Source organism: Harmonia axyridis, chromosome 5 (assembly GCF_914767665.1).
Source record: "Harmonia axyridis chromosome 5, icHarAxyr1.1, whole genome shotgun sequence".
In the NCBI taxonomy this organism is placed as follows: Eukaryota; Metazoa; Arthropoda; class Insecta; order Coleoptera; family Coccinellidae; genus Harmonia; species Harmonia axyridis.
In genome coordinates, this window is record NC_059505.1 from 22,085,191 (window position 1) to 22,229,369 (window position 144,179).

At 35.2% G+C, this 144,179-nt stretch overlaps 6 protein-coding genes across 6 annotated transcripts; 3 read left to right on the plus strand and 3 right to left on the minus strand.

Moving 5' to 3' along the window:
- Positions 1 to 7,674: 7,674 nt before the first annotated feature.
- LOC123680881 lies at positions 7,675 to 20,325 on the plus strand. Its single transcript, XM_045618999.1, has 3 exons — positions 7,675 to 7,678; positions 7,780 to 8,153; positions 16,837 to 20,325. The coding sequence occupies exons 1-3, from the start codon at positions 7,675 to 7,677 to the stop codon at positions 20,323 to 20,325; spliced, it is 3,867 nt and encodes a 1,288-aa protein (XP_045474955.1).
- Positions 20,326 to 29,687: 9,362 nt separating this feature from the next.
- LOC123681100 (ribonuclease P protein subunit p25-like protein) lies at positions 29,688 to 71,540 on the minus strand. The gene is made up of 4 exons (XM_045619306.1): positions 71,278 to 71,540; positions 71,034 to 71,224; positions 66,909 to 67,025; positions 29,688 to 30,016 (listed from the first exon to the last, which is right to left on the minus strand). Exons 1-4 carry the CDS (start codon positions 71,371 to 71,373, stop codon positions 29,911 to 29,913), a joined length of 510 nt encoding a protein of 169 aa, XP_045475262.1. The 5' UTR covers positions 71,374 to 71,540; the 3' UTR covers positions 29,688 to 29,910.
- A 3,855-nt stretch (positions 71,541 to 75,395) lies between these two features.
- On the plus strand, positions 75,396 to 77,069 carry LOC123681101 (E3 ubiquitin-protein ligase FANCL). The gene has a single exon (XM_045619307.1). It carries the CDS (start codon positions 75,676 to 75,678, stop codon positions 76,840 to 76,842), a length of 1,167 nt encoding a protein of 388 aa, XP_045475263.1. The 5' UTR covers positions 75,396 to 75,675; the 3' UTR covers positions 76,843 to 77,069.
- Positions 77,070 to 89,085: 12,016 nt separating this feature from the next.
- Positions 89,086 to 92,367, minus strand: LOC123680882. Its single transcript, XM_045619000.1, has one exon. The coding sequence runs from the start codon at positions 92,365 to 92,367 to the stop codon at positions 89,086 to 89,088; it is 3,282 nt and encodes a 1,093-aa protein (XP_045474956.1).
- A 1,261-nt stretch (positions 92,368 to 93,628) lies between these two features.
- Positions 93,629 to 94,951, minus strand: LOC123680883. Its single transcript, XM_045619001.1, has one exon. It carries the CDS (start codon positions 94,949 to 94,951, stop codon positions 93,629 to 93,631), a length of 1,323 nt encoding a protein of 440 aa, XP_045474957.1.
- An 11,254-nt stretch (positions 94,952 to 106,205) lies between these two features.
- Positions 106,206 to 109,905, plus strand: LOC123681102. Its single transcript, XM_045619308.1, has 2 exons — positions 106,206 to 108,556; positions 108,767 to 109,905. Exons 1-2 carry the CDS (start codon positions 107,962 to 107,964, stop codon positions 109,243 to 109,245), a joined length of 1,074 nt encoding a protein of 357 aa, XP_045475264.1. The 5' UTR covers positions 106,206 to 107,961; the 3' UTR covers positions 109,246 to 109,905.
- Positions 109,906 to 144,179: the final 34,274 nt, after the last annotated feature.

Here is a 144,179-nt window from a genome sequence, read left to right on the forward strand (position 1 = left end):
TTCAACATGCCAAGGAATTGTCGGAGATCTTTTGCTGTTGTTGGCCTGGGATATTCGCGGATGGCAGCGACTTTCTCGGGGAGTGGTTTTGTTCCATCACCAGATACTAGGTACCCCAAGAACTTTACTTCCTTAGCGCCAAAGTAACATTTCGCTGAATTGACGACAATTCCGTACCGCTGGAGACGTTCGAAAAGGATGCGTAGGTGTTCATGATGCTCTTCCTCGGACGAGGAGGCCACCAGTAGGTCGTCAATATAGGCATATACGAAGTCGAGTCCCCGGAGAACCTCGTCGATGAACCGCTGGAATGTTTGAGCGGCGTTTCGTAGTCCAAAGCTCATTGCCGGGAATTCGAATAATCCGAACGGAGTGGTGATGGCCGTCTTCTCCACGTCTTCAGGGGCCACCGGGATGTGATGGTACGCTCGTACCAGGTCAATGGTGGAGAAAATTGACTTTCCACGGAGCATCTGGGCGAAGTCCTGGATGTGGCGCACTGGATACCGGTCTGGTAAAGTGCGCGCGTTTAGTCCCCGGTAGTCTCCACAAGGGCGCCATTCGTCTCCCTTCTTTGGCACCATGTGGAGTGGCGAAGCCCAACTGCTCTTCGATGGGCGACAAATCCCCAATTGGAGCATGGACTCGAACTCCTTCCTAGCGGCGAGGTAGCGGTCCGCGGCTAGGCGACGTGGCTTCTGGAAGACGGGTTGTCCTTGTGTGGTGTGGATGTGATGCACTGTACGGTGTTTCACATCCGCTGCTTTGCAAGCGCCATCGGGGCGCGTCAGCTCCGGGAACTGCTGGAGCAACGCGTGATATCGCGTATCGCCTGCGGATGTTCGGATTCCGGCGATAGTCGCGCACTTGGAGTCCCGTCCCGTGACACTGAGACTCGTGGATCGGTCAAGTAAGAGTCCGTTGCGCAGATCCACGAGGAGGTCGTAATGGGTTAAAAAGTCCACCCCGATGATGGCCTTGGACACGTCCGCTATGACGAAATTCCACGCGAAATCACGGCGGAGACCGAGGTTTAGTGTCAGTGGAATTGAGCCATACGTATCGATCGCACTACCGTTAGCCGCGGTTAGCTCATAACCGGTTTTTACCCGTCGGCCTTTTACTAGACGTCGCGGAAACACGCACAAGTCTGCGCCGGTGTCGATCAAAAAGTTTTCTCCACTGTTTCGGTCCCTCAAAAACAAGCGGCGTGTGTTGGGGCAGCCTTCGCCTGCCGCGTTCAGCGACTGCCTTTGCCGTTTCCCTGTAGTACGCGATGTTGGACCATCGTGGTTCCGCGAGTGACCGCGCGCTTCCGCACGAAGCTTGTTTAACTCGCGGCTTTGTTCGTCGAGGCGCACGGACAACCTCTCCAACACTTCACAAAGCTGTGATTCGCCTTGTGACACCCGAGGTGATACCGCAGATACTTGCTGCGGCGCGACAGTACCTAGCGCTTCCATTACGCAATCTGCGGTCTTGGCCAGGTCGTCCAGGGTGACATCGGGTTGGGCAGCCTGCGCGGCGATGCTGGCGCGAGCGAGGGGGTTGATCCGCTCCATCCACAGGGCGCGGACGATCTCGTCAGCGGCGTTGTCCCCAGCGAGCTGTTGGAGATACCGCAGGAACTGGGAAGGTTTCCGGTCTCCAATTTCTACTCTCTCCAGAAGTTGTCGCGTCTTTTGGGCCTGTGATTTCCCCAGGCGTTGGAGAAGCTGCTCCTTCAGCGTTTCGTACGGCTTTTGTCTGGGAGGGTTGATGATCAGCTCGCGGACCTCCTTCGCGCACCTGCCGTCTAGGGATTGGGCCACCTGCCGAAATTTCGCTAAGCTGTCCGTTAGCCCGAAATCTTCAAGTGTCCACTCGACCTGCTGGAACCATACTTCTGGGTCCTCTGGGGTGAACGCGGGGATTTGGAGGCGTGCGAGTATTCCGGGAGTGGGTGCTGCGGCGGATGGATTCGGCATCTTGGCGTCTGGCTTCCTGGCGTCTGGAGTTAGTCGACCAAATCGTCCCTGTCCATAAAGTTGACGTTGATCACGTCGGGGTCACCAGTTTTGGGACAGCGTGACGACTTGGTCGATGCTGGGGTTTAATCAGGCCTCAATCCGATTAACCTCGGGACAACTAGAACAGGACATGCGCTAACTAGGCCTCTATCTGCCTACTCCTAGTTAGCAGGGAAAAAATAAAACAGTAAAATAAAATATACAAACATATATATTATAATACACAAAATGCTACAGAAGGTAGGTAGGTGTTTATTTGACTGGAAATCTTCGGCTTGTATTCCGCTTAAGTTGTGTACTTCGAGGCTTAAATAGATTGTTGCGCCCTCTGTTGGGGGAAGCGTTAACCTGGTTGGCGGCGCCACCATGATGGTAACGCAGGAATCTGTAATCCCCACAGATTTTTTGGGATAAAGTTTTAGAATTTGTTTTGGTATAAATTAGATTAGCTCAGAGTGCGCGAATCGGGAGTGGAGTTATTAAAAAGGAATTACACGTTTCGAGTGAAAAGTTTGAAGAAATTAAAACTAGGTTTAGGCAGGGCCTAATTATTCACCTAGAATAAGGTCAAGTTAACAATCGTTTGGCTATTTGATTTTTATTTCATTTTGATGATTTTTGAATACTTTTTCGATGAAAATAAGTTTATTTCAGTAGTCCCGATTCTCCCAAGTTCAAAGTTGGTTATTTTTGTTTTTTTTTTGGTTGAAGAATAGATTATTTGAGACATTTTTCAATTTTAATCATTAAGTTTTGGCCGTTGAGTCAGAAATATAAACATTTCGTGGATATTGTAATTTTGGATATTTTTATTTTTCTTTATTATATCCAAGTGTAAAATTTTAATCGATTTTTATTAACCCAGAAAACTAATCCTGTCCCTAGAGAAAGAAAGTCAACTAAAAAGGCCTGTCCATTGAAGCGACGGGCCGGACTCACACATAACATCTTTGTGAAATTTGCATACTTATTCATTCTCCGAGACCTCTGGAAAGCCGCTCTTCCAGGGGTTGAAAGAACATCTCAACCGGATAATATATGTATAATATGTCGATGAGTGATGAGGACGTATCGAATGATCGCTCCGCGGTCAAGAATGTATCGGGTGAATATCCGGAAAGATTTTGCAATTATTGCAACCGTAAAGTGGGCGAGTTCGTTAAGTGCATCAAATGTAATGAAATTTTCCACCCCTCATGTTTGACCCGAGCCGCCAGCAGAAAAACTACTTCCTGCCAGCACGAATCTTCTGAAGAAGAAAGAACAAACGAAGAAATTAGAATGGAAAATAAGATTCTTCATATAGAAATTTCGTACTTGAAATCCCTTCTAGAAGAAAATAAACGTACAAACTCCAGTTTGATCCAAGCAAATAGTCTTCTGAACGGAAAGGTAGAAAGCCTGGAGCTCCAACTGAAAACAGGTAAACATGAAACAAAAAACCCTATAAAAAGTATAATAACAACTCGTCAAGATAAGAAAAAGGAACCTTTAACTTCGAATTCATACAGTTCTGTGGTGCAGGAAACGTGTCAAACTGCGCAAACTCCGCAAGTGTCACTCAAGATTCCGAGTGATTCTGTCAAGAATGTCAAGATGGTAAACAAAAACAAAGCCTCAAGTGAAATGGTAAATGTCGATTCTGACATTTATACCGACTACATTCCACGAGAAATCCGATAATAGAGAAGACTGGGTTACGGTCACAAGAAAGAAGGAACGTAAACAAGTTGTAAGAAATGTCAGTAATGTACGTTATGGAAGTCTGACAACCAGCGTAGAAACTCCAATCCATGGTGTCATTAAGAGACGTTGGATTTATGTGGGAAAAATTGCAGGAAATCATATTTCAGAGGGCGATATTTTAGCTTTTCTGAAGAATATCGATGGAAATGAACACATAATTGTGAAGAAATTCAAGACGCTTGGTCTAAATTCTGCTTTCAGTATAGGTTTACCGAATGATGAAACGTATAAGGAAGTGTTTTGTGAATCATTTTGGCCCAAGGGAGTACCCTTAAGGGAATTTTCGTTTAACAAGATTTTTTTTCGCAGGAACAGGGAAAATCTAAATTCATTATTCCATCTGGAAATCTCAATGAGTGCAAGTCAGCAAATAACTTCTGTCAAATTCTTCAAAATGTTCGATCTCTGGGTACAGCTTTGAATAGTTTGCAACTTATGGCTGGTGAAGAAGGTGCAGACGTGTTGGCTATTACAGAACATTGGAAATGTAAGGAGGAACTTGAGGCTTACAGAATAAAGGGTTATAAGCTGATTTCAGGTTACTGTCGAACACAAGGAAAACATGGTGGATCTGCAATTTACAGCAAGGAGAAATTTAAGTGTACTGAGAGGACGGACTACAGTCTTCTGAGCGTATCAAACATAATTGAATGTTCTGCTGCACAAATTTATCTTGAAAATTATAAGATACTCATTTGTATTTATAAGCCAAACACCCAGCCATCAGCAGATGTCGACCAATTTCTGGAAGTATTAAGAACTATTCTTGAAAAATGCACAGTCGAGAAGGGTAAATTCATTTTGGTAGGTGATTTTAACCTGGACATCCTTTCCGATTCTACCGATGTCAGTGAGTTTAAATTTTTTAGAAAATTTTAACCTTGACTTCACTTATTTTGTGCCCACCCGCCCATTCTGGCTCCTGTTTGGATAATATTATCACGCCCCTTCCAGGTCAAATTTGGGTTTTAGAGTATCATATATCCAATCACTGTGCGTCGAAATTTGTTGCCAACTCTTGATACAGTAATCACATAAATAAGAGAAAAATTAAAAGGAGAATTATAAATGATGGAACCATTGCAAATTTCGTGCAAAAACTAACTTTAATAAATTGGGATGACATCTATACCTGTACAAGTGATCCAAATCAATTTTGGAATATTTTTCACGAACGTTTTTCCAAAACTTTTGAGCAATGTTTTCCCAAGGTTGAAGTTTACTTATCTTCTAATGAAAAGAACATCAAAGTAACACCCGATGTCGAGCATCTGAAGGACATTTTAGATCTATACTATCTACTACTGATCTATACTGATCTATGTATAGTTTCATTTGCCAGACCTGAATTTAAAGCAACGTACATTTCAATAAAAAAATAATATGACAACTCACTGTCCAAAAAAAAGAAAGATCATTTTAACAGCCTAATGCGTAATTCAGAAAATAAGTCAAAGGCTTCATGGAGGGTAATAAATTTTCTTACTAAAATTGAGAGTTCTCGGGAAATTTCATATGATCAGGGTGATCCCTCGTGTTTACCAAATAGATTCAATGACTTTTTCGTTGACTTCCCATCTGATATCACTGAAATGCTGGAAAAAACTACCCCTGATGATAGAGATAAACTCAATAAGTCATTTTTCATGTTTGATATTTCACATGATGAAGTATTGAAAGCTGTTAGGTCTTTGAAAAATAAATTATCTTGTGGTTACGATGAGATACCGATTAGAGTTCTGAAATCATCGATCAATATTATACTCTGTGATGTTAAATCACACGTATGCCTGTCGGCTGCTCAGTTGATACGGTGAGGGTGTGGGCACCAAATGAACTTGTTAAACTTGACTAATTAATTGTTGGGCGCCAGGCTTACTAAAGTAAACCAAATTTCATAAAGATGAAATTTCTCAAAAAAATATTAATAGAGATGATAAAAAAAAATGAAGTTAAGTAAGAGAAACGGGAGATAGATAAGAGAGATCTTGCTTAGTGGTAAGAAATAAAACGAATTAAATTTTACAAATATATTAAAACTATTTAAAAAAAAAATATATTGCTAAAGGCTGAAAAAAAATAAATTCAGAATTTACAAAAAAAAATATTGCTGAAGGCTGAGAAAAAAAATATACTCAGAACATTTACAAATGATGAAAATTTCACTGATCTTACAATTCGAATATTAGGTCTCCAGACAGAATTTGGAATAAGTAGGTTATCGAAAGATGAATTTTGATATCTCACGTGGTAGATCTTGTTTCTCAATTTTGATAGTTGCTTGATATCAGAATATTGCTCTTGGATCGAAGTGGTGAAAAGAAATTCAAATCTCGAGTTCCAATTTGGTGGATGCTCGCCTGAAGTGAAAATCCCCACTTCAACGGCACTTGCAGTATTTCGTCCAAATATTAGATGAAGGTTTCTGTGTAACCTTGATCAGGATGCAGATTCAGTGCAGCCTGGTTAGGAACTTGTACAGGAATTGACCATATTCACCGTCGCCATATTGTTTTGCGACAATACCAACTACCCAGTGTTCCCAACGGAGAAATTTTGAGTTTACTAGAAAAATACCGCTAATATCAAAAATACTATCAGCCATAGAGACTATTCTTTCACTGACTATTTCCAAAAATGAAGCGAAGCTTTCATTTATACACTCGGCCACAATTAATTTGTTCAGAAAACCACCTTTCACTAATGTTTTTATTTCCAAAAGGTGAAATTTTTGCAAAATATTGTCCCAAACAAGCCTATCTGACGTAGCAGCCAGAAAAAGTACACATAAACTTCACTTAGAAACTTTATATTGTGGAATTTTTCTAGTAAACTCAATATTTCTTCGTTGGGAACACTGGGTAGTTGGTATTGTCGCAAAACAATATGGCGACGGCGAATATGGTCAATTGTGGAATCTTCTTCGTATCAAAATGGATGCTTGAGCATGCGTGGAGAGAAAAATTCAGGAAATTAGATTTGTACAATTGTTGGAGATAAAAATGTTCTGGTTGAATTTAGAAAAATAGTATCAAAAGTATTGTATGAAATTTGGAATTGACAGAAATTATAAACTATTATATAAAAATGAGTTAATTATTGAATACTTTCCGGAAAGTGAAAAAAACTTATGTTATAAGAAACAATTAAATACAAAGAATAAAAAAAAATGTACATATGATCCGAGAGTTATTATAAGAAGGAAATTTATTTAATTTGAATGAAATTCATAGTTAATTACAGCAAGAAAGGGAATATGTACTTCCTGGCGGCTCTCAAAAGAAAGAAGGAAAAAAAATCCTTACACACTACTGTGTGTTAAGAGAAAAAAAGAAAAGAGACAATGGAATATCAAATTAAACTATCAGATATCAAATCGTTAGATAGAATTACTGTTATTCAAAGAAATAATTAGGTAATATTCAATATCTAATATTAAGGTACTCAACCATACGTAAAGCCACCAAAAAATATCACACTCACTCTCCACCTGTTTTCAATCAGTCGTCAAATCAATAATAATCCTCTTTCAGCTGAAAACTGAAAATTCCCATATTGAACGGCAATCTCCGCGCACTCTCTGTATTAAATATGAGAATCGATAGTGTTCGATAAATTACATCGGGAATCAGTGGCGTTTCTTAAACATGAGCTGGGCAAAATTACATACGGTCCGTTGAATCGTTACAACTCGAACCACTCAGCTTTATTATTAACCGCTGTTTCAAAGAGGGAATGTTTCCGGACCAACTGAAAGTTGCCATTGTCAAACCTCTACATAAAAAATGAGACATCAGTGATCCAAATAGCTATAGACCGATTAGTATTCTGCCCTCTTTTTCAAAAGTATTCGAGAAAATACTAACTACTAGATTACTGAAATTCTTCAAGAAATTTGGTGTGATCTCAGAATGCCAACATGGGTTTGTGAAGAACCGGAGTACTGAAACAGCTGTCTATGAACTTATAAATGAAGTTGTGGTGTCTATTGAGCAGGGAGAAATCCCAATCAGTTTATTTCTAGATTTGACAAGGGCCTTCGATTGTGTGGAACATGGGAGATTGCTGGAAATTCTGGAGGATTGCGGTATAAAGGACAATCAGTTGAGACTATTGGAGAGCTATTTAACATCGAGAAAACAGATAGTTATTATGGAGATTGATAGTGAAATATTGGTGTCAGATGAAAGAGAAATCTTGATGGGCGTACCTCAAGGAAGTATAGCCGGACCTGTTCTGTTCATCGTTTATATTAATTTTCTACCAAAATTGCATAAACCTAGGAGATTGATGTGTTCGACGAGGATGTTTGCGGATGATGCCAATTACTTGATCAGATCCTCAAGTATTTCATCTGCTGTGGGAGAATCGAAGCTTATCGAGTTATCAAGCTTGTCGGTAATTGGTTAAGTAACCACAACCTCATATTGAATTTGGGGAAAACTCAATGCATGTTTTTTTATAGTGACAGATCTAGACTGGACTATCCCGAATCAATAAATGATTCTGTTATGGTTGATGATAGTGTGAGATTTTTGGGAATTGTGCTCGATAAACATTTGAAGTGGGGACCCCATACAGAACAACTTAAAAGTCGGTTAAATTCTGCGTGTTATGTACTACACTGATCAACAATTGCTAGGGATCACTTATGAACTTCTCTTCATTTGTATTTTTTTCAAGTTATCTCGTGAATATCTGTACATTATATGTTCTCTAAGAAAAAAGTAAGATGTTTTGAGTTGATTATATCAAAGTCTTCCTCACTTCATCGGCTCTTGTTCACAAAATCGATTATTATCTGTAGGCTGTTATAGGTGAAGTGAAAAGCAATGTGGCAAGTCATGCCGAGAAGACGTTTGGCTCCTGTGCAACTGGACCAAATCATACGGTGGATACAGGAAGGTTTGTCCCAGCGAGAAGTGTCCCGGCGGTTGAATGTTTCGCAAACTGTCGTGAGTCGGGCTTGGAATAGGTTCATCCAAAACGACTCAGTAGCTTATGTTAATGAGGGAGGTCGGCAGCGCAGTACAACAGCTGCCCAAGATCGTCTTTTGATCCTCAATGCTAGGAGAAATCCCACTTACCCGGCGTCGCGGCTCAATAGATCACTGAGTTCAACAGGAGTTCTAATTTCGAACCAGACTGTAAGACGACGACTACATGTTCGTGGTTTGAGAGCACGTAGGAGGGTACAACATCCCTGTTTGAATAGGGAACACCGGGTTCATCGACGGCAATGGGCTGAGGAGCACCGCAATTGGACACTTGAAGATTGGAGCCGATGTTTATTTACGGATGAGTCTAGATTTCGTTTGGTCAACTCCGATGGACGTATTCTTGCTTGGAGGGAAAGAGGTCGAAGGTATGCAGAACAGTTTATGGTACCCACAACAGCTTTTAGCGGAAGTTCTATATGTGTATGGGGAGGCATTTGTTCGAACCAACGCACAGAGTTGGTTGTTCTGCAGAACACCACCATGACCAGCCAGAGATATCACGATATGATTATTGAACCCATAATTGTTCCGTTTGCTGCTGCCGTGGGCGAGAATTTCATTTTAATTGACGATAATGCCCGTCCACACCGTAGTCGTCTGGTTAATGAAGCGCTAGAAACTCATGCTATTGATAGGATGGACTGGCCAGCTCGCTCTCCAGACATGAATTGCATCGAACATGTCTGGTCTGAGATGTCTAGACAATTGTCAACCTTAGAACAACCGATCAATAACCTGGAGGACCTTTCTAACGCTTTACGGGATATTTGGACGAATTTGCCCCAAAATGTTATAAATCGTTTGATCGAAAGTATGCGTCGTAGGGTAGAATGCTCGAGACGAGCTCATGGGGGACCAACTAGGTACTAGCTTAACCGAAACTTCAGCCTTCTTGTGGTTTCATCATAAAATTTTTATGTTATTCAAACACAGAATTTTGAGTGTTCCTAATAAAGTCTTTTTTTCTCTCCAACTTTCCATTTTTTCATTCTTTTCTCAAGTGAACCATATTATCACATAACATCCGATCGACTTTTTTTAACTCCAAACCCCTTTTGGAAAAACACAAATTCTAAAGGTTGGTATAAAAATGTTCCACTAGGTATCAATATGATTTCTACTTGAACCAAAAATTCTGCCACTAAAATTGGACTCGACATCTCAAATAATAAAATTGCCAATCATTCAAATCGCCTGTACAGTGTCTCAATTAGTAAAAGCAGGATTAAGTGAACAACAGCTTATAAAGATAACGGGACACTCATCATCTTCTTCAATTGAACCCTATCTCCAAATTGACCATGAAATCATGAGAATCTTATTAGTTCCTTACGATCCTCGAGTCCGAGAAATCAAAATGAATATTCCACATGTGTGAATACCACAGAAGAAAATTTTCAAATCAGTACATCAAAGCAAACAATTTATAACAGTTGTGTATTTAATAATTGTACTTTCAAATAATCGAATTTTATTGTATTAATAAAGATGATTATTGTCGTTATTTTATCTTGCCAACAAACACCCAAGCTTTTCTTTTATCAGATAAATTTCTCTTCAACTCAAAGTTTTGCCAATCACTAAAATTGCTCGAAAAACTGACATTAGATAAAATCGCTCCACCTTCGGTGTCAGTTTTTCTCGTGAAATGGACTAGTTTTAATTTTTTTGTTAAGGATCAATTCTAAAAATTTAAGTAAAATGAAACAAAAATGTGGAAAAATCATTGAAATATCTCTAGAAATGAAAAAGTTATGGGACTTTGAAGTTGCGCTTGGAAGAATAATTTCATAGTACGTGTAAGTGTCGTGACGTCACACACTAGACGACTGGTATTCGCAGAGTGCTTACGAATTCATTGGTGTACAATCACTTGTGCCGTTCGTGTCGTGTTTTGTTCGTTACACCATGGCTGAAATAACTGACTATATACATACATATAAATTACTTTTTTCCCTTTTTACTTTTTACTCCTCACATAAATATGTTTTGCCATTGATAGACTTCAACAACCAGTACTCAACTACAAACTGTTTATGAAACGTTTTTTAAATAAATCATCGTTATAAGTTGAACCATGATGAAGCAAACTCAAAAGTAGATACTTACTTGAAAAGTTTGACCCCTTTTATTTCAGCACTGACATAAGATGGATTTGAAGAAAAAAAACCCATCACTGCAAATATATGTATTTTAGGCAAATTGTCAGTTTGTTCTTTCACGAAGCCTTCTTCCATTATGGTGACATAAAAACAAAACTCGAGTTAAAACTACACTGTACAACTACAAACGGCGCGAGAACCTTGGCGCGGCTAAGTATTTAAACGTAATTTATGGTGTAGCGATCACAGGCCAGTGCCGTGACGTCACAGACCAAAGCAATCCGCGCTAAAATACATAAATTTAAATAATCTATTTCTCAGTCACTTATTGATGGATTTTCAAAATTTTTTCACTGATTTATCAGTTTTGCTCTATATTTTAATTCTATCGTGTCGAATATAGTATTATCAACAGAACTAAACTAGTCCATTAGTGATTGGCAAAACTGTTTCGTTGCAAAGAGAAATTTATCCGATAAAAAAAAGCTCGTGTTTTTACTGTTGATACATTAACTCCAATGTTAAAATGTCATATACCTGGAAATGTTATTGTCACTTTGACATCGATAAAAAAGGGGCATCCTTTTTTATCGGATAAAATCTTCTCTTCCTCAATATCTAGTAAAACTGTCAATTAGTCTGTCAGAATTTTGAATTTCAAACATATAGTGCTTTTATTTTGAATCGGTGTGGTAATTATTTAAATTTGTTGTATTAATAAAGATAATTATTGTTGTTGTTCATCCATATATTCTGTCGTTAATTTATATTGCCAAAAAACACTCGAGATTTTTTTTATTAGATAAATTGCTCTTCAACTCAAAGTTTTGCCAATCACTAATTTTGCTCGAAAAACTGACAATACATAAAATCGCTCCACCTTCGGTGTCGCGATTTTTTCATGTCAGTTTTTCGAGCAAAATTAGTGATTGGCAAAACTGTTTCGTTGCAAATTTATCCGATAAAAAAAAGCTCTTGTGTTTTACTGTTGATGATATTTTTTTATCACCTTGATATGAAACATTTTCGAGTAAAATTCATATTTCTACTCGACGATAGCTATAACAATTTTCAGTGTGTTTTTTGTATGCTTTAGTGGTAACATTTTTTACCGCAATTCTCTAGGATGAGTGGATCCCGAGATATAGTCGCTTATTTACCTAGATTCATCGAAACATATGCTTGATTGTTTGAAATTAATAATTTGTATTGCTCTTTCTCAAAAGAATATACATATATACATATATTTTTTTTTCTCCACCGACTTATGCGGGAATTTCCTACTTAGTCATCTGCCGGACGAAACGTCAAGACAGGATGCTGCAGCTACGGGCCCTCCAGGAATTTTCGCACAATCCTATATATATATATATATATATATATATATCTATATATATATATATATCTATATATATATATATATAGATATCTAGATTAAGATATATATATATATATACAGGGTGAGTCTTTGACTTGTACATATATTTTAACCGAAGATTCTTGGGGTCAAAGGAAACACTTTTTCCATTTACCATTTTTTCCGATTCAGCCCTGTTAAAAAGATATAGCCATTTTAAATTTTCATAATGAGCTAATTCACCCCTGGTAACCGGAACACTGAAGTTTTCGCAAGTATAAGATATACAATTTGAACCTTGGAAATAAGCTATTAAATTAAAAAAACCATCATAAACTCACTTTTAACATTCCATTTGTTGAACAAAGTAGTATTTTTAATAAATGAGTTATCCCAATTTCACTGACGATAAAGATTAAATATTTTTCTCTTGATTTTCTATTTCATTTTCGATAATCATAACGAATTGAGCTCGCTACCACCCATATTAGCTTAGCTCTGATATTCATAATTCATATCCATTCATTTATTATATCGCATTTATAATATATCGTTGTTTATTTGATTTCGTACTAGAATTGCAATTTAACCTTACATTCTCAAATAAATAATATTCATCTGTGACAGTTCTAACACAGACTAGTAGTCTGTGGTTTTAAGTTTGAACCTCAAATTTCGAGTGTTGCAAATTTAAACACAACAGTTCGAATAATCTATGTTGTAACTTCTAACCTAAAATCTAAAATATTCATTTAAAGTTTACACTGTTATTGTCTTATGATATTTGATATTATATTTGCATAAAATGAAAATCATCGGAGATTTGAAGAAACCCAACAGAATATTGAAGTTCTATACATATTTTCAAGAAATTTAAAAACAATTTCCAAAATAATGGTGTGGATACAAAATAAATAAGTATGCATTCTGATAGAGAGTAATTCCTTTATGAAATGAAGCATTTGATTTGTGCCAACTATCTCATAAAAATAATGATCTGCATCAATATTTTTGAAGCCATTAGTGTGAAAATATGGAAATGAAGTTATATGGCTCTGTAATCAATGGAAAATGTTAGACTCCACTTGTTATGAAATTTGTTCTATAATATGTACCTGCATTATAGCCAACTATACTTGATTCATCTTGATTTCGCCATTGAAAATAAATGAGAAGTAATTAATATAAATATCCACAATTGAATATCCTGTTTCTTTCAACTCACCTATTTGTTTTCATATTAAAACAATTATGGCACTCTTGGAAGTATGTCAATCATATGCTTTAGGATGAATTTATGGAGTAGCAAAAGAATAAAAGTATTTAATCTCAATCACATGAAAATTTGTCTAGTATGTACTTAGTGGTATGTTTCGATGTGAGTTTGAATGACCACAAGAAGAATACAGTATTGTTCGATGGCAGCAGTCTTTAGTGTGATATTGATTGTTGTCATTAAAATGGGACTATTTTGTGAAAACTTTTTTAAACATGGGCTTTATGGGAAATCTGGACTTTTCAAAATAGAATGTTGATTTTAATGAAGTATCTTATTATCTGAGCTGTGTCAAAGCTCAATAATTTGTAATCAAATAGAAGAGTTGAGGTGAGCTTATTCAAATAACTTCATTTTCAAACTAAGTTGGCTAGTACTTCAATTCTAAAATCTGAGACATGCCATCATAGTAAATATTCATTTCTGTGGTTTTTTTCCACAACAGAACAGAGTTGCATTTAGCCAAAGTACCCATTTTTTTGAATTTCACAGATAATTTTTTTTTTTAAGATCAAGTTACTCGAAAACGGCGCTTTGTACGAAAAAATATGAGGAATACTTTTATTTTTCAAATTAGCCAAATATTCTTCAATGAACGTTCAAATTAATTTTAACAGTTGGGTTCTTAGATTTTCTGGTATTTTTATGTGATGTAATGTTCATAATGAAGAAACTGAAAGATGTGTAGGGAATCTTGTGTTCGGAGAAGATGTATCACATCAAGGAAAAGCTATATTCCAAAAATCATTTCCTTCAATAGAACCATTTACGAGATATAGCCGAAAATCACATTTTTTTATCGATTTTCAACAGCCTGTATCTTAGTAACCGGGCCGAATCGGAAAAAACTATAAAGGACCTCAGGAATCTTCGGTTAAAATATATGTACAAGTCAAAGACTCACCCTGTATATATATATATATATATATATATATATATATATATATATATATATCCTTAGCGAGGATATTAGTCAAGGGGGAGAATCGGACAACATCTATTTTTCATCCCCCTAAATGTTATTTTTCAGACAAAATTTTTTGTCGAAAGTTGCATCATTCACGTAGTTGAAACAAAGAAACGTAGTTTAAAATGTTTATATGCTCTTTGCAACTACATCGGTCAGAGCCGCCTCCGTGGCGTGGTCGGCAGAGACCAAGACTGCGGCACCGCAGAGGTTTCCGATACAAATTCGAATCAAAATTCGCCATCTATTTAGGAAAAACCTGTAACTTTTTTCTCTTGCATATTAGGGTAGTAAAATCTAAAACATGTTTTAAGTAACAGTTCCTGAAAATTTCATCTTTTTGGCTTGAAGGGAAAAGAAATAGCTGAAAATTCAAGACGAAAAACAGTTTTTTGTGAATAACTCAGAAAATATCCACTTTAGGGCAAGGGTGTGATGCATACACTCACATTATTTTTTAACGTAGATTCAATATCTGCCATAAAAAAATGGGGTTCTAATTTGAAAAAATTGATTTTTCACGATTTTGTCATCCCTAACTTTGAAAGCGATTTTTTCACCCCCTGTATCATGACTCGCGATTTCGATTTTTAAAGTGGATACATCAATCTTACATCTTGAAAAATCCCAAAAATGAAAATTTTCCATCCAAAAACCTCGAAGTTATTCTTGTTTCAGCGGAGCTCTATTTTCGATTTTTTTTTCGAAAATTCCCGCTCAGAGAGAATTTTCCAACCAAAACTGAAAAATGTTACATCAAAATAACTTGAAATTTTCTAAGGAATCTATTTCTGCAATGAAAAAATGGTGTTCTAATTTGAAAAACGGAAGTTGACGTCATTTCCGGAAAAACCGGAGGTGCGCATGCCTTGAAAATATTTTAGATTTCATCAGCATCGTGAAATACTTATAAGTGATGAATTTCATGAAAATACGTTCAGTAGTTTCCCGTATAAATATGGATGAGGTTCCTCGTGAAAGACCCTGTATATATATATATATATATATATGTGTAAAGGACATATATATATATATATATATATATATATATATATCGTGAATCTTTAAGGGAATTCGACTGATAAGAAGGATTTCAGTTTTACTCTTTATTCATACCAAGCTTTCGGAACTGGTTAGTTCCTTCCTCAGGGTTACTACAATTTTAACAATTAAAATTAAAATTACATACACAAAAAGAACTTTCACAAATCTTTAAAAACAGTCACTTACAGAATTTGAGGTTGTCTCCTTAATAAGTTAAAATTCATCAATTAACGCAAATTTTTAAGTAAATTAGTCTCAAATACTCTATCAGTTGGATTAATCTTTCTTTGTCAATTGGATGTGAGTATAAACAGTGTGTCTAACCTAACTTAATTATTTTCTTTGGTACATATCACAGAATCGCATTGCGTCAACTTTGGTTTACTTTTTCTTCTTATTTTTATTCTTCTAGTGGTCCATCATAGAATCGTTCCCGGTTTGGATATGTTAACAGGAACGTGTAAACATTGCTTAATTTTTGTACGTCAGTTTTTTTATTTATTGGATTTTCTTGATTTCTTATGTTGATCATTTCTTGTATCAGTCTTTTATTATATTTACCTTCCGTACATAATACTTCTGTATTTTCAAAATCAATTTTATGATCCTTTTTCATTGAGTGTACAGCTAAAGCACATCGTGGGTTCATTGTCCGGATATCACTCTTATGTAACGTTAATCGACTCTTTAACCATTGAGATGTTTGTCCCACATAGGTGCCATCACATTCGGAACATTTAATTTTATACACTACATTAGATTTCAGTGGGTTTGGTGTTGTATCTTTCAATTTACTGTATAACATCTTGATAGTTTTCGTGTTGTATGTACTTATTTTTACTTTTTCATCTTTAAAACAATTCTTAATTTTGCTGGTTAGATTTCCTATGTTGGGAAGGCTGCCATATTTTATTACAGGATCATCTTGAACTATATTTTCAATTTGTTCAGGTTTTCGTCGAGATTCTGTTATGGATACTCTGTCAGTTTCATACATTAGTTTGTCGAGCATTTGTTTTGGATAGGAATTTTGCCGAAAGATCTCATGTACGACTGTTATCTGGAGACAATATATATATATATATATATATATATATATATATATATATATATATATATATATATATATATATATATATATATATATATATATATATATATATATATATATATATATATATATATATATATATATATATATATATATATATGCAGGGTGGCTTTGTGCCTTCGGGGAGTGACGACTTCGCATTTCCCGAGTCTTCCAGGCCCTAGGTTAGCAGCCTGGGTGTCTGAAGTATATGAAGTGCTCCTGTAACGAGAAGCCAAAATCAGGGCGGTAGGAGGCAGCGGACTGGCCACCTTCGGAGCCGTCAGGAGGAAGAGTCTGTTGGGGGAAACTGTGGGGCAAGCGGCGCAGCCCCCCGAGATGGCACCGTAAGCTCAGATCAAGTCTCAGGAGGAAGAGGAGGTGACAGTTTGAACGAAGCACAGGCTAGTTCCACGGTTATCTCTGGGAGACGAGATGGGAGAATGCGATGGTCTGAGGAAGAAAACATTCTTTTAATGCGCGTTCACTTTATTGCTTTGGAGATGCAAGAACTCACAGGACGAACTTACCGACAAATTTTAACTGAGACCTGGAATGAAATCTACCCAGAGAAACGATCTTATCCCAATTTATTAGCAAATAGAGTCAGATGGATTCTCCAGAATGGCAAATTTTCGTCGATGGAGCTCGATTCTATAATGCAGAGTGTTTCACCACTTGGAGCGGAGGTACAGGAAGAAATGGGGTCAACTGGGAATGGTACGCAGGTGGAGACTAGAGTGAGCTTTAGACAAACCGGAACAGAGCGACGCTTCTCCAGAAATTTGCAATTGTTCTCGGGAATGGGACCTGAGAAAAGACCAAAATTGCCAAGGATGAAGGGCTCCGTCAGGTTGCTTCAGACTGTTCGGAAAATTGATGACGTATTGAACACCTGTATGCGGAACTCAAAGAATATTGAAGAGATACTGGACATGGTCTATGCGGCTGCGGTGACTTTCTGCGAGGAGGTTGGCATTCATTTAGGAAACAATCAACCCACGCACCGCAAAGATAAAACCCCTCCATGGAAAATACGCCTAGAAAAGAAGATAGATGAGAACAGAAGGAAGATTGGGGTGATTCACACTTACCTGCATGCGGAGAGTCCATCGAGAAAGCTTCTGAAGAAAACACTAAGAGTTGCGTCGGAGTACCGGGTGAGGAGTCGTGGTTGGCACCTGAGAGAGGAGCTGGTGACAATCTGCGATAGGCTGAAACAAAAGGTTAAAACTTTAGGCAATCGCTTGAAACGTTATAACGAGAGAGTTAAGAGGTACAGGAACAACGAACTGTATTACAAAAACCCACAGCAATTTTTTCGGTCGCTTGAAGAGGGAGTAGAGGCTGCAGGGGAAGAATCGCCATCATTGAAAGAAATGTATAGAGAATGGAATGAAATCTGGGGGGACGCGAAGACGCATGACGACGGGGCCTATTGGATAAAAGAAGCTGAGAGGAAAGCTGAAACGTATGACATGGAAGAGCTTGAAATAAAGGAGGAAGATATACGTATGGTGCTGAGAAGGGCAAGAAATTGGTCTGCCCCGGGCTCTGATGGATTGCACAATTATTGGTGGAAGAACTTCCAATCAACACATAAACATCTGGCTAGAATGTTCCAGGAAGCCCTGCACAACCCTTCGGTGATACCGGAGTCTCTCACGCTTGGTGTAACCCACATGATACCAAAGGGAGATAAAACCAGCGACCCAAAAAACTACGGACCCATCACTTGCCTGCCCTCAATATACAAGATACTTACAGGTGTGCTCACGACGACCATTTGGAGGCATGTGGACAACTATGGAATAATGGCCCCAGAGCAGAATGGATGCAGGAAAAATATAAGAGGATGTAAGGAGGCTCTCATTGTTGATCACCTGGTGATGAAACAGGCCAGGAAAAAGCTGAGGAATATATCTGTGGCATGGATCGACTATAAAAAGGCCTTCGATTGCATGCCACACTCTTGGCTGCTGAAAACCTTGCGCCTTTATGGAGTATCTGAGTCTGTAGTGAAGCTTCTAGAACATCTGATGAAATCGTGGCGTACGCAATTACTGGTCACCACGCAGGGAAAAACTACCGCAACACCTGAAATAAAAATCAGAAGAGGAATATTTCAAGGTGATAAGCTCAGTCCGCTATGGTTCTGTCTGGCGCTGAATTTCTTGAGTAAGCTTTTGAGAGATGACAAATATGGCTACATAATTGAAAGACGAAGGAACACGAAGATTAACCATCAGCTTTACATAGATGATCTGAAGCTTTATGCATCCAGTGAGGGGGAGATGAAGAGAATGCTCAAGATTGTGGCATCCTTCTCGGAGACGGTAAGGATGGAAATGGGGCTGAGTAAGTGTGCGGTGGTGCATGTACAGAGAGGAAAACTGGTGGAGGGAGATGAAATGCAGGTGCAGGATAGCATATCTATCCGAAGAATGGGGTTGGACGAAACATACAAGTACCTGGGAGTTCAACAGGGGCTGGAAATAAATCTTGCCGAATCTAAGGCAACCTTTAAAGAAAAGTTTTTTGGAAGGCTCAGAAAGGTCCTGGCAAGCAAACTGAACTCAAGATCTATGTTCACTGCCATCAACACCTGGGCTGTTCCGTGCATAGCCTACTCATTTGGAGTTGTAAGATGGTCGACCACAGAGCTCCAATCAATGGATACAAGGGTAAGGGTTCTCCTGACAAAATACGGGATTCATCACCCACATGCCTCGGTAAGCAGACTATATGTACCCAGGAAGGATGGAGGTAGAGGGTTACAGAGTCTGGAAATCATCCATAATAATGTCGTGAAGGATTTGAGAGGGTACTTTCAGACAAAAAACTCACCATTGTTCAAGGTTATATGTCAGGAGGACGAGAACATAACAGCGCTTAATCTATCAGACCGAAGAAATCCCACCGAGGCACCGACCATCGGAACGCTGACTGAACGGTGGCACGGAATGACGCTACATGGCAGGTACCCAGAAGCCCTGAAAAATAATAATGTCAACAAGGAACAATCACTTAAATATATAACAGCGGGTTACTTATATCCTGAGACTGAAGGAAGACTGGTGGCAATCCAAGACCAGGTGGTTCCGACTAGAGCATATATTAAGAACATAACAAAAAGATACTTACCATCAGATAGATGCCGAAAGTGCTCTCAGGGTCTTGAAACAATACAGCATGTCACGTCTTCTTGCTCCATCTTGGCACCTAAAGAGTATACAGACCGCCATAACGCAATGGCTAAGGTTTACCACCAAGCGATAGCTATAAGAACTGGATTGATACTCACCTCAAGGAAGCCGTACGAATACGTGCCAAAAGCGGTCATGGAAAATGAGAATTACAGGCTCTACTGGGACACCCTGATGGAGACGGATAGGCTGGTTGCACACAACAGACCGGATATTGTTATCTTCGACAAAGTTAAGAAGGAGGCAAATATTATCGACGTCACTGTGCCTGCAGATGATAACATTTCTAGAGCATACACCGAAAAAAATACGAAATACGAAGATCTCGCTTTCGAGCTGAAAGAGATTTATAATCTCAGAAAGGTGTATATTATCCCGCTCATAATCACGACGAACGGCCTGGTGGAGACACATCTGGGAGAGAACACAGCTCTATTGGGATTGGATCAGGACATCATAAGCACAGCGCAGAAGGAGGTAGTCCTGTGGACGACAAGAATAGTCCGAAAATTTCTTGTCAATGGCTGAAGTTGTCTTGATCAGGTTTGATCCGACATCTTCGGGCCCAGCCAAACCCCTCGAGGTGAAAAAAAAAAAAAAAAAAAAAAAATATATATATATATGAACTTTGTGTGTTCCGGATTGGACCGCGTTTAATATTTTGTCGTGTTCGACGTTTCGGCTCCGATTTTGGAGCCATTTTCAAGAACTGTTGACTTTACGCCGGGGTCTCAATCTGCCTACTCCCCAGGTATCATCAACAAGAGTATTCTCGTAGGTGTGTCCCTCGAGGCAACTGAACGTTAACCACGAGAGGTCCTGTATTCATAGTAGAAGGAGGTGACCCACGTGATGGAGGTTGCGCAGTTCTTAGGCAGCCTCCAGTCATTGATCGAGCTGTCATCGATCGAGTTGTTATTGATCGAGTTGTTTTCGATCGGTTTGTTGTCGATCGAGTTGTTATCGATTGTGCAGGAACCGATGGTGATGTCACGTGACTTCGAGTCATCGATCGGGTTGTTATCGAACGGGTGGCAACTGGGAGCCTGGTACGGGTGGTATGAAGCTGAACTGTCGATCGGGTTGTTGTCGGGGGCTGAGTTGTCGATCGATGTGTTGCCATGAGACGGGAAATCAAAGGTTTCCAAGTGTTGGGTAATCTTTGACCATCATCCCGTTTGTTGAGACAATTGGGTCGTTTTTCGATCTCGAGTGCTTCACGGATTATCCTACATGTCAGGGTTCTCTCTGCAGAGATGGTCTTACATCCCTCAAAATCAACGTTATGTCCTGTTTCAGAGTAGTGTTTGAATAGGGCAGATGTTGGATCTCCTTGGCGTATTGCAAGTTGGTGCTCATATACTCTGTTAGTTATGTCTCTGTTGGTTTGTCCTATGTATGTTCTAGGACATGCGGAACATGGTATCTCGTATACTCCTTGAGACTCGTTATCGATCGTAAAAGAAAGTAAGTATCCTTTGGTGTTAGAAGAAATTTGGAAATTTTGTTATCGGCTGTGAAAACTGTTTTTATATCCTGTTTTCGTAGTATGCGACTGATTTTGTCAGTGACACCTTTGATAAAAGGTAGAAAAGCTCTATGAGGGAAATTTTCTAGAGGATTTTTGGGCTGTTGTGTATGGGTCTGATGTCGGTTGATGGCTTTCTGAACTTGTTGACTGTTGTAGCCATTCTGTTGTAGGGCGGTTTGAAGGATGTTGATTTCTTTTTGAATGTGTTATCTGTCAGTGTACCACAAGAAAAAGTACTCTCGCCGAAGTTGTACAACATTTTCTCATCGGACATCCCAAGAATTTTCAAAGACGACGTAAAAATGTTCACCTATGCTGATGTCACTGCTGTGCTTGCCCATTCCAGGAATATGAACCGTAGCGGAAGATACCTTCAGACAGCCACAAACGACATCCTGAAATGGATGGAAAAATGAAAGGTGAAAGTCAATCTGGCAAAATCACAAGCAATTGTCTTCAGCAGAATATCAGGTCTTCCAACAGACCAAATTGAAATAAACGTGGAAAAGATCCCATGGATTAACAAAATTAAAAACCTCAGTGTGATCTTCCACCCTAAACTAACATGGAAAGATCACATCGACGCAATCAGAAAAAGAAAGTAAGCCAGAAAAATGTATAACTTCATCCCCTATAATCGAGAAACAGTCCGCTGAGCTTGGATAATAAACTAAGATTATACAAGGTTGTTATTATACCAAGCATTTTATACTTCTCCACAGCATGGGGTCAAGCTGAAAAGTACGACAAAATAAACTAAAAGTATTACAGAACAAAATCCTAAGAAAAATAACAGATGCCCCTTGGTTCATCTGAAACACTGATATCAGACAAGACCTGAAGATGGAGATTATATCGAAGCAAATAAAACTACGAAACAGGAAGCTGCTAGATAAACTTGAGTTCCACTCAAACAAGACGCTGAAAGATGCCCTTAATTATGACCCGCAAGACCCTTCAAAAATAAGGCACCCCATGTTAGCGCTTATAGAAAACGAAGAAGAGAGCTAAACTCCGTCACATTATGCGTGTGAGACATAAGCACGTCCTCTAAAGTTTCCTCTTCCTAGGAAACAATCAGGACAAAGGATAACAGTGTTTTACACTATTCCGATGTAACCAACGTCCACAGCTCAATTCATTCAGCATTCAACGATCGACATACTTCAACCACAGAATAGAGAGGAATTTTTTTTTTTCCTTTATATGTGCTTGGCTACTAAGACCATCTACACAGCGAACATGTCATATTTATTATATCGAACTCATAAACCTCCACCAGACATACACAACATCCATGACCTAGCCAGGATTCGAACCCGGTACCTTCGGCACCACAGCCAACTTCTCAGTCCACTGTACTACCGAGGTAGTCTTAGAGAGGTATTAATACCTCTCTATTCTGTGCTTCAACCAGACTTCGATAATATACCTGCTCTCAACAAGAAGCCTCAACGATCCACTAATCTTACTCTTCAGCACGACCAGCTGAAACCCAGATGTCAAACCCATAGAGTAAGTATATATAGAGGAGAAACTGAGGTACTAAACTCTGAAACAGTAATTTAGTTCCCTCAACAACTTCTAGTGGCCGCTCGCATCGCTGATTTTCTGTTTACCTCGAGAAATATTTACTTAACCTCAAAAATTTTTAGTTGATCCGTCGAACGTAGCTTACTTTATTTTTGGTAAGAGATTTATTATGTCGCAAGTCAACTTTGAAATCCAACAAATATTGTGTTCCTAAATATGGAGATATGTATAGTAAACGTCATCGTTTTCGAATGAAGAGAAGGAGCCAACAATTTTCAAACTTTGGCTCGAAAAAGTTAGTTATCCATTGCTCAACTCTAAAATTCCTCAACAAATTTGCAAGAATTGAAATTAGATAGCCTTAAAGGAATTTGGCAACTGCTATCCCTGAATTATTTCTTCCTGGTGAGTTAAATTTTGTTATATTTTCTTCAGTGTAAAAGTTAAACGATAAGCAATTAAGTATAGTCCTCAAGGAGAAGTGCTAACCGTAGACAAGTGTTTCGGCTGTCCATAAATATTATCTTTTTTTAAAAACTTACCCTCAATAGTAATTTTGCATATGTATATATAGATATATATGATTGGCAAGAAAATTATTATTTACTTATCTGCCATTTATTTACTTTTTTATTTATATTTCACAGGATTTTCAAACCAAGGGGAAGACAGAGAAGTTCATGACACTGAAGGAATACATCTCCAAAGTGATGTTGAGAGGGAAGTATCAACAGAGACTTTGAAGAATTTTAAGCAGCCTCAGCAAACTAATATATAGAAAAAGGTTAACTGAAAATGAACGTTATCTATCAAAATGTCTGATTGATCAGAGTAGAAAACTGAGAATTATCCAAAAAAAAGTTTCATCTTACAAAGAGCGGCTAAAAAATGTAGAGAAACTTAATTCATCAGCAAATTTCAGTAGACTGATGTTGTTTCTCCAACAGCTTTTAATCGGGCACACTTTTGGAAGTAGTTGTGAGTTCCAAAATGTCTGATTGATCAGAGTAGAAAACTGAGAATTATCCAAAAAAAAGTTTCATCTTACAAAGAGCGGCTAAAAAATGTAGAGAAACTTAATTCATCAGCAAATTTCAGTAGACTGATGAATTATGTTTCTCCAACAGCTTTTAATCGGGCACACTTTTGGAAGTAGTTGTGAGTTCTCAACATTTCAAACAAATGGTATAGTAGAGTTTTCAATTCTGATTGAGTCAATTTAGAACTATTTATTGCAATAAATTTGATGAAAATATAAGTACTTATGAATGTTTTGCTTCCTACAGATATCGAGGACAACAATTAATTGACACTAGAGGCTGTGGGCACTGCAGAGCTCATGGATAAGCTGTTTGATAGCCTGAATATGCAATTGTGAAGGGCACTGATACAAAATTCAAATCTTCTGGAGTTACATGTGACCCAATTAAAAATTTGGCATACTAGAAATATTTAAAAAAATGTAAAACTTCAAATAGATGATTTTTTTATATGAATTTGTGTTTTCTCTGAACTTAAGCCTCTAATCTTGTCAAATATATTGGATGTGAAAGAACTCGTACAGGAATATAATGGTAATATAGCTCATTCAAAAAGAAATGCCTATTACGTTATTTTCGTACGTTGTTTATTTTCACATTCAAAATCTTATTTGAATTAAAATATTTTCAATTTCAAATTTTCGCGCGCTCATTTTATAATTTCACAAATAACCGCATGAGGTCACTGAAAGCAGTGTTAATTTTATCATGAGAGTTTCCATTCTATACATACTTGTTCTATGGTCAAACCTCATCGGCCGCCAGACGCTTCAAGAAATTATCTGGGACCCTATTCTCGACAAGTGATGTTTCAACACGTATACGAACTTTTCGAATGTCACACGTTTTGGTATTCTTGACTCGTGAACTTGAAAACACACGTTCCCGGTGCGAATGCTTAATGCGAGCGCTTTTTGGCATTCGTTTTGATTCTTTGACAATCTGAATGCCATGAAGATATATTCATAAGTCATTATACCAACTGAACACAAACAATCTACGTGATCACAGTTTAAAACTCAAGCGTGAAAATTTTCGTAAGTAATTGCATAAGTGCATCAAAATTACCGATAATATTGCATGACAGCGTGTTGTCATGAAAACTGTCTGAGATCGCTGGAATGCGAAATTATCCGGTCATTTTGATACACGAGAGTAATTCGGGGGAATATTTCCCGAATAAACTGTTACCTTAGTTGTCAAACTTATGTTGAATGGAATTGCCATAGATTCGAACTGTGTAAGATGCATAGAAACTATGCATCTATGAACAGTGCAATTATCGCAGGGCTATTTCGCTTCCTACAATGCATATATCGCTGTAATTTTCGATAATTGCATTCCATTTACATAGAATTTTTGACAGGAGGGAAATATTCGTGCAAAGTGCCGCGAATAATTCATTTCTAATAGAGTGTTCAGTGTATGGAATAGACTCCCCGTTGACCCCCGTTAAGCTAGCAGAACAAATTTCGATTTCGTTTGAACCCTCTATGAAATTTCTGAATTTACAATTTTTTAAAGAAACCCTGGGTTCTGCCCGCTTTACAGCAGGTTAAGCTAGCAGAACCCAATCGTAAATGAACACCTCAGAATAATTTAAATATCATAATAATTTTAGGCTCTATTCAAACTATTTAATTACCCTATTCCGTAATTTTTTGCTCCTCAAATTACAAAGAACTCATGAGTACTTCTACTGCATTCATCCCATTCCGTCAGTACGTGAAAACAGCAAATCTCATATGAATATGAAAAAAATGATTACGCCATAATTTTAGGCTCTATTCAAACTAATTAATTACTCCTTTCCAGAATTTTTTGCTCCTCAAATTACCGAGATCTCATGAGTTCTACTACTACATTCATCCAATTCCGTCAGTACGTGCAAAATCCAAATCTCATATGAATTCCGTCAGTACGTGAAAACAGCAAATCTCATAAAAATATGGAAGAAATGATAAGGGCATAATTTCAGGCTCTATTCAGACTAATTAATTACCCCTATCTGGAATTTTTTGCTCCTCAGATTACCGAGATCTCATGAGTACTACTACGACATTCATCCAATTCCGTCAGTACGTGAAAAATGCAAATCTCATATGAATATGGAAAAAATTATTGCGGCATAATTTTAGGCTCTATTCAAACTAATTAATTATTCCTTTCCGGAATTTTTTGCGCCTTAAATTACCGAGATCTCATAAGTTCTACTACTACATTCATCCAATTCCGTCAGAACGTGAAAAATGCAAATCTCATATGAATATGGAAATAATTATTACGGCATAATTTTAGGCTCTATTCAAACTAATTAATTACCTCTTTCCGGAATTTTTTGATCCTCAGATTACCGCGAACTCATGAGAACTTCTACTGCGTTCATCCCATTTCGGCAGTACGTGAAAAATGCAAATCTCATAAGAATATGGAAGAAATTATTATGGCATAATTTTAGGCTCTATTCAAACTAATTAATAACCCTATTCCGGAATTTTTTGCTCCTCAGATTACCGAGATCTCATAAGTACTACTACTACATTCATCCAATTCCGTCAGTACGTGAACAATGGAAATCTCATATGAATATGGAGAAAATTATTATGGCATAATTTTAGGCTCTATTCAAACTAATTAATTACCCTATTCCGGAATTTTTTGCTCCTCAGAATACCCTATTAAGGTATTTTTCACTCCTCAAATTACCAAGAACTCATGAGTACTTCTACTGCAATCATCCCATTCCGTCAGTACGTGAAAACAGCAAATCTCATAAGAATATGGAAGAAATTATAAGGGCATAATTTTAGGCTCTATTCAAAGTAATTAATTACCCTATTCCGGAATTTTTTGCTCCTCAGATTACCGAGATCTCATGAGTACTTCTACTGCATTCATCCCATTCAGTCAGTATGTGAAAACAGCAAATCTCATATGAATATGGAAAAAATGGTTACGCCATAATTTTAGGCTCTCTTCAAACTTGATCAATTCCCCATTCCGGAATTTTTTGCTCCTCAGATTACCGAGAACTCATGAGCACTTCTACTGCATTCATCCCATTCCGGCAGTAGGTACGTGAAAACAGCAAATCTCATATGAATATGGAAAAAATGATTACGCCATAATTTTAGACTCTATTCAAACTAATTAATTACTCCTTTCCGAAATTTTTCGCTCCGCAAATTACCGAGATCTCATAAGTTCAACCACTACATTCATCCAATTGCGTCAGTACGTGAAAAATGCAAATCTCATATGAATATGGAGAAAATTATTATGGCATAATTTTAAGCCATATTCAAACTCATTAATAAACCTATTCCGAAATTTTTGCTCCTCAGATTACCGAGATCTCATGAGTACTTCTACTGCATTCAGTCAGAAATTTTATAAATCGTTTGGTCGAAAGTATGCCTTGTAGGGTAGAATGCTTGAGACGAGCTCGTGAGGGACCAACTAGGTACAAGCTTAACCGAAACTTCAGCCTTCTTGTGGTTTCATCATAAAATTTTTATGTTATTCAAACACAGAATTTTGAGTGTTCCTAATAAAGTCTTTTTTTCTCTCCAACTTTCCATTTGTTCATTCTTTTCTCAAGTGAACCATATTATCAACTGAAAATACTCCGATATCTGACTAAATTTATAATCTTGGAGCGAATATTTCAGAAATAAATTTAGAACAAGTAAGTGATCCCTATCAATTGTTGAGCAGTGTATTAGCTATTTCTTCATTATCTTGCGTGCCGACACCGTCAAATATTATTTCTTTTATTTCTGTTTCAGATTTGAGGCCGCTGCCACATATATTCTTCATGCAATCCCATACAGCTTTGGACTCACATTGGGAAGTGTCAATAATCTTCTGTAAATGAGCCTTTTTAGAATTATTCACCGATATTTCTATTTCTTTTTTCAGGTGGATGTATTCATTTTTGATTATTTCATTATTAGGTTCTTTTTTAGTTTGTATGTAAAGGTTATTTTTTTTGTTAATTAACTTAAGTATTGCCGGTGTAATCCACTTCTTTCGAATTCTTTCTTGTTTTTTCAACTTTACTGTTTGTGTATTATTTTTTATGTGTCTGACTAAGGTATCAATAAAAAGCTGAGCAATGTGATTTACTTTGGTTTTTTTAATATATTTGAGACCATGACTCCTCCAGCAAATCCTCCCTCAATTTAAAGTATTCTATATAATGCTTAAATTTTCTTTCCTTAGCTTGATGTATGGGTATATCCTTTTCAGAGCCTATGATTAGTACAACTGGAAAATGATCCGTAATAAGGTACTGCAGAATATAGCCTTCCACGTTTTTCAGTTTGTTTTCAATGTTGGGTGTTTTGAAAAATATATGGTCAATACAACTATTTCCTTCAGGGCGTGTGCATTCATTAATGATAGACATAAACCCATATGTGTACATAATATTTTTATATTCGTCTACGAAATCGTTATCCGTTAACAAATTTATGTTTATATCTCCGATCAGCACATGTCTTTTTACGTGATTCATATTATCAAGATACGTTAGAAGATCTTTATTAAAGGTGTCCACACAAGTTTGGGGAGACTTATAAATTGCGGTTAATGCCATGTTCTTACATATACCTATATTTCTACTTACTCACTGATTTTATGTAGGAACGAAAGATATTGACTATACCTGACAATAAAATAACGCATAACGCTTTTTCAAATTCAATTTGGGGTTGAGGTATTACCAGAAGTTTTCAAATCTATTGGTCCAGTGCAGTTCTCCTTATAATTTTGACTATGTGTATTGAATTGAACCTTTCTAGCAGTGAAATACCTTTGGATGAATTCCAAATTGTTTTTATTCATTAATTAATAATTAACTCTTATAAAATTGTAACCGTCAATATTCAATCGATGTGAAAGGAAATTAGAATCTAACCAAGTTTCACTCAACCCCAAGACATCGTAACTTTGTGTACATAAAAAGTCTCTTATTTCCTAGAAATGGGGTACTAGAGATCTTATATTAAAAAAGGGTGTTGTGAAATCTCTCATGAATATTCTAAGAACAGACCCTTTTGTATGAGAAAAAATACGAATACCAGTACAATACCCTCAGAAAGTTAACTAATTATGGGGAAAATCTTAGCTGACAATGGTGAAAGATTACGTGGAACACAAACAATTACAAAATAATATGAATATAATATAATTGAACAAAGTGTACAAAAAAAAATATTATAAAATCAGTTGAAATTATCAATAGGAATTATCGATGAATGATTATCCGGTTAACATTTACCGAACTCAGAACAGTGGAGACGGTGCGAATTGTGTGATTCTTAGAATCCCGAATACAAGAGAGATGAAAGTTTAGTATCACCAATCACAATCGAGCTAGCCGATTGTGTGTGGGTGAGCCATAGGCGTGGAGAATCCTAATTTTATTGATCAATATTTTATCAGGAATCCTTTTTTCTTAACTTCACAATAGCTGAATCATTAAACTGAGAAAAACATTGGCCCTTTGAGACACGAAAGAATTTTTATGAATGAATTACATTGTAAACTATTTTTGAGCATGAATTGATTATTTCGAAATTAATCAAATTATATTAGGCTACTGCTATAGTGTCTCGTCAGACGAGGAGTGACGAATATTGGCATCAAAACAAATGCATCAGTACCAAGGCGATTTCCGTTCCTCTTATTAATGTTCTAAGGTGCGAACAGTGAACAGTTTTTCAGTATTTTTTTATTTTAAAACATTTTTTTATTTAATTAAATTTAGTAAATAGTGTGAATGAATAATAGCCATTATCTTTATTGGTCATCATCATAACACATAAATTACACAATTTGAGCTAAGAGCTAGTATATTACACAATTTTCTTCTGGCCCGACACATATGAACAATGATATTCAATATTTCCCTGAAGCAACATTTTGAGCAAGATGATATATTACCTGATATCAACAATGAAACAGGTTCTAATCAGGGGAACAGCGATCAATCAGTATCATCATTTATTTTTGTTTTTTTTTTGAATCTGACGCCTTGTTGGTATCACATTTCTCCTTTGATATTTTGACATTTTCTTGATATGGTACAAACTGACCAGGGGGTTGATAACTGAAATTAAATATATTATAAATATTTACACTTCACTAAAAAAGTATAGCATGAAACATTATTATCATACCACTAACTTTAGATACTTTTTTCATGTACTAATTCACGAAATGAGATAGAAAAAAGAACCCTCAGTAAAAATGAATTCATAATAACAATTTTTTGTATACAAGTCTCACAGGGTAATGTTGGTTATTGATCAAAATTTCAAACAATCCATTGGAATGAATATAAAAAACTAATGTTTGAATGTTTCGGTATCTACTTGAAGTGAAAATTTTTGATTTTGAAATTATAACCCGTTAACATTTTTTCTTTATAATCACCGTCGATAAACATGATAATTCTGAGAAGGGCGATCGACTGGTAAGACAGACAGTAATTAATGAAAGTGTTCATCGACGATGCCCTATACATCGACCAAACTCGGTGGCCTTGGAATCTTCACATTTTCCCGGAAAATTTCCCTTAGAAAGAGAGGGTGAGGAACGCTAAATCCAAGTTGCCCATTTTTGCTGTTCTCATGAACGAAATGGACTACTGGAATAGGAAGATTAGTAAAATGATAAACCCGCAATATAACACCGTCGATGACATCACATATAGAGAACCAGTACCCTAGAAGTCTGCAATGATAGTGCATTTATCACTTCGCCCCCTCTCTGTATGGTTAAGTGAATATTACATAAGAGGCGAGTATAAAAATGCATAGTTCAATAACTTTGGCGTCGGATAGAACAACTGTTCATATGAACATATACCCTAACAAGTTTCGTTTTAGAGATACAGGGTGTTAAAGTCTGAAAAAAAATTAGTTTTTACTTATAACTCTTGTAATATTACATTCATTGTTTTGATTTTTTTAGGTATTGAGGTCTAGATAATGTAATGTTTCGAATTAGGTGAGTATCTTCGGCCAAAATTATTCTGGCGTGGATATCGGGGTGCGATGATCTTTTTCCAATTGAAAATCTACACCACTGACATTTTTCAGAGAAAATTATTTCATTTCTGAAAGTTTAACTGAAAGAAAAGGTCTCCTGATTTTTCTATAGAATAAAAATATAGAATTTTCCAGATAATCGAGAATACGTTTAAAAAAGTGTGTATTTTGACATATTAAATATAAATATGACATATTAAATGAAATATGTTTTTTGTTTATGAAATTTTCCCACCTGTCGCTCTTCACTACAGCTGAAGCCACTGCAATCGCGCTTAGCTAACCCCCATTTCATGGTCGGTAGGTACCGGGTTTTTCACCATAATTTGACCCCCCCTTTAACTTTGTTACTAAAAGAGGTACAAAAAAATGTTTTCTACAAAAAGATCACGAAATCGACAAGTGTTTTTCAAAATGATTTCACAAAATGAAATATATACAGAGTGTCCAACATATTGATTGCAACTTCATTTTTTCAAATGGAACACCCTGTATATTTTTCCATATTTGACCAGCTCTTTTTTTCCTGATTACGAATATATAACATATGTTTGGTCTATCTCTCTTATTCTGAGTACCACAGAGTTTCAAATTTTAAGAACAACCTGACAAGCTAAGTAATCAGTTTTCAAGTGGTAGGCTGCGATAACTCAAAATGCCCTTTTTTGAATTATCTCGTTAGCAACAACATGACATTCGTTTTTCACTATAAATTGTAATTGGATGATTAGGATGTAACTCCATATATATTCTCTCCTTGTAACGTTCTTATTTTTATTGTTCTTCAAAAAAAGTGAAAATATTTCAAATTTTTCTGCTTCTGTGTAGTGTATATTCGATGAACAGTTTCATTCATCGTTGCCAACGAGATAACTCAAAAAAGAGCATTTTGAGTTGTCGCAGCCTACCACTTGAAAACTGGTTACTTAGCTTGCCAGGTGGTTCATAAAATTTGAAACTCTGTGGTACTCAGAATAAGAGAGATAGACCAAACATATGTTATATATTCCTAATCAGGGGAAAAAGAGCTAGCCTAATATAGAAATATATACAGGGTGTTCCATTTGAAAAAATGAAGTTGTAATCAATATGTTGCCCACTCTGTATATATTTCGTTTTGTGAAATCATTTTAGAAAACACTAGTCGATTTCGTGAAACTTTTGTGGAAAACATTTTTTTGTACCCCTTTTAGAAACAAAGTTAAAGGGTAGGGGGTCAAATTATGGTGAAAAACCCGGTACAACAGACTCACTGAGGAAATTTTGATGGGCTTTCCTAAAATATGTGTGGTCTGCCGTCCACTGGCTCTCAAACTATACGTACAAAATGCCTGTCCACTAAGCCCCGGTGCACACATCCGACTTTTGCAGTTGCGACACTGTTGCGGTGTCGTACTTGCGGGCTGTGGTACAAATGGGAACATGCACACTACCCGTCGTGCCGTTGCGGCGTCGTAACTGCCATCATGCGGGCTGTGGTACAAAGAATCAAATGGGAGCATGCACACTAGCGTACGACACCGCAACGGCGTCGCAACTGCAAAAGTCGAATGTGTGCACCGGGGCTTCAGGTTAACATGTTCTAATGTCGTTGTTCATTTTCCCGAAGCACCTCCCGTGGGATTGGAACAACAGAAACCTCTCTTGGGATTGAAAAATATCAAGAAGTACCTTGAGATACAGAATTTGGAATAGTACGTACGTTAAACCACTTGAGTTATCTGAAGAGAATTGAGGGCAGATTATCTCATTGTTCGAAGAGATTGCATCGAATTACTGTGGAAGATGATAGTGAGGAAAAGCAAAAACGCGAGGTTACGATTAAGATTATTGAGTTGGAAGCTGATTTTTATGATTGTAAGCCAGCAGAGAAATATGTAACTCCCTACAGTGGCTCTATATACTACAGTGACGACACGGCTCGTCAGCGTTTTGATTGGTTGGAGACTTGTCCGGCATTAAAGGTCGAACTTTCACCAGAGATCTCTGATTTTCACTATTTACATTCGAATGCCGTACTATTTCACATGCTTTAAAGCATTCTCGTTTAACTTAATTGTTAGCTATTGTGACTGGTTTAGGGGGTTCAAACCCCCCTAAAATGTGAAAATGTTATCAAAAGAAACTAGCGGGCGACCAACCTTGGCGCATGATGGTCGAAATTGTCGTCACTGTTGTATATAAAGTCACTGTATAACTTCTACCCCATCAGTGCCATATGTTCCAGTTTCGAGTCATTTATCGTCATGTAATAAAGTTCAAGTTACATTCAAATTATGATCAGATTTTACTTGATGAAATTAAATTTAGAAAACAACGTCCAAGAGAGAATGTCAGTGTGTTGATAACAACTTTAGAATCACAATTTCATGTCGACAGCTGTAGTACATGCAATAAAACCAGCTGAAGACTTGACTCCCTTGCAGCAAGACGGGTTGAATGAGGTGGTGAATTTATTCCGATCAATAGGACCTAAGAACGAAATCGGTGGGACACACTTACTAACGCATACTATAAAAACTGAAGGTTCTCCAATACTCCAAAGACAATTCCCTCTCTCACCTGCTATGCAGTCTGTTCTCAATGAGGAGATTGATGAGATGTTAAAACTTGATATAATGAAGCCAGTAACAACAACTTCACCCTGCTTGTCTCCTCTTTGGTTGGTCGGTAAGAAAGATGGATCATTCAGAGTTTGTTTCGATGGAAGAAAGCTAAATTCAGTTACCGGCGTGAACTTGGCAGCCACTTTTCAGCAGCCGAATTCATTCCATCAGCCAAACGACCAGTGGCGTCGGTAGAAATTGAAACTAACGAATCGATCTGTTTTTGGGGTGCAACGCAAGAATTTGATTATTGAGTATACTTAAACGACTTCAATCAAGTAATTATGACATTTCAATGCACAAAATAATATTATATACGAAGGTGAATCATGCTGATCAATGAAACGACGAGGTACATACAAGTATTTTCACGAATGAAACATTGAAAAATGTTTAGCCAAGTTGATATTTGGTTTACTTTCTTTTCAATAGTCACAGAATAAAATATCCGAAGCACATTGATTTGCAGGTCGTCTAAGGGGTAATTTACACTTGTGAATTTTTCGAAATTTTTGCGAATGACCCTGTCAAAAATGTTTAGCCAAGTTGATATTTGGAATACTTACTTTTCAATGGCCACAGAATAACATATCCGAAGCACATTGATTTGCAGGTCGTCTAAGGGGTAATTTACACTTGTGAATTTTTCGAAATTTTGGAGAATGACGCTGTCAAAAATGTTAAGCCAAGTTGATATTTGGTATAGTTACTCTTGAATAGCTACAGAATAACATGAGGGGTAGTTTACACTTGTGAATTTTTCGAAATTTTTGAGAATTACGCTGTCCAAAATGTTTAGCCAAGTTGATATTCGGTATTTTTACTCCTAAATAGCTAGAGAATAATATATTCGAAGCAAATTGATTTGCAGGCCGTCTGAGGGGTAGTTTACACTTATGAATTTTTCGAAATTTTTGAGAATTACGCTGTCAAAAATGTTTAGCCAAGTTGATATTCGGTATATTTGCTCTTGAATAGCTACAGAATAACATATCCGAAGCACATTGATTTGCAGGCCGTCTAAGGGGTAGTTTATACTTGTGAATTTTTCGAAATTTCCACGAATAACCCTGTCAAAAATGTTTGGCCAAGTTGATATTTTGTATAGTTGCTCTTAAATAGCTACAGAATAACATATCTGAAACATATTGATTTGCAGGCCATCTAAGGGGTAGTTTGTACTTGTGAATTTTTCGAAATTTCCACGAATAACCCTGTCAAAAATGTTTAGCCAAGTTGATATTGGGCATAGTTATTCTAGTTAGCTATAGAATAGCATATCCGAAGCAGATTGATTTGCAGGCCGTCTAAGAGGTAGTTTGCATTTGTGGATTATAGACAGTCTTCCCACCGCATAATTGCGGGCTATTGTGGCTCGTTGTTGTGCAACATTGAAAGTCTTTTTTGGGTTTATGTAACTCGAATTTATATTCCATATGAGATTAACATAAAGGTATCACAACCAAATATTATCATACCTAAAAATTTTTGACAGGGTTATTCGTGAAAAATTCGTGTAAAATACCCCTTAGACCCCTTAATTTCGAAAAATTCTCAAGTGAAAACTACCCCTCAGACGGCCTGCAAATCAATGTGCTTCGGATATGTTATTCTGTAGCTATTCAAGAGCAAATATACCGAATATCAACTTGGCTAAACATTTTTGACAGCGTAATTCTTAAAAATTTCGTAAAATTCACAAGTGTAAACTACCCCTCAGACGGCCTGCAAATCAATTTGTTTCGGATATGTTATTCTGTAGCTATTCAAGAGCAACTATACCAAATATCAACTTGGCTAAACATTTTTGACAGCGTAATTCTCCAAAATTTCGAGTATAAACTACCCCTTAGACGGCCTGCAAATCAATGTGCTTCAGATATGTTATTCAGTAGCTATTTAAGAGTAACTATACCAAATATCAACTTGGCTTAACATTTCTGACAGGGTCATTCGTGGAAATTTCGAAAAATTCACAAGTGTAAACTACCCCTTAGACGGCTTGCAAATCAATGTGCTTCGGATATGTTATTCTGTAGCTCTTTAAGAGTAACTATACCAAATATCAACTTGGCTAAACATTTTTGACAGAGTAATTCTCAAATATTTCGAAAAATTCACAAGTGTTAACTACCCCTTAGACGGCCTGCAAATCAATGTGCTTCGGATATGTTATTCTGTGGCTATTCAAGAGTAACTATACCAAATATCAACAGGGCCAAACTTTTTGGACAGGGTCATTCTCAAAAATTCCGAAAAATTCACAAGTGTAAACTACCCCTTAGATGGCCTGCAAATCAATGTGCTTCGGATATGTTATTCTGTGGCTATTGAAAAGTAAGTAAACCAAATATCAACTTGGCTAAAGATTTTTCAATGTTTCATTCGTGAAAATACTTGTATGTACCTCGTCGTTTCATTGATCAGCATGATTCACCTTCGTATATAATATTATTTTGTGCATTGAAATGTCATAATTACTTGATTGAGTCGTTCAATTGTACTCAAAAATCAAATTCTTGCGTTGCACCCCAAAAACAGATCGATTCGTTAGTTTCAATTTCTACCGACGCCACTGGTCGTTTGGCTGCTGGAATGAATTCGCCTGCTGAAAAGTGGCTGCCAAGTTCACGCCGGTAATTCAGTTACCATACCTGATAACCTGATTCATATCCTATGCCTTTAAGACGGAATGGTACCACGTGCGTCTGGGCGCATCTGTCAAAGTTTACCTATTCAGCTCCCCCCAGCCCCTCTGAGAAGCCCTCACTTTTCAGGATGAGTGGAGGAATCTCAAACGTTCTTCTGATTTTCCGTCCTTTTCTACCACATGTAAGAATTCAGATACGTTTGACGGCATTCAATTCTTACACGCCAGCCAATGAATACCCAGTGAACTGCACGAACGGTTGTTCGAACATTTGGCAATGCAGCAACTTCGAGCTCGATAGACAGAGACAGAGATGGTAATAGGCATCTTTCTACGGCGAATTGACCAGATGTTTTGAAAGAAATAACTCGCTTTTTATCGATAATATACAGGGTGAGTCTTTGACTTGTACATATATTTCAACCGAAGATTCCTGAGGTCAAAAGAAACACTTTTTTCCTTTATAGTTTTTTCCGATTCGGCCCGGTTACAAAGATACAGGCTGTTGAAAATCGATAAAAAAAAGTGATTTTCAGCTATATCTCGTAAATGGTTCTATTGAAGGAAATGATTTTTGGAATATAGCTTTTCCTTGATGTGATACATCTTCTCCGAACACAAGATTCCCTACACATCTTTCAGTTTCTTCATTATGAACATTACATCACATAAAAATACCAGAAATTCGAACAACCCAACTCTTAAAAGTAATTTGAACGTTCATTGAACAATATTTGGCTAATTTGGAAAATAAAAGTATTCTTCATATTTTCTCCTACGAAGCGCCGTTTTCGAGTAACTTGATCTTAAAAAAAAAAAATTATCTGTGAAATTCGAAAAATTGGGTACTTTGGCTAAATGCAACTCTGTTCTGTTGTGGAAAAAAAACCACAGAAATGAATATTTACTATGATGTCATGTCTCAGATTTTAGAATTGAAGTACTAGCCAACTTAGTTTGAAAATGAAGTTATTTGAATAAGCTCACCTCAACGCATCTATTTGATTACAAATTACTGAGCTTTGACACAGCTCTTATAATAAGAAGATACTTCATTAAAATCAAAATTCTATTTTGAAAAGTCCAGATTTCCCATAAAGCCCATGTTCACAAAAGTTTTCACAAAATAGTCCCATTATAATGACAACAGTCAATATCCCACTAAAGACTGCTGCTATCGAACAATACTGTATTCTTCGAGGGTCATTCAAACTCAGATCGAAACATACCACTAAGTACATACTGGACAAATTTTCATGTGATTGAGATTAAATACTTTTATTCTTTTGCTGTTCCATAAATTCATCCTAGAGCATATGATTGACATACTTCCAAGAGTGCCATAATTGTTTCAATATGAAAACAAATAGGTGAGTTGAAAGAAACAGGATATTCAACTGTGGATATTATTGAATACTTCTCATTTATTTTGGCAAATCAAGAAGAATCAAGTAGTAGAGTTGGCTATAATGTAGGTACATATTATAGAACAAATTTGATTACAAGTGGAGTCTAACATTTTCCATTGATTACAGAGCCATAAAACTTCATTTCCATATTTTCACACTGATGGCTCCAAAAATATTGAAGCAGATCATTATTTTTATGAGATAGTTGGAACAAATCAAATGCTTCATTTCATAAAGGAATTACTTTCTATCAGAATGCACACTTATTTATTTTGTATCCACACAATTATTTTGGAAATTGTTTTTAAATTTCTCGAAAATATGTATGGAACTTCAATATTCTGTTGGGATTCTTCAAATCTTCGATGATTCTCATTTCATGATAGCATAATATCAAAATCATAATAACAACAACAGTGTAAATGAATATTTTAGGTTAGAACATAGATTATTCGAACTGCTGTGTTTAAATTTGCAACACTCGAAATTTGAGGTTTAAACTTAAAACCACAGACTACTAGTCTGTGTTAGAACTTTTACAGATTTATTTGAGAATGTGAGGTTAAATGTCAATTCTTGTACGATATATTATAAATGCGATATAATAAATGAACGAATGGATATGAATTATGAGTATCAGAGCTAAGCTAATATGGGTGGTAGCGAGCTCAATTCGTTATGATTATCGGAAATGAAATAGAAAATCAAGAGAAAAATATTTAATCTTTATCGCCAATGAAATTGGGATAACTCATTTATTGTATTATAAATACTACTTTGTTCAACAAATGGAATGTTAAAAGTGAGTTTATGATGGTTTTTCCAATCTAGTATCTTATTTCCAAGATAATTATTAAATTGACTCAAGAGATTAACAGAGTATGCTATATCAGGACTAGTTAATATTGCTAAAGACCTTAATAAACCTATTAATGTCTTATATGGTTCATCATTACAACTCTCTTTTGTTGAATCAAATTTCAATTTAGTTTCCAAAGGAGTTTTCATATGTTTACAATCAGACATGTTCAATTATTGCAATACATATTTGAAGAATATAAACAATGACTATACTACCTTTTTCATAATTTCTAGTGATATTCATCCCTAAACATTTTTTAGGTTTCCCTAAGTTCTTTATGATAAAATTATCACTTGAATTTTCTATCAGATATTATATTCATTCAGAATTAACATTAGTTAAAACAAAAAAGTCATCCACGTACAATGCAACAACAGTTAGCAAGTTATTTTTTGATTTTATGTAAATACAATGCTCAATGTACGATGGAGTCTCATTCTGCAACAGGCCAAGTCTCAGTGCAATCTTTTGATGGTATATTCTCGCCATAGAGTTGTGCCTTTCAAGATAATCACTTGGGGCGAGAACTGGGCATGCCGAAGTAATATGCTGGATGGATTCTAGTGGCCACACCTGCGACATCGATCTGTAGGAATGTCAATCCGAGCAATGTTTTTCATGTACGCTCTTGTTGCCACAACCTGATCCTGAATGGCGATGAGTCGACCTTCTGTCTCAGGAAAAAGGTATCCCGCACGTAAGTAGGTGAGTGATTCTACCTCATTGACATGATTATTATTTTTCAGGTGACTGGGATATCTTCCGTGGAGGGCCTTCGCATTCCATTCTCCTATCATGTCTTCCCGCGACCGTCTGGTGTCATGGTGTTCCGGTGCGGACAGGTTTAGTGCAGTGATCTTATCATCAGCCTCACGAATGGACAGGAACAGAGGTGAGTTTTCTTTGAGGAAGTTATTCCTCAGTGAGATCAGATTGCCTTCGTGAACATTTTCTAGGTTCATGAGACTTCTGCCTCCCTGATGTCGTGATTGTCGACGGATTGTCGACGCATGGGGATGGTGCATTCCGTATTTTGTGAGCATAGATCTCATTGCTCTGTCTATTTCTCGCAGCTCAGTCAGAGACCAAGTCAGGATGCCGAAGGAGTACGTTATGCTCGGGATTGCCCAGATGTTTATGGCCGTAAATAGGGACCTGGAGTTGAGTTTGGATTTTAGGAGAAGGTTGACTCTTTTGTATAGTCTTTGTTTGAATAATTCCTTCATCTCCGAGGTCTTGATTTCCAATGCCTGTCTTATTCCCAGGTACTTGTAGGTGTCATCTGTGTTTAGGGGGGGAACCGTTATTTGGTTCATCAAAGTTGTTCCCTTGCAGCTCTCCTGAATCTTTCCTGTCTTCACCTCAAGAATAGCGCATTTCTCTATGCCCATCTTCATGCCTATGGAGTCGCTGAAACTTGAAACGATCTCTAGGAGTCTCTTTAGCTGGTCGGCGTTAGCAGCGTAAAGCTTCAGATCGTCCATATATAACTGATGGTTAATCCGAGTTCTCCTTTGTTTATCGATGACGTATCCATAGGCTGTGTTGTTCAGTATCATGCTGAGAGGGTTCAGCGCCATGCAGAACCAGATCGGACTCAAAATATCTCCCTGAAAAATCCCCCGCCCGATCCTGATTCTGTCCGATTCTACCATACGGTCCCCCGTCCCCAGCAACAGTGACGTCCTCCAGGATTTCATAAGGTATGCCAATAGCTTTGTGACCTTATCATTAACTCCGTGCATCTCTAATACTTTTATCAGCCATGAATGAGGGACCGAGTCGAAGGCCTTTTGGTAATCAACCCAGGCCACAGAGATATTCCTCAATTTCCGCCGGGCTTGTTTGGTAAGTATATAATCAATAACCAACAGTTCTTTACACCCTTTGGTACGTATTCTCCCGCCATTCTGCTCACGGGCCATGAGGTTGTTGTTTCTCAAATGTTGGCTTATGTTCCTGGTGAGCACTGCCGTGAGGATCTTATAGACTGTTGATAGGCAGGTAATGGGCCGATAGTTTTTGGTGTCCTGGGGATTTCCGTCTTTAGGTAAAAGATGAGTTACTCCCACTGTGAAGAAATCAGGGACGGTTGCGGGATCCTCCAAGGACCTCTGAAGAAGTCTGGCGAGAGTCCTGTGTGAACTGGTCAGATGTTTCCACCAGTAGTTGTGCAGCTTGTCTGGTCCAGGTGCAGACCAGTTGTTTGAACCCTTCAAAGCTTCACCTATGTCCGCCTCAGATATCTGCATCTCGGCCATCCGAACATCCGGGATCTGAGACTGGGCCTCATCGATCCAGTATGCCTGCTCGTCATGGGCTCCACCGCTGGACCATATCTCGCTCCAAAATTTGTGAGCCACACCGGGATCCACCCGGCAGCCTCCCTCGTGTTCGGTCTCCTCAAGGTCCCGGAAGAACTGTTTTTGGTTCTGATAGAAGACCCTATTATTCTTGTACCGTTTACATCTTTCATTATAACGCCGGATGCGATGACCTAAGGCTCTGATTTTTTGTTTCAGATTGTCCAGCACTACATATAACCTATCCCTGAAAGAAGGATCCCTACGTTTTACCCGGAACTCGGATGATATTTTCCTGACAGCTTTAGCCACCTTCGCTGTCGGATTATCAGAAGCCATGTAAGCATGTATAACTCCTATTTTTTTTCTGATAATGACGATCTTTTTTTCCAGGCGTTTCTTCCACGGAGGTACTTCAGATGACTTCGGACCGTAGTGATGCTCCGTTCCTCGGCCATGTTCCTCACACGTAGTGGCTGCTCCCGCATATACAAGATCAACAATCTCCTCCAACTTGTCGACTTTCTCCATATATTTCGAAAGAATCGAATTGATCATCCTGACTGTGGCAAGGAATTCCCTGGAATGTTGCATGCGGGAAATCTTCGGTCTCTTTTCCGGCGTAACTCCCGAGAACTTCAACACGTTCCTCAGAAATCGCTGTTCCAACTCGTTGTTGTCCTCGACTTGTGTGTGCAATCCACTTCTCCGTATCCTAGCCGATGACCTCCGTGGGGTCCGCTCTTGTAATTCAGAGCTGATTTGCTCGGTTAGGATGAGTGGGTAGCAACTGGCTTTGATGTTATCCAGTTCAGCTCGGGACAATTTCTGGTTTTGCAGTATCCATCTTACTCTGTTGGACAGTAATTGAGCATATGCTGGTCTGCTCGGGCAAATATTTTCCCATACCTCTACAAGATGTTGTCTGTAGGTTCTACCAGGTTCCGCAGCTAAATCCAATGCTATATAGTGTGCACGCATAACCATACAATTTTCCTTTGTCGTCCAGCGTGTTCGCCTGTCCCGGTGTGGGCTACCAGTAGCGGAGTGAACATTTGTCTGCACACCCAAGCGACTCGAGCTTACTCTCTGCGCAGTACCGGGACTTGGTTATCTTTCTGGTTAATTTTTTCAGTAAAATATTGCTGAAGAATGATTTTAACGTTTTCATTAAAAACATCCCCCGAAAATTTTAAAGGGGGGCTATGAAAAATATTTTTATTGGAAATTTTGGTAATGGATTATTTTGTTCATGAAGTTTAGCCCATCGTAGTGGGAAAAAAATGTACCGAGCTACTGCTGCACATTACACCAATAAATTGTCTATTTTATAGTGATTTCAAAGAGGTATCACACAAGTCATTTGTTATTAAAAAAAAAAAAGATAAGGCTGTTTTCATCCAAATGGGTACGTTTCTGACAAATTCAGGTTTGTCAATTTTGTTAAGAAATCTTCGATGTTGCATTACTTAGTGAACAATGGCAATTGTTAACGTGCGAAAATATTACTCGCATAATTATTCTCCTCAACGAAATTCAATTTTGCCGGCAAATTTTGGAAAACATCATGCAGATCCAGATTTTTTTAATGAGATCATTTGGAGCGACGAGTCTTCCTGTACCAAGGATGGGTTCATGAACCTCCACAATTTGCATAGCTGGAATATCATAAATCCACACGAGGTGAGAGAAGGTAGATCACAATATCGATTCAAGATCAATTTATGGACTGGAATATTTAATGGTGCAATTTTGGGCCCGATCGAACTGCCGCCATCACTGAAACGCAAACAATTATTTGGAATTTTTAACCAACCAGCTGCCCATTTTATTGGAAGATGTGCCACTGGCGCTGCGACGTAGTCTGTGTTTTCAACATGATGGATGCGCAGCACATTACGTACTCGAAGTTACCGCACATTTGAATAGAACTTATCCCCACCGGTGGATTGGAAGAGGAGGTGAAATTTTGTGGCCTCCTCGTTCACCTGACCTAAATCCTATAGACTTTTATTATTGGGGCTGCCTAAAAGACAAAGTATACGCAATACCCATACGTGATGAAGCCGAATTGAGAGAACGCATCTGCAATTCGGCTTCATCATGTATAGGTGTTGCGTATACTTTGTCTTTTGGGCAGCCCCAATATTAAAAGTCCAGAGGATTTAGGTCTTCATGTACCCATCCTTGGTACAGAAAGACTCGTCGCTCCAAATGATATTATAAAAAAAATCTGGATCTGCATGATGTTTTCCAAAATTTGCTGGCAAAATTGAATTTCTTCGAGGTGAATAATTATGCGAGTAATATTTTCGCACGTTAACAATTGCCATTGTTCACTAAGTAATGCAACATCGAAGATTTCTCAACAGAATTGACAAACTTGAATTTGTCAGAAACGTACCCATTTGGATAAAAACAGCCATATCTTTTTTTTTTTAATAACAAATGACTTGTGTGATACCTCTTTGAAATCACTATAAAATAGACAATTTATTGGTGTAATGTGCAGCAGTAGCTCGGTACATTTTTTTCCCACTACGATGGACTAAACTTCATGAACAAAAAAATCCATTACCAAAATTTCCAATAAAAATATTTCTCATAGCCTCCCTTTAAAATTTTCGGAGGATGTTTTTAATGTAAACGTTAAAATCATTCTTCAGCAATATTTTACTGAAAAAATTAACCAGAAAGATGTAAAATTGTACCAACCGTAAGGGCAAAACTATTGAAAGGGGCAAAAATTCATTATTTTCAAAAAAAATATATATCTCGAAAACGGTAAGACTTTTATAATGGAAATTTTGTCATAGCAGGTGGGTTATCCTTTGATCTACATTCTCCCTCCGTTTGACGTGGTCTTTACGGGACACCCTGTATATATATATATATATATATATATATATATATATATATATCGGGTGTCCCAAGGTGAGTGGCCTATTAGATTATTATGGAAACTATTGATGGTAAAGTTTTCAAATTTTGTGGATAGATATTTGGCCATGTAAGGTACATTTTTAAAATAATTTCACATTTCCAGTGTTGCCGGATGTACGACAATTTGGCAACAACTTTGTTATTTTGAATGGGACATCCGGTATTTCTATTTTTTTTTATGATACTCCATTAAATATTAAATCTATTCACTCTTAATTTTTCATCCCTATCTTCAACGGTTTTTGAGTTATTAATCATTTTTCGAAATTTTAGATCAAATTGGCGTATTACGAAAATGACTCTAGTTCGCTCAATATTTGAGATTTAAGTCAGAAATTTTGCAAGTCGTTAGATATTGATCTGATCTGTGTCACTGTTTTTGAATTATGGTTGTCAATAATACAGGACGGACCAAAAAAAATCATCATTTGCCAAGTTACAAAATTGTAAAAGTCTATTTTTTCAAATCAGACACCTAGTATATTTTTCAATTTTTGGAATCAGTACAACACACTCTACAATTTTTCTTTTCACTTCCCTATACCTATCTCAACTGGATTCCGAGTTATATGCGTTTATTAGATTTCACATTGATTCAATAAGCGTTAATTTCTTTTGTATTGTTATTTTCTCTATGTCGTTCATAGATCGATATATCAATGAATCAGTTCAATCCATAAATGTCAAAATAAACAATTATTGCCTAAGGTGTTTTGTTCCGAGGTTTTTCTATAAATAATGGCTCAAGAAAGATATACACATATAACTCATATAACTCGGAATCCAGTTGAGATAGGTATAGGGACGTGAATAGAAAAATTGTAGAGTTTGTTGTACTGATTCCAAAAATTGAAAAATCTACTAGGTGTCCAATTTGAAAAAATAGACTTTTTTACAATTTTGTAATTTGGCAAATGATGATTTTTTTTGGTCCGTCCTGTATTATTGACAACCATAATTCAAAAGCAGTGACACAGATCAGATCAATATCTAACGACTTGCAAAATTTCTGACTTAAATCTCAAATATTGAGCGAACTAGAGTCATCTTCGTAATACGCCAATTTGATCTAAAATTTCGAAGAATAATTAATAACTCAAAAACCGTTGAAGATAGGGATGAAAAATTAAGAGTGAATAGATTTAATATTTAATGGAGTATCATAAAAAAAATAGAAATACCGGATGTCCCATTTAAAATAACAAAGTTGTTGCCAAATTGTCGTACATCCGGCAACACTGGAAATGTGAAATTATTTTAAAAATGTACCTTACATGGCCAAATATCTATCCACAAAATTTGAAATCCTTACCATCAATAGTTTCCATAATAATCTAATAGGCCACTCACCTTGGGACACCCGATATATATATTTTTTTTTTTTTTTTTTCTTTCACACTTTCGTGGGATTATCTGGTATTGTCCGGGCACGCGTGCGCCAAGGACAACCCCGTCTGTTAATGAGGGTAGAGCACTCTCCACATAATTGCATTGTGGGGCAGGTTGAGCTCTTTTAGATGTTGGGTGGTCCTTTTTGGGACGAGTCCATTTACAGATATGATAAGAGGCATTATGTTGACCTTTTTCAGTTGCCACATATCTTTAATTTGTTGGGCTAACGCCTCGTATTTTGACATCTTTTCCCCATAGGTCTTGGCGAGGTTATAATCCTGGGGCACGGCAAAATCTACATATATATATATATATATATATATATATATATATATATATATATATATATATATATATATATATATATATATATATAATATATATATATAGGAAAAGTAATATTTCTTGTGCTATATTTGATGTATTGAAAGTGTAATTTTCTTGGGTTTAGAGCACATTAAAATTCAAATATTTATATTTTATTCAGTGAAATCGACATATGTTTCGGCGTAAATAAGCCTTTTTCAAGATTGTATATAATAACAACAATGAATTAACAACTAACCATGGGTTCGACTTCGACAACTGTGAAATCTTACACAAAGAAACCAACAGCAAAATTAGGACTTTTCTGGAAATGATTTACATTCAAAAGGAAAAAAACTCTATAAACGACAGAACCGACCTGAAAAATTTAGCAAAAATTTACCATAACATCCTGCAATAATATAAAACCTATCTGGAGGAGGCATCTGTGACTACAATTGTAAAACAAAATCAAAATGAAATGAAAACTTCAATAACATATTTATTAATATAGATAGATAAACACAGATGGCAATTCAAGTGATAAACTGGAGAACTGCATTGTCAAGAATTAAACAAATCAAATTTTATTTGACAGTACCCTCGTAAAGATTAAATTTTATTGATTTGACTTGTACAATTTTTATTATAGGAATATTGCTAGACTAGTAAGTTAACATAGACATAAGGGAAAAAAAAAAAAAAATGAATAATAATCAATTTTAATTAATTTTAGATGTTGATGTCCAACTGTTATTATATACAATCTTGAAAAAGGCTTATTTACGCCGAAACATATGTCGATTTCACTGAATAAAATATAAATATTTGAATTTTAATGTGCTCTAAACCCAAGAAAATTACACTTTCAATACATCAAATATAGCACAAGAAATATTACTTTTCCTATTCATAAGCTCCTGGGTGAAAAAATGGAGACAAACAACATCAACATGAGATTTATTCGTGACAACTATCCTGAGGACATATCACAAGCTTTGAAAAAACTTTGGAACATCAAAAAGAAGAATGCGAAGCAGAAAAACAGGAGACTATTTCTTTTACAATGCAAAAATGCACAATTATGTCCAACATTTCTGAAATTTAGTCTTCCCCACATCAAATTCCTGGACAACTCAATGGGGGTAAAATTTGACAGTGCAGTACGTTGTTTCCAATTGAAAACACTCAATCTACTTCTAACAGACACAACGAAACACCTGAGAAAACTAGAAAGGGAAATTAAACATACAGAGTCGGAGTTAAATAATGTACAACCATCTAACTATATTAGACAATATCTTAACATCCAGAATATGAAAATAGAGGAAACATTCAAAAAAATCCAAAGCAAACAAATAAAAAAAATACAGGAATTGAACAACAAAAATGATAATACCGATATCACACATACAGAGTGGGTCACTAACCTCACTAACACTACTATACCTAAAACAGTCATGGAAGTTTTAAGCTTGGGCCCAAACTACTGCAAAGAATATAAAACAAAAGACATACCTATAACGGACATTGTTGCGAGTTTGGAAACTGCAATTATGAATCTGGAACCAGAAACACAGACAAAAATAAGAACAGATATTACAAATACCATCACTAATTTCAAACACAAAAATTCTAAGAAGAATAGAGAACAAGTAATATTGAATAAAAAAATCAAAGAAACGACAGTATTTCTGAAGAACAATCCTCAACTCACCATCCTGAAACCAGATAAATCGAATAAAACCGTTATTATGAACAAAAGTGAATATAAAAATAAAATAATGGAACATCTTAATGACGAACAAACTTACAAAAGATTGAATAGAAATCCTACACAAATAATTCAAAAGAAAAATAACGAATTAATAAAAAATTGGGAAATGAAAAATCTTCTACCTAAAAAACTATGTTCCAGTCTCAAAATACACAACGCTGTACCTCCCCAATTCTACGGTTTACCTAAGCTCCACAAAAACAATATTCCATTAAGACCAATTGTCAGCTGTATTCAAAGTCCTACCTATAATTTATCAAAATATTTATCCAAGTGTATTTCACCCATTATTGGCCAGAATGCATACCACATAAAAGATTCTTGGACATTCAAACAATTCATAAATACAGTGAGCTTGAAAGACAATGAAAAATTGGTATCATTTGATGTTGTCAGCCTATATACCAACACTCCGATGGAAAAAGCCAAAAGCATAATTGCAAAACGATGGGATGAAATAAAACATCACACAGATCTCACGAAAGTTGAATTTCTGAAGGCCACTGATTTCTGCATATCAAACTCTTATTTTCAGTTTGAGGATTCTTTTTACAGCCAAATAGACGGATGCAGCATGGGAGCCCCTCTATCAGCACTATTAGCCCAATTGGTAATGGAAGATCTTGAAGAAACCATAATAAATAAAATAAAACACAAAATATCTTTTTTCAAAAGATATGTAGATGACTGCCTGACTGCAGTTTCCGAAGCAGATATATTATTAATTTTAAACGAATTAAACAACTATCATCCAAAAATTAAATTTACAACAGAAATTGAAAAAGACAACAGAATAAACTTTTTAGATATGACACTCATACATAATATTATGAACTCAAAAATAGAAACAATTTGGCACACAAAAGAAACATGGTCAGGCAGATACCTAAATTATAAATCAATAGCACCAATCCAATATAAAAAAAGTGTAATTTCAGGGATTGCCGATAGATCGATAAAGCTGACATCACCAAAATATCGTATCGAGACAATAAAAAAAGCAAAGAAAATCCTAAATCAAAATAACTATCCATCAAATCTAATAGAAAAAATATTTAAAAACAGAATTCATTCAGCTTATAATACCATCGAAAACGAAGCCACAAAAGGAAACAAAAAATATGTAGCAATTCCATACGTGAAAAATTTATCAGAAAAAATTAATTACATATTCAAAGACACGGACATAAAAATTGCACATAAATCCAAAAACAATTTGAAACATCTCTACACCAAGCTAAAATCCAAAATTCCAAAAGATAAAATATCCAATTGTGTTTACAAACTAAAATGCAAGGAATGTTCAGGAGTTTACATAGGCCAAACAACCCAATATATAAAAGAAAGAATCAACGGCCACAAATATGCAAAAAATTCTACAGCCTTAAAGAAACATGAATTAACAACTAACCATGGGTTCGACTTCGACAACTGTGAAATCTTACACAAAGAAACCAACAGCAAAATTAGGACTTTTCTGGAAATGATTTACATTCAAAAGGAAAAAAACTCTATAAACGACAGAACCGACCTGAAAAATTTAGCAAAAATTTACCATAACATCCTGCAATAATATAAAACCTATCTGGAGGAGGCATCTGTGACTACAATTGTAAAACAAAATCAAAATGAAATGAAAACTTCAATAACATATTTATTAATATAGATAGATAAACACAGATGGCAATTCAAGTGATAAACTGGAGAACTGCATTGTCAAGAATTAAACAAATCAAATTTTATTTGACAGTACCCTCGTAAAGATTAAATTTTATTGATTTGACTTGTACAATTTTTATTATAGGAATATTGCTAGACTAGTAAGTTAACATAGACATAAGGGAAAAAAAAAAAAAAAAATGAATAATAATCAATTTTAATTAATTTTAGATGTTGATGTCCAACTGTTATTATATACAATCTTGAAAAAGGCTTATTTACGCCGAAACATATGTCGATTTCACTGAATAAAATATAAATATTTGAATTTTAATGTGCTCTAAACCCAAGAAAATTACACTTTCAATATATATATATATATATATACAGGGTGAGTCTTTGACTTGTACATATATTTTAACCCAAGATTCCTGAGGTCAAAAGAAACACTTTTTTCCTTTACCATTTTTTCTAATTCGGCCCGGTTAAAAAGATACAGGCTGTTGAAAATCGTTAAAAAAATGTGATTTTCGGCTATATCTCGTAAATGGTTGTATCGAAGGAAATGATTTTTGAAATATAGCTTTTTTTTGATGTGATACATCTTCTCCGAACACCAGATTCCATACACATTCTTCTGTTTCTTTGTTATGAACATAACATACCATAAAAATACCAGAAATTCGAAGAAACCAACTCTTAATAGTAATTTGAACGTTCATTGAAGAATATTTGGCTAATTTGAAAAATAAAAGTATTCTTCATATTTTCTCGTACAAAGCGCCGTTTTCGAATAACTTGATCTTAAAAAAAAAAAATTATCTGTGAAATTCAAAAAATTGGGTACTTTGGCTGAATGCAACTCTGTTCTATTGTGGAAAAAAAACCACAGAAATGAATATTTAGTATGAAGTCATGTCTCAGATTTAAGAATTGAAGTACTAGCCAACTTAGTTTGAAAATGAAGTTATTTGAATAAGCTCACCTCAACTCCTCGATTTGATTAAAAATCACTGAGCTTTGGCACAGCTCTGATAATAAGAAGATACTTCACTAAAATCAACATTCTTTTTGAAAAGTCCAGATTATTCATAAAACCCATGTTTAAAAAAGTTTTCACAAAATAGTCCCATTATAATGACAACAATCAATATCCCACTAAAGACTGCTGCTATCGAACAATACTGTATTCTTCTTCGGCTCATTCAAACTCACATCGAAACATATCACTAGGACTAGGTACATACTAGACAAATTTTCATGTGATTGAGATTGAATACTTTTATTCTTTTGCTATTCCATAAATTCATCCTAAGAGCTTATGATTGACATACTTCCAAGAGGGCCATAATTGTTTTAATGTGAAAACAAATTAGGCGAGTTGAAAGAAACCAAATATTCTATTGTGGATATTTACATTGAATACTTCTCATTTATTTTCAATGCCAAAATCAAGATGAATTAAGTGGTAAAGTTGGCTATAATGTAGGTACACATTAACAACAAATTTGATTACAAGTGGAGTCTAACATTTTCCATTGATTACAGAGCCAGAATATTTTACATATTTCCATATTTTCATACTGATGGTTTCAAAAATATTGATGCATTTCAATATTTTTATGAGATAGTTGGAACAAATCAAATGCTTCATTTCATAACAAATATCTTATAACAATAACAGTGTAAACTGTAAATGAAAATTTTAGGTTAGAACTTAGAACATAGATTATTCGAACCGAACTGCTGTGTTTATATTTGGCATCACTCGAAATTTGAAATTCAAACTTAAAACCACAGATTACTATAGTCTGTGTTAGATCTTTCATAGATGAATATTATTTGTCGTGCCTTGGTGGCAGCAGTGGGATGGTTCCCGACTGCCAAAGCTAAGGTACCGGGTTCGAATCCCGGCAAGGGCATGGATGTTTAGTGGTTGTCAAGTCTTTGAGAAATAATAAAAATTGTATGTTGACGTAAGGATAAATGAGAATGTGAGTTGAATGTAATACATGTGAGAAAATTAGGAGAAATCCAACATATTTGTGACTGGGTACATAACCAAAGGTTGAGCCCAATAAGCGAGAAAGAATGAATGAATGAATGAATATTATTTATTTGAGATATTAAGGTTAATTCTTGCACGAAAAATAAACAACGATATCATATAAATGAAATATAATGAATGAATGGATATGAGTATCAGAGCTAATATGGGTGGTAGCGAGCTCAATTCGTTATAATTATCGAAAATGAAATAGAAATCAAGAGAAGAATATTTAATCTTTAGCGTCAACGAAATTGGAATAACTCATTTATTTGATTATAAACACTACTTTGTTCAACAAATGGAATGTTAAACGTGAGTTTATGATGGTTTTTCTAATTTAGTAGCTTATTTCCAAGGTTCAAGAGGTATATCTTATGCTTGAGAAAACTTCAGTGTTCCGGTTTTCAGGGGTGAATTAGCTCATTTTGAAAATTTAAAATGGCTATATCTTTTTAACAGGGCCGAATCGGAAAAAATGGTAAATGAAAAAAGTGTTTCTTTTGACCTCAAGAACCTTCGGTTAAAATATATGTACAAGTCAAAGACTCACCCTGTATATATATATATATATATATATATATATATATATATATATATATATATATATATATATATATATATATATATATATATATATATATATATATATATATATATATATATATATATATATATATATATATATATATATATATATATATATATATATATATATATATATATATATATATATATATATATATATATATATATATATCTATATATATATATATATATATATCTACCTATTTACTGTATATATATATATATATATATATATATATATATATATATATCTATATATATATATATAGATTTGTTTGACCGCTTATACAGACCCGAATCGATATACTCTACCGACTTTTCAGTCCAAAACTGACGTTGTCAGACCCGACTCCGGGTCTGGTAGCGTTTAACCATATATTTTTGATCAGGGACGTTCGGGGATGCCAGGGATAAATTTTCAGCCGGGTGTGAAAAATCGGTGAAACATCATAATATATACAGAAAACTTCAGGGTTCGGCCAGTGCGAGGGCGCTTATATCGAGAGTAACACGCTGTATATAATTGATATATTCGATCGACTACTCCAGACCCTAAATATGACAACGCTGTAGATTGTATATAAACTTAAACCTCACACTCCGCACTGCTTATACAAACCCGGTATATAGGACCGACGTCGATAGAAATCATTTTTTATTTGTTCTTATAGAGCTCGTAAATCGGATATTCCATTTTTCTGAAATATACATCTAAAAACCATACGATTTGAAGCTTATACAAACCCGGTACATTGAATCGACGTCATGAGAATTGGATAGTGATCCTTTCGATTATGAAACTAGCAGTCATACTTGAAGAATTTATTAAAACTAATAGTATTTTTCCATAGGTAGTCGTTGTGATAAATGCTTTCTTTTAGAGAACTTGGAATTCTGCTTGAGGGAACAGAGATACATGAAAAATTTTATGAGTGGTACAAATTTTCTTATTAACTTGAATGAAACGCATACGTGAACGTAAGAGGTTCTTTCATATACAATTTTTTTAAATCTGTCCCAAATGTAAAAATCCGAAGTTGATGGAGCTGTACTTCTCACTGGGCACGAAACAGGTTCTGTCATATGTATCCTTCGATAAGGAAGCAATTCGTTCAAAAATATACCAACGTTGAGCCTAGAGTATGCGGAACACTCATTCTATTGAAAAATGATTTCACGCCTATCAATCAACGAAACTTCCAGAAAAGAAATTTCTTATCTGTTTCCGAAAATTCTTCATAATTTTCCTGCCTATGATTGCACGAAACTAGTGAATGCGGAACTTTCTCTTGAGAAAAAAAGAAGTAAATTCGCCAGATTCGAAAATATTTCTGGCAAATCAAAAGTTGCATGCCAAACATACTATTCAACCTCAAAGCGAAATAATTATCGAATTGGGATCAACGTGGAAAATGAAGAAGAAAAATGAACTAAGGTAGAAAATCTTTTAAGAATCAAAAGAACTTCAAATTGAGGGTTATCAATAAATATGACTCAAACGACCGCAAATGAGTCATACCAACTTATTCTCCACGGTTCAAGTCTTATTTGGAATCATCCTGTATAGAACTTGAGTTATTGTGTAGTGCAGCATGTTTTTCTGCTTGTTACAGGAGAGCTGCATGCGATCATCACTTTGATCTTCGGATTTTGAAAAAAAAATTATCAAGCAATTGAATTCGAATATTTGATGAGTAATTGTCGTTCGAAATCGATTCTGTCGGGCGCAGACATAATGAGTATAGAATCAAGTTTAATGATTTATGACTACCTATGATATAACTTCATTTTATATTGTTTTGTATGAACAATGAAAATATTATATAAATGAACCGAATACAAACCATGCTTCACAATCAAAACTATGTTGGAAATGATGGCCAATCATAAAAAGAACGGTTTGAATTCAATCAATTAGGAGTGTTAAGGAAGAATACAATAGATTGGTTTAGTGTTATGAGGAGATATTGAACGTTTTCTGTGAAATTCATAGGAATATCGAAACTAAAAAGAATGAATCAAAATAAAATCATTGATATAAATGTTATATCGATAACTGGAATGATCTAATTCTTAGTTACAACTAGTTGAATGAAATAAATATTCTTAGAATTTGTCTCAGAACTGAAATCATCTGGAAAAATAAGAATGTGTGAGTGAAATAGATATTGTGAGCGGGTACTTGATTCATTGAAAATATAATTATAATAAAAACTGAAAATATCACATAACTGCAAGTCTGCAAATAAGGTTTAAAAATAACAAAACAAAAATAAAATGAATACTTTTCAGTCTCAAACAAATATTTTCAATTACACTCTATTTTTGCTAGTATTCTTTATATACCAGGATTTTAATTCGAACTCGGGCATCATTCTGGAAACTTGGCGAATGCATGGAAATGAATTCCATACATTCATGTTTTCTGGGAGGATTCTTATTCCTTACATGATTCTTGAAGTGTATTAGTACTAATTGCTTCTCCTCTCCTGACCTTATATGGCGTTTTACTTCTTTGAGTGATCACGTCAGTTGATGAGCCTTGAAATATAAGTATCAAATATAAGATTTCTGGGCTTTTCACGGCCATTATCTGAAACAGAACCTATATAAAACATTTAATATTCCTGCATATTGAGAAGGTGTACACTCTGTTTGTGAGGTGCGAATCAAATTTTGCCTCAGATATAAACATTAATTATTGAACTGTTCAAAATAATCATCATTCGTTTTTCATTACAATAAATATTGGAAGTCATAACACAAACATGTATTTTGTTAGATGTAAATCAGAAAAATTTCTATGAAAAATAACAATTCTTTTTCTTTCTAAACATATATAACACTGAATATAAATTATTCATCAAACTTAAAGAATCATCGAAAGTTTTACTTTCACATGGCAAATGACTTATTGAAATCTGTGGACTTCAGATAAGGGAAATTGTCCGTGGCCACCAAGATTTACTATCGTTAGATTTGTTCCTTTGGTCACATTCAAAGAGTATCATTCATCAGTTGAAAAATTTCGAAATAAATTATCCGGCACTGTTAAATTCAGAGAACTTGGTGGCCACCGAATATATCTGAAGTTCACAGATTATAATGGATAGGCTTTAGGGTGACTTGCTATGTGGAACTGAATTTTTTGATTATTTATATAGTTGGATGAGCAATTTATATTCCATGTTATCATTATGAAAAGGAAATAAAAAGCGATTTCATTTCTCATAGAAATTTTTTCGATTAACATTCAAAAACCACAAGATTGTATCACATCTATAATAACTAACAGGAATAAAAAATGATTACACAAATAGATTCTACTGAAAAAAGCTCCTGTAGAATGTTTTTGCTTCATTACAATAGTACCAATGATAAGAATGGTATGGGAACTTTTCTTTATACTCCATTTTCAACTTTCTTTGTGTAGCTTGAAAACAGATATACAGAAGGGCCGACCAAGAAACAGATGAATGGACGGACATACAGACGTACGAAAAGATAATCAGACATACGGATGGAATGTCATACATACATACAGACAAACGGGCATATGGACGGAAGGACAGACAATGAATTGACTTATGATTTTTCATCAGGGATTCGCAACTCTATCGTTTGAGATAATTTTCGGCTTAACATTCGAAAACGAAAACTTTCCTCGAAAAACGAGCGCGCAAGTACTATTTTTCTAATCTTTAACATTCTGTGTGATTCGAATTAGGAATGCATGTATGAGGTTCTAAGAAAAAATTAAAATTTTCTTGGTTAGGAATAACTTTCGATATACTTACACAATCTCCCAATCTATAATGATGACCCATCGATGCACATTGCTTATTTAAATGAACCTCTCTTTCAAAGTCGATACCTACAGAACAGATTATCAGTTGTTTCATAATTTGTATCACTAAAATTAGTGAGGCAATAATGAGTTATTGCTTCGAACAATATCATAATCTAAAGAAATTGTCTCATGGAGTATTCATAATCTATTCTATTTAAAAATATAATAATAATTTTTACTATGCAGTTGCTGCGCGCGGACATTGTTCCTTCACATCTCAACACAACTCATACCAATTAAACGATACCACAATAACACAAAAATTTCGAGCCCTTTTGTATATCGAATAAACAAGATCGGACCCAAATGCGAGAACGCCCCACTCTGTATATAATTGTTATGGTCAATCAACGTCTCCATTCCCTCAATGTGGTCGACCGCAGATGAAAGGCAACGATTTCAATATTAGATATTTTATCTTATCTGTATATAAACCTAAAACTAACACTTGGCTACTCATACAAGCCCGGTAAAAACGGCTGTCGTCATGAGAAATGCTCATTTCGAATTGTCTGTACCCAGATCGAAAATGAAATATTTAAACTATTTGCATTATATGCAGGTGATGTATGTAAGGAAGGAAAACGACTTCATGATTTGATTCTTGTATGAAAATTAGAAGGAGTAGTTCAATTATTTTTCGAAATCAGCCTCATTTCCAAGATACATTCCGTACAGCTCTAATAGTGTGTTGGCGAGTTTATGGTTATTGATATTTGTAACTGCTCTGAATAAACATCTAATACAATTACTCTACATAATGTCCGAAATTATTTTTGTGAAGATGATATTTCAGACATATAATCAGACTTTGGAAAAGAATATCGAAAGAGTAGAGTAGAGTAGATACTTTTTTTGAAATAAATCGATGCTTACGAGTATATCTGACCACTTTCAATACAGACACACGAAATCTTAGAATATTTCATTCTATGGTGCACTAACTCATTGACATAAAATGAGAAGAAGAATTTTTTCGAATGACCAACAATTTTTCATTCTCATACGATTTTGATGGAACAAAGCGTAGATGTTGTTTGTTGTTGTGAAATAAATAAATTAATCACTTTATTTCCATATACAGTTGATACGCCTTCTAATTTTCATACAGGAATCAAATCATGAAGTCATTTTCCTTCCTTACATATGATACATCACCTTCATATAATGTAAATAGCTTAAATATATGATTTACGAGCTGCGTACAAAAAATTCCAGAAGAGTATTTCTCATGACGACGCCCGTATTTACTGGGCTTGTATAAGTAGCCAAGTGTTACTTTCAGGTCCATATACAGAAAAGATGAAATATCTAATATGGAAATAGTTGCCTTTTATTTTCGGCCTACCACATTGAGGGACTGGAGACGTTGATTGACCATAACAATTATATACAGAGTGGGGCGTTCTCGCATGTCGAGTTCGATCTTGATTATTCGATATAAAAAGGGCGCGAAATGTTCGTGTTATTGTAGCATCGTTTAATTGGTATAAGTCGTGTTAAGAAGTGAAGGAACAATGTCCGCGCGCAGCAACTGCATAGTAAAAATTGCGACAGGAATGGGTATTATTATTATTACATTTTTTTATAGAATAGATTCTGATTACTCCATGAGACAATTTCATTAGTTCATGATATTGTTTGAAGCAATAACTCATCATTTTCTCACTAATTTTAGTGATACAAATTATGAATCAACTGAAATCTATTCTGCAGGTATCGACATTGAAAGAGAGGTTCATTGAAATAAGCAATGTGCACCGATGATCTAATATTGAAATCGTTGCCTTTCATCTGCGGTCAACCACATTGAGGGAATGGAGACGTTAAGTGACCATAACAATGATATACAGAGTGGGGCGTTCTCGTATTTGGGTCCGATCTTGTTTATTCGATATACAAAAGGGCTCGAAATTTTCGTGTTATTGTGGTATCGTTTAATTGGTATGAGTTGTGTTGAGATATGAAGGAACAATGTCCGCGCGCAGCTACTGCATAGTAAAAATTGCGACAGGTATTATTATTATATTTTTAAATAGAATAGATTATGAATACTCCATGAGACAATTTCTTTAGATTATGATATTGTTCGAAGCAATAACTCATTATTGCCTCACTAATTTTAGTGATACAAATTATGAAACAACTGATAATCTGTTCTGTAGGTATCGACTTTGAAAGAGAGGTTCATTTAAATAAGCAATGTGCATCGATGGGTCATCATCACAGATTGGAAGATAGTGTTAATATATTTAAAGTTATTCCTAGCCAAGAGTATTTTAATTTTTCCCTAGGACCCCATACATGCATTTCTAATTCGAATTACACAGAATGTTAAAGATGAGAAAAATAGTTCTTGCGCGCTCGTTTTTCGAGGAAAGTTTTCGTTTTCGCATAATAAGCCGAAAATTATCTGAAACAATAGAGTTTCGACTCCCAGATGAAAAATCATAGGTCAAATTCTTTGTCTGTCCTTCCGTCTGTATGCCTTTTTGTCTGTATGTATGTCATTCCATCCGTATGTCTGTTAACATGATATATAAATTGCTCATCAAACTATATAAAAAGCCTCTCAATTTATTATTGCCAGGTATTTTCTTTTCAATATTTTTCAACTGATGAATGGTGCTCTTCAAATGTGATCAAAGGGACAAATCTAACGATGTTAAATTCATAGATCTTGGTGCCCACCGACAATTCACATTATCTGAAGTCCACAGATTTTAATATGATATTTGACATGTGAAAGTTAAACTTTCGATAATTTTTGAAGTTTGATGAATAATTAATATTAAGTGTTTTATATGTTTCAGACGGAAAAAAATCAATTAGCATAGAAAATTTTCAGATTTACATCTGAAAAAACACACGATTGTATTATGATTTCAAAACTTAATTGCAACGAAAAATAAATGATGACTATTTTGAGCAGTTCAATAGTTAATTTCTGTTTTATATCTGAGGCCAAATATGATTTGTTCCTCACAAACAGAGTGTACCGGGTGGGCAAATTTCGATGTTTTAGCACTACAACTTTTAAACCTGAGGTGATAGACAAAATCTGATACCCTATACTCGGTCTCTTTTTCTGAGAAAATAGCAAGAGTTGTATTCATTTTTGGCCACCTGCTTTTATTTTCGAGTTATAAACGAAAATTGGAAAAATGGCGATATCGAAAAACTTTTATATTTCCGCTAATACTGATGCTAGAGCTCCGAAATTAAAACATTATATAGGCACTTTTTTACGTAGAATCCAGTTATGTTTTTTCAAAGGGGAACACTAAATTTCTGTGTCATTTCTTGAAAGCTTAATTTTTCCTGATTTCAAAAATATATAACATTGTGTGGTTTGAATCAAAATAAATAACAGAAAATGGTCAAAAATCTTTTTTTAACTAAGAGTCTCAATATTTAACTTTAATTTTGGGTCGAAGCTTCGTAATTAATGACCCTTTTGAAAAAACAAGACCGCTACTGGATTTTACGTGAAAAAGTGCCTCGATAATGTTTCAATTTCAGAGCTCTATCTTCAGTATTTTCCCAATTTTCGCTTATAACTCGAAAACAAAAGAAGGTGGCCAAAAATGAATACTACTCAAGAGTAGTATTCATACTGAATCTCGGTTTTTTTTTCTGAGAAAGTAACAAGTTACTTTCTCAGAAAAAGAGACCGAGAATCGGTATGAGATTTTGTCTATGTCTAATGGTTTAAGAGTTGTAGTGCTAAAACATCGAAATTTGCCCACCCTGTACACCTATTGAAGTAGGCAGGAATATTAAATGTTTTATATAGGTTCTGTTTGAGATAATGGCAGTGAAAGCCCAGAATGTTTCAAAAAAAATCTAATATTTGATACTTATATTCCAAGGTTCTTCAACTGACGTGGTCACTTAAAGTGAAGAAGTAAAACAGAAACGTCATATATGGCCAGGAGAGGAGAAGAATTTAGTACTTCAAACACTTTGAGAATCATGTAAGGAATAAGAAGCCTCCCAGAAAACATAAATGTATGGAATTCATTTCCACGCATTCACCAAGTTTCCAGAATGATGACTAAGTTAGAATTTAAATCCTAGTATATATAGAATTCCAGCAAAATAGATTGTTAATAAAAATATTTCATTGAGACTGAAAAGTATTAATTATATTTTCAATGAATCAAGTACCCGATCACAATATCTATTTCACTCACATATTCTAATTTTTCCAGATGATTTCAGTTCTGAGACAAATTCTAAGAATGTTTATCGTATTCAATTTAGTTGAAACTAAGAAGTATTAGTATTGAACTTATTATAAATTAACAAAATCATAATATCCATTTTGCCATCCTTGATGTTTTCTCGCTATAATGATCGATCAAATACAACTCATCTCACAAAAGTTTCGCTGTGCTCTCATCAAACACAAGAACTCATAACCAAAATTTCAGATAACTTATTTCATCACCTAACTCCAGATTCAGACATAATATAATCGTGATTGGCGGATATATTGTAAGATATTGATATTTTCTGAATTCAATTACAATCGTTTGAGATCATTTCTACTCGATATTCGAAAATTACGGACATTATAACAAATTTTCATTCATTCAAAGTAACAGTTGAGATTATTCAATAAACATATTTCATGAAATAGCTGAACCATGCGAAAAATGCAATATTATCTTGATTTGTTCAGTTCTCAACGCCACTTATACAATTATAACAAAATGGTATATCGAATAGACGCGTTAAGACCCTGTGATCTGACAACACCGCTGGGATCGACAAGGTGGGCTGTACATGTCAGTCGAGTATATGTGGGAATGAAAAGTCGGCGGAACGTGACGGGTCTCAAAAAGAGAACAGAATATATAACTTTCTTGAATGAAAAAAAAATTTTCCCCTCTATGGATGCCTAAGGAGTTATATTTTCAAACAGCTGATTTTTCACATATACACTCCAAGAAAACACTCGGATCACATGGGTCTGAGGTAGCCTGCCAAGTATAACGGGACTGAATACGTCTGTTGGATAAATATATATATATATATATATATATATATCTATATATATATATATATATATATATATATATATATATATATATATCTACCTATTTACTTCGCCTTGAATGCTGTTCTCTGTCCAAAATGAAATATTCACGTCTATCCTTGAAAACTTACATGAAACGGAATGCTATAAGATTTGACCAATTTCCATGAAAATCTCAACAAAACGCAAAGATACCATCAGAAAAGGGCGTTTCGTACTATTTCAATCCATTCTTTGCTTGAATATCTCGTTGAAAACACCTCAAATAACCAAAATAACTCCTGTAGAAGCTTCAGCAAACCAATGTATTCGACTGACACAAAATGATTCTGTTTGAAAATATCATCGAATATACCTCGAAAAACGGATATGAATCGAATCTGAATAATCTTTTCTTGCATGTTTCCTCTGAATTCGTCCAAAATTTTAGTCGAATATCATCTGACGTTTCGTATTTATAATTTGGGGCGTTCCTACTCTGAATGCCATCGATGGATGATATCGGGGAACACAGATTTAAGAGAAACGTCAAAATGTTACCTAAATTACACATTTTTGCGTGAATTTTTCGAGAAAACAAAGACGAATATCGAAAAAAATGCTCCGTTACTTTTCCAGTTCATCTTTCGTGCATCAGATTGAGCAAAAACATCTCGTCCCGACGTTATCCTACGCCCGATCTCGTTTTTAGAAGTTTTCACTTTTCGACGAAATAGTAATTTACGTAACAAGTCCGAAAAATAGGGTTTTTTTGGACGAATAGACAAAATTCCAGGACGAGCGTAAGCGAGTCCTGGAAGTCTGTGAGTCCAAAAAAACCATTTTCGGGCGTGTTGCGTACAATATTTTTTCGGCAACCATGTAGAATAACACTATCGCTGCTGCTTTCCATATTTTATTGCGATTGCGATCAAAATACATGCAAATTTTTGACAACTAATTTCATATGAACTGTCAGCCGTTATCTCGGTTGCTATGGATTCTATGATTCTTTTCCGGCCTAGTCCGGGAAGTACGTACTTTCCGGACTAGGCCGGGAAATGCTACTTTCTCAGAGAAAAAGCGTCCGGGAATTGAGCACTTTCCGGATGGTTGCCGAAAAATAGATTTTTTTGTCGAGTTTGAGAATAATTATAAAATGATCGGGGTACTTGTGCCGAAAAACCCAGGTACCGTAAGAAAATTCCGTCTTTCCCCTTTCGAAACGTATTATCGCGTCCCATCTACTCCCCTCCGAACGATCGAAAAAAGTCTAAACTTTACGGACCTTTTGAAAAAACGCGTTTCTTTCCCCTTTCCCCCCCCTCCATAATTCTGTTTTGTCGATTAGTACAGTCCATTCAGGAATTATTGACATCGAAGTAGGCCATGAACGTCTAGTCGCGGCTTTATTTCTGGTTACAAAAATATTTAAATTATTTTCATCATTTTTGAATCCGAAAGATCCTGAATTTTCGAAATTACGATTATTACGAAGGGACGCATACAGTCATGATTTCATCAATTGAAATTCAGATTATATACCGTAAAAATATAGTGAAATGCTATCTCATTTCAAGGAAATCCAATGAAGAGATATCTATTCATTTAAGAGTCGCCCATGAAAGATCCCATTGAAGATCATTGAAATATGCATATTCCTTTTCACCAAAGGCTCTTCAAAAATTGTTGCATTACTGATGGACACTGGATACCAACCTGCTTGCAAAATTCTTATCAAATAACTCTTATGGATCATTTTAACTGTGGTGTCTAAACTGGTGAAGAAAACAGAAAAAACTGGTTGATAAATTTAAATAGTGTACTAGTGTAGCTTAGTGAATGGAAGAGCCATATCATAATAAGACAGAAATAAAATTCAAAGAATCCAATTATTATATGAAAAATTTTGAGATCACAGTTGTACTGTAACTTTCAAAATTGGAACCAATTTATCAGCCGATGTGTAAATTACTTTCTAAAGTCACTATTCATTGAAACTGTTCATGGCATGAATGATTGATTAAACTTGTATGAAAAATATAGGTACTATTTGTACTCGAGTTTTCTGTCTTTTATTGAAATGTTTTTATACTAGTTTCTATTAAATTACATGAATTATTTTGCCCACAACAGCTTTAACTCACTCACTAAAAGCATTTTTGCATGAAATTATTTTTAATTTGTGAATATTAAAATTTTATTGCATTCTATTATTGTCTTCAAGTGGGTCAGAGGTGAAGAAATTCTTGAAGTTACTTTTCTGAATATATTTTTCGATTAAATACTCAGTAAAAATTCTATAAAGCAATTGGAATTTATTAGATTTTTGGATTACTCATTGAAGAACAAAAACAGATATAACAATGCTTAATTTCAATATAGAATATAAATAAACTATAGATGCAATGCCAAGACTTTGTTTAGCAATTCAATTATAAAATAATTCTCTCTTCATAGATTTATATAATCCTCATGATCACCACTGTCAAAACAAAACATCCAGGTAAAAATTCAAATATCCAGCATTCAAAATAGTGCTCCTTCTACTTTTACCCTTGAATATACTTGAAAAACATTTTGTTTTCTTTCTAGAGTCCACTGTTGAATAAATAACCAAGTTTCCTCCAGACAAATGAATTTCACATTTTGTTGCAAATATTCTCTGTATTCACCATAAAATCGTATATTTTTCTGTTTATCAATAAGAATTTTCCTTTTATTAACTGTTTTGAACTTGTAACCAATTAAGTTTATGTAATGTTGTCTTTGATTGATTAAAATCCAGATGCTTTTTGGTCAAATTTCATCCAGACTGATATATTGGTTGCTTTTGGTAACAATCAAATCATTCAATGATTCTTTGAAGGTGAAATCGTATTGCACAGGTTTTCTTCCACTAATAATCCAGGTTGTAATGACTTGCCTTCTTCTTTTTTCAAACAGTACTGTGAGAAATACTCAAATAAACTAATCAATGTGTGTTTGAAATTGATACAACTTTTAAGTTTCAAAATTTTATCGATCAAAACCATAGACCTAATATCCATGGACGTCGCGTTAGAGAGAGAAGTCGAGAGAACGAATAAGATGGAACATCGGATGGCGGTCTGTCAACTCTCTTGATTTATTGCCCTAGAGAAAGAGAACAATATACATCTCTTTCAACTCGAAGAGTTGAACGTTAAATCGTTATTCCAAATTTGAATTTCGATAATCATGGATGAATGAATGTTCTCTTTTATCCAATGAAAATTTTCTGTAGCATAATCCTTTTCGAAATAAAAATATTATTCCGAATTTGCTTCTATTTAGTCTCATGAAAAATATTGAGAATTTTTCTACCTGAAGTAAAAGAAATATTACCGATTCAAAAGATGATTGAATCGAATATTACTTATCTTCACCTATAGCCAATAAGAGCATTGCTGATTCCTATAAGCAATTATTTATATGTATATTATATTTCCTTGAGATATTAACGAGTCCAACTCATTGTTACATTAAATCCTGTTCTGTCCCCACAATGTCAGAAAGAAGTATGGTCTAAAATTTCTCAATTTTCCTGATTCACATGGTAGAAGTTCATCCAAATATATGCCATATTTTATTCCATCATTGAATTAGGCAAATCGAAATGATAAATATAAAAAAGTATGTAAATTTCATTCTATTCAGTTCATAAAACGTATAAATAAATATCATGTCTTTATATCTTTCAATCAGATGATTTTGACATTTGACCATCTCAGAGTAATAAATCACCTATTTTATTGCTTTTAGGTTCTTCACAGATTGCCCTCAGTAGCATCTCTGTTCGAATCAAGAGAAATCATATATTCTTCTCTCTCTAGGTCTTTCTCCTCTACGAGCTTCTGAAAAATCACGTGACACTCGGTCCATGGATATTAGGTCTATGATCAAAACCAATAACACAAACAAACTAAAATCTAACCTCCTGCCAATGACATTTCCAATGCCAACCCGAAATCTGCAATTCAAAATGTTACTGAATGAGCCAGTACCAACTTAATTTCGATTTTCCAAAGCTACCCGGGATGTCAATAATTCCTGAATGGACTGTATATATGTTGCATTTTCCCTATTTGAACCAATAAAAATGATGTTATAAATAGTCTTACCAATATAAACTGCTCTCTGCTTCCACACAGCACCGCACTGTATAAGGATGTAAGGGAACAGGGGTATAGGATTGAAATGGAACAAAATGGGATTTATACAATGCAAACTGTCCTGCTAATGAACTGTAATCCTAATATATTTAAAATGTCCGTGAATTAAACCAAAACCGTTATATTAAACACCGAAAACTTTATTCTACAAAACTTCAACTTTTCTTTCCGATAACCGATACATCTCATTAATAATCTAACGAAACATACGTCTCGATATTCCTAGAATCCGCGACGTTGCCAGAACTAAACATCATAATAACTTAAAAAGGGCTAAAACATACCCCCCCGCCCTGAAAACTCAATTTCAGTCATTTCGAAATCAAATATTCAATAATCTACCTGAGAAGATTAAGATTTTAAATGAGTTCAGATTCAGGGATGCCATAAAGCGTTTATTGATTGAAAAAGCTTATTACAGTGTGGGGGAATACTTGACAGATGGTCAATTGAGATAATCTTTGTTCACTTATTATGTTTTAAGATTATATTATATGTTTGTGTTCATTTTCTCTTAGAAATAGCTCATTAATTTGTACTTCATTATATATGACTTGTTCCATACATTCTTTGTAATGTCAAAGGGATCAATAAAGAATTATTATTATTATTATTAAATACCTTTCATGAATGAACTTGTCAAAATCATCCCCTGTTAGAAAAAAATTTCGCCAAAAAAGAAACAAAAAATTAACCTACAAAAAAAAATATATATAGTAGTCAACTCTTCTGACTACTGGGTCGGTAAAGGACATACCTTTACTACAGGTCGTGTATAGGTACCTTTTCTCGTTTTCAGCGTTACATTACGGGTGCAGTGCAGTGGTGGCGAATTTTCACACTTTAATATGACAACCGTGCCAACTTCAATATTTGAGCATTTCAAATGCCATTTCTCCAGAGTTTGTAAGGTCGTTAGATACTCTAATTTCCAGCGCTCCCAGAAATCCTGAACCATCCGGTCAATCAGTTGAAAACTATCAAGCCTATTCAACTTCCGACAAATCATACGATGGAATATATTTTAATGGTGACAATGTTAAAAAATGTGAAGGTGTTAATGCTTCCGGTGCACTTGAATCTGATGACAGACGACAAAGAGGGCGTGAATTCAATAAAGCTTCAACCTGCGTAAGAAGAGTGCTGAACTCTTCAAAAGTTAGTATCTGAGTACCTATTACCTTATAGATCAGATTCTTAGCCGATTTGACGTTGCTCTCCCACAAACCGCCCATGTGGGGTGCCCCGACCGTATTAAATTTCCACTCAATACCATTCAAAGCTAATTCATTTTGAAAAGAAGTTATAAATTGATCCGAGTTAATAAATTCATTAATTTCGCGAAGAACTTCTTTAGCACCCACAAAGTTAGTGCCCCTATCTGAATACAGAACATTACAAGTGCCCCTTCGAGATATAAACCGTTTAAAGGCTTGCAAAAAATTATCTGTAGATAAGGCACTGACGAGTTCCAAATGAACTGCTTTTACGCTCATACATACAATAAACAAACAAACATATCCCTTATATACTTGAGTTTTTCTATTTTTACCGAGTGTTATTTTGAATGGTCCAAAGTAATCTACCCCCGTTTGAGAAAACACTTTAGTTGGATTCACTCTTGAAGCAGGCAAATTCGCCATCAGAGGATAATTATTTCTAGGCTTGACCCTAAAACAACGATTACAGGCATGTATCTGCTGTCGTATAACATTACGACCACCTACTATCCAATATTTTTGTCTCAACAACGCTTCCAAAAGAAATGAACCAGTATGAAGATTTATTTTATGATAGTATTGAATTAATTTTACTGTAAAAGGATCTTTGCCTGGAAGTAGAATAGGGTGATGGCTAGTAAACTTGAGCGAAGAATTTTCTAATCAATCAACATAAAAGGACACGTTGTCACAACACCAAATCAAGTTTGGCAGACATAATTCACGAATTTAATGCGTAATTATAAATTATTTCAAAATTCGAAACGTACGATTCTAATTCATATTCCATAATCTGCCAATTTTTGTAACAGTCACACCAATTGCCAAAATACAATGCAAATGTCACTAGGATGTATAATCTGAATTTTTCATTGAATTTCGATGATATTTCACAAAACTTGAGTGAAATAGAGAAAATATAGTCTAATACTCGTTGCAGAAGACAATTCCAACACTCATGCGTTCGAAAACTAGCTCCTTCGTCGCTCGTTTTCGAATTTCGCATTCGTGTTGGAATAGGAGCCCATTCTGCAACCTGTTTTAGAATATACTATTTTAGAACAGCTACTCACATAAAAGAATATAACACTACAATAAGTGAAGAAAATTATTTTGCTCACCCTAGTTCTCTACTATCCAAGGGTTTGCTGGATAAATAAATATGCACTATAGGAAGTTTTCTCTTCACCACTATTTGATCCAGTTCTGGGACAACAGGATCCCAATATTCCTCTACTCTGAAAAACATTTGAATATGTAGATGCAGTACTTAATCACAATACCAAATTATTCATATTTCTGCTAACATTATTTTGTCAGGCTCCGGATCAGGCACGTGAAAGACTGAACACTAATTCAGCTAAACTTTATTCTTCGAATATCTTACAGAAAAGATTTCCAAAATACTTCATCTACACTCTTTTCAAAAACAATTCTCCAGTCACCATAACATCAAAAACCGACTCCTTGATCCCTTCAAACAACGGTCATAAAATATACAACATTTCATCTACTAACCATAATTAATAGTTGCAATGTTTAAAATGATAGTTAAATGTTAATCGTTTAAGGAAAAACAATACAGATTTTTTGTGAATCAACAAAAGAAAGTAATTTTCTGTGAAGCATGCTCAAGGAGTGAGGTTATTTTTTTTTATTCAATTCAAGTATAGACAGTATAGAATATGAGGAGAATTCTACTATATTAGAGCAAATGGATGAAGAAGGAATAAAGGAGCCCATTGAACAAACAACAAGAGAAAGGCTAATATCATTCAAGAACAGCAGAGAAATACAATATACAAATATAAGTAGAAAAAAAAGAATCCATGGTCATATCCCAAGAGCCAATTAGATCTAAACTGGCAGCAAACGATAAACTGTTATGACAAAGTTCAATTATTTGAGTGTAGAAATAACTAGTCACAGAGACCTTATCAGAGAAAACCGAATGCAAGCCAAATAAGGTTCAAGAATTGAGAGATCTGAGGGATCAAATTAGGAGCAAAACTAGCGAGAAGAACTCCAGTTACAGGATGTGGTGCGGTTTGGCAGAATGAGGAGACGAGCTTGAAGAGACCATGTTGACAGAATGAGTGAACTACATTCATTTTGTCCATCTGGACAAAAGGAGCTAAAATTCCAGCTTGAAAGGACTTCCTGGCAGACCTGTAGTTATTATGTTAATTGGTACAGTTTTAAAAGAACAGACTGCAATATTTTTATTATAACTTCTAATGACATCAAAACAACAACTGTCAATCGTGACATAAGGCAACTAATAGTTATTTATGCAACAAGTGCAAAAAGTGAATGTTTATTGCACTCGACGTGAAATTGTCCGACGAGACCGTTAGGCCGAGTTGGACAACACGTCGAGTGCAATAAACAATTTTTGCACAAGTTACATACAACATTTTTTCTACGTTCATGCAAAAAGCAAAAAATGATTTATTGAGGTGCGGCACTAGGTGTAGGAAAATGAAAAGCGCAACTTGAATACTTTATTATTAATATCGATTTGCATTGAAACAGGAACTAATACGTTACGAACAATTTAACTCAAACTTTATTTTTACCCTCAATGTTGAAAGTGAATGTTAATTCACTTTCACTAGATATGTTTTATAAATTTTTTATCTAAAAATTGATTTGGAAATAACGGAGAAACCACAAGATCGAATTTTTCAATCGAAATAGTTGTAATGAGATGCATGTATCAGGAGATTATTTACATAGGTCTCCAGAATCAATACGCACAAGTACCAATCCATTTTAAACAGCATATGAAACAATGCATATCTGATTGAACGCAACATTTTAATTACGAAGGGACAAACAAGAAATAATATTTTACCTAATAATGACAACAATTGCACAATGCACAGTCGACACCTCTTCTCGATATTTCAATAGATGAATATTTGAAACTGTGTTCAAGCTACCTAGGAACCTTTTTCCAAGTTCGTTTATCTTTTCGAAACTATTTGTATAAAATGAATATAGATTCGAATTTTGTAGAAATAGATGAAAAGCATAGAAATAATCAGATTGACGGAAGGACACTGCTCTTGTTATAGGAAGGCTCATCAACAGTTGAAACCATAGAAATATTGAGACTCTTAAGGAAAAAAAAGGTTTTTGACCATTTTCTGTTATTCATTTTGATACGAATCATACGATGTTATATATTTTTGAAATCAGGAAAAATTAAGCTTTCAGAAAATGGCACAAAAATCTAGTGTTCCCATTTAAAAAAACATAACTTTGGGTCATAGCCTCGTGATTAAAAACCCTTTTAAAAATACGAGCACGCCACTGGATTCTACGTAAAAAAGTGCCTGTATAATGTTTTAATTTCAGAGCTCTATCATCAGTATTAGCGGAGATATAAATGTTTTTCGATATCGCCATTTTTCCAATTTTCGCTTATAACTCGAAAACAAAAGAAGCTGGCCAAAAATGAATACTACCCTTGTTAGTTTCTCAGAAAAAGAGATCGAGAAGTGGGTATCAGATTTTGTCTATCTCCTCTGGTTCAAAAGTTGTAGTGCTAAAACATCGAAATTTGCCCACCCTGTACATCGGTATTTCCTTCAGGCTGAAATATTTGTTTTGCAACACTGAGTTTGTTTGCATGTGATTGAAGTAGAATGACAGATGAGTGCAATAAAAACTTTATTGCACTAGTGCAATGAAGAACTTCTTTTTCCACTAAATATAGTTCAATAAAGTTTTGCTTTTTGCATGAATGTAGAAAAAAATAATAAATAGCAGGAGTGCATATTAAAAATGTATTAATTCCAACACTCCTCCTCACGAACTGCTTGAGTAGAGTCCAATGCCTTTTAGTAACATAAAATGACGATTTCCATTCAAGGATTTTGTTAAAACATCAGCTAACATTTCATTGGTTCTTTTGTAGCCTATTTGAATGCCACCATTCTTCACAAGATCTCTTATCAAGTGTTCTTTTATAGAGATAATTATAATAATATTATTTCAATTATTTTTTTTTTTTTTTTTTTAACGACTTTATTCTTCAATTAGATATAACAAGGCGACATTTAGCTTGAAGGTACTCTTCTTCTGCTTCTTTTGATGCTTTTGTAAGTGACATGTACTCAGCTTCTGCTGTTGATAAGGCTATGGTTCTTTGTTTCCTTGATTCCCAACTGATTGTGGAATTGGCAAAAATAAAACAATACCCAGTGTTGGATCTTCTATCAATTTTACATGCACCCCAATCTGCATCAGCATATCCGGTTATGTCTTGTCCAGTACTCTTGAATTTTAGTTGAAAATTTTTTGTACCTTGTAAATATCTCAGAACACGTTTTGCAGCAGTCCAATGTTCTAAACTGTAGTAGTTATTAAATTGACTCAAATAACCGACTACAAAAGATATATCTGGTCGAGTTGCTGTTGATAAGTACATCAATGGTCCAATTAGATTCAGGTAGGGAATATTTTCCAATTTATCTGGGTTTCCTTTTTCCAATTTCAAGTTTTCTTCCATGGGGCTCTTTGCGGTTTTGCAATTTGACATACCAAATTTGATCAATACATCATTCATGTAGTTGGTTAGCTGTTATAATGTCAGTCTTGTTTGAATTCAATTCCAAGACAATAATTTAAAGCTCCCAAATCTCTCATATCGAAACTTGTCAAAATTTGCTGTTTTATGAAATTGAAAGTGTTTTCACCAGATGTTGCCACAATCAAATCGTCCACGTATACTGCACTAATGGCGAGTGAGGAAAAGACACTTTCACCATGAGTTAGGAACAATATTTTTCCTACTAGCGTAAATGAAACACTTTTTTTTTTTCGTCTTGATACCGACTGACGTTATAAGGAATTATAATTTTGTGCACTCAGCCGCATAAAGAAACGTTTGAATTTTATGATTGGCGCATAGATACATGCCAAAATTTTATGATTGATGCGACTCTTCAATATTTACGTGCGGAAAAAACCCTTGCTATTTACTTTCGGCATGCATATGTGTGCGGAAAGTGAATAGCAGGGCTTTTTTCCGCACAAATTTGGAAAAGTACTACCTTCCAAACGTCAATGCGTGTGGAAAGAAATACTTTCTAAATGCTAGTAAGAAAAAATATTTTTCAATCAATAATTCAATATGTGCCTATTATCTTGTATGGATTAATTGAGCATTTTCCTGGGGTGGTATAAATAACTTCAGACTGAAAAACATAAGGAAGAAATTCAATGACAAACCTTACATTTTATAACCAATTTTTGTAATCTGATGTAGTTTAAAGTTATAATTTCTTTTCATAATTTCAGCACAAGAAATGGCCTTTTCAACAGATGTTCCATATCCTGTCCAGATGCAAGATATATCGTCAATCTTATTCTCATAAAATGTCGTAACATGAGATATCACATTTCTCATTTTAGTACCTCCTCTAACCTATAATTTCATAATATGTTATAATATCCACAAAAAAAAATGGTATAACGTACCTGCATCCACAGCACATTTTGGGGAATATTCGAAATAGGAATATCTGTTAAATGCAGTGGATCTTCTACATTTCTTCCTTTAGTATAATTTTCCATATTTGCTTATTAAGAATATATATATATTATATATATTAACTCATAATACCAAAGTATTAGTTATTTGGTTAATTTATGATTTGTTTATAGTAATTTATAGGTTATTTATAGACAAATAAAGAGAAGACTGACGAGATCTTGAACGAGTCCAGTGTTACCAATGCTACTTCACTGAAAAATCCGAATTCTATGTCAAAAAATCCGAAAAAATCCACGCCATCCGAAAAAAAACGCTAGTTCATAGAATCATATATTATTTTAAAAAACTCAAAAAATTGGATATTTTCCATGAGCTCAAGTTAAAGGAAACATTTGACTGGCTTTTTCTGGTCTACAACGAAAGCAAATCAACATAAGCGCTATGCCACCTGGTGACAATCAGAGTAACTGAAAATATTGACATAGTTCTTGCATTCTGCTTTGTGTTTGTGTGATATTCTACAAATATTTATATTTTTAAATCATTTTAATGGTCATGAATCGTTCGAATCGAGAAACTGAACAATAGTTCAGTTCCTCAGTGTTCTTCCTGGGAAAAAAAAGTTCAAATATCAATTTCCATGCCCACAAACTGCTGATAAATATCGTGTTTCGGTGGAAGGGAAATTGGGGAGTAAAGTGCTGATGGATAGACAAAAAGCTTGTCAACTGAAACTCAAAATCGGTAAACCAGTGACAAGAAATATGAAAGTATGTTCCTTGCATTTTATCGAGGTAAACACGGATTACACATGAAATTTTGGGTTATTTTTATGGGGATAATCGTTTACAGATTCCAGTTCTACACAAAGTTTTTGAAAAAGACTGCTGTGCCTTCCAGAAATCTTCCTCTTGGATCTTCTACCACAAAGGAAGAACCTGAATGTTCTAGTAGTAGATCTGAAAGATTGAGACAAAGAAATATCAACAAAGAAAAACTTGTTGCTGAAGAATGCTCTTGTGAAGAAATCAAACCTGCTGTACAAACTACTTCCCAAGATGAAATCAAAGTTGCATAAGGTCTATTACAGCTTCTTCAGGGTCAGCCTGATTAAAATGGGTCTAAAACTTTCAAGGATTTTGAAGTGCAAGTAAATACTCCTAAAGTGTCTGAGTGCATGAGTGTTGGAATTGCCTTCTGCAACGAGTATTAGACGATATTTTCTCTATTTCAGTCAAATTTCGTGAAATATAGTCGAAATTCAATGAAAAATTCAGATTATACATTTAGGAATTATTGACATCGAAGTAGGCCTTGAACGTCTAGTCGCGGCTTTATTTCTGGTTACTAAATATCACTAAAAATTGCTATGGTTCATCATAGAAATAAGCAGTTTAAATTATTTTCATCATTTTTGTATCCGAAAGATCCTGAATTTTCGAAATTACGATTATTACGAAGGGACGCATACAGTCATGATTTCATAAATTGAAATTCAGATTATATAACGTAAAAAAATAGTGTAAAGCTATATCATTTCAAGGAAATCCAATGAAGAGATATCTATTCATTTAAGAGTTGCCCATGAAAGATCCTATTGAAGATTATTAAAATATGCATATTCCTCTTCACCAAAGGCTCTTCAAAAGTTGTTGCATTACTGATGGACACTGGATACCTACCGACCTGCTAGCAAAATTCTTATCAAATAACTCTTATGGATCATTTTAACTGTGGTGTCTAAACTGGTGAAGAAAACAGAAAAACCTGGTTGATAAATTTAAATAGTATAGCTTACTGAATGGAAGAGCGATATCATAATAAGACAGAAATGAAATTCAAAGAATCCATTTAGTATATGAAAAATTTTGACATCACAGTTGTACTGTAACTTTCAAAATTGGAACCAATTTATCAGCCGATGTGTAAATTTCTTTCTGAAGTCACTACTCATTGAAACTGTTCATGACATGAATGATTGATTAAACTTGTATGAAAAATATAGGTACTATTTGTACTCAAGTTTTCTGTTTTTTATTGAAATGCTTTTATACTAGTTAATATTAAATTACATGAAGTATTTTGCCCATAACAGCTTTAACTCACTCACTGAAAGCATTTTTGCATGAAATTATTTTTAATTTGTGAATTTTACAATTTTATTGCATTCTATTATGATCTTCAAGTGGGTAAGAGGTGAAGAAATTCTTGAAGTTACTCTTCTGAATATATTTTTCGATTAAATACTCAGTAAAAATTCTATAAAGCAATTGGAATTTATTAGATTTTTGGATTACTCATTGAAGAACAAAAAACATATATAACAATACTTAATTTCAATATAGAATATAAATAAATTATAGATGCAATGCCAAGACTTTGTTTAGCAACCCAATAATAAAATAATTCTCCCTTCATAGATTTATATAATCCCCCATGATCACCACTGTCAAAACAAAACATCCAGATAAAAATCCAAATATCCAGCATTCAAAATAGTAATCCTTCTACTTTTACCCTTGAATATACTTGAAAAACTTTTGTTTTCTTTCTAGAGTCCACTGTTGAATAATGCTGCCATTTTCAAAAAACCAAGTTTCCTCCAGATGAATAAATTTCACATTTTGTTGCAAATATTCTCTGTATTCACCATAAAATCGTACTCAACTTATTATATTTTTCTGTTCATCAATAAGAATTTTCCTTTTATTAACTGTTTTGAACTTGTTACCAATTAAGTTTATGTAATGTTGACGTTGATTGATTAAAATCCAGATGCTTTTTGGTCAAATTTTATCCAGACTGATATATTGGTTGCTTTTGGTAACAATCAAATCATTCAATGATTCTTTGAAGGTGAAATCGTATTGCACAGGTTTTCTTCCACTAATAATCCAGTTTGTAATGACTTGCCTTCTTCTTTTTTCAAACAGTACTGTGAGAAATACTCAAATAAACTAATCAATGTGTCTTTGAAATTGATAAAACTTTTAAGTTTCAAAATTTCTTCGATCAAAACCAATAACACAAACAAACTGAAATCTAACCTCCTGCCAATGACATTTCCAATGCCAACCCGAAATCTGCAATTCAAAATGTTACTGAATGGGCCAGTACCAACTTAATTTCGATTTTCTAAAGCCACCCCTTAGAACATTGATAATCTATCTATCTATCACAGAATACTAATAATACTATCTATATTCTAAGAGCCACCCGGTATGTCACTAGGTGCTTTCCAGCCAACGTCAGGAGCTCCTCGGTACAGCTCCGAAGCGTACCGAAGCGCACTTGTAGTGTTCCAGTAAACAGGGCGTCGAGCCCTCGCTTAGAATATAGATTAGATTATTAATGTTCTAAGAGCCCTCGCGTTACCTTCCCCTGAAACACCCCCCGCATTTTTGGGGCTTCGAGCCCTGACAGGTGTGAGAGAGAAAGAAGACCGTTACTTCGCATAAAGTACGAGACAGCTATAGAACGCTGGTTTGTTTACGTTGAATTTGACAGTTTCGTTTTGGCACGTTCCACTCATAGCAAGGGCTCGAAGCTCTAGTGCGCTGAGCCCCGGGGTGACACCACAGAATAGAGAGGTATTACAGAAGCGACACTCTTTGACATTTCCTTTGTTCTCGATGTAACCAATTTTGGTGACCTTGAAGAACTCTCAGAAGGCTGGTAGTTCTACATGACCACAGAATAGTAAATATTTATATTAAAACTTCTCAATTCTATGACATGGCGGTCCATTTGAAATTACATTTGTATGATTACTGTATGATATTTGGGACATGACTGCGTATTGAATGGAAGTAGTAATTCTATTTCAAAATATTTTTCAGCCTAAATTTGTATTTCATTTCAGAATTTGAATTAATGGTAAGTTTCCGACTTTTATTATCTTACTTGAATTTCCTGAAATACAATAAAATCGCTTTTATAGAATACATTAATAATAATAAATAATAATTTTATATATATTTATATATATCGTACTTGTGTCAAACGGTATTTTTCTAGTAAACTCAATATTTCTTCGTTGGGAACACTGGGTAGTTGGTATTGTCGCATAACAATATGGCGACGGTGAATATGGTCAATTCCTGAATGAACTGTAGGTTAGTTTGCTAGTAGTTTGACATAAACCCATAGACCTAATATCCATATGCATAGACCTATTTATATATATTATCTTTGTAGTCTGGTCTGATAATTATAGTGTCCTGAAACTATTGTTATTGGTAACAATTTTCATTTTACATTTCCAATGATCTTTTATAACATTTTCTTGAAATTAATTTTGCAAAACTTTGTCTGAAAATTCAACTGTACAATTAGACTACCTCAAGTATATTCAAGACATTTGTTCACCTTGAATTAAAATAATGCATTCTGAAGGTAGACAGAATGATGTCCTTTTACCAATGGATGCATACTTCGATCAGCCATTAATAGAAGCATTTCGAGATGGTGCCGATATTATTTATGCTGGTACACTTATTGTGGGTGCGAATGTATATACTATAAAAATCAGAGAATATATTGAAGACGATATAAAAAAATTCGAATTTTCGGATGATGATTCTCTTGAAGAAAGATTTTCAGGAATATATCAGGAAATAAGGAATATTAAATCCAGAAATATATCTACCTATATGAAAGAACTTGTCAAAATAATTGACAAATATAACCCACCTTTGAAAAATATTGTACCTATCTTGCGTAAGATTGTATCTGAGTTCATTGAATTTGAAAAATTTTATATAAATTTGAAATCACTTCAAGGTACACCTGACATGTCTTCAATAAAAATAGTATTTACTGATCAAGCTAATAGAACACATTCCATTGAAATAGGTATAGACCTTGAGACAACTTCTGATATTTTTTTCTTCAAAAAATATGATGTGCCACCAAACAAAAAAAATATTCTGGAAGCAAGGTCTTCAAATTTGAAGGAATTGTATAATAAGTTTTTAGGATATATAGAAGATCTTCAACCCTTCTTTGATTTATTGGACCTGATAGATGCTAATTGTATTGTTTTAGATCCAAAAGATTGTTTGAGAAAATATAATTATAGAAGAGTTTTAATTGAAAAAAATTTTTCTGTTATTCTTACTTTAGATCCTTGTAATGTAAATTCATGTCCTAATCTAGCATTTGTTGGTCCAGATAGATTAGTAAATGAATTTCAACATAAAATAAAAGAAAATTTAGAAAATTGGGACAATCAAGGATATTTATATGAGCAATTACTACTTCTATTGGGAATTGAAAAATTCCCAAAAGAACCAAAGGATACTTCTATTTCTGAAGATCCAAACAGCGATCAATTGAAAACAAATACTGATTGTAGTATATGTTTTTCTTCTGATATAAAGGGTAATTTGCCAGATGTAATATGTGATAACAAATGTTGTGAAAATAATTATCATAGAGATTGTCTTTTTGAATGGTTATCTTCTATTGATTCACGAAAATACTTTGATAAAATTCAAGGCTCCTGTCCTAATTGTGAAAAAACTATTTCTTGTCCTATTGTTGCATAACACCAAAGTACCTATCAATAGATTATTACAGTTTTGTTAAACGTGTATATTTAAAACTGTTTAATTAGATTGGATACTTTTGTTAGCTTGCCTACTGTTCAGACACAGTTTTGTTGATATTGAAAGAATCATATATTGTGGAATATACTTAACATTTTATACAATTTTGTGGTCTCATAATGATATATTCAACTACCAGAATATAATGAATAAACAATGCAGAAAAGGGTCTTAGTTAATCAATTACATATTATGATTGATTCCCATAAATTTTAATAAATTCTTCATTCATCTGATACTAATATAATAGTTTTCTCAACTTACGAACTTACTAATGAAATAAATAAATAACGGTAATTAAGGCAATTGACCTTCAGCCCACATAATAATATTATTAAATCATACTTTTAACTGATATCAAGATTAAATTTTTGTCAAATAGAGACCAAAAAATTGTTACCCAGGTAGCAAGGGTAAGTCGATTATAAAGGTTCTTTAGGTCTCCGACGTCAGGGTCTTTGGGAGAACGGTGTTCAATCAGTTCAGCAATAACTCCATTTCGAAAGAATTTTTTTTTTATGAAGTTGAAGATGTCAGATCATACAGATATTGCTGCAGAATTTCCTTTCTATACATTTTAGACGTACATGTCTTACCGTTAAAGATAAGTCTGAGTATAAATAAAAGATTTGCCGACTAAAGATTTATATTAGAGGACCTGCTAAAATTCATAAAATATTTATTTTTTGCGGTGGGAAATTTCATCTTTAACTGGAATGTGCACATTATTCAAAACAAAACGGCTGAAATGTATTCGATGGATACGCAGGGTAGTGATCTCAGAAAACTATTGTACAATGTATATTATACAACGCTCCAATTGTTTGGGACACCTCAGCGTAGATCCTAAGAGTCTGAGGGATGTACTGAAGGATCTCGTACACTTTGATCCTCCTTATCGCCCTCTCAACATGGATTCTGGCTCTAACAATAGTTTCAGTTTGGAGGACTCGTTCAGGGGTCAGTTGGGGCATTATCAAAAAGGGAGGCAAATGAAGGTCAGCAACTGGTGGTAGTATGTATATCATGTATCAAGAAACCTTTCTCAGCTAAGCTGAGATCCCCTGTTACCAACTGCTCTAAAATACCACCTATATTATTCACCTTATAAGTTGAACCCATTTATTTCGTATCTTAGTAACCTTAGGAAACTTGAAAAATTTACAAGTCTCACATTGAAATGAGTGCAATCAGGAACCCAACACATCACCATCTTCGTTTGAATGAAGATATTAAAAAAAAATATATATATACCTATATAAATATAAATTTTGATCATGTTATTTACCTGCTTTTTAATAGTCAATAGTATTTTCTTTATTTGGAAGTGTCAGGTTTTTAATGAAGTTGTTTATTTCATATAAAAAAATATATAATTATACGTTTCGGAGAGACTCTCCTTCTTCAGTAAAAATGATTCATCTGATAGTTTACAATATAAAATATTAATTAAAATTGAGCCTGTAAAAAAACACAAACATTTAAAATAGTATACACAATAGTTTACTTCACAAAATAAGTTATTAAAATAAATGTATCCCTCCATCAATATCTCGTCAATTCACAATATTGGAACGTGAATGTCAAAGTCAGTCTTCTTTGGTATGTGTCACGTTTTAGGTTTTGTCTTCTTCTTTTTGTTGTGTCGGTTTTTTAAGGAGTGGTACATAAAATTGACTGAGTTGTTTTACGTCTTCTCTATCATTTACTGTTTTTTCCAAGTTTGATTGTATGTGTATCATCTCCCATATTTCTCTCTGTTTTCGTTTTGGCTCTATTGTTAGTATTCTTGTCTCGTCATAGTCGAATTCGTGTTTTTTTGTCTTTTTATGTTTGTTTAGTGCCGTTGTTGCGTTTTTTGTGTATTTATGAGCGTTGAGTTTGTCGTGTAATCTCTGTGATGTTTGTCCAATGTATTGCTTGTCACAGTTTTTGCACGGAATACTGTAAACTAGATTAGACTTCTTAGATTTGGGTGTTGAAGTTTTTAATTTAGTGAAAATCTCCTTTATTTGATTTTGAGGTTTATGGACTAATTCGATGTTGTGGGGTTTTAATATCTTCGTTATTTTATGTGATAAGTTTTTTGTGTAGGGAATTGGTATTCGTGTTTTGTGTTCTTTCTTTTCCTCAGTTATTATCGTGTTGTACAGTCTATGTATTCTTTGGTTTATTAGTGGTGTAGTCATCTTTGTATGGTAGTTGTTCTTAATAAGTCGGTCTTTCAATTCTTTTATAATTTTTGGTCTCAATTCCGGTGATGTAAGTTTAAGGGCTCTGTCAATGTATCCAATTATTGTGCCTCGTATTTGTCCGGTGTGATGGTTGGAATTATAGTCCAAGATGCGGTCGGAGTTTTGTTTTTTATTTTTCAATTTTGTTAGTATTTTGTTGTCTTTGTTGATGAGTGTCATGTCATGTATAATTATATATTTTTTATATGAAATAAACAACTTCATTAAAAACCTGACACTTCCAAATAAAGAAAATTCTGTTGACTATATATATATATATATTTTTTTTTTTCACACTCTCGTGGGTTCAATTAGATTCGCCGGGTGCTAGCACCAAGGCGAGATCCTCTGAGTCCTAATGAGGATAGACCACCTGCCGAATGATGTTGACCGTCCCCAGTATTACGGCTTTCTGCATCCAACATAATGCGTTGATGGGGAGTTGAAGTTCTCGTATGTGTATATATATATATATATATATATATATATATATATATATATATATATATATATATATATATAAAAAAAAAATATATATATATATATATATATATTTTTTTTTTTTTTTTTTTTCCCTTCACACTTTCGTGGTTATATAGGATCAACCGGGTGGGAGCACCAAGGTAAAAATCCTGTCGTCACCTTCAATAGGAGTAAAGCACCTGACGGATGATGTTAACCGTCCCCAGTACAACGGCCTTCTGCATCCAACAGATAGCATTGTTGGGAAGCTGGAGTTCCTGCAGATGCTGCACGGTTTTCTTATGGACGAGCCCATTACAGCTTATGATGAGAGGTTTTATTTCCACTCTCTGCAAATTCCACATTATCTTAATTTGCCTTGCCAGTGTCTCGTATTTTGCCACTTTTTCTCTATAGGATTTTCCGAGATTTTGATCTAGAGGCACTGCAAAGTCTATGATTATGGCACTATTTTTCTTTTTATCCCATACCACCACGTCAGGTCTGTTGTTTTCCACACTCTGAGCGGTTATTATTGGGATATCCCAATAGATCTTGGTGTCGTTGTTCTCCAGCAGGGCCTGTGGACTGTACACATGGTATATATATATATATATATATATATATATATATATATATATATATGTATATGTGTATATGTATATATATATATATATGTATATATATATATATATATGTATATATATATATATATATATATATATATATATATATATATGTGTATATGTATATATATATATATATATATATATATATATATATATATATATAGACTTTACGGTGCCGTTAGACCAAAACCTTGCTAAAGCCTACGGAGAGAAGATCGCCAAATACGAAATACTATCAAGGCAGATGAAACAAACTTATGGGCTGGAAAAAGTGGAAATAAAGCCATTGGTGATTAGCTGCAATGGGCTGGTACATAGAAAAACCGTTGAGCACTTGTGTGAGATGGATCTGCCTTCGAACACCATAACTTGGATGCAGAAGGCCGTAATATTGGCAACCGTCAGCATAATACGACAAGTACTCTTTCCACACTAATCAGTCGGATTGTTCTTGGCGCTTTTGCCCGAGTAATCCGAGAGGAACCACATTTTGTGTGAAATGAAAAAAAAAAAAAATATATATATATATATATATATACTGTTAAGTTAATTGTGTTTCATATTATTACTTGTGATGTTAATTTTATATTTCCGTATTTGTTTAAGAAAAGGGCGTGTTATATATTTATATTTATGTACAGTTGACAACTCTACAACGAGTATGCCATCTGTGATAAAAGACATAGAATCAGTGAATCCCCTGTTTTAGTATTAATAATCTAGAAGGTTTATGTGTAAGTACTCGTTGTTAAGACAACGAAGATTGATGTTTTATAGAAGTTAATAGTTTGTACTGTTCTCTCTACTAATCCATTACTTTTGGAATAATGTGGACTTGAACTAAGTTGTTCGATATCCCAATCTTTCAAGAATGTTTGGAACTCTATGGAAGTAAATGGAGGACCATTGTCGGACATTACCATTAATGGTATACCATGTCTTGCAAACATGGATTTTAAAATTCCTATGACTTCTTTGGCAGTGGTATTGATCATAGGAGCTAATTCAAAATATTTTGAAAAATAGTCAACAAGTAAAATATACGTTAAGTTATTATATGAAAAGAAATCAATAGCTACTTTCTGCCATGGTAAAGTAGGTAGCTCATGTGGTAATAATGGCTGCCGACTGTTAGCTCTGCGGTATTTAATGCAAGGCTGACACTGTTCTACTTTATTATTTTGATATTTGGAATTCAGACCTATGATATATAAATCACATGTTAGACTTTCTTTAAGATCTTCTAACTCGCATGATTGACTCAGGTTTCTCAGGGCTATTAAAAAGTCTTCTACAGTCTCTTTTTCTCCTTGTGATCTGCTTAGGAAATTGTGCCTTTCTATCGTGAGGTTCTTCTTTGGTTTGCAGTGTTTTTCAAACATACTTATCACATCCTTGTATGTACACGTATCAATGTCGAGCTCAAATGACTTGAAAATGTTTCGAGCTTCACTACCAATATAGTGTAATAGGAGAGCAACTTTTCTTGAATCAGTCTCACCTTCCAGATCACTAGCTCTGAGATAAATTTTGAAATCTACAATTCATTCATCCCATTTGCGAGATAAATTACCTTCCAAGGATAACGTGGGAATATTATGACCTACTCCATTATTTCTCACTTCCATATTCAAGCTTTGATTTTGCCTTAAATCGTTTGCTTCCATCTTCAACACAATTTGTTTTCGTTTTCGTTCTGTTTATACAGAAACCACTTCTGACACCATGTTAAGTATTTCAATGAATATTAATTAAGATAAACACTGTAACTTTTCATGTTATATATTGAAATGTACAAACTATTAACTTCTATAAAACATCAATCTTCGTAGTCTTAACAACGAGTACTTACACATAAACCTTCTAGATTATTAATACTAAAACAGGGGATTCACTGATTCTATGTCTTTTATCACAGATGGCATACTCGTTGTAGAGTTGTCAACTGTACATAAATATAAATATATAACATATATGTACATATATATATATATATACAGGGTGTTCTGATTTGTTTCCGACAAACTGAAATGGGTGATAGATCACATCATTTTAAGCAAAAAAGTTCCTATGAACATGGGTCCGGAAATGCTTCGTTTCCGAGATACAGGGTGTTAAAAATGAAAAAATAATTCGCGTTTTCTTTAATATGTTTTGACTGCTTCGAAATCTTTTCATGAAATTATTTCTATTCAAATATTGAATTTAAATTCATTTTGAAAATTTCTAAAGCGAAATGCATGCGGATTTTCTATTGCCCACTAATAAGTAGAAATAGTATGCTATGTAATTGTTGTTTTTAAGTTCTGAATATTCTGTTTTCTGAAATATTGCGTTGTTGGGATGCTTTACGAATACTGAATTTTTATTTTCTTCGAAGGTCTGTAAAATCCTATTTCTCTGTAGATGATTTCTTCTTTGTATGCTTCGTTCGGGCCTTTGGTAACCAATACCATTTTCCTGTATTTGTTGATAAGCTTAGTTAACTATATTATAATTAATGACATCTGAATCTAACACACTTTAAATCTGTCATTGTGTATAGCCATTTTAAATCTATTGCCGCAACAATTGTTGAATGTAAAACAATCAATCATTCGAAGATGTCATTTGTGCATTTAACAGAACGATGGACATTTCGAATACCTTCTTTAAAAATTATTATGTTATTTTGTTTTGTTCTAAATTGTTACTTCTGAAAAATATTTAATTTAAAATTATTACAAATTTGTTTCTACATGTTTTAGAGATTACAAAAATATGGATTTGGCTTTAAATGCGTTTTTCTCTGAAACGGTTTCCCCTAGCAACTTAAATGAGTTATACCTTTTTTAACTAGAAAAGTCACGGGAATCGATTTTTTTAGTCCAGAATGACGTACAGGGTAGCACAGAAAAGTTGCTACGGTTTAAAAGGGACGAAATGATTGCCAGTGGCACCCTCTAGAAAATACAACCAAATCGACCACAAATTTGAATTTCTCACCTCAAAAAACCCTATGTACCAACTTTCATGCAATTATTTGGAATCAGTCGAAAGATATTTAAGAAAACGCGAATTATTTTTTTCAACTTTAACACCCTGTATCTCGGAAACGAAGCATTTCCGGACCCATGTTCATAGGAACTTTTTTGCTTAAAATGATGTGATCTATCACCCATTTCAGTTTGTCGGAAACAAATCAGAACGCCCTGTATATATATATATATATATATATATATATATATATATATATATATATATATATATATATATATATATATATATATATATATATATATATATATATATATATATATATATAAAATATATATATATATATATATATATCAACAATTTTAATTCCCAATATACAACAATAGTTATGAGTATGATAAGGGGTGTGGGAAAATTGATAAGTGTTATAATTTCACTCTTCTTTATTTCATTTAGTCGACGTTTCGATCCCGATGGGGACCTTTTTGTTGATTTTTCTGTTTACCTTATTTACATATGATAATTGATTTCTACTCTTGTGCTAACGAAATATCAGATCTTTTTTCGCTAAATTTGTTGATGTTCTTGTTCATTGCTTTCTTGAGAGCTATTGATTTGTGTTCAAATAAGATCTTTACAACTCTGTATTTCGGTATGTACTATTTTTGCATGTTTTGTGATTGCCATGTTTTTGACTGTTTTCTATTGCTATTGTAGAGTCCTGAAGAAGGTCCCCATCGGGATCGAAACGTCGACTAAATGAAATAAAGAAGAGTGAAATTATAACACTTATCAATTTTCCCACACCCCTTATCATACTTATAACTATTGTTATATATATATATATATATATATATATAATATATATATATATATATATATATATATATATATATATATATATATATATATATATATATATATATATATTATATAAATATATATATTATATATATATATATATATATATATATATATTATATATATAGATATATATATATATATATATATATATATTTTTTTTTTTTTTTTTGTTTCACACTTTCGTGGGGTTATTTCCCAGTTTACCCGGGCCAGTAGGCCAAGGGTAAGCTGTGCTACTAGGAATTGTTAGTAGGGATATATGATTTGCCGGATTATGCCCACTGTTCCCAGTATTACGGCTTTTTGCATCCACGTTAAGGTGTTTGATGGCAGCTTCAGTTCTTCGATGTGTGCAGCAGTCTTCCGGTGAACCAGTCCATTGGCGGTTATGATTAGTGGTATTATTCTGACAGATCTTAGTTTCCACATGTCTCTCATTTGCCGTGCAAGGCTTTCGTATTTCGTCATTTTTTCGCCATATGCTTTCGCTATGTTATTGTCTAGAGGCACGGCAAAATCAATTATCAGAGCAGTTGTTTCGGTTTTGTTCCACACCACCATATCAGGCCTATTGTGCTCCACTCCTCGGTCAGTGACTATAGTTAGGTCCCAGTAAATCTTGATGTTATCATTTTCTAGTAGCGCTTGTGGAGTATACAAATGATGTGGGGTGAAGCATCGGAGGAGTCCTTCTTGAAGGCATATCAGCTGGTGGACTACTTTCCCCATCTCGTTATGCCGGGCCAGGTATTTCGTTCCAGCGATCTGAGAGCACCCTGACGATAGGTGCTGGATTGTCTCTTCAGCATTGTTGCACAGTCGGCATTTAGTGGACTCTATCTGCTGTTGCATGATGTGCTTAACGTATGTCCTAGTTGGTATAACCTAGTCCTGTATAGCCATTAGTGTTCCCTCAGTTTGAGGGTACAGGTATCCTTGCATGAGGTAAGTATGAGTTTTTGTTTTGTCCACTTCTTCTTGTTGTAGGCTAGCATAGAATCTACCGTGTAATGATTTAGATTTCCAGCTCTGTTTCAGTTCTTCTAACTTGTTTTGTCTTTCAGGTTCTTCTATGAGTGATCTTTCAGCAGTGTTGGATGTTCGGAGGTGAGTAGCGACCCATTGGTGTATTGGGTGATTTTTTTTTAGAAAGAAGTCTCTAATATTTTCCTCTTCTTTTCGGCAGGCTTCCTCCAGATTACTTAGACCTCGTCCTCCTTCTCTTCGTGGTAAGTATATTCTCTCTACAGCAGAGTTCGGGTGAAGTAGGCCGTGTTGGGTCAGAGTTGTCCGAATTTTTCTGTCTATTTTTTCTAGGTCCGTTTTTGACCATGTCAAGACACCTGCAGAGTAAGTGAACGCTGGTATTGCCCACATGTTGATTGCTGTTATTATGTTTTTCGCTGACAGCTCCGTTCCAAGCAACTTTCGCATCCTTCTGGTGAGTTCATTTTCAGCGTTCCGTTTGTTCTCTTGCTGCTTTATTTCGTAGGTTTGATGGATGCCTAGATATTTGTAGCTTTCTTCAATTGCCAGGCTTTTTATTTCTCGACCATCTACTAGTTGGATGTTTTGCTGTCGTGCCAGTTTCCCTCTTTTTATTTCAACGGTTGCACATTTCTCTAGCCCCAATGACATTCCAACATCTCCACTGAACTTCCTTACCAGTTCTAATTGTCCTTCTAATTGCTTGCGACCTCTAGCGTAGAGCTTCAAGTCATCCACATAAAACAGATGCGAGAGTGTGGTGTGTTGGTCTATCGCGTATCCGTACGCTGATCTATTGATCATACTGCTTAGTGGGTTCAAGGCCACACAGAACCACGGGCTGCTGAAGCCGTCACCCTGGAAAATTCCTCTGGTTATCTTGATCATCTCTGTTTGATAGGATATTGTTTTGTGTCTGACTGTCAGCGTTGTGCGCCAGGTTGACATTAGACATTTCAGGAGTTGAATCACTTGTTGGTTAACTTTGTATATATGGAGCACCTCTAACAGCCAGGAATGTGGGATGGAGTCAAACGCCTTTTGGTATATATATATATATATATATATATATATATATATATATATATATATATATATATATATATATACCAAAAGGCGTTTGACTCCATCCCACATTCCTGGCTGTCTATATATATATATATATATATATATAGATTAGGAGAGAAATCGGACCATTGCATACTTACCTGAATGATGAGCCTGTGTCCAGAAAGGTTCATAAAGCAGTCCGAAAAATAGCATCTGAATACCGAATACCAGCTCGAACACCTGAGCTGAGGGAGAAACTGCAAATACTGTATGACAACCTGAAACAGAAAATAAAAGCTTTTGGTAACCGCATGAAGAGATACAACGAGAGAACAAAAAGATATCACAACAACCAGCTCTTCTATAAGAATCAAAAGCAATTCTTTAGGAGCTTGGAAGACGACACAAGAGTTGAAGGCGAACCCCCAAAGACAGAGGACATGTACAATTACTGGCATGCCATATGGGGTAAAGACAAGAAACATGACTATAGGGCAAGCTGGATAAAGGAAGCTGAATCCGAAAGTTGGAAATATGGTATGGAGGACATAAAAATATCTAGAACCGATGTGCAATGCGTGATCAAAAGAACGAACAACTGGGTTGCGCCGGGACCGGACAAAATTCAGAACTACTGGTGGAAACACTTTACGAGCACCCATCAAGCTCTGGCTAACCTTTTTCAGAAGTCGCTGCTAGACCCAACCGTTATCCCAAAATCCTTGACACTGGGCACCACCTTGATGATACCGAAGGGAAATATAACATCAGACCCCAAAAACTTCCGCCCTATAACATGCCTGCCAACAATATACAAAATACTCACGGGCACCCTGACTATGCACATCTGGAAGCATGTGAGAGAACACCATATTTTGGCCCGAGAACAAAACGGTTGCTGCAAGGATGCGAAGGGGTGCAAGGAACTGCTGCTTATTGACCAGATCATTACCGGACAGGCGAAGAGCAAGCTCCGCAATATATCAATCGCTTGGATTGATTACAAGAAGGCCTTTGATTCGGTGCCACATTCTTGGTTACTCAAAGTACTAAGACTGTACGGAATATCAGAAAAAATAATAAATCTTCTACAACATCTAATGAAAGAATGGAAAACAACATTACTGATCGAGACCAAGAATGGAACAAACAAAACGAGAGAGATAGCGATCAAGTGCGGAATTTTCCAAGGCGACACTCTAAGCCCGCTCTGGTTTTGCCTGGCGTTGAACATCCTCAGCAAGATACTCAATAAATCCAGGTATGGATACGTATTAAATAAAACCAGAAAATTGAAAGTCAACCACCAGCTTTACATGGACGACCTGAAACTGTTCGCAGCAACCGAAGCCGAACTGAGAAGGCTGTTGGAAATTGTGTCCTCCTTCAGTCAAACAATAGGTATGGAAATGGGACTGGATAAGTGCGCGGTACTGAAATTAAAGAGGGGAAAGATTGTGGATAGAGATGAGATAAAGCTGTGGGACGACTCTATAATAGCATGCTCAAAACCGCATGAAGCATACAAGTACCTTGGCATACAGCAGGCCCTAGCTATTAGAACAGCCGATGTGAAAGAAACACTAAGAACAAAATACTTCACAAGACTAAAGAGTTTACTAAAGGCTAAACTCAATTCTAAGCCACTTTTCACATCAATCAATATATGGGCCTTACCCTGCTTGAGCTACTCATTCGGGGTCGTACGCTGGACATCTGCCGAGCTGAAGGCATTGGACATTCAGACAAGAAAGCTACTCACCAGGTATGGAGTTCATCATCCCCACTCCTCCGCTAGTAGACTCTACATCAGTAGGCATGATGGAGGTAGAGGGCTCCAGAACATCCAGATAACTCATAATAAAATAATATCAGATATGAGAAACTACTTCAGGTCAAAAAACTCACCTTTCTATGAGACTATATGCCAGGCGGATGACTTCTCGGCACTGCAGCTGGCAAATTCTTCCGTCAACCTAGAGGAGCGATCAATGGAGCAGCTCTCGGAGGAGTGGCACAGTAAAGCTCTCCACGGCAGATACCCCGGAGGTTTAAAATCAGATAATGTCTTAGGATCGGAGTCATTAACTTACCTCAAAGCAGGATACCTGTACCCGGAAACTGAGGGCAGAATCGTGGCAATACAGGATCAGGTGGTCCCCACACGAGCGTACATTAAAAGAATAACAGGCCGCAATATACCCACAGACGTCTGCCGGAAATGTTCCAAATCCCTGGAAACAATACAGCATGTAACATCCTCATGCCCAATACTGGCTCCAAAGGACTACATGGAGCGCCACAACGCGATGGCAAAGGTTTTTCACAGGGAACTCGCGAAGAAAACAGCTCTTATACGGGATACGGGGACGCTTTATACTTACCAACCATGCAGCGTCCTGGAAAACGATGTCTACAAACTGTACTGGGACACAACTATGGTCACGGACAGGGCAATATCGCATAACCGGCCGGACATAGTTCTGTTTAATAAGACCGAAAAATTAGTGCAGATAATAGACATAACGGTACCCGCCGATGATAATATCGCCCGAGCGTACACTGAGAAACTCACCAAATATCATGACCTCGCGTTTGAGCTGAAAGAAATGTACGGTCTGAGGAAAACATCAATTCTCCCACTCATAATATCGGTGAATGGCCTGGTGGAGACACACATGATTGAAAACACGAAACGTCTACAATTAGATACTTACCTGATTAGCCAAGCACAGAAAGAGGTCATCCTAGGTACCACGCGGACAGTCAGAAGATTTTTTACTAGCTCCTGAGTACAACCTTGGTCGCTGTGGTGACCCGGTTGTCTTGGATCCATCCCGCTTGTCGGTGAATTAAAAAAAAAAATATATATATATATATATATATATATTTTTTTTTTTTTTTTTTTTTTTTTTTTTTAATTATCACCTTTAAGGGATATCTGACATTAACTGGATGATTCATCAAAGTTAACACCATGCTCAGAAACCTTGCAGAAACTTCCTAACAATTCGGGTTGTACCCAAGATGACCTGCTTCTGGGAGGTAGAGACAACATCAGGTTGCAGACACAATCGTTTTGTGTTCTCAGGTAAGTGCGCTTCCACCATTCCATTAGTTGATATTATTAATGGAAGAATACTAATTTTTTTCAGGTCATACATCTCCTTTAGCTGAAATGCCAGATCACCGTATTTCGTAATTTTCTCAGTGTATGCTCTTGTAATGTTGTCATCTGCCGGGATTGTGAACTCCAACAACATACACGTTTTTCTTTGATTGTCGAAAAGTGTGATGTCGGGTCTATTATGCATCACATTTCTGTCCGTTACTAATGCAGAGTCCCAGTAGAGTTTATATCTCGCATTTTCCATCAGAGTTTTCGGGGCATATAGATGGTTTGGGGTTTCATCCCGGAGCAAACCCAAATTCAGTGCTATCTTCTGATGGTAGATTCTTGCCATGGAATTATGTCTCTCAAGATACTCTCTTGGTGCCAAGATGGGACAGGAAGATGTTATATGTTGTATCGTCTCAGGAGCCCGGAGACATTTGCGACAGCGGTCGGAGGGAATGTCCAGCTTAGCGATGTGTTTCTGGTACATCCTGGTTGGCATTACCTGATCCTGTATTGCCAGGAGCCTACCTTCGGTTTCTGGATACAAGTATCCGGCTCTCAGGTAAGTCAATGACTCCACCCTATTAACTTCCTCTTTTTCCAGGCATCCAGGATATCTTCCATGTAATGCTTTAGCATTCCATTCTTCAATTAGCTGCTCCATTGATCGATCAGAACATTGAACGTCTGGTTCTGAGAGTCTTAGAGCCGACAGATGTTGGTCCGCTTCACGGATTGCCCGGAAAAATGGTGAGTTTCTTTCAAGGAAATACTTCCGTAATGATTTTATATTTTCCTTGTGGACATCCTCCAAGCTAAGCAAGCCCCGGCCCCCTTGATGGCGTGGCAGGTACAGGCGGATCACCGATGAGTGGGGATGGTGTACTCCAGATTGTGTCAGTAGGGATCTTATCACTCTATCCATTTCCTTCAGTTCCGTTGTCGACCAAGTCAAAATCCCAAATGAGTATGTTATTGTGGGCATTGCCCAGATATTAATGGCAGTAAAAAGTGATCGAGCATTCAATTTCGACTTCAGAAGGATTGTTATTCTTTTGATCAATCTTTGCTTATACATTTTCTTCATTTCCGATGTCTGAATATCCAAAGCTTGCTGGACTCCCAAATACTTGTATGAATCTCCTACGCCCAAAGATGGTATGACTGTCTGATTCATCAACGTCGTTGCAAGCCTTTCGTTTTGGATTTTTCCGCGTATCACGTCCAGGGTCGCACACTTTTCAATCCCAAAACTCATACCGATAGAGTCACTGAACTGCGAGACTATTTCTAGAAGTCTTCTCAGCTGATCAGAGTTGGCTCCATATAATTTGAGATCATCTATATACAAACTATGATTAACTCGGATTTGTCTAGGCCTGTCAACGATGTATCCGTACTTTGTGTTCTTGAGTAGCATGCTCAGAGGATTGAGTGCCATACAGAACCAGACAGCACTGAGAGTATCGCCCTGAAAAACACCTCGATTTATCTCGATATTGTTCGACTTTTTTATCTCATCTCCAACACGGACAGAGAGGGAGGTTCTCCAGGAACACATTAGGAATTCCAAGAGATTGATGATTCCCTTATCGATGCCATGAATTTCGAGAACCCTTAGCAGCCAGGAGTGAGGTACCGAGTCAAACGCTTTGTGATAGTCTACCCACGCGACTGAGATATTCCTCAGTTTCTTACGTGCCTGTTTAGTGATTATGTAGTCAATAACCAGGAGCTCCTTGGAGCCTTTTGTTTTAATTCGCCCACCACCCTGTTCTGGAGCCATGAGATTGTGTGTTCGTAGGTGTTTGTTTACGTGTTTCGTGATAATAGCTGTCAATATTTTATACACTGTAGGGAGACATGTAATTGGGCGGTAATTTTGAGGGTTTGCAGGATCTCCACCCTTCGGAATTAAATATGTTTGGCCCTGAGTGAAGAAGTTTGGAATTAGGTTGGGATCTGATAAAGATCTTCTTAGTAGTATTGACAGAGCTTCGTGGACATTGGTGAAGTGCTTCCACCAATAATTGTGCAGGTTGTCGCACCCTGGGGTTGCCCAGTTATTGGATCCTCTCAAGACGTCTGCAACATCAGATCCCGTGATGTAAATTTCATCCATTTTGACTACTGGGATTTTGGATGTAGCTTCTTGTATCCAAGGAATATTCTCGTCGTATGTGGTTTTCTTAGACCACACTTCATTCCAAAACTTTTCAGCTGACTTAAGTTGAAGTTGGCTACTTTTCCCGGCACTATTTTCCTCGAGGTCTCTGAAAAATTTCTTCTGATTTTGAAAAAACATCTTATTATTCTTGTGTCTTTTAACTCTTTCATTGTACCGGTGTATGCGACTGCCTAATGCTTTTATCTTTTGTTTCAGATGATCGCAGAGCACTGAGATTTTTTCTTGGTAATTTGGGTCCTTCCGTTTGATCTTGAACTCGGAAGCCGTTTTTCTGGCAGCTTTGATGATCTTGCTTGATGGATTTGGTGATTTCAGGTAAGTATGGAGTTTTCCTATTTTCTTCCTCAATGAAACAATTTTTTCTTCTAGACGTCTCTTCCAAGGAGGAGGAGCAGCCAGTCTTCTAGCTTTGTGTTCACCTACTCTCTCTCCATGCATTTCACAGATTGTAGCAGCTCCGGCATACACAATATCCACCAGCCCAATGAGTGTGTCAACATTTTCCAGATGTCCAGAAAGCACTGAATTGAGACATTTAACCGTCTCCAAAACCTGTTTTGAGTGCTGCAGCCGTGGTATTTTCGGTCTACTCTCGGGATTTATACCCGAAAATTTCATGAGATTCTGAAGAAATTGTTGTTCAATCGTCTCAGTCTGTTCATTTCTCACGAAAAGCCCGCTGTGCCTTACTCTCAGCAGTGATCTACGACTATTATTTCCTTCTGCTTGAGAGCACTGTTCTTGTGGTGTTTCAAGTGGATAGCAGCTAACTCTGATGTTTTCCATTTCAGCACGAGATAGTTTTTCGCCCTTCAGCATCCATCTCACTCTATTTGACAATAACTGAGCATACGAAGGTCTGTTTGGACACATTTCTTCCCAGGTCTCAAGCAAGGCCTGTCTGTATGTTCTAGTGGACCGTTCAACCAGGTCTAGAGCAATATAGTGCGCACGCATCAAAATACAGTTTTCTTCATACGTCCAGCGTGTGCGCCGATCTCGTCTCCTACTCGTAACGGAGTGAGCATTTTGCTCACTCAAGTTTCCCGAGCTCACTCTTTGCAGAGTAACGTAGCTTGGCCTTGCGGTGCCGTCTCGGGGTGGTGCGCCGCTTGCTCCACATCCGTCCCCAACAGGTCGAACATCCAGACGGTTCCGAGGAGAGCCGACCTGAGGCTCTCCGCCGCCCTGTTTTCTATTACTTCTTGTAATGGGAGCTAACTGTTTCAAACTCACAGAGGGTGCTAACCTCAAGTGAGCTGTGGAGACTCGGGTACGCGGGGGCGTCACTCCCCGATAGTCCTACGACCACCCTGCGTATATATATATATATATATATATATATATATATATATATATATATATATATATATATATATATATATATATATATATATATATATATGAATATATATATATATATATATATATATATATATTGAAGTTCTCGTATGTGTTGTACGGTTTTTCTGTGGACGAGTCCATTGCAGCTTATTATCATCGGCTTTATTTCCACCTTCTGCAGCCTCCACATGCTCTTCATTTGTCTCGCTAGTGCCTCGTATTTGCTTATTTTGTCTTTGTAAGCCTTCATGAGGTTCTGGTCAAAAGGCACCGCGAAATCGATTATGGTAGCCTCGTTTTTCTTTATATATATATATATATATATATATATATATATATATATATATATATATATATATATATATATATATATATATATATATATATATAAAGAAAAACGAGGCTACCATAATCGATTTCGCGGTGCCTTTTGACCAGAACCTCATGAAGGCTTACAAAGACAAAATAAGCAAATACGAGGCACTAGCGAGACAAATGAAGAGCATGTGGAGGCTGCAGAAGGTGGAAATAAAGCCGATGATAATAAGCTGCAATGGACTCGTCCACAGAAAAACCGTACAACACATACGAGAACTTCAACTCCCCATCAACGCATTATGTTGGATGCAGAAAGCCGTAATACTGGGGACGGTCAACATCATTCGGCAGGTGGTCTATCCTCATTAGGACTCAGAGGATCTCGCCTTGGTGCTAGCACCCGGCGAATCTAATTGAACCCACGAGAGTGTGAAAAAAAAAAAAAAATATATATATATATATATATATATATATATATTTTTTTTTTTTTTTTTTTAAATCACCTTAATAGGGTTTGGCTGTCGATAATGCCGGATCGGTCGGATCAAGACATTTATCAGCTGGTGGTCAGGAAACTTCGGACTATTCGGGTGGTCCATAAGATGACCTCCTTCTGCGCTTTTTCAATCAGTTTTTCGTCAAGTCCCAGCCTTTCCGTGTTTTCCGCCAGATGCTTTTCAACAAGTCCATTGGTGGTGATGATGAGAGGAAGAATTGTTGTTGAGGTAAGATGGTTTATTTCCTTCAGCTCAAAAGCGAGGTCATGATATTTGACAATTTTTTCAGTATGCGCTTTGTCAGCATTATCATCCGCTGGTATGGTTATGTCGAGTATTGTCACCTTCTTTGGATCTTTTTCGAAGATGACGATGTCAGGTCGGTTGTGGGCAATCGATCTGTCCGTGGCGAAAGGATGGTCCCAGTAGAGTTTTACCTTATCATTCTCCATGAAATCCCGAGGTAAGTATTCATGTATTTTTTTGGATGTTTTCAGCAACCCGTATTTTATGGCGATGGCCTGATGGTATGCCTTAGCCATGGCATTGTGGCGTTCTGTATATGCCCTGGGTGCGAGTACAGGGCATGATGATGTGATGTGTTGTATGGATTCAACGTGCTGTGAGCATTTACGGCATTTATCATTAAGTATATTACATCCTGCTATATTTTTCAGGTATGACCTTGTTGGGACAACCTGATCCTGAATGGCTGCTAGTCTGCCTTCCGTCTCCGCATACAGATACCCGTTTCTGAGGTAAGTTAGGGACCTTTCCCGATCCACATTGTTTCTCTTGAGGGCCGTTGGATATCTACCGTGGAGTGCTCTACCATGCCACTCTTCAGTTAATTGTGCAATATCAGGGGGTTGAGATTGTTGGTCTGTGGATGCTAGGTTTAGGGCTGTGATGTTTTCATCCTCTGTGATGAGTGCTTGAAAGAAAGGTGTGTCTTTTGAGTGGATGTATTGCCTGAGTTCTCTGGTTGCTCTGTGGTGTGTGGTCTCTATATTTTGTAGTCCTCTCCCTCCATCCTTTCTGGGTATGTATAATCTGTTCACAGAGGCATGGGGGTGGTGTATTCCATATTTGGTTAGGAGCTTTCGTACTTGGGTGTCAATGGCTTTTAGCTCTGTTGTCGACCACTTGAGTATTCCGAAAGAATAGGCCAAACAAGGTATTGCCCATGTACTTATCGATATGAACATCGCCTTGGCGTTCAGTTTACTCTGCACAATCTTTTTTACTCTGTCCATGAACTTTTGCTTGAATGTTGTTTTCGCTTCCGATGTTTTTATATCTAGACCTTGCTGTATTCCTAGGTATTTGTAGGTTCCCTCTGGATCTAGTCTCTGTATTTCCAGTTCATCTTGTACAAGCATCGCTTCTCCTGTTGTTATCTTTCCCCTTTTCACATGTAAGACCGCGCATTTATCCAGCCCCCATATATATATATATATATATATATATATTTATTATAAGTTAGATAAGGGGTGTGGGAAAATTGATAAGTGTTATAATGTCACTCTTCTTTCATCAAACGTTCCCAAGCTGTTAATATTATCACAAACTACATCAAACCTGGAAAAAGGACTAATAATGTTTTCCAGAGAGAATTTTACCACTGTAAGAGATACCTAAGTGAACATCAAGAATTGCTTGTGTTACGGGCTGATAAAGGCAATGTTACGGTTTTGATGGATAAGGATCAGTACATAGAGCTCCCCAACAAAATTTTACTTAATGAACAATATTACCAACTTCTTACTAACAGAGATCCAACCGTTACAATACAAGGTAAATGTAATGCATTGATTAAACGATGGGTCAGTGAGGGCCACATAACACAAATACAAGGTAAATCACTGTACATTTACAATTCAGTTCCAGCTAGATTCTACGGTTTACCAAAAATCCACAAACCCATTCTTGCCTTGAGACCAATAATATCATCTGTTAACACCCCCACATCCAAACTGTCAGTTTTTGTTTCAGACATCCTGTCTAAATATCTTTCTTCTACCAGAAGTAGATATTTTATTGAAGATTCCTTTGCTTTTGCCCAGTATGTAAATGATTTCCAGTTACCTGTTGATTATGTCCTGATCAGCCTGGACGTTGTATCTCTTTTCACCAACATTCCTGTCGAGTTGGCAGTTTCAGCTGTTGAGAACAAGTGGGATACTATCAGAAACCACACAAGTCTACCAAAAGAAGAATTCATCCATGCCATCAAGTTCCTGTTTTCTTCAAACTATTTTCTTTTTAATGGTAGGTTCTTCAAGCAGGTGCTCGGTTCCCCCATGGGTTCCAACTTCAGTCCATCCATTGCTGAATTAGTGATGGATTTCCTTCTGGACGGCATTCTTGTTAGTATTCCTTTTCACATTCCTTTCATCAAGAAATATGTTGATGATCTAATATGTACTGTACCTAAAGACCAGGTTGCTTTCGTTCTAGACAGGTTTAACAGTGAACATGAAAGTATACAGTTTACTTTGGAGGAAGAAATAGCGAATGGAGTCCCATTCCTGGATACAAGGGTGATTCGAGCACTGGAAAATAGGCTGATTCTGGATTGGTACCGAAAACCAACAAGTTCAGGGAGATACATACACTATTTTTCTAATCATTCACATGGACAAAAGGTAAACATGATTTTAGGATTGAAGAATCGCATAGAAAAGGTTGCCCATCCAAGTCTAAGGCGGCAGAATCTGAGGTTGTTGGTACAGTTGATGCTAGAGAATGGATACCCAAAAAGGTTATTGTCCAGATTGATTTATAATACCACTCCTTCGACACGGCCAACGAATGGAGAGAGGAGCGCATCCACCACTGTGGACACTGAGAACACGGGTAGAATTCTTTACTTGTCTATTCCCCTAATTAATGGTATGACAAACGCATTAATTAACCTCCTAAAGACCACAGAAATTATGTTGATTCAGAAATCTTATTTTAAAATTGACAGATTATACAGTCGAGTGAAAGATAGGATGACTGTTGATAACATGAGTGGTGTGGTATATTGTATTCCTTGTTCAATATGCAGTGAGGTGTACATTGGTCAGACGTCTCAGCTTTTGAAGAGAAGGATTGCTCAACACAAAAGCGACATCAAGAATTCAAGTAAGATTTGTGCCCTAGCAGACCATACCCGGGACAAAGATCATCCAATGAATTATGATTCCACCAAAATCCTAGAAATTGAAGTTAGTGGAAGAAAAAGATGTTTCTTAGAGATGTATCATATTAAACGCCAAACCTGTTCGATGAACTACAGAAGGGATGTAAATAATATCAGCTCCATCTATTCTTATTTGATTCATTATGACCAGTTCGGTGGGAGAGAATTGGATGGATCACATACAGAAAGAATTTCAACAAGTTCAGCAGTCATAGGGATAACGTGAAAATGAATTCTGTGTTCTAGGCCATTTCTGTGAGAGGGGATTGGTTTCGGTTCATGGAATCTTCCAAAAAAATCGCATTTGTTCTGAGTTCGGTGAGAGTGAATTACTGCGACCAATGTGATTTAATGCTACTCTATGTTTCATCTGTCATGTGCGTATATTCTGTGGCAAGTCTGGTTGACAACATTTTTGACAACCTCTCATTTTGTTGATTATTCTGTTTACCTTATCTACTTATTATAATTGATTTCTACTCCTTTACTAACGAAGTATCAGATCTTTTTTCGCTGAAGTTGTTGATGTTCTTGTTAGTTGCTTTCTTGGGAGCTATTGATTTGTGTTCAAATAAGATCTTTACAACTCTGTATTTCGTTATGTACTATTTTTACATGTTTTGTGATTGCCTTATTTTGACTGTTTTCTATTGCTATTGTAGAGTCCTGAAGAAGGTCCCCATCGGGATCGAAACGTCGACTAAATGAAATAAAGAAGAGTGACATTATAACACTTATCAATTTTCCCACACCCCTTATCTAACTTATAACTATTGTTGTATATTGGGAATTAAAATTGTTGATATATATATATATATATATATATATATATATATATATATATATATATATAACTCACGGAGGTACTCTTGGCGCGTGCGCCCGGGTATCACGGCTACCACGAGAAGTGTGAAATTAAAAAATATATATATATATATATATATATATATATATATATATATATATATATATATATATATATATATATACAGGGTGTCCCATAAGTGGCACGTCACAGTGACACCGGAGGTAGGTCAGCTAAAGAGGGACCTAACCAGCCTAACATGACCCCAGTAAAAGTTGCATGGTTTTCGAGTTATTACCAAATTACGTTTTTAGTGAATTTTCACCTTTTTTAACATTGTCAGGGTCAGAAGTCTGCTGGAAAGCTCTCGAAGCTTATTTTTTTTGTTGTAATGGAATCTTAAATAGTTATTTGAGATGACATGAGTATGATTCTGTCAAAAAGTTATGTGGATTTCCGTAAATTAATGGATAAATCTTGATTTCAATTGCTAGCAAAACGAGAACTTCGACTTTGGACACCTGCTGTGAAAAAAAAAATCCTTGAAACAAAACGAGCAAGTAACATCAAAAAATTGGGCATTTTAGACAGATTTAGAAATGGTACAATACACGAATCTTATGCCCATAAAACTAGGTATTTTCATCATTTTACCGATGCCCTATGTAACTAATTTAAAACTATGCACCTCGCTAGCCGTCCCTAGAGAGAGACTTGTTCTGTCTCTCTTTATCTACTTGGTAAAGAAAGGGATGGATAGAGCAGCGATGGCCCTGCAAACCAAATCAGTTCGTTACCTTGCGTTTCGTGCGATCCCCGTGTTCTCCGTGTCTCTGTTTTCGTGTGTTCCTTAACTAAAATCGACTTGGCATTTCTCTGGACTCTGATTTACTATTTATTTGTGGAATAAAGTGACAACTCGGCACTCTATCGGACACTGATTTGTGTATGCAACCATGGCGAATCACAAGTTTACTCATAGTGAGTACGCTGACATGCATTTAATCTACGGCGAAACCAGGCGTGTTTCAAATCGAGGCAATGTGAGTTACAATGCAAGATTGGCTGCAAGGTTGTACTTGGAACGATATCCGAATCGTAATCCTACCAACTACGAAGTCATTTTGAGAACTGCAAATGCTTATCGCGAGGGCAGACTACCAGGGACGAATAGCCGATCTGGAAGACCTCGAACGATTGACGACAACGTCGTTTTAGAAGAAGTGCGAGCGGAGCCAGGAACTTCAGTGCGAAATATTGAACGCCGTACTGGAGTCCCCAAATCCTCGGCACAACGAATTTTGAACAGGAACAAATACCATCCCTTCCACATTCAACGCGTACAAACTCTACAGCCGACTGATTATGCACCGCGTGTTGAATTTTGTCGAAAAATGATACAAAAGTGGAGAGAAAATCCCAACTTTTTTAATGAAGTGTTGTGGAGCGATGAATCGGCCTGCAGAAGGGACGGATACACCAACTTACATAATATCCATAGCTAGCAACTAGAAAACCCGCACGAAACAAGAGAAGACCGGTCCCAATACCAATTCAAAATCAATTTGTGGACGGGAATTTTTAACGGCCAAATAATAGGACCGGTCGAGTTGCCAGCTATTTTAAACGGGGCAAACTACCTGGAAATGCTTCAAAATGACCTGCCAGGATTATTGGAAGACGCGCCCCGTTGGCACTCAGGCAGAGGATGTGGTTCCAGCAAGATGGCTGCCCGGCACACTACGCTCGGCGGGTTCGCGAGCACCTCAGCAACACATTCCCCGACAGGTGGATTGGGCGATTAGGACCCATACTGTGGCCACCGCGATCCCCGGATTTGAATCCACTGGATTTTTTTATTGGGGATGTTTAGAGGACAAAGTGTATGCAAAACCAATAAGAAGCGAGGAAGAATTGCGTGAACGCGTATTCGACGCAGCCCGGACCATATCGGAAATTAGTTTAAGAAAATTGAATCGTAATTTTATAAAACGGTGTCATTTATGCATTAGAGTCCGAGGGAAACAGTTTGAACATTTACTGTAGGTAAGTTAGATTTAAGAATTAAATAAATAATCGAAAGTTATGTCTGTTTTAAATTAATTTACCTTTTTTTTCAATAATATTCCTTTTTCGCTTCCCCTAATCCATCTTTTTCCCTATTGTGACTTTAACAAATAATAACAAAGCCCAGTATCAAATGTAATGTCATAGCAAGCGGCAAAATTACCTGATAGCGGGGTTCCTAGTTTCAACTTAGTTAAGTAGGGCATCGGTAAAATGATGAAAATACCTAGTTTTATGGGCATAAGATTCGTGTATTGTACCATTTCTAAATCTGTCTAAAATGCCCAATTTTTTGATGTTACTTGCTCGTTTTGTTTCAAGGATTTTTTTTTCACAGCAGGTGTCCAAAGTCGAAGTTCTCGTTTTGCTAGCAATTGAAATCAAGATTTATCCATTAATTTACGGAAATCCACATAACTTTTTGACAGAATCATACTCATGTCATCTTAAATAACTGTTTAAGATTCCATTACAACAAAAAAAATAAGCTTCGAGAGCTTTCCAGCAGAATTCTGACCCTGACAATGTTAAAAAAGGTGAAAATTCACTAAAAAACGTAATTTGGTAATAACTTGAAAACCATGCAACTTTTACTGGGGTCATGTTAGGCTGGTTAGGTCCCTCTTTAGCTGACCTACCTCCGGTGTCACTGTGACGTGCCACTTATGGACACCCTGTAGTATATCCAAAGTCATTTGAACTAGTTTATAAAAACGCTTGGCCAGAGATAATTGCAAAACAGTCATAAACCATAGGCGCACACTTTTCAAACCCTTGAGTTGAAAATAATATATTTGCATATGTATCGGACTCAGATGTCGATTCCTTCAGAAAATTTGTGACGTGAGTAGCTTTTGCTGTTACATCAAAAATGATACTATGTCATTCTACGGTGTTATATTTTGATTATTCTTTATTCCCGACCTGTAATATACTATCAAGGAACGTTATCAACGATGATGAACTGATCGTTGCATAGAATTATAAGAGCACGAAAATGTTTGAGATTAATTCGGAAATGTTCTGTCTGAAGATAAGACAAACTAGGGTAGAATAGGTGCATGACCTTGAGATCCTTGAATGACATCCAATTTTCTACGTCAAATTAGCAGCTACGTTGATGAATTGAATTTTATTTCTCCGTTATTGTAAGGCAAAATTTCTGTTCCTTGGAAGCAGAAGGCTAAATGATAATGATGTATAGGGTGATTCACCGCGATGCCTATTAGACGTTTATGGAAAACTAATAATACTTTTGTGCTGAAAATTTATACAATTTCCTTTTATACCGGAAACAGAGTACTACTTTCTTATTTCAAACGGCACACCCAGTATATTATTGCATTATCAGATAGATTGGTTGATGATAATTTCAGCAATATAGCAATACTTGAGTATAAGCTCAACGGTTCATAAGTTAAAGAGGTTTCTATAGATATCTTATGAAAAGTTTTTTGGAAAAAACCTACATTTTTTTATTCAGTCAATTTTACGTAGGTATAAAAAGAGAGGGATCTCAAGCAAATCCTATACTTAAAGAGTTATCGAGGCAAAACTCGAACTAAGAAAAACTGCAATTTAGTTATCCAAATTTCGATTTTAGTTTCTATGTTTTCCGGAAGTCATAGACCGAGTCATAGATTACTCCACTCAGTTAGAAATTGTAGTATTTCCTCAGTTCAAGTTTTTCCTCGATAACTTTTAAATTTTTCGTATTCAGAATCAGAATAAATATTCAAAGATATATGTAACCTATTTTTAAAAGTTTAAAACTATCCTGACTGATGGCTGGAAATGGTGAAATATTTCTATTTTCTATAAAATACTTGATTGATTTTTCGATCTGGCTACGTAGCTGCTAATTTGACGTACTAAGAGCCTCAACATCATATGCCTATTCTACATGATTTCTCAAACAAGTAAAACATTGCTAAAATCAGAAAATGTGATGAAAATTTTGTTGGTTAATCTCATTTTGATCAGTTCTTCCTTCAGTGGAATGAAGATATTTAGGATGCGAAATCATTTTCTTCGGAACCCGTCATATATCAATTCTGACTTTAAAAGTAAATGGAGGAATAGATTTGATTGCGAAATATTGATCTTTTTTTACATAAGCCATAGAATTGTGCCAAGCATCATAGTCGAAATCATTAAAAGCATCTGTCACACAACGAACTAAAACTACGTAAAAATGCATTTCAATAATACCCCTGTGGACCACACTGGTCTATGCGAATTATTAGAAAGTAATTAAGAAGTGATAGATGCAGCCAATGAGTGTAACCAAAAACGCTCTCAAAGTGGAAAGGGGAATACGAGGGGAAATAGTCAGCCAATAAGATCAATCAAATCGGGACATTCTTGTTTCCAAGACGATCTGCTAAATACCGGGATTTATTTAAGAGTATTGATAGCAATATTTTCATAAATTCCAAAACAATTTCTGAAAACTTGGACAACCCTTGTATAATTGAAATATTCAGGCTTCCTCCAAGTGACTTTGGATATACTATACCTCGGACCGCTCGGACTTGTTTGAACCGTTCGTTTATCACATCCAGATTGAGGGGAATACACATCTGCAGCGTTCGGCAAAGAAATCTGATCAATCAGATCATAGATAAACTAGTTCTCTAAGATTAGTTTGTCTATGAATCAGATGTCGATCTTTTTCGTCGGACGTTTTCGACCTAGGAAAACGATTTTATCCACAGAGTATATCTTTGTCTATGGATTATTGGATGTTATCATAGACCTATAATAACATGGACTGGCCCTCACGTGGCTTCTACTCGCTTCGCTCTGCGGACTATCGAAGAGAGAGAGGTGTTGTGAAAGATGGAAGTAGAAAGGCAGAAAATGCGAATTTACTGAGGGAATAGCCTTTTTAATTTTTTTTTGGAGAAGTATCGAGTTTTTCGCTTTAGTTGATTATTGAAATAGCTAAGGGAATAAAGCGTTTTTAATTTTTTTAATGAGAAATATTGAGTTATTCGGATGGAAATAGTAATGAAATAGCTTGATATGGCTATGGGAATAAAGCGCTTTTAATTTTTTTTTACAAAAAAATATTGAGTTATTCGGATGAGAATAGTATTGAAATAGTTGAATGAATCACATTCAAGAATTGTATGGTACAGATTTTATGTTATCTAAAATTTCTTTCAGAAAAAGGTGAATTTTTTTGAGTGCTACCTGAAAGAAAATATTTCTTAATTTCTATTCCAGGGTTTTTAGATAGTTCAGTATATCAATAATGTTACAGATAATTAAATTTATATTCGATATAATGTAGCTACAAGTGTAACTGAGCTCTAGGAAATTCAAAAGTTGTGATAAGTAAAAACACAACAGAAAATTTATGAAATTTTATATATTTTATCTTCTGAAAAAATAGCCCAAATATTTTTAGAAATAGACTGAGGAAATAAAAAAGTGAGTGTCATTGGGAATGAAAGTGCCATATTTTTCCTATCAAAGGACAAATTCAGCCTTACGTTCCAAAAGTATACATCTTCCTTTACCCTAACGGTTTAAAAAAGTACAGCAAATTTTATACATGGGTTTATTATATTACCGTTTATCATCAAATATAAGAGCACATACGAAAAAAAAACATATAATAAATATCAATATAAAAAAAATTATGATTAACATCTGACGAAGAGATTCGAATCAGGGCTTCGAAACTGGAATAACATGGTCAAAAATTCATAAGTCCGTATCTATGAAGGGCAGGAATTTGCTGTATAGTATTCATTATTATTATAGTAACACATGTTCTCAATATCAAAATTGTATGGCTCCTTCCTTCAAAACTTTGGTTCCATATAGAGATTGACATAATAGTCCTCTGTTTTGAAGTGATTACTACATATTACGGTTGTGGCAGAAGGTTTTTTGTCTTTACTCCATATTTCTATCACCCATTCAATTTAATTTCTTGGAAACCTGTGAAAATATTCAATAAAATAAATGATAAATCCCTTCTTGTATTCTTACCTATGAAATGTCACGTCCAACCCTTTTTGGATATAACAACACAATTATAAGCTACACACGAAGCAGAGATACTTAAAATTGTTCATTAGATACTGCTAAGATTTGAGTCCAGTTGTTTTCAGTAAGAGAGGATTTGCTATTGGATAATACAATATACAGGTTGAGCGATTTCTGGAATCAGAAAATTTATTTAGGAATCATTTTTGTACATATGTATTTCTCAATATTATTTAATAATTTGTACCTACATACATACACTGCTCAAAAGAATTAACGCACATTATGAAAATCTCAAATTTATTCTACAACTGAAGGTGTTCTCAATGATAATTATTTTTATCACAATTATGCATGCATATGTTATCCACTTTCAACGTTTTTCTTCAATACAGATGTTTTTTCCCAGCAGGAATAAAAAAAGATGAGATTATCAGATTTTGAATGTATTGGCTCCATTCTGAAATCAGTTGTTCTCGATCAATTCTAGTGATCAATAGTTTTTCTTTCGTTTGATTTTCTACACTCGATCGCTATGCAACGCGAAACACGCAATTTGACCCAAGAGGAATGTGCCCAAGCTGTAGTTTTGCGAGAAGAAGGGTGGACATACACAAGAATTGCAGAAAGGTTTGGAGTTTTCCATACAAGTGTGTCCAGAATGTTGCAGCGATTCAGGGAGACAGGTATGAATGTCCGAAGACCAGGACAGGGTAGACCACGGGTAACAACTGCCATTCAAGAACGTTACTTGAGAGTTTCTTCGTTGAGACAACGGGTTGCAACCGCTCGCCTCCTTCAAAATCAGCTTGAGCAAACTCATGGGGTGCAAATTAGCACTCAGACAATAAGAAATAGCCTCAGAGAATATGATTTAAGGCCTCGTGTCGCGGCAAGAGGCCCAGCTCTTACCCCAGCCCATCGAAGTGTCATGAACGGGTTGGTCAGGGAATGTTGACCACCGTTCACTAATCTCCGGTTGAGATGTTCTTTTAACCCCTGAAAGAGCGGCTTTCCAGAGGTCTCGGAGAATTAATAATTATGTAAATTCACAAAGATGTTATGGGTGAATCCGGCCCGTCGCTTCAATGGACAGGTCTTTTTAGTTGACTTTCTTTCTCTAGGGACAAGATTAGTTTACTGGGTCAATAAAAATCGATTTAAATTTTAAAACTAAATATAATAAAGAAAAATAAAAATATCCAAAATTACAATATTCCCTCAATTTCTATGTTGACCAACGGCCAAAATAAAAAAAAAAAAACAAAAAAATGTCTCAAATAATCTGTTATTCAAACAAACGAAACAATATACCAACTTTGAATTTGGGAGAATCGGGACTACTCAAATGAACTTATTTTCATCGAAAAAACATCAACACATAAAATAAAAAGTAAATAGCCAAAAGACTAGCCCTTATCCCACGATGCTAGGTGAGTATTTTAGGCCCTGCCTAAACCTAGTTTTAATTTTTTCAAACTGTTCACTCGAAACGTGTAATTCCTTATATAACACTTCACTCCCGATCCGCGAACTCCGATCTGACCTAATTTATTCCAAAACAAATTCTAAACTTTATCCAAAAAAAAATCCCTATTTTTCTATTTCTGACCTAATTCTTTCTTTCTCAGAGCCAAAACAATTCCTTTTCCTGAATACTTTAAATCTCGAAAACGCACACATATACCAATTTACCGTCTTACTCTAATCTTGAAAAGAAATTGTTTTGCTTTAAGTCCGGTTTCGCCACCGACGCGACGTTCGAATTCTAAACCCTTCTCAATAAGAGACCCTAAGCGATACTAACTTCTTCTTTCGACCTCCACAAAAATCGTAACCTCGTACTTCTCTAAGACCGCCCCAACAATTGCCCAAATTACCATGCCAATTAGATCATTGGTCAAAAAATTTTTCATCCTTCTTTAATCTTTCATCAGCAGAACCTACCTCGGCTTCAAACCAGATTTTTCTGTCGATCTCAGCATGAAACATACTTCGAATATACCTACAGCCTAACGAATTTTCTGCTGTGTCATATATGACCAAAACGCATTTACTGAACTTAGATAAGCTAATATTTAGTTTATTCGTTTTTTCCGTGAAAGATATATCGATTTCACCAACGTGGTGTCGAGACGTCTGGAGACGGTAATTAAGAAAAGCAATAATTGAAAAATAAACATCCGGCTTCTAAACTAATATCGGTTTACATAAGTCGCGATCGCTGATTCGAATTCAACGTATATTCCCTCTGCATAATAATTCCAATAGTTTCAATAATTTCCAAATATCCGATTTACTACAGAAGGGCGCGTTTGGATTTTGCGAAAGAGCATATCCATTGGGAAGAGGCTGGTTGAGAAAGAGTGCACTGAGCATATCTTTCATGTGGACGTCTATATACAAGGGAACGTCGATCACAATGGTAGAGGCAAAATCTAGACTCATCTGTGAAGAGCACTCTTTCCCAATCAGCCTCTTCCCAATGGATATGCTCTCTCGCAAAATCCAAAAGCGCCCTTCGATGGTTTGTGTTTTAAAAAAATTATTTCATCATACAGGCAGAATATATATTATACTATTGATACTATACTATATGCTACACTTAATAAATAATGAAATACGTGTAAGATTTGAAAAAAGATTGAAAATATTCTAAAATATAAATGTAGAAGTGAAAATTGCTATCACGCTCATCTATACAATCATTCAAAAAAGTCTAAATTCAAGACGGCGAGGTGTTTTTGTCAGCTCGTCCAACACTACATCAGCATTGATATCTAGCTCTCTGTGAGTATTGAGCATAGCAAGCCCGTTCAACCTTTGCTGGCTAGTTGTGTTCCTTAAGTAAGTTTTCAATCTTCTAAGAGATGAGAAGGACCTTTCACTGGTTGATTTCGATACAGGAAGAGTGGTAAGAATTTTCAGGAGGGTGTTGATAGTGGGGAAAACATCCTGATGGCAGGCAGTGTAATAATTGATTGCCTTCCTTGAGCTAATTTTCAAATCTTTCACCTTCTCGTACCACATATGGAGTTCCCCAATGGCAGCGATGTCACCAATTTGAATATCTTCTTGATAGAAATTCAGGAGCTTTTTAAAACTCTCTTCCTGTGTTCTGGTGACTTCAGCATTACTGGTAATGCTTCTTCTTTAATATCATTGTTGTATAGGTATCTAACGCCGATTGATGCTTGTTCTTATGTTGAGATGTCTGTCGTTTCATCTGCAAGAACAGTAAAACATTTCGCGGAATTGACCATCTCAACCAATTTCTTCAACATTATATCGTTAATAGCCAAAATAATTTCATTTTGTGTTTTTGGTGAGAGGTAAAGTGCATTTTTCGATTATATTTTTAAATGTTTTTTCAGAGCCTCATCTCCAGAATTGGCTCTGAATCTCAGAAGAGCTCTGAAGTTTCCCTCATTTTCAACAGGACAAATTTCCAAATTAAGCTTCTTGTGGTCTCGATGGCCTCGAAGTGGTATACCCTGCCGACCGCAAAAAGTTACTGTTTCAATTATGGCATGGAGTTTATTCACTTTTCGGGATTTCAAAATTTCACTATCGCGGCACTTCCTGGTTCCATAATACTGCTTCCTTAGGTTGTCTCGTGGAATGGTACTGTATTTCTTCCATGGATCTCATCTTCGTCACGGAAATAACCTTTTACTTCGACGTCCATCATAGTTCTGGTGATCTTCTCTTCTTCTTATTGTTGACGATTGATTGACATAGGACTGGCTAGCTTTATTTTCCACATAACAACTTTCATATAAGGACTGGCGGTAGTATGATTCCAAGGCCATATTTAATCATACGGAATACAACGTTGAATACCATAAGTCCATTCATAAATACTCGACTATCGGTGAGGGAGCCATTTCTCCCAAATTAAACATACTGGTCGTCCAACGACGTCTACTGTACTACTAATCCACTAGCATACTTCAACCATTACATGTTGGTTTCAAGATTCAGGATTCTCTGAGCATCTTCTTCATCCTCAGTTTCATCGTAATCCCATCTTCTTCTTCCTCCATAATATAATCTTCTTCAGTCAACATATCTTCTTCCTCGTCTTCTTCTCAGCTTTTCTCTAAAGCTCCTCTTTATCTAAAGCCCATTGATTGATCAACTCTCTAACCAGTTTATCGAAAAGGTTATCGTCAATTCATGATGTCATTTCAGTTTTGGACATTAACACATACAATTGGAAGTAAGGTCATTCCGTTAACTAGGATTTGATCCATCCATCTTCCTGAAGTTACCTCCATCTTTCGTTGTAGACTTCTTCTTCAATTCGCAAATTTTCATAAAATATTATGATTGAATTCGTTAAGATGGCGTCAGGCGATGATGATCGTAGTGAAGACGAGAGCGTAAGAAGTGATAAAAGTAGCAGTGTAATAGACAATTATTATAAATGTTGTTCCAAAAAGGCATGTACTATACAAGTTTGTATAAATTGCGAAGGAATTTTTCACGGTTCCTGCGTGAAAAAGAAAAATTTCAAAGTTTTAAGCAAACGTCATATTGAATGCTGTGATAAGATTCCCGATGAAAACAAAAAGTTAAATAAAGAAGAAATACTAGAACTGAAAATTGAATATCTGAGTAAGTTGCTAGCTGAATGTCAAGATAAAATTGATGTTTTAAAAGAAAATAATTCCCTATTGAAAGAAAATAATAGGTTATTAACATTACAATTAAACTCCATTCATAAAAAAAGTGAGACAAAAAGTGAATCTCAATATGCAAACGTTGTCAAGCGCGTAAATAATAATGATGTCAAAAAAATAGTTCCAAACGTTCCACAGATTGTAGTTCAAACATCTGAGAGAAGTGATATGAGACCTAACCCTAAAAAACATAACCTTAGTATTCTTAGCAAATCCAATGTAAACTCTGTCAATGAAAATATAATTAGTCTACCTTCGGTAGCACAGTGGTTTGAGAGACGGCTGTGGTGCCGATGGTACCGGGTTCGAATCCCGGCTAGGTCATGGATGTTGTACATGTCTGGTGGTGGACAATGCATTACTATAAACTACGTTGATTATGTGTACATAGCATAACTGCTGAGCACAAATAAAAAGAAAGAAAAAAAAAAAAAAAAGAAAAAAAAAAATATAATTAATTCTGGAGACACGGACAACTACAATCAGTTAGAAACAGCACAGAGAAAGAAAATGGAAGAAGTAATAAATCTGGGTCAACACACAGACTCAATTAATAACAGAACACATTTAACGCCTGAGAATCAAGAAGAATGGAGAACAATGCATAGCAGAAAGAAGAGAAAATTCAGACCAACTAGATTTGGGACCTGTAAGATGACAGAAGATATTGCAGAAAACAGCTTCGTTGGGCAAAAAAAAAGAGCATGGTTCTTCATTAGCCGTGTAAAAGCTCATGTCACTGAACCTATAATTGAGGAATATATAAGAAAGAAACCAGGATTCGCTAAAGAGGTTGTGGAAATTAAACAATTAAATTTTGAAAATAAAAAAAGTGCTCAAAAGAGTTTCCTAGTGAAAGTTCCTTTTACTAAAAAGGATGAATTATACAAACCCGAATTTTGGCCCGAAAATGTAGTTATAAAATGATTCAACATGCATGTGTATAAAAAAAATAATACTGCGGTTGATTTTTTATAAGAAACAAGTCGCAGAAAGTCAAAACCAGACATGAAACAGCCAATAGAGAGTGTAGTATTATACATCAAAATCTGCAGTCTATGGGCAATAGTATCAACGCTTTTCAACATTTTCTCTTGACTCAACCTACCTACAAGGTTGTTTGTGTAACACTGGAGCACTGGAAAAGTGAAGATGAATTAGTGCACAAGTTGAATAACTTCAACTTGATATCATATGTGTGCAGAGACAGAGGCAAACACGGTGGATCAGCAATATACATCCATGAAGAAGTCAAGTGCAAGCGGAGAAAGAAATTAGAAGAGTTTTCCATAATTGGTCAGTTTGAGTGCGCATCTGCTGAGTTATCACTGGGCAGTGAAAGTTTTATTGTGCTGTCAGTGTACAGACCATGCAGTGCGGCAAGTGACATAGAGGTGTTTCTATCACAACTAGAAAAAGTTCTTGCTGTGATTATTGAGGAAAACAAATTCATCATTGTGGCTGGAGATTTCAATATTGACATTTTGGAGAATACTAGTAAAAGGTCGGATTTCCTTACATTATTGTGTTTATACCAACTTTTTCCCACAATAAATGTTCCTACTAGGGTTACAAGTTGTACAAGTACTTGCTTAGATAATATTTTTGTTAATTTTAATGCTGATTCAGAAGTGCCCAGTACTACTGTTTCAGATCATTTCGGACAAAAAATAAGTTTTACTGTCATGAGTAAAGAAAATAATAACAATAGGTTAGTCTATCGTAGATTTTATAATGAAGAGGATAAAATTAATTTCTGTGATGGTCTGAAACAGGAGGACTGGCAAGCAGTATTTTCGATTGAAGAATCTAATATTGATTTACAGTGGGAGTCTTTTATGAAATCCTTTTTTTTAATATTTGAGGAGCATTTTCCATTGAAATTGGTTAAATTGGGTAAAAAGAATTTGAAAAATTATTATGACACAAAGGAGGTTAGGGAGAGTAAGCGTAAATTAGACATTTTGCTCACTTTAAAATCACATGATAGTTCTTGTAAAGCTTTATACATTATTGAAAAACAAAATTATGATAAACTCCTCACAGCAGCTAGGACCGATTTCTATAATGTGAAAATTCAGTCATCGGACAATAAAAATAAAACATTGTGGTCGATTTGTAATGATATTAGAGGTACAGAAAGTAAAAATAAAAATAAATTTTTTAGTGAAGGTCCTGATAGTATAGCTGAAAAATATAATAAGTTCTTAGTTGATAAAATTCCCATTATGCTAAGTGATTTGGGTGATGAGGTCTTTTCTTGTAATTTACCAAACAACCCCAGGTCAATTGATTTACATCCAACTAATCCTAATGAAATAGTCGAAATAATTAATAAAATAAAGAATAAATACTGTAGTGGCGATGATGGTATACCTGTCAATATTATGAAATATTGTGCAGATGAGATAAAGGGTGTCATTTCATATATAGTCAACAATTCTCTTAAGTTTGGAATTTTTCCTAAGAATTTGAATTAGCGTTGATAAAACCCATTTATAAAAAAGGAGATGATACTTGTTTTGAAAGTTACAGACCTATCAGTATACTGTCCAGTTTTTCCAAAATATTTTAGCATGTAATGTGTGAAAGACTGTTGATATTTATGAAGGAGTGCAATCTGTTTAATGACTCTCAGCATGGCTACTTGGAGGGTCGATCTGTTCAGACTGCATTATATCAGTTTACGGAAAGGGTTATAAGACTTCTGGAGGAGGATAAACTTGGGTTGGGTTTATTTGTTGATCTGGCGAGTGCTTATGACTGTTTGTTCAGACCTTTTCTTTTAATAAAACTTGAAAAGCTGGGTATTAGAGGTAGTGCAAAAGACTGGATAGCTTCATATCTTTCCGAGCGATCGCAGAGAGTGTCTATTGTTAAAAATGGCAAAGATGTAAAGTCAGATATAATTGAATCAAATTATGGGGTACCTCAAGGCAGTGTTATAGGACCCATCCTATTCATAATTTTTATAATAGATATATGTGATGTTATTGAAGACATCCTAAAATTGTTAACTTCTTTTGTTGATGACACAAATTTGATGATTGGTGGAAATGATTTTGATGATATCAAGGCAAAAACACTCTCAATTTATAATGAATTAAAATCGTGGTTTACAAAGAACAAATTATTAATGAATGAAAATAAAACATCAGCTGTGCTATTTAGCACAAGCAGATCGCAGAAAATGAGGGAAAATGTGTTGGATTTAAAAGGTTGTAATGTCAAGATTGAAGAGTCAATTAAATTTTTGGGGGTATATTTGGATGGTTTCCTTAAATGGTCATATCACATAGATAACCTGTCAGGGAAGCTATGTCGTGTAGGATTTGGAATCAGAACATTATCAAGGTATTTGAGTCTAAATAATTTGAAAACAGTTTATTTTGCAAATTTTGAATGTCTTTTAAGATATGGAATTATATTTTGGGGATCAAGCTCAGAGGTCAATAAATTGTTTGTGTTACAAAAAAGGGTGATGAGGTATATTTTTAAAATGACTTCAATTCAATCATGTAGGGGATTATTTAAGAGAAATAAAATGTTAACAATTTTTGGTATTTATGTATTAGAATGTTTGCTTTTCTTTTTCAAGAACAAAGATATTTTTTCAGTTCACACAATTAAAAGTATTTACCCTTTAAGATCGCAGAACTTACATTATCCTATACATAGGTTATCTCTATCAGAAAAGCACCCATCTTACATGTGTATTAAATTGTATAATAAACTACCTGATAGTATAAAACAGATGGATGATTTTAAGAATTTCAAGAAAAATGTCAGAGAATATTTGATTTGTTTGGAACCATATTGTCTTAATGATTATTTGAGTTAATTTTAGTATTTTTGTGAATTTTGGCAATTTGACACTATTTCTTTTATGTATAGTACACTGTACAGACATGATATGAAATAAAGAGTATTATTATTATTATTATTACAAAAAAAAAATTTAATCTGTGCATTATTTAGTTCTAACTAGATATCATTATCATTATTTAGTTCTAACTAGATATTCTTCGAGATGTCGAACGGTGCGGAAGTGTGTAGGAGTTGCTCCGATAACTTTATTGTGAATTCTAAATCGGTTAAATGTGACTTATGTAATGATAATTATCATTCAGCTTGTGTGTCGATAAAGGACACATGTGTGAAAATAATTTTGGAAAACCCAAATTTAAGGTGGTTTTGTGATAACTGTAACAATAAATTAAACACGGTATTAAGTAATGCACCGGTGTTTTCCACCACGAAGCCAGATGTAACTATTCAGAAAACTGAAATAGAATGCCTTAATCGGGAGATTTCTCTCATGAAAAAATCAGTAGTAGATCTTGATTATACTGTGAGTTTGCAGAAATCTTTAATTAAAAATTACGAGACTCAGCTCTCTTCAATTAATAAATCTGTACCAGATGTTAATACTGTTATCAACCATCCTGATACAAAAAGTGCAAGACATAAAAATGCAAACAATCTGAATTTGATTGAAGAAGATGCTGGGTTGCCGGCTTGTGCCAACTTTCCTGCTCCTGAGCGTACTATGGGTTTTCAACAACATAATCCCTCTAATGAGACTTTGACCTACAGTGTTTCAAAATTACCATCTAATAAACATGAAACTAATATTTCTATCTATGATAAAAATACTTCAAAGCCTCATTTAAGTAAAAGTAGCACTAAAAATTTAAAAATTATTGATAAAAAAATGGTGAATTCTGCAATAGAGTTTGCTCAACAAGCAACAATGAAACGGCTGCAAACTATTGATATGGATAGTCAAAACAATGAGTCATCTGAGTTTAAATGGCAGCATGTCAAAAAACGAAGCAAACAAAGAAATAAAAATGTTGTCATGGGTAATGCTTCATTCAGTTCAGGAGTAAAAACTGTTCCTAAGCTCAGTTATCTGCATGTGTCTAGGCTTCATCCAACAACTAAGCCAGATGATCTGAAGAATTTGCTTTTGAAGTCATTTCCTGAGGTTGAAGTTGAGCCCCTTCAATCTAAACATCCTCAGATCTACTCTTCTATGAAAGTTGCTATATATCAAGAACATTTCAAGGATGCCTGGCGTAAAGAAATCTGGCCCCAAGGGTCTCTAGTCTCTAAATATTTTTTATTCAAGAAGAAGGCACCCCCAGTAGAAATAGGTGCTCCTCAAGAAAGAAGGGACTAAACCCATCGAATTCTTTGTCGCTGATATTGCAGAATGTGCAGTGTCTTCGGACCGCATTTAATAAATTGAATTTATTAGCTTCTGAACATGAAGTCGATGTCCTAATGATTGTTGAACACTGGAAATCCTTAGATGAAATAAAATTATTTCAGATTGAGGGCTATATATTGGTTTCCCAATTTTGTCGTCAACATGGCAGGCATGGAGGGAGCGCCATTTATTGTCGTAAGTCTTTGCTTTTGAAAGAACAGACTATGTGAAACTGAGTGTAGTTAATGTGATCGAGTGCTCAGCTATCCAAATAAACCTCAGTAAAAGTAGTTTAGTAATTGTTTGTATTTATAGACCAAATTCAAAACCATTAGCTGATATGGATATTTTTCTTGAAAAATTTAACAGTATACTTATAAAATGTCGATCTGAAAATTGTAAGTTTATAATTGCTGGTGACTTCAACATTGACGTTCTGTCATACTCCCGCGACTCTAGAGAATTTCTTTCTTTAATTGAAATGTTTAATGTTAGCTTAAGTTTTGCATGTGTTACTCGTCCTCTATCAGGAACATGCTTGGATAATATGTTATCCAATGTTAGCGGTTTCTGTGAAACATTGCAATACCATATCTCAGATCATGTTGCCTTGAAATTGACAGTTCCTGAAATCTTAGTTGATAAGTGTCAGATACAGAAGTTTTCTATAAGAAAAATGAATGAAGAAGTTGTAAATGACTTTCTTGAAGCATTATCAACTGTTTCATGGGATAAACTCTATGATTCATCAAAAGATGTCAATACGAAGTGGTCCTCTTTCATCTCTATTTTTCAATCAATTTTTAATACTTATTGTCCCCTGAAGGAAGTCAAATACAGATCACGGAGTGATATTTGTAAATTAAGTCCGCATATTGTCGAAAAAAAGAAAATTCTGGATAACCTTCTTGTTATTTCTGAATCACGACCTGAGTTCAAAAATTTGTACCGATCTTTTAAGAGACAGTATGATAGCTCAATTACCCAAGCTATTAAATCTTATTACAGCAACTTCATAGCAAATTCTCAGAACAAATCGAGGGCGGCATGGAGGGTGATTCATTCACTATCAGGTAAGAGCACTGAAAAAAACTTGCCTTTTCAGTCAGAAAATCCTGTTGATCTTTGCAACAGTTTCAATGATATGTTCGTGGGAGACGTTGCCAACCAGACGAATATTAGGATTCCTGGAGCAATCTCATCCTTAACATCTTCTCACGGTATGAGCAAGTCTTTCTATTTCTTTGATGTCACAGAGAGATGTTAGTGATGTCGTTAAGATGCTGAAAACCTCTAACTCTTCAGGTCACGATGGAGTTCCGATTTCGATAATAAAAAAATCCATTCATATAATAGGAGGCCCTCTTGCTCATCTTATTAATTGCGCTTTCCGAGAGGGTTGTTTTCCTGACGAGCTGAAGATTGCTCTGGTCAAACCACTCTTCAAGAAGGGAAATACCTGTGACCTCAGTAGCTATAGACCTATTAGTATTCTATCTAGTTTTTCTAAGATATTTGAGAAGGTTTTTGCCGTCAGACTCATCAGTTTTTTTCGAAAATTTAATGTTCTTGCTGATAGTCAGCATGGTTTCACGAAAGATAGAGGTACCGAGACTGCTTTATTTGAGTTGCTAAATTCTGTTCTTTTGGCGCTTGAGAGTGATGAAGTTCCATTGGCTTTGATGTTCGATTTGACCAAGGCTTTTGATTCCATTGAGCATAGAACCTTATTGGCTAGACTGGAGTTATGTGGGATTAGGGATATCTCTTTGAAATTTGTTGAGAGCTACCTAAGCAATCGACGTCAGAGGGTTGCCCTCACTCTAGATGGTGCAGTCCACTTCTCTGGGGAACGATCTCTTACTAGGGGCGTTCCTCAGGGAAGTGTACTGGGCCCTTTGCTTTTTATTGTTTTTGTGAATTCCCTTTGTTATATTGAGACCTCTGCTAATTGTAAGTCGATTCTTTATGCTGATGACAGCAATTTTTTGATTATATCAGGTGATGTCGAGTCCTGTAGCAGGGCTGGAATGGATACGGTTTTGTCTGTTGATAGATGGTGTAATGAAAGTGGTCTTATTCTAAATCATAGCAAGACTCAAGGTATTTTTTTTTATGGCAGCCAGTCGGTGAAGAACTATCCTCCTTTTTTGTGTCATAGTAACGGTCAAATTAAATTGGAGGATTCTGTAAATTTTCTGGGAGTTGCTCTAGATAAACACCTGCGGTGGGATCATCAGGTGTCTAAATTGGGGAAGTCTCTCAACTCTTCGGCGTACTTGATTTTCATGATGAGGGACAAGTTGGAGAGTGCTGTGGTGAGAGCTCTCTACTTTGCTAGTTTCCAGTCTGTGCTGGCATATGGAATTATTTTTTGGGGCAGTTCGTCTGGTGCCGATGAAATTTTTCTCATCCAGAAAAGAGTGATGAGAATAATGAATAGGTTGGGCTTTCGTGAGTCCTGTCGCGGAGTTTTCAGATCTAATGGAATCCAAACTGTCTTTGGTCTTTACATTTATCGCCTATTTATCTTCCTTAAGTTACGGAAAAACTATTTTTTGCCATATGTCAATAAAAATAATACTCGTCAAGTTTATCCTTTCCTTCTTCCTATTCACAGTACTACTAGGTTTGAAAGGGGACCACTCTATATGGCCATGCGTTTATTTAATTTGCTTCCTAAGCAATTACAGGTGGTTGAAGATATAACCTTGTTTAGAAGGCGCATTTACAATTTTATTTTGGATTGTGAACCTTATTCAGTTGATGAGTTTATTTCATTTTGTAGAAAATAAGCTCTTTTATGACTTGTCTCTATTTTATTCGTTTGCATTGATTTTGATGTTGTGAATAATTTTTGAGATTAATAAATATTATTGTTATTGTTATTGTTATTGTTATCATTATCTCCCTTAAAATTTCGTAATCAATCAAAATAAAAAAAAAAACTCAAACCAACTAATTATATGAACATAACCACCATAAACGTTCATTGAATTTACCAAAAAAAAATTATTCCATATATTTCACTGTCAAACCCTTGGGTTGAATGTCTCCTTTATATTGTCTCAAATTATCCATTCTGATTTCCAAATAAAACTCATTAATTTCCCTTCGTTTTTCCGAAGCCTAACATAATAAAAACAAAAATATAAAAAAAATTAGACATCCTTATCCCAAAACGGGGACCCTATATCCGGTAGTGGCTTCCTTGTAAGAAGGAGCCACTAGAATCTCACGTTGGGCAGGGTCGACTCAATTCCCTGAGGGACCTGTGTCCCACGTTACCCGTGCAAAATTTCGAAATTGAACAGTCTACACTAAACCTAACCTACAATTTATTAACTCTTCACCTCAGTATTTATAAAAATGGAATTCAAAAACAAAATAAATCAACGTAAAATTGCCAACTCTCTATATAACTCACTTCTACTAGTTCTTACTAAATATCCTGAGTTCCACATAATTCTAGAATAATTTTAGTACAATGTTTCCCAAAAACTGAAACTGTAGTTATAATCCGAAATGCCTATTCTCCCTCTTTCTCTGGGTTCAAAATCAAACTATTTATTCACTTCATTGTCTTTTCAAGCCTTTCACTGTCAAAACTAAAAAAAGTCCTTATTCATTTTTCCTGGAGTCAACTTTTTCCTAAACTCAAAATATTCGTATTCAGAATCATCTCAATAAAATCCTAAAATGAAAAAAACCACTAATGTTTCCTCATACAAAACTTTTATTGAAATTCCAAAACCTACTAAAAAAAACTATCATCATTACTCCTTAAGTGTCATGATTCCATAAATTGATTCCTTAAATAATTTTATAATACCCAAATTACTTATATATCTCTTCAACTATTTTAAGAATCAAACTATCATAAATCCCAAAAAAACTTATTCTGATTTCACTTCGCTATACTTCCCAAGTTCCCTAATCTGAGATGAAATTAATCAAATTTTACCAATATTATCAATTATCAATCATTTCACGTAATTATCAAAAATCTCAAAAAAAAAAAACAAATTTTCCGTCATTCATCAAACCTATAAAAAAAATCACCAAAATTTCCATTACTTATCCAAAATGTTAAAAATTTACCAAAATATGAATAATCTATATTACAATGGATTTATCTGTAGGTACCGATATCTACTCGGTTATCTATTAGTCCCAACCCCATCGATCCGGTGGGCGACGTACCCTAGTCGATCTACGTAGAGGGATTTCTTCCTCCTCTTTTTCCTCATTTTCAAATTGCGCTCGATTCAACCTCATAATCATCCTCATCGGCGAAAATTTTCGTATCTCAGTCCGTTCATCATCAGATTCAGTCTCGCTACCGTCCGTATCTAATTTTTCCGAACCGTCGGATTCCTCTATATCAATCCCAAACTCTCGCGGTATACGATTTTAACCTATCTACATGAACGACTTGTTCCTCTCTACCCCCACAATTCCTAATTCTATAGGTCATCGGACCAAGCAATTCCACGATCCTACAAGGTCCTACCCAAGGTTCCATTAACTTTTTTGATATACCCTGTTTCGCCGACATTTTTTTCAAATAAACTAATTCCCCTACTTCAAATTGAGGATTCACTGTATTTTTGTCAAATTTCTCAACCCTATAAGATTTAACCTTTTTTATTGGCTCAGTTAATTCCCGAGATTTCGTACTTGTAATTTTTTGCTTCGAAATTTTTCCTTTTTCACGGATTTTTTTCTCATCCCTTTCTGTTATCCCTATCGCTTCGTCAACCCTTATTTCTTCAATATCACTGTTTGACTGATTTATCCCTTCTCGTTTTGAAAAACCCTTTGTTTCAAATTCTGCTATATTTTCCACTTGAATGCCCATATCTTTCATCGCCAAATTTCTTTTCTCCTCATAATTTTCCGTTTGAGTACCGATCTCCGTCTTTACCTGCAATTTCTCTCTTTCGCCTTGTTTTTCCAAACTAACCTGCCTTACCCTGAAGTGATTAACTTGTATTTCCTCTTTCTTCTCCTCCGTATATCTATCCCCTGTATATATACCTTCATTCAAATCTTTATTCAGAAATTTAAACTCTCTTCCCCACATAGTTACCGATGGTTCGTGTTCATACTTAATATGCGCTTGATTTTCCTTAAGAAAATCCCTACCTAGTATTATATCAACGTTCCCTGATGTTTCATCATCCACTAATATGACCGTTCTCCTATTGGACTCACCGCAATATTTGCCGTACCCCAGGTACGTACATTATGACCTGATACGCTAGTTAAATCACAGTCAATACCGTATTCATTGACCTCGTCTCTTGAAATCAATCCTCTTTTTACGAGAGACACCGCTGCCCCTGTATCTATTAAACAAACACCTATCTTTCTGTTGATACTTAATTTGATCAAATGTGGTACGTCATGTATTCCTGCCGAATGTACTTCCGGAATGACCAGGACCGTACGTTCCCTAAATTCCCTTCTAGGTAGCCGCATTTTTGGAGACCGCAATCCGTTCTGAGTATCGACATCCTTATTACACGTATTTACCAGCAATTTCTCTTTCTCGCTTAGTTTCTCCGACCTAACTCGATTTACACGATTCTCTTCAAATTTTTCCCATGATCCCATATTACTTGTTCCCTGATTACACGATTCAAATTCCTTCTATTCATCCCTATAGCAAATGATTTTTAATCTTTTCCGAAGTAAACGTCACATGGTTTAGACTATCACGCAGTCGTTCTGCCTTAATCCGCGGCAGTTGACCACCTGGAGGCTCAACTGAAAAGGAGCTTGTGAAAGAGTCAGCCAAAACTTCAGCCGACTCGGTGTTTGTAGAGGACAGGGAACCGTCAGGTTTCCGCAAGAGCGGAATACTTACTTTGACATTCAGGTTGGATCGTATGAACTTGTATAGTTTTTTTTACCGTTTTCAGAGTTTGCGATAGATTCCTCAAACTCACGACGTGAGGACTTTAGTGCTGATACCAGGTGTTTAGGGAAACTTCGATGAGTTTGATAATCCTCTGGGGCTCTTGATCTTTTGTATCTCCTCCAAAGCCTTTTTTTATGATGTATGAGTGACATTATTTCGGTATTTATCCATGGTTTGAGAGGGTTTTTTCGGCACAATTTGGTGCGGGAGTTCTTATCAATAGAATACCTACTTTATAAAATGATATCTGATGAACAACTGAATTGATACATTTCTGAAGCAATATTCAAATTTCTACACATACATAAAAGATAAAAATCTTCAGTTGGTTCAATCTATCTTCCTGCGTTACAGTGCTCATTTCGTAATTCATTTTAATTATCACAGGTCTTCTTTGGTACTTCATTGTCAGCTCATTTGGAGGTTGTAGGTGGATATGAGAAAAAAAAATTATAAATAGCGATCAATTAGTAGGTGATTCATTTTAATTTGATATTGTAACGTTTTTCGGTTAATTAAATCGGTACTTCTGGCTAACACTAATTTATTTCAGGTACACAACTATAAATAACTATTTACAGATGATTTATTTCAACTATTACACTAATTTATTTTCACTACTATATTAATTTATTTCTACAACTTATATCTAATTGAGTGTACGGCACTGACCGCCGATTCTGTCGCACTGCCCTGCTCTGCGGCTTCGATTGGTTATATACCGCTCGCATCTCTCTCTAGAAGCGTCTTGATCTTTCTATCGAGCTCTCGGTGCCTCCAGTACCTTCTAGAAAGAGGCAGTGGCGTAGGGCTTGCGAATTCGTTACACTGCCCCCTTCCTAGGATGTTCAGTCCCTGAACATATCCGGCACGGTGGCTAAATCTACAGGATTCTCCGTTTCTGCAATTTCCTTGTTCACAGAAATAGCACCTAACAGTCTTCTCTTGAACTTTGATCCTCTCCTCAAAGTGGCAATACCTCCCGATCAGATCTTCCAGTTTCTCTTCCTTGAGAGCGTCGTCCCTCGTTATCAGCCAATTCACGAATACGGACACCTCCTTTTTGAATAACTGAACGTCCAGGTTCTGATCGCAGATATCCTTTCGCTTTTTCCAAGTCCCTAATCCAAGCTTCAGGATTTTGAACTTCTCGGCAATGTCTTGGTTAATATAACCTCGGGATGGTTCCAATTGCTGCAAATTATATTTCTTCCTCTCTGCGCACACAACAAGATATTTGTAAGCTTCCAGCGTATCTTCCCTCTTGCTGTCAATGTGCTCATTGGTTTCTGGGAATTCCTCGACAAGTTTCTTGGCCTCTTGCTCTCTAAAGTTCGCCTTGTCCTCGATCACTTCCAACTCGCCTTCGAAAGTCTGAGGTTTTCTGAGCAAATCTTGGTTACTTTCCGAGTCTTGACTATTGTTATCGTAGCACAAGTCAACCTCTTTCTCGCTTATCCAAGAGATTATTTCTTCAGCTCTTCTATCGAACATATGCACCTGTTTTGCTCCGACCAAGAGTTCATTCAGACCGTTTACCAGCTCCAAAAGATCCTTCCATTGAGTCTGGACCTCAATCATCTTCTCCTGGATCTTGGCGCTATATCTGCATTTAGCTTCTATCAGAGCATTTCCACTGATTAAACATGATTGGAGCCTTGCCTCGCTATTCATTAGACTAGCGTAAAAAGTGTCGAAGGCATGAATTAGAAGTTCCACATGCTCGACATCAACTCCATGCTTTTCAATTTTGGAATTGGTCATCTGGTCCTTGATCCATTCTTGGAGCTTGGTGCACTCTTGGAGGAACCCGAAATACTGGAAGGCTTCAGAGAAGAAAACTACCCTCTGAGCTACTATCTGACGTAACTTCTTGAACTGGTGCACTATTTCTTCCTCCGTTTTCTTGTTATCGGCATCGTAGTGCTCTCTTTTATCAAGATTACTACACCTCTGAGATAATTTATCGATCGTTTCCTGATAAGCTTCAACTTCAGCAGTTATTATACTCAGCTCTCCCTGCAACATCTGAATGGAAATCTCATCTCTACCAACCTCACGTGTTGCCAGAGCCGACAACTTGTCATAAATCCAGGCCTCAGCTTCTGAACTCTCCTCGTAAAACTTTTCCGATTCCAGGGCATCTTGCAACCTCAACATCTTCAGACTGGCCATATCCTTTACCATCACAAATCGATTCTCCAATTCCTTCACCTTCGCACTGATATCATTGGAGAACTCATGACCGGATCTCATCATGTTGACCGCCCTATCCATCAAACTTTTCACGATGTGTTCCCTCGAGTTCAGCTCGACCTCCAGCGTCCGATACTTTTTCTGTAAGCTCTGGACCACGGTAAGACTGATACCCAGGTACAAAGACGCTGCCAGCGATTTCCTGTCGCTCAACCACTGTACCTCCTCATCTATCTCGTTGATGCTCTTGTAGTTCTCTAGGTGCTGTTGGTAGTCATTTTCCAAAGCGGGTTGACATCTTAGGATGTTGTTGTCTGAAGCCAAGTCGTTTCCGAAATCGTTACTAACTTGAATCTCGACTTCACCTAGCCAAACCTCAAACTCTTCGACGGACCTCCTGAAGAGCAGTGCTTGATATGCCTCGTTCAGCTTTTCCCGTTTGATCTGCTTGAGTTCCAACAGTCTCTTCCAATCCTCTTTGATTTCTTCCAGCCTTATGACTATTTCATCTTTGGCATAGTGATTCGAATGTAGTAACTCTTGTCCCTCGTTTATTACGCTTTGCACTCTTTCATCGCTGTCCATAATATCTGCCTCAAATGTAGAACGCTTCTGGATTTCACTTTCCAGGTTTTGAGGTTCCCTATAGCTCTCATCTGCCGCTATCTGAAGCTTTTGTTTCAACCAGATCTCCACGCTGCAAACATTCTTCAGGAATTCCTGAAAGGCCCTGTATTCTTCCAGTTTCAGTCTTCTGGCTTCCGTCATTTGCAAACGTTCTTTTTTCCTATCTGGTGTAGCATCCATCATTTTTGACACTTCCTGATTATTCTGGTTCCTTTCATGATCCTCCAGTTTCTTCGATTCAACCTCATTCCTAGTATTCTCTAACCTTTTCGTGTTATCTATCATTCTTCTACAATTATCCTCCGTTTCATTTCTCAACGATTTGATGCTTTCCTTTATTTCTGTTTTAAAGTCCTGCACTTGCTTGGTCAGTTGTTCAAAAGCTTGCTTACAGAAATCCAAGGTTGTCTGATCCATTTTCCTTGACTGCGCCGTAAATGGCATTCAAAAATATGGTCACAAAATGTTCACACTACTGTCCACAGAAATTTTGACGAGAATGTCCACTAAAAAAATGTCCACAGAAATGTTCACGATTTAATTAACTCTCGGTTCGAATCCCACTTCTGACACCAATTGTACGTTTTTCGGTTAATTAAAACGGTACTTCTGGCTAACACTAATTTATTTCAGGTACACAACTATAAATAACTATTTACAGATGATTTATTTCAACTATTACACTAATTTATTTTCACTACTATATTAATTTATTTCTACAACTTATATCTAATTGAGTGTACGGCACTGACCGCCGATTCTGTCGCACTGCCCTGCTCTGCGGCTTCGATTGGTTATATACCGCTCGCATCTCTCTCTAGAAGCGTCTTGATCTTTCTATCGAGCTCTCGGTGCCTCCGATACCTTCTAGAAAGAGGCAGTGGCGTAGGGCTTGCGAATTCGTTACAATATGATAATTCTGGATCACGTAGATGGATATTGTTAGAATCATTAATATTTTCCATACAAGAAACATTTGGGAAAGTTCTACAATCATAGGGCTGATGATTATAAATTTAATACTTCAGTAAATGCCGAGAAACAGATTTTATCTTTAATCATAGTATAAGGATTCCTTATACTATGCTTTAATATAGTTGGTTTTGAAGGATTATTATAATCACAAGTGAGGATCTCAGATATATTAGAACATTGAAATACAATATGAGGAAAAACCCGGTCTTATTTTGTTCTAAATTTATTTTCTCATGGATTACCTTACCTGAAACCTAAAACAGAACTTGTAATAAATAAGTGACAATAAAAACTACTTTATCTGTTCATTGCTACCATACAAGAATTACAAATACAAACACAATTTATTGTTGGTTATAAAATCATATTGAAAAACTCGAACGCTGATTGGCTTATTATGAGAATAAAATTTTTGCATCGTGATATGTATGCATGATGTATACCGTGTATGCTGAGTGTTTGTGACGTCATATCTGTTGCCAATGCTAGCACTAGCGGTTTCACCCCCCTGGTTCGCATCATTCCCACCGTAAGCACAGAACACCCTAACTACACAGAAGCGTAAGACCGCCTTCCCGCCCAAACTTTATCTGAAAGCGATTGTGCTATGCTAAGTGTTACAAATGTCAACGTCAAGTTTAATATATTAAATAAATGGATTTTTTGTGTAAACTTACGAAAGTAAACGGTCAACTGAGAAGAAATCCCAGAATGTATTTTCCAATCGAACTGATTTAACTGCGCCTAGAACTACATTAATTTCATTCAATTCAAATTTGCCGCTCAATAGTGACAGATGTAATACTTAGCAGAGAAGGAAGGACACGAAAATTCGCCACTTGCATGGGCGCCCGCAGGGGGGGGGGCAGGGGGGGCCATGGCCCCCCCTGAGATTTTGATTGCCTCAATTTTCAGCACAACACCCTTAATATCACTTTCTCAATCCAAAGGGTAAGGAAAAAAAGAAAGAAATGGATTCCCAACATTTTTTCGGTATATAATCCATAATCGGCAGAGGTAACTTTTGAATTGAAAACTTTTTTAGGCGCTATGAGCACTTCTTGAGTGAAGAAAAATCATGGAACCGAACGCACTCCATGCGTGTCAATTTTTTTATAAATTCATCTTATATATACTCTTCTATTGTCTTTAATAGATGAAGAAAAAAAGAGATGCAGAAAATAATAACAATTTTTACCGATTATAAATACAATAGTTTTTTGCCTATACGAGAGAGCACCAAGAACTCTGGCAATTTAAGTGATCTTTTGAAATTCACAGTCGAATCTGGTGATAAAGATTTAGAGATTTATTTATTCAACGCAGCTGGTAACTCGAAATATACTTCTCACAGAATTCAAAAGGAGATTATTTCGATAGCTGGGCATGTAATAATGACAAATGTTGTAGAAGAAGCAAATTCTTCGATGTATTTCAGTGTAATGGCTGACGAGTCTGCTGATATTTCTAGACATGAGCAGTTATCTATTGGAATACGATATGTACATGAGCAAAATGAAAATTTTACAGTGAAGAGTTTCTTGGATTCGTACAATTGAACAAATTGAATGCTGATTGCATAGCTGCTTCAATCCTTGAGGTTATAGAAAAATCTGGTTTGAATTTGGACAAACTTCTAGCACAAGGTTATGATGGATGCTAGACAATGGCTGGTGAAATTCATGGGGTTTAAAAGATCATAAGATATTAGTACAAAAAAGCCATTTATTTCCATTGCATCTCCCATAGGTTGAATTTAGTAATAAATGACATCAGAAAAATTACTAAAATTCGTAATAGCATTGGCACCGTTAAAGGACATTATAGTCTTTTTTCGAGAGAGTACTTTAGGAAGAAATCTGATTCCAAATATTGCTTTGTTTTGTGAAACTCGTTGCTAAATATAAATCTTTGCGTTTTGGCTGAAAACGTCAATACTATATTCAAAACTCTTTTTGCTATAAAATTTGGAAAAATTTCAATGAATTCTTCAACAACAGAAAGAGCTGCTCAGTTATGGGCTGCAATAAACTCTTTCACTTATGTGGTTTGTTTGACGGTAGCTAGTAAATATTTAAATATATTGGAATCAATAGCAAATATACCATGATTTGTTTCGAAAAGAGTTACCGTATTATTTTACATCACCTTATGTTGTTGACGTTATAAAAAAAATGTTGAAGTGGGAAACTTCGCCTACGACAATAATGGTCGTCTTATCGTTTTTCAATAATTTTCATTTTGCCCCCCCTGAGAAAAATTTCTGCGGGCGCCCATGGCCACTTGAAGATCAAAGTGCCGCCTTTTACTTACGCTTCTGTGTAGTTAGGGTGTTCTGTGCCGTAAGCTCCCTAAGCGTTCGGCAAATCACACCTTTCGCACCGTCTGCACTTTTCTGCGCTCGGTAAATGTCAACCGAATGCTTAACCTTTCGCACCGCCTAGGTAGACGGAGAAAAGGGTGCGAACTGTGGACCATATATTACAATAATATTAACATAAAAATGAAGAAAAGAAGTACGCCAAATTCTGTGGGATAGGAATTTTTGATTTCAAGAGGTTATATTGAACACAAGTAAGTTTTATATTCAGGACAATACAAATGAAAATTGGAAGCTTCACAATAAGAAACAAATTTATTTTTATAGAGGAGACTAAACCGGGCATTACAAATATTACATTTGATGCCTTTTTTGATTATATTAATTTTCTTTTGAAATCTTTGAACCTAAAAATTATAAATTAAGGATTGGTTTGAAAATAGGTACCGGGTTTTTCAGCATAATTTGACCCCCCCTTTAACTTTGTTACTAAAAGAGGTACAAAAAAATGTTTTCTACAAAAGTTTCACGTAATCGTTTCAAATTTTAAGAACCACCTGGCATGCTCAGTAATCAGTAATCAATGCCCTTTTTTGGGTTATCTCGTTGGCAACGATATGACATATAGTCAAATTGCCAACGAGATAACTCAAAAAAGGGCATTTTAAAAACCACCTGGCTTGCTCAGTAATCAGTTTTCAAGTGATAGGCTCCGATAACTCAAAATGCCATTTTTTGAGTTATCTCGTTGGCAACGATATGACATATAGTCAAATTGCCAACGAGATAACTCAAAAAAGGGCATTTTGAGTTATCGCAGCCTACCACTTGAAAACTGATTACTGAGCAAGCCAGGTGGTTTTTAAAATGCCCTTTTTTGAGTTATCTCGTTGGCAATTTGACTATATGTCATATCGTTGCCAACGAGATAACCCAAAAAAGGGCATTGATTACTGATTACTGAGCATGCCAGGTGGTTCTTAAAATTTGAAACTCTGTGGTACTCAGAATAATAGAGATAGGTCAAACATATGTTATATATTTGAAATCAGGGGAAACAGAGCTAAATAAATATAGAGAAATATACAGGGTGTTCCATTTGAAAAAATGAAGTTGCTATCAATATGTTGCTCACTCTATATATATTTCGTTTTGTGAAATCATTTTAAAAAACACTAGTCGATTACGTCATAGATAAAAATCGCCATGATGATAGCCAACCTTCTCAAAGGAGACGGCACATAAAGAAGAAGTCGATTACATGAAACTTTTGTAGAAAACATTTTTTTGTACCTCTTTTGGTAACAAAGTTAAAGGGGGGGTGAAATTATGGTGAAAAACCCGGTACATGCATTGGTTGTCTTTGAACATCATGCACGAATCTGAGAATTTTGGAAATACAATATTCATGAATTACAAGTTTATTATGCAAAATCTCTTTATATATTTAAAGTTTTTTCTTATGTTTGTATATGTTAAAGGCATTTAGGAAAAAGTTCCATATTCATGAATTATAAGCTTATTATGCAAAATCTCTTTATATATTTAGAGTGTTTTCTAATGTTTGTATATGTTAAAGGAAACAAATATTATTATTAAAAATAAAGGTTTATTTTACATAATTGTATCTCAGCGAAGAAATCTTTCATCATGTTCAAAGAATAGATTATAAAATTTCTTTTACTCTCTTCTAATTGGTTCCCTGATTGATGATACATATTTTCGATGTCTACAAAATTTCCAACTTTTTCATTAAGTGGTTCATCAACAATATCCTCAGGATTATCTCCTTTCAACTCTTTCAAGATGAACACATTATGTAGAATACATCCTGATATCACGAGGAGACAAATTAGATCTAGTCTGGCCGTCTCCAATAATTTAAATCGACGAAATTGCTCTTTTTCTTTTCACAAAACACATTAAAAAATTCTTCGATATCAGCTCCGTTAGCTCCGTCATCGTTCGGCAAATCAAGAACGCACCTATTGCTCCGTGGTCACGTGACCTATCAACCGTTTACACCTTACACCGCACGCTCCGCACCGGTGAGCATATACCGAACGCAGTATATACAGGGTGTTTCCTGAACATGCGGCAAAAATTCAGGGGGTTGTTCCTTCGACTATTTTAAGCATGTTTTGTCCTTGGATGATTTTTGAAAAACCTCTTTGTTTCGAAGATACAGGGCGAACAACATTTTTCATATTTTTAAAATTAATAATAGTTTAAATAAAAATGCGTACCGCACTGTGTTTACTAAGTAGGTACAATTTATTTTTAAATTTGTTTAACAACATTCCAATTACTAAAAACGGCCAGTTTTTTGACTAAAAATTGATAAGTGCAGATGGTAAAGGAATACAGATTAAACACGGTTTTCATTTGAATTTGTTTTGTGATGTATTAGCAATTAACATTTTATCTATTATGAATCGCTATAGAGAAGATTGGATGCTTGTATGCTGGCTAGAGGTGGTCATTTTCAACAGTTTTTGTAGGTTGAGTTGAATTTTCATGTAATTTTTCATAATAAAATGTTATTATCTGAAATTTTGTTTCCCCTATATCTTCGAAACAAATAGGTTTTTCAAAAATCATCAAAGGACAAAATATTCTTAGAATAGTCCAAGGAACAACCCCCTGAATTTTTGCCGCATGTTTACGAAACACCCTGTATATCTACTTGTAAGGAGAAATTTGATTTCAGGGTTAATCAATTACCAAATTTCTCCTTACAATTAAAAGCGAACAGGATAAATTTAATATATAAAATTCTTCTGTCACGGGGTGCGTAATCGAACTCCTCCGAAACGGCTAGACCGATTTTCGTGATCCTTAGCGAGGATATTATTCAGGGGGGAGAATCGGACAACATCTATTTTTCATCCCCCTAAATGTTAAGGGTGGTCCACCCCTTAATTTTTTTTTTATTTTTCAGACAAAATTTTTTGTTTTTATTTTTTTATGATACATCATACAAAAATACATGCAACCCTAAATTTTCACCCCTTTACGATCAACCCTTATTTTTTATTTGGTAATTAAAAAGTTTTATTTTTTTTGCATTTTTTTTATTTTGTCATGACTTATAATGAAAAATCTTATATGACTCTCAATTTTACACCCCTCTACGTTCAACCCTTATTTTTTTATTTGTTAATTATAAGCTTTAATTTTTTGGCAAAAATTTTTTTTTATTCTATCATGACTTTAAATGAACAATCTCATATTATTCTCAATTTTCACCCTTCTACGATCAACCCCTATTTTTTTTTGTGAATTATAAACTTTAATTTTTTGGCAAAAATTTTTTTTTATTCTGTCGACTTAAAAAAAAAATCTGATTATACTCTCAATTTTTCATCCCTCTACGATTAACCACTTTTTTTTATTTGTTAATTATAAACTTCAATTTTTTTGGTGAGAATTATTTTTAATTTGTCATGACAGAATAAAAAATTTCATATCTCTCTCAATTTTTACTCTTATACGATCAACCCCTATTTTGAAATCCCGATTTTTATCTTTTTAATCTATCCACAGATCCGCAATGAGGTTTCAAGATGGCAATCTATATATATAAAAATGAATCCCTTTTTCCCTTGGCCACGGCATCACGCGTGAATGGCTGGACCGATGTCACTAATTCTTTTTTTGTTGTATTTGTTATTATTAGGAGAAGGTTCTTATGTAAGAAAAAAATACGAAAGTTGCATAATTCACGTAGTTGACATTGAAACAAAGAAACGTAGTTTATAATGCTCTTTGCACATACTTCAGTCAGAGCCGCCTCAGTGGCGTGGTCGACAGAGACCACGATTGCGGCACCGAAGGTCCGGGTTCGAATCTCAGTGAGGGCATGGATGTTTAGCGGTTCATCAAGTCTTTGAGAAAAAATAAAATTGTGTGTTGAAATAAGGATGATTGCGAGTGTGAATTATATGTAATACATGTGGGAAATTAGGAGAAATCCAACAAATTTGTGACTGGGTACATATCCAAAAGTTGAGCCCAACAAGCGAGAAAGATGAATGAATAACGGTCGGAGTTGGTCTGTGGTAGGGCATGAAAGTTTATTGATTGTTCAAGTCTTTGAAAAAAAATAAAAATTGTATGTTGACATAAGGATGAATGCGAGTGTGAATTATATGTAATACATGTGGGAAAATCAGGAGAAACCCAACAAATTTGTGACTGGGTACATAACCAAAGGTTGAGCCCAACAAGCGAGAATGAATGAATATCGGTCGGAGTTGGTCTGTGGTCGGAGTTATAATAACAAGATACCTACATAATTCATTTACCATTTCTTAGTGTATTTTTCACATTGGTTTTTACAGGATAATTTGTAGTGTGTGTTTTTTTCTGAAGTGTTTGTTCAACAAGGGTAGTCAAATTAATATAGTGTTGGAAAATTGATAGACCATTTTCAAAATGCTGGCAATTAGACGTAGTCGCAGAACCCGTAATGCTGCAAGTCAAAGAAATACAAGAGCAAGTCAAACTGATGAGCAACGTGAAACGCGGAATGAATTTGAACGGAATCGATGGAACCGGAACCAACAAATTAGAAGTGTTGCGTTTAACCCCTATAGAGCTGCATTTAATTATAACAAAGAAATTGACTACAGTACACTGCATATCGTTGCTATTGGACCAATGAACGTTGTTTGTCAATATTGCAAGGCATTTGAGTTTAAAAATGAAATCTTGAAAATTCATGTTTTTCACATGGCCAGTTATATGTCGTCTGTTCCAGTGTCGGAATACCAACAACACTATTTCTATACGCGCCAGAAAATAAAACGAAGAATATTGTGCATCATAAAGCATAAGAATAATAAACACTTTATTTTTGGAATAATTTTGATTTATTAATATCCCAACAGCAATACTTAATAAAGAAATTAACTCAATTCAGATAAAAAGGTAACAGATATTCCTTGATTATAGGGCGGTACGAAGTTCGCTGGGTCAGCTAGTAATAATATATATCTACTCGTCTTTCACGAGGAACCTCACCCATATTTATACGGGAAACTACTGAACGTATTTTCATGAAATTCAGCACTTATATGTATTTCACGATGCTGATGAAATCTAAAATATTTTCAAGGCATGAGCACCTCCGGTTTTTCCGGAAATGACGTCAACTTCCGTTTTTCAAATTAGAACACCATTTTTTTATTGCAGAAATAGATTCCTTAGAAAATTTCAAGTTATTTTGATGTAACATTTTTCAGTTTTGGTTGGAAAATTCTCTTTGAGCGTGAAAATTCGAAATAAAAATCGAAAATAGAGCTCCGCTGAAACAAGAATAACTTCAAGGTTTTTGGATGGAAAATTTTCATTTTTGGGATTTTTCAAGATGTAAGATTGATGTATCCACTTTAAAAATCGAAATCGCGATTCATGATACAGGGGGTGAAAAAATCGCTTTCAAAGTTAGGGATGACAAAATCGTGAAAAATCAATTTTTTCAAATTAGAACCCCATTTTTTTATGGCAGATATTGAATCTACGTTAAAAAATAATGCGAGTGTATGCATAACACCCTTGCCCTAAAATGGATATTTTCTGAGTTATTCACAAAAAACTGTTTTTCGTCTTGAATTTTCGGCTATTTCTTTTCCCTTCACGCCAAAAAGATGAAATTTTCAGGAACTGTTATTTGAACCATGCTGTAGATTTTTCACCCCTCCTTGAAACCGACTTCAAGATACTATTAGGAGAACCATGGCAAACTCTCGCAGTTATAACTAGAGAAGGTGCTCAAAGTTTTGACCGTTAATTTCTAGACATTTATTTATACGTCTCAGGAATGCTTCGTGCGTTGCTCTTCTTATTTCATCGGGAGGAAGAGATCTGCAAAAGTGTTTAAAAACCAAATTGAGTTTCAAAACTATGAATCTAAAAATCTAAACAAACCTGAACACATTTCTGACTCGTTCTATGCAGTCCTCTTTATCAGTCAGGGGAGTTGAGTAGACAATATTTTTTATCCTACCACAAACATAATAGTCTAAAGGAGTTAAATCGGGAGAACGTGGTGGCCAAAGATGTGGACCATTGTTCGCCAACCATCGATCTTCAAATAGCCTGTAGAGGATATTTGACACATTGAGTGAATTGTGTGGAGGCGCGCCATCTTGTTGATACCATAAGTCATTATGGTTCTGTACTAGCGGCTCAATTAATTGAGTCAATATGTCAGAATATCTATCTCCTAAGGGAGAACATTCTTTAAATAATGCAAACATGTGTAGTGTTCTATCTTACCAGTTAAAGTCCCATCATAAATGTGAACATCGAGAATTGCATTATTTTTGATGGCGCAAAAAACATTGAAACTCCAGGTCTCTTGAAAGTTCCATTGTCTGAAGTGGTGGTTGTTCTCTTCATCCCAATAATGACTGTTATGCCTATTGACCATATTCACCGTCGCCATATTGTTATGCGACAATACCAACTACCCAGTGTTCCCAACGAAGAAATATTGAGTTTACTAGAAAAATTCCACAATATAAAGTTTATAAGTGAAGTTTATGTGTACCTTTTCTGGCTGCTACGCCAGATAGGCTTGTTTGGGACAACATTGTGCAAAAATTTCACCTTTTGGAAATAAAAAGATTAGTGAAAGGTGGTTTTCTGAACAAATTAATTGTGGCCGAGTGTATAAATGAATGCTTCGCTCCATTTTTGGAAATAGTCAGTGGAAGAATAGTCTTTATGGCTGATAGTATTTTTGATATTAGCGGTATTTTTGTAGTAAACTCAATATTTCTCCGTTGGGAACACTGGGTAGTTGGTATTGTCGCATAACAATATGGCGACGGTGAATATGGTCAATTGAAAGAACCATTCTTTGTGAATTTAGATTCATCTGTCCAAATTATACAGTCCAAAAACTTTTCATTCTCTTGAAATCGAATCATCATAGCTTCGCAAAACTCTGTTCTCCTGACGAAATCAGTTTCCTTCAAATGCTGTACCCTATTGAATTTTTATATGGGTGCATTTTATGTTTTTTCTAATATTCTCCAAACACTCGATTGAGATAATCCCAGATCAATCTCGGCATCTTTGAGAGAATTTTGAGGATTCACACGAAAATATGCAAGAACTGTAATTTCGTTGTTCTCATCTTCTACTACACTTTTTTCTCTGTGTATAGTTTTCTTAACGAAAGATCCGATATTTCTCAAGTTTGTCATGGTTCTGTTAATGGTATCTCTCGTTGGTCTGGGTCGGTCAGGAAACCTCTCAATGAACAGTCGAATCGTTCTATCTACAACTTTATTACATTCTCCATGAAGTAGAATGAGATTTAAATAATCTTCATTGTTGAAATTAGGCATAGTGATCGATTTTATAACTTAATACGAATTATCACCAAATTAATAGTAAACACAATATGCTACTGAATAAAGAGGAATTTGGCAGATGTAATTAATGATATCTATCATTAAAAAAAAAATGTAAAACATGGTAAATTTTTGCATATGGTTCATAAGGAATTATTTATTTATCACTGGAGAGAAAACCGATGGCCGATTAGTTGAAATAAAGAGGTTTCCGATACAAATTCGAATCAAAATTCGCCATCTATTTAGGAACAACCTGTAACTTTTTTCTCTTGCATATAGGGGTAGTAAAATCTAAAACATGGTTTAAGTAACAGTTCCTGAAAATTTCATCTTTTTGGCGTGAAGGGAAAAGAAATAGCTGAAAATTCAAGACGAAAAACAGTTTTTTGTGAATAACTCAGAAAATATCCACTTTAGGGCAAGGGTGTGATGCATACACTCACATTATTTTTTAACGTAGATTCAATATCTGCCATAAAAAAATGGGGTTCTAATTTGAAAAAATTGATTTTTCACGATTTTGTCATCCCTAACTTTGAAAGCGATTTTTTCACCCCCTGTATCATGAATCGCGATTTCGATTTTTAAAGTGGATACATCAATCTTACATCTTTAAAAATCCCAGTAATGAAAATTTTCCATCCAAAAACCTCGAAGTTATTCTTGTTTCAGCGGAGCTCTATTTTCGATTTTTTTTTCGAATTTTCCCGCTCAGAGAGAATTTTCCAACCAAAACTGAAAAATGTTACATCAAAATAACTTGAAATTTTCTAAGGAATCTATTTCTGCAATAATAAAATGGTGTTCTAATTTGAAAAACGGAAGTTGACGTAATTTCCGGAAAAACCGGAGGTGCTCATGCCTTGAAAATATTTTAGATTTCATCAGCATCGTGAAATACTTATAAGTGCTGAATTTCATGAAAATACGTTCAGTAGTTTCCCGTATAAATATGGGTGAGGTTCCTCGTGAAAGACCCTGTATATGCTGTTGAATGCGCTGAAAGAGATGCGCTGTACCAGCAAAATGCTGGAGAAAGAGCGCTGCATTCTATGCTGAATTATAGATCTACGTTGAGTTTACGAACGCTTTTTCAACGAAATAATGGTTTCAATGTCTGTTAATTAATATAAGAAAACTATAATTGTCTGATTTTCTGTGATGTTATTTTCTTATGCTATTTCAACGACAGTTCAAATGAATAATAAGGTTAATCTATTTTATTTTCTCACATAAAAATATCTTTATTTATTGTATCGAAAAGCAAATACATAATTATTTGAAAAATATATGTTTTATTGTTTTATGTAAGCAATTTCCTTGCACAATCTTTTCATACAATAATATTTGTTCGGGAAATATTTTCTTCGGCAACCGTCCGGGAAGTGCTCACTTCCCGGACGCTTTTTCTCTGAGAAAGTAGCATTTCCCGGCCTAGTCCGGAAAGTACGTACTTCCCGGAGTAGGCCGGAAAAGAACCATAGAATCCATAGCAATCGAGATAACGGCTGACAGTTCATATAAAATTAGTTGTCAAAAATTTGCATGTTTTTTGATCGCAATCGCAATAAAATATGGAAAGCAGCGGCGATAGTGTTATTTTACATGGTTGCCGAAAAAATATTGTACGCAACACGCCCGAAAATGGTTTTTTTGGACTCACAGACTTCCAGGACTCGCTTACGCTCGTCCTGGAATTTTGTCTATTCGTCCAAAAAACCCCAATTTTCCGGACTTGTTACGTAAATTACTATTTTGATAACAATTCATAATAAATAACATACATCATTATTAATAATTAATTGTTAATTGAACAATTCTGTTTATTCAATCATTTCTTTCATCTATTACTTCTATAATTCGAGTAAAAAAGCTTTCACCACAATTCAATATTATTCAAATCAAATAATCTAAGTATATATAAAACCGCTTGCACATATACGTCAAACTCTAAACGTAAAATCACAGCCCAAACGGGACCATCTAGAGCAAAAATGACAAGAATAAGACCCCCCTCAAAATCGTCTGGAGATCCCGGGAAAAATCCCAAACCTTCGATTCTCCCCGCGGTTTTCGAGTATACGGGGTGTTTCGGATCATTTTGACATTTCAGGTCCCATATTTCTGTGGTATCTGTGGACAATTTGGCTGTCAGTGTCATGTTAATAAATATTCCATTTCGATATATGAAAGTTCTTGAAAAAGTTTGCAGTTTCCAAAATTGTTATTCAATATTTAAATAAATGCCGACAGATAAAATGCAAAGTCTTCGGCGAATCGAAAATTCGATAGATATTTGTCAAAATTTGGAAATGAAAATTTATATCATCGAATGCATTTTCCTCAATTCAGGTTTGTTTTAAGTGTTTGTATCATTCAATTGGATATGAATGTTACTTTATTTCAGGAATTTTTCGTTTATTTTCCACAAACTATAAAACTACATTCTCTTTCGTGAGAATTTGAATCTATTGCGACAGAAGATGGAACTACAAAAGAGAACAGAAGCTTCATCTGATCATGTATTAAACAGATAGAAAAACTCCTTATAGATAATTCACAATTGGCTTTATTACTGGAAAAAGAGCCAAGTTAGTCAGATGACATTTAAAAATTTCCATGTGTTTTTGGAATATCTAAAATATACACTTTTACGACAGAAGAGTGCAAAAATATAAATGATCAATCCGTTTTTGAAGAATTTGAGTGCAGTGCTGTTGAATTTATAATGAATAAGTCAAATCGTTGTGAAATCTTCCATACGAATAATTTCAACTATATATTATCTATTATATTATTTGCCGCTCAACTGAAACATGTAGTAATAAACCTTGGAAATTAGAGACTCAAACTTTTTACCTGATTTCTCAAAAAGGTTCCACCAAGATATTAAAATTTCTTATGAGGTAACATAAGCCATGGGTATTTGAAAGGCAAGTCTATTCATTCTGTCTCTTTTTAGTTTGTTTATTAAAGCTATACTAGGATATACATATAAAAAATCAGTTGAAATACTAGTCAAAATGTTACGAAAGAAATAAAATTCAAAGGATCATTCAGTATATGAAGAATTTCAACATGGCAGTTACTTTTGAAATTGGTATCAATTTTCCAGCAATTCAATGTAGGTATAAAATACTTTGAAAAGTAACTATTCATCAAAACTTTCCATTTCATGAATGAATGATTAAACTTGTATAAACATGTAGATACCTATTTCACTAAAGTTTTCAATCGTTATAGGAATAGTTGCTCTATGGCCAGTTCGAAAATCCTACTGATTTATTCATTGCTTTTAATTTTGGTGAAAATTAAATTATTAATTGATTCATATCCAAAGTTAACATTTGAAAAAATTCAAGTCACTGTAGGTATCGAACCCACTAACATGGGTCAATAGTATTGGCTGATACAATTTTAGTACCGAGGCAGTCATTTCAAATACTCAACACATCTTCTGACTGAAGTAAAACTTGAACAATGATCTTTTTTTACTTGCATCTTGAAATGAATTTTGCACTTTTTCAGTGTTCAATAATGAGATAATTATTAAATTGACTCAAGAAATTAACAGAGTATGCTATATCAGGACTAGTTAATACTGCTGAAGATATTAATAAACCTATTAATTTCTTATATGGTTCATCATTACAACTCTCTTTTGTTGAATCAAAATTCAATTTAGTTTTCACATGTTCACAATCAGACATGTTGAATTATTGCAATACATATTTGAAGAATATAATCGATAGCTTTACTACCTTTTCCATAATTTCTAGTAATATTCATCCCTAATCATTTTTTAGCTTCCCCTAATTTCTTTATCATAAAATTTTCTATCAGAAAATTCATTCAGAATTAACATTAGTTAAAACAAAAAAGTCATCCATGTACAATGCAACAATAGTAAGCCAGTTATTTTTTGATTTATGTAAATACTATGATCAATTGTTGATCTTTTGAAACTTTTATCTATCAAAATTTTATTTACTATATAGGACATAAATTGCCCTGTTTAATTCACTTCTGAGTAAAACCCAGAGCCACAAGTCTCGTTCTATAACATAGCATCAATACAATCTTCAGATACTAAAAAACTCCTTAGTTCGTCAGGAATTTCCAATAGGTCCTTCAAATTGTTCAATTATATTGTATTTCTTCACAAAATATGGAATAGAAGAATAATTTGCTGCTCAACTGAAAAATGTATTGATAAACCTTGGAAATGAGGGACTTCTTATAACCTGATTTCTCAGATATGGGTATCCGAAAGGTAGATCTATTATTCATTCTGCCTCTTTTCAGTTTGTTTATTACAGCTATACTGAATATTCCTAAAACAACATTTCACTGTGATCTTTTCATAGATCTTATCGAATGATTATGTAAATTCAATATTTGTCAAAACTGAAAATAAACATTGAATGCAGTTTCTTTATTTCAGGTAGTATTTCTATTGACTGATAATAACTCTCACATTTTGATTATGCATTTTTCCCAAATTTTTTAAATAAGAAAGAAATTGCCATTTCTAGAGAAATGAGAATTTCAGATTTCAAAATGTCTCATTTCTCCAAAAATGACTAATTACTACTTCAAATATATACACCCTATATAATAGTTGATCAAATATTGTGTATTTCTTTACAAATTAGTTAATAATTTGAAGCTTTAATCTCAATTTTCAGACTTGAATTGGTCCAACATCTCTAGATATTTCTAATTGATATTCCACAAATAAAAATCCTGTATAATTATCCATCCAAATCCTGTATAATAATCCATCTTCTGAAAAGAAAAACAGGTGAATGTTTACTATATAGAATTAATTTTGATAATGATTCAAAAGTGATGAAATTTTGCTTACTTACTAATTTTGGGTATTAGATCACGAATCCGGTGACATAAATTCCTCAATCCTGCTGGTTTTTTTTAAAAATTTGTAAAATTGGCTTGATGAAGGTAAGGTTATCCACATTAATAGCTAGTTTTCTTGTATTTTATCAACTGATTCTCGTTAGAAATGATTAATTAATCACATTTCAAGCTTTTCCCTAAAAAAAAATGGCTTTTTCTCGTCAAAAACTACTATTTTATTCATTGTTTACATCCGGTGGCGGCAATTATGTTCAATACGTAACGTCTGTCAAATGCCAAATAATCTGCAACGTTGCCAGTATGCCCAGATCTTCTTGATGGGATCGGTCTTTACTTGGTAGAAATTCATATTAATAAATTGTTTGAGATTATGACGTATTATAAAACTGTATGGAAACTCATAACATGACAAGTCTACAGGGTGGCCACTTTTTTAATGGGATTGTATTGGTAACTTTTAAACCATAAGAGTTAGAAAGTCGGTCAAATGGAAAAAAAGTTGCATGCATAGAAGCATTATTATTGAGATATAAGAAAAGTAAATTATGTCATTTTGATTTTTCTTTTTTTCCCACTTTATTTCAAATATCATCAAAAAATGTCACAGGAATTTTTTATTCGACAGTAAATTATCCTCAATTTGACGTAATCAGATTTCGTTTCCAACGTTTCGTACTCTCTGGGACACCCTCAACCTCAATTTTTTCAATACGGACCTGCATATTTTATGACATTTTTCGAAATAACTTTTAACGCTGAATTCAACGATATATCATTCAAAGTAGATTTTCAGGTGATTTTGACCCTTATCCAATTTTCTTTGGGTCGGATCTGTATTACCTTTATTCAGTTTAATTGGCAACATGCAATATGCAATAAATTTCGATAAGAAAGTCAACTTACCCATCTTGAACTAAATGGAACATATTAGAATCAAAGCAAGAAACCAGTATACTGGTTTCTTGGTTCTTCTTTTATAATAATCATTTAAATATTTCAATTCATAATAATTAAACGAAAGTATCATTTAACGAAAGAAAAATCAGATGATTATTCGAAAGTAAATGAAAATTAATGAAGTAAGTGTTTGAAATGTCCACCATTTTGTAAAATAGGTACACTTTACGGTTCTGGAACCCATACTTCTTATACATTTGCTTGTTTGGTCTCCTTGAATACCTTTCGAAACATTCTCAATTTTCTCGCGAGGTATCACTATTGTTGTATTTGTCATTTGTTCCGTTGAAACAAATTACAGAATCGAACTTTATTTTGAGATCATTACGATATAATTTGTGCAAGGCTTGGTATTCAAATTTGAAATCATTGTATTCGCGTCTGTTGACTATTTTATTAACAGCAGTTTTTGAAAAATTCCATTCACTGGCCACAGTTCTCGATTTTTTTCTGGGTTCGATTGAATTTGGGTCAGAACATTGATATCGTTAATAAACTTATTTTTTCTTACATACACACCATTAAATTTGGATGAGGGTCAAAATCATCTGAAAATCAACTTTGAATGACATTGTGTGATATATCGTTGAATTCAGCGTTAAAAGTTATTTCGAAAAATGTCATAAAATATGCAGGTCCGTATTGAAAAAAATGAGGTTGAGGGTGTCCCAGAGAGTTCGAAACGCTGGATACGAAATCTGAATACGTCAAATTGAGGATAATTTACAGTCGAATAAAAAATTCATGTAACATTTTTTGATAATATTTTAAATAAAGTGGGAAAAAAAGAAAAATCAAAATGACATAATTTACTTTTTTTATGATATCTCAATAACCGGCCCTGATAATCTCGATTTGTTTGAACTGCTTTATAATGCTTCTATGCATGCAATTTTTTCTCCATTTGACCGACCTTCTAACTCTTATGGCTTAAAAGCTACCAATACAAACCCATTAAAAAAGTGGCCACCCTGTAGACTTGTCTTGTTTGGTTTCCGAAATAGTTATTTAGTAATCTTCCATTCAACTCTTTCTTAGTACCTATCCTCTCAATTAATTTTTACTTTAATCTTTAATAACAGTAATTAATGATTTTTCAATACTTTCAATCGGTTTGTCAATCAGAAATGCTTGACTGTGTAGAAATAGAGTATAAAGTTCTAATAAAGAGTCAAAAAAAATCGGTTACAGCTTTTAAGGCCTTTTTTTCAGCTAAGAAATTTTTTTTCAATGGCACTCATAGCTTCAGCAAGCGTTCAATAGCTAGAACTAGTGAAAGCCATCGAATTCTAGAATAAGAAAGAACATTGCTGTAAGTTGTTTCTGCATACTCACGAAAACCTTTCATCGTTCGACCCTTACAAAAAATATCGAAAAATATTTGAAAATTTTAAGACCAATAGAATGCACAGAAATTAAAATCATATCGGCGGAAGTGGAAGCAGTATTGTGAAGTCTATGCGCTGGACAACCGATAGTTTCATTGTCGAATTAAAAAAAAACTCGCCTTTATTTTACTTCGAAGTAAGTACCGCACTGACAGCGAAAATATTTTATATGGAAATATTAAGGTACTCTAAGGATTCAATATAAAATAAAGTGATTGCATAAGACTATTTTCTTGAACAATTTTAATAATTTTATTTTCAATCCTTCGGTTTCTGAAAAATAATGTTTGAGCAACGGAAACAGCATTTCAGATTTATGATTACTGGAATCCGTTGAGATTCCATGAAAACAAATTTTGTCTCACCTACACTATATAAGGAAATATGAATCTCATAACGGTCAAATTACTGACCGGGACAATTGAATAACTAACCGGGACACGGGGACTCAATGGTCCAAACCGGGACATGTCCCGGCGTACCGGGACGTATGGCAGCTAATCGTGAATAACTTTATGATGCAGATACAAATCGACTAACATGTCGATGGCGTTATGTTCACAAATACCTAAACTTATTGTGTGACATCTACGTTATATTTATTTCTACTACCACTTACCGTTACAGCCATCTATTGCAAAACGGCGCGCCGTTGCCGCGGCGGAAGCAAAGTTGTACGCCTTATATAAATATTCATATGAATATCTAAATATAAATATTTTTGAGAGGTTAGGCTTGATATCGGTGTAATATGGGATTTGGTCCCATAGAAAAAATCTAAGCCCAAAATGGCGAACCCCCTCAAAATTTAAGGCTAGGACCGCCCTTGATTTGTCGTCATGAAAAGTTAGGATTTGCATCAAATATTTTCATGTGAGCAAGGGCGAAACGGTATATTCTAGGAAAAAAATCATATAGAATTCCAACCTAGAACCAGCATAGTATACCGAGTGAATCGTCTGAAATCAGCTAACGATACAAGGTTTCGGAAAAAAAGCTTTTATTTTCTAGCCGGATACCCAGTGAAGGATCTACCGGCATAGTGACGGGGTCCAAGGGGCGGAGCCCCTTCGGCGAGCAGAGCGAGTCTAAGTATATATAAAACCGCTTGCACATATACGTCAAACTTTAAACGTAAAATCACAGCCCAAACGGGACCATCTAGAGCAAAAATGACAAGAATAAGACCCCCCTCAAAATCGTCTGGAGATCCCGGGAAAAATCCCAAACCTTCGATTCTCCCCGCGGTTTTCGAGTATACGGGGTGTTTCGGATCATTTTGACATTTCAAGTCCCATATTTCTGTGGTATCTGTGGACAATTTGGCTGTCAGTGTCATGTTAATAATAAATATTCCATTTCGATATATGAAAGTTCTTGAAAAAGTTTGCAGTTTCCAAAATTGTTATTCAATATTTAAATAAATGCCGACAGATAAAATGCAGTCTTCGGCGAATCGAAAATTCGATAGATATTTGTCAAAATTTAGAAATGAACATTTATATCATCGAATGCATTTTCCTCAATTCAGGTTTGTTTTAAGTGTTTGTATTATTTGGAATTAATTGGATGAATGTTACTTTATTTCAGGAATTTTTCGTTTATTTTCCACAAACTATAAAACTACATTCCCTTTCGTGAAAATTTGAATTTATTGCGACAGAAGATGGAACTACCAAAGAGAACAGAAGCTTTATTCATCAATTCAGTCTTGGATTGGAGTAAAAGTTGTGCTACTATGAAACAGTATTAAACAGATAGAAAAACTCCTTATAGATAATTCACAATTGGCTTTATTACTGGAAAAAAAGAGCCAAGTTAGTCAGATAACATTCAAAAGTTTCCATATGTTTTTTGAATATCTAAAATATACACTTTTACGACAGAGGAGTGCAAAAATATAAGTGACCACTCCGTTTTTGAAGAATTTGAGTGCAGTGCTGTTGAATTTATAATGAATAAGTCAAATCTTTCATACTAATAATTTCAACTATATATACCCTGTTATATTATTTTCCGCTCAACTGAAACATGTATTAATAAACCTTGGAAATTAGAGACTCTCAAACTTATGACCTGATTTCTCAAAAAGGTTTCACCAAGATAAGATATTATAGGTAATTGCTTATGAGGTAACATAGGCCATGGGTATTTGAAAGGCAAGTCTATTCATTATGTCTCTTTTTAGTTGGTTTATTATAGCTATACTGAATATTTCTAAAAATAACATTCACTTTAGATGTGAATTAATTAAATTTGGACTTATGCATCATATCATATATGACTATGAAATTGAGAGAGAAAGATATATTCTTCTAAATTCCATTATAAGTCTTTTGAATAGTACTTTGAAGATATTGATTTCAATAACGTATGGAATATATCAGTTGAAATACTAGTCAAAATGTTACGACAGAAATAAATTTTGAAGGATCATTCAGTATATGAAGAATTTTAACATGGCAGTCACTTTCGAAATTGGTATCAATTTTCCAGCAATTCAATGAAGGTATAAAATACTTTAAAAAGCAACTATTTATTGAAAATTTCCATTTCATGAATGATCAAATTTGTATAATGTAGATACCTACCTATTTGTTCACTAAAGTTTCCAATCTTTTAATCGTTATAGGAATAGGTGCTATATGGCCATTTCATCGAACCCACTAATATGGGTCAATAGTATTGACCGATACAATTTTAGTACCGATTTCAAATACTCAGTTCCTTTTGACTGAAGTAAAATTTGAACAATGATCTTTGTATCTTGAAATGAGTTTTGCACTTTTCCAGTGTTCAACAATGAGATAATTATTAAATTGACTCAAGAAACTAACAGAGTATGCTATATCAGGACTAGTTAATACTGCTAAAGATGTTAATAAACCTATTAATTTCTTATATGGTTCATCATTACAACTCTTTTTTGTTGAATCAAAATTCAATTTAGTTTTCACATGTTCACAATCAGACATGTTGAATTATTGCAATACATATTTGAAGAATATAATCGATAGCTTTACTACCTTTTCCATAATTTCTAGTAATATTCATCCCTAATCATTTTTTAGCTTCCCCTAATTTCTTTTTCATAAAATTTTCTATCAGAAAATTCATTCAGAATTAACATTAGTTAAAACAAAAAAGTCATCCACGTACAATGCAACAATAGTAAGCCAGTTATTTTTTGATTTATGTAAATACTATGATCAGTTGTTGATCTTTTGAAACTTATATCTATCAAAATTTTATTTACTATATAGGACATAAATTGCCCTGTTTAATTCACTTCTGAGTAAAACCCAGAGCCACAAGTCTCGTTCTATAACATAGCATCAATACAATCTTCAGATACTAAAAAACTCAGGAATTTCCAATAGGTCCTTCAAATTGTTGCAATTATATTGTATTTCTTCACAAAATATGGAATAGAAGAATAATTTGCTGCTCAACTGAAAAATGTATTGATAAACCTTGGAAATGAGGGACTTCTTATAACCTGATTTCTCAGATATGGGTATCCGAAAGGTAGATCTATTATTCATTCTGCCTCTTTTCAGTTTGTTTATTACAGCTATACTGAATATTCCTAAAACAAAATCTCACTGTAGGTCTTTTCATAGATCTTATCGAACGATTATGTAAATTCAATATTTGTCAAAACTGAAAATAAACATTGAATGCAATTTCTTTATTTCAGGTAGTATTTCTATTAATGAGTCAATGGAATGAATGTAACTTCATTTTAGGGCTCACAAGTAAATATCCAATGGAATGATAGCCCTTAAAATATATCTATTATTCATTTTGAATTGACTTACAAGAATATCAATATTTGTCAATTTTTCCCACCCAATCATCAATTAAATTTGGACTTATGCATCATACATGTCTCTATAAAGAAGAAATGTGCTAATTTAAAATCTTAATGTTGGGATTATATTATTATTCAATATTCTCTAAAAATTTTTTACAAACCTATAAGCATGAATAACTTTCTTGAAAGACT

What these genes read in the sequence shown, in the direction of transcription:
- LOC123680881 (XM_045618999.1), top strand. An exon ending in TCGAGTTATCAAGCTTGTCG is followed by an intron (nt 8,154 to 16,836) that starts GTAATTGGTTAA and finishes AGCCAAAATCAG; the next exon opens with GGCGGTAGGAGGCAGCGGAC.
- LOC123681100 (XM_045619306.1), bottom strand. Translation starts at nt 71,373, where the DNA reads ATGGAAAATTATACTAAAGGAAGAAATGTAGAAGATCCACTGCATTTA. An exon ending in AAAATGTGCTGTGGATGCAG is followed by an intron (nt 71,225 to 71,277) that starts GTACGTTATACC and finishes ATGAAATTATAG; the next exon opens with GTTAGAGGAGGTACTAAAAT. An exon ending in TTGGATAGTAGAGAACTAGG is followed by an intron (nt 30,017 to 66,908) that starts GTGAGCAAAATA and finishes ATTTAATTTCAG; the next exon opens with TTATCAACCCCCTGGTCAGT.
- LOC123681101 (XM_045619307.1), top strand. Translation starts at nt 75,676, where the DNA reads ATGCATTCTGAAGGTAGACAGAATGATGTCCTTTTACCAATGGATGCA.
- LOC123680882 (XM_045619000.1), bottom strand. Translation starts at nt 92,367, where the DNA reads ATGCGTGCGCACTATATTGCTCTAGACCTGGTTGAACGGTCCACTAGA.
- LOC123680883 (XM_045619001.1), bottom strand. Translation starts at nt 94,951, where the DNA reads ATGCTTGTACAAGATGAACTGGAAATACAGAGACTAGATCCAGAGGGA.
- LOC123681102 (XM_045619308.1), top strand. Translation starts at nt 107,962, where the DNA reads ATGATTGAATTCGTTAAGATGGCGTCAGGCGATGATGATCGTAGTGAA. An exon ending in TGTAAACTCTGTCAATGAAA is followed by an intron (nt 108,557 to 108,766) that starts ATATAATTAGTC and finishes AGAAAAAAAAAA; the next exon opens with ATATAATTAATTCTGGAGAC.